Here is a 136,480-nt window from a genome sequence, read left to right as displayed (position 1 = left end):
GTAGGCCTATAACTCCATTAGGTTGAATGTGATAGACTATAACCAGCCTGAGTAGGCCTATAACTCCATTAGGTTGAATGTGATAGTCTGTCTATAACCAGCCTGAGTAGGCCTATAACTCCATTAGGTTGAATGTGATGGTCTGTCTATAACCAGCCTGAGTAGACCTATAACTCCATTAGGTTGAATGTGATAGTCTGTCTATAACCAGCCTGAGTAGGCCTGTAACTCCATTAGGTTGAATGTGATAGTCTGACTATAACCAGCCTGAGTAGGCCTATAACTCCATTAGGTTGAATGTGATAGACTATAACCAGCCTGAGTAGGCCTGTAACTCCATTAGGTAGAATGTGATAGTCTGTCTATAACCATTCCTATTCTATTCAGTTTAGAGAAATGCGTCAAATTGGAAATGAGCTATAAATGCAATGCATTTCTGTTGAATTTGGTAAAAATCCACCCGCACTCGGCCCCGCCCCACCTACTCAGCCAGTCAGGAGCCGCTGCTGCGTTGCGGCCGTGGCATATTGCAGACTTTTACTAAACAGTACATGCTCAATAGTACGTGACGATGAATACAAAGTATGCCGTTTAAGTATGTAGTATGCCAATATAGGTATTTGGACACCACGACTGTGTCCTGCCGATTAATCCTTCTGCCGCTGCTGACCTTGACACCAGCTTTAGTAGCACAGAGCCTGTAGAGCCATTGGATGAAAGCTTTCCGCCTGGAACAAGCTCAAGCTCAACATCATCTGACTCGGAAACAAGCCAGGACAGCCAAAGGTATTTATGAAATCACAAAACCCTCTTGAGAAAACAAAATCACCCAATATTCTGAACTGTCTACAAACCAAGCGCTCCTCAAACTGTTCACACTCAGTGTAGTCAGTTCTTTAGGCATGGACAAAAGAGGTTTTTAGTATACTCCTCTAGCCTCTTCACTCAATTGTTGGCAGTGCTTGTCTACTCAAGACAACAATACACTAGACTGTCTACAAGTCAAGCCCCCCTCAAACTTTTCACATCTTTGCTAACAGCCCATCTCAATGCCCCATTTTTTTATTTTTTTATTTTACCTTTAAGTCAGTTAAGAACAAATTCTTATTTTCAATGACAGCCTAGGAACAGTGAGTTAACTGCCTGTTCAGGGGCAGAAGGACAGACTTGCCAGCTCAGGAGTTTTGAACTTGCAACCTTCCGGTTGCTAGTCCCCCACTTTGTTTACAGATTAACATGGTTTCTTGTATAATTACACGTCCTCATGAACAGTCTTCATTTTTTACACATCCTCATTATGAGTATTTTTGTCTTTCCATGAGACCAGCAGTAGAAACAAATCTTCTGCCAGAAGTGGAAGCAGTGGGTGGTGAAGAATGTGTACAAGTCCACAACTCACCATTTCAGGTAGAGGCCTGTCCACCTGGCTGAGGAGCACAGAAAGGACCAGACGGTGGTCTACAAGCGTCCGGAGTTACAGCTCCCCAAACCCCACATCGCTACAGCGCCAAAGCCTGCTAAACCAGCTGCCATTACCCGACACAAGAAGAGGTTCACCAGCTGAAGAACATTCTGGAACCTGCCTGGAACATTCAACCAACACAACATCCATATTCAGTTAGACTGATGTTGTAGTATAATATACTAGTATGCTCACAACTGCATTGTGGTCTAGATATTGCTAGCTGTTGTACATAAAGTATGTACAGTATATAATGGTGTTTAATAAAATGTTTTATATAATTATTTACAAGTGTACTGACAAGTGACTAAATGATTCCAGCTGCATCAGAAACCAGTAAACTGGTTATTTCAACTTATGGATCAATTCATTGTTATATTCATGAAATGTATTTGTAAACTAGCAACAATCTTACTGCTAATACAAATTATGTAGGGAGTTGATGTATCATTTCAACTTTCATTTATTGGCAAGTAAACATGATTCAATTAAACAGTATATTAGTCTGTCAATATAGCAACTAAGTAGACATGACTTGTATTCAAGGCAAAGTTTATTGGGTCTGGCTCTGACTTTACACAGCAGTATGCAGGAGGAGTTATGGTAATGGTATGACATGTATGTTTTATTGAATAAGGACAACCATATCTCGGTGCAAGCATGATCATGCAATCAGCGAAACAGAAAGGCCACAATAATTGCTACAAAACATGACTCCATTCATTTTTAGATCAGGCAGCAGGCTCAATCAACCGATGATGTCATTGGTTGAACTCTCCCAGTGCCAGAATGAAAAAATATAGCGAAATTGCATAATTATCTCTGAAACACCCTCTCATTCTTCAGAATGATCTCTGAAACACCCTCTCATCCCTAAGAATTGTCTCTGAAACACCCTCTCATCCCTCAGAATGATATCTGAAACACCCTCTCATCCCTCAGAATGATATCTGAAACACCCTCTCATCCCTCAGAATTATCTCTGAAACACCCTCTCATCCCTCAGAATGATCTCTGAAACACCCTCTCATCTCTCATCTCTGAAACACCCTCTCATCCCTCAGAATGATCTCTGAAACATCCTCCATCCCTCATCTCTGAAGCACCCTCTCATCCCTCAGAATGATATCTGAAGCACCCTCTCATCCCTCATCTCTGAAACACCCTCTCATCCCTCAGAATGATCTCTGAAACACCCTCTCATCCCTCAGAATGATCTCTGAAACACCCTCTCATCCCTCAGAATGATATCTGAAACACCCTCTCATCCCTCAGAATTATCTCTGAAACACCCTCTCATCCCTCAGAATGATATCTGAAACACCCTCTCATCTCTCATCTCTGAAGCACCCTCTCATCCCTCAGAATGATCTCTGAAACACCCTCTCATCCCTCAGAATTATCTCTGAAACACCCTTTCATAATTATGTAGGGAGACTGAAAAAACACCCCCAAGTAAGTATCTAGCGGTGAAGTTTGCCTTTAACCAAAAGCTAATATCTTGATTGGTGTTGTTGTTGTAGCCCGTACATATAACCCACTGGGCACAAACTGGTTGAATCAACGTTAGGTCTACGTCGTAATAAAAAAATCAATGTGATGATATTGAATCAATGTGAAAAACTGATTGGTTGTGAAACTGATATTTTTTCTACATGGTGCATGCTGATTTCAGATTGAATTCACATTGATTAACCAAATGTTCATCAAAACTAGACGTTGAAATGACGTCTGTGCCCAGTGGGTTACCACTACTGTTTGTGGCAGATGCTAAGATCCTCACTGAACGAACGGGTTTTGTTTTTGCGTCAAAGATCCTGAGTGAAGGTGTTAACTAGATGTAGCGTTATCGTCCTCGCTCTGGCGCTTCACAGGAAGCCGTTTGATGACAGAGCACGGCTGCAGCCATCAGAGAGCTGGCAGAGCTTTCCACATATCAACTACCCAGGTTTCTTTTGGAGGGAGGGGGATGTTGTGTTGTGTCTTTGCTTGTGTTCCTGCATGTCAGTGTATGTGACTGTATTTCTGGGTGACTGTATATGTGTATTTCTGGGTGACTGTATATGTGTATTTCTGGGTGACTCTATGTGTATTTCTGGGTGACTCTATGTGTATTTCTGGGTGACTGTATATGTGTATTTCTGGGTGACTGTATATGTGTATTTCTGGGTGACTCTATGTGTATTTCTGGGTGACTCTATGTGTATTTCTGGGTGACTGTATATGTGTATTTCTGGGTGACTGTATATGTGTATTTCTGGGTGACTCTATGTGTATTTCTGGGTGACTGTATATGTGTATTTCTGGGTGACTGTATATGTGTATTTCTGGGTGACTGTATATGTGTATTTCTGGGTGACTGTATATGTGTATTTCTGGGTGACTGTATATATGTATTTCTGGGTGACTGCATATGTGTATTTCTGGGTGACTCTATGTGTATTTCTGGGTGACTGTATATATGTATTTCTGGGTGACTCTGTGTATTTCTGGGTGACTGTATATGTGTATTTCTGGGTGACTGTATATGTGTATTTCTGGGTGACTCTATGTGTATTTCTGGGTGACTCTATGTGTATTTCTGGGTGACTGTATATATGTATTTCTGGGTGACTGTATGTGTATTTCTGGGTGACTCTATGTGTATTTCTGGGTGACTCTATGTGTATTTCTGGGTGACTGTATATGTGTATTTCTGGGTGACTGTATATGTGTATTTCTGGGTGACTGTATATGTGTATTTCTGGGTGACTGTATATGTGTATTTCTGGGTGACTGTATGTGTATTTCTGGGTGACTCTATGTGTATTTCTGGGTGACTGTATATGTGTATTTCTGGGTGACTCTATGTGTATTTCTGGGTGACTGTATATGTGTATTTCTGGGTGACTGTATATGTGTATTTCTGGGTGACTGTATGTGTATTTCTGGGTGACTCTATGTGTATTTCTGGGTGACTCTATGTGTATTTCTGGGTGACTGTATATATGTATTTCTGGGTGACTGTATGTGTATTTCTGGGTGACTCTATGTGTATTTCTGGGTGACTCTATGTGTATTTCTGGGTGACTGTATATATGTATTTCTGGGTGACTGTATGTGTATTTCTGGGTGACTCTATGTGTATTTCTGGGTGACTCTATGTGTATTTCTGGGTGACTGTATATGTGTATTTCTGGGTGACTGTATATGTGTATTTCTGGGTGACTCTGTGTATTTCTGGGTGACTCTGTGTATTTCTGGGTGACTCTATGTGTATTTCTGGGTGACTCTATGTGTATTTCTGGGTGACTGTATATGATTATTTGCATGTTTCTCAATTCAGATTAGATGTGTGTTTCTCAGTAGAGATTAAGTGCTGGGTTATTATGGGGGCGGTGGGGGAGGGGTTGTGTGAGGTGAGTGGCCCCCATCGGTGACTGTGCACTTTTCGCTGCAGGCCTCTGAATTATTCATTGGAGGTGGAAGCGCGCATGTGTGTGTGAAGGGGGGTGGTACATACACACACCCTCCTTCCTATTCCTGTGTCCTTGACAATACACACTCTATTTCCAAATTCTACAGGCTACTATAGTATTGTCTGCTAATCAGTGATGTGTTCACCTCCCAAGCCTAACTGTCCCAAGCAGCACACAGGCCTCCTCTATTCAGTCCCTAACACCACAGTCCTGTTTTACACACTGCAGTGTTGCGCTGCCTGTGTCTGCAATAACAGTGGGATGGATATGGGCTCAGGACCAACGTGGCTCCACGTCTCGCAATGCTGCTAGACCAGGAAACTGCAGACAGAGGACATCAGATCACCCTGCTGCAGTGTGCCAGCAGAGGATGGCACAGAACTGGCCTCTAGTTCAAAGTATGCATCGATCACCACAATCGAACCCCGAGTCAAACCCTGGATGCTTTGGTACATACATAGAAAGCTAGGTTTGGTGGGGGGGGGGTGTGTATGTGTCCGGTTAATGAGAAAATGGCATAGTTGGTTTGTTTTAACATTTCCATTTGGTTGTGAGATGACATTACAAAACAGTGTTTCCTGAATGTTATTAGTGTACAGTCAAGCACGGTGTTGTGAAAACATTCAGACAGGTTCAAAAGGCAAACGTTTTCCTCGTGGCATTATGTCAGTGTTTCAGTGATGTTGTGAAGACCTCACTTTTTCTTGTCTCAAGAAGGAACATTCTCAGAATTTCCCCAAAACTGGACAAAACAAACATTTTAAAAATGCTAAACTTAACCAACCAAGGAATATTCTGGAAACCTAAGCTTGGTTATTGTTGGAGCATTTTCGTAGTACTACCCTGTCACTGCACATAAATCCCCGTCATTTACTTGTCCAGCTTTCTCATCAGACATACGAGGAGAAAGACCCCCGAGTAGCGTGGCATTCTAAGGCACTGCATCATCACTACAGTTCCTGGTTCAAATCCAGGCTGTATCACATCTGGCTGTCCCATAGGGTGGCGCACAATTGGCCCAGCGTTGTCCAGGTTTGGCTGGGGTAGGCCGTCATTGTAAATAAGGATTTGTTCTTAACTGACTTGCCAGGTTAAATAAAAAAGAATTACTCACTCAGCACCATTTTGTTGCAGTTCTGTCAGAGGTGACACGGGAAAACGACAGCAGCGCAGGCCTTTTGTGTTATTTCGCAGGCCCAAAGTCGCCCTTGGCTCCCTGTCTCTTACAGACAGACGTTCTGAATATTCATGAGAAGGACGGACATTGGACAATGGCACAGCGGGAGAGAGCAGAGAGGCGAGAAGAAAGGTGGTGGTAGCTCAGCCGACACGCTGTAATGTAAAGAGATACCAAACTCCCTTAAGTATCACTCCAGTTTGGTCTAGAACGGAGGAGGAGTGCTCTCTTCAAACAGCTGAAGAAGGAAACGTTGTTTATTAGGAGATTAAAAGATGGCCGTCGGTATTTGATTTTGCACAATCCCAGAAGACTTTGTGACTGCAGTAGTTCCGTTGGTAGTTGAAATGGGAATTACAGGGTCAAAAGGGGGATGCGATGTTCCCAAATTCAGGTGTGTCATTGTGCTTACCTCAGTGTGAGGTATTGTTTTCCGTACTGATCTGGGTGACCCTGTACCACCCTGCAGTACCTCAATCCCATCTGATCATCTGTGAAACACGGTCTGTGCATATTTCCAGAAACAAATATGTGTCTGACTAAGGTGCAATTTCTTTTTTACAGATGCACTCTTATAACCCCATATTCACCTCTACCAAAAGATATCACTGCCCACATTCCCTGCCCCAAGTCATGTTTGTCGGCTAAACAATGTGCCAGAGCAACCTTAGTGGAATGGCTGCCACTCTAACGCTAAGAGAGGAATACTCTTTATCTCAGCCTGCAATACAGTGAAAGGTTACATTAAGAGTGTCCCAGTAAAGAGGTATTACAAAACTGAAACGGGTTGCTTTTCAGATATAAACCCTCTTGTTGGCCCGTTTCAAGGGCTTCTTTTCAGTAATGACTACTATCCTTTCAAGGTAAGTTATCTCATCTCCTCCACTTAGTCTACATGGATACAGATAGGAATGGATTGGCCTGTACAGTACATAGCCTATCCCAGGATTCTCTGTGTAATCTAACACCAAGTGGTGTAGGACACAGAGCAGGAAGCTGTCATTGCCTGTCACCAATGTCACAGTGCCTCAGGCTCACGCCACAAACAACTCGTAGCCGGTGACCATGTCGCACCACGCTACTTCCTCGTCACACCAACCCATGGGACCTTACATCTGGCGCAATGTCACACTTGCCATTGACCATACACACCTGGGGCCTCATTTCTAACTGTTGTGTAAATTTAACACTAAATATCTGCGTATGCCAGTTCTGCAAAGACTGAGCCCACTCAACAATAGAGATTTATTAACTTTGGCGCACGCCATAAATACATGTTTTCCATTATAAGTCAGACTTGTCATGAATCGCACGCACGATTTTTAATTTTTTAATTTTATTTCACCTTTATTTAACCAGGTAGGCAAGTTGGGAACAAGTTCTCATTTACAATTGCGACCTGGCCAAGATAAAGCAAAGCAGTTCGACACATACAACGACACAGAGTTACACATGGAGTAAAACAAACATACAGTCAATAATACAGTATAAACAAGTCTATATACGATGTGAGCAAATGAGGTGAGATAAGGGAGGTAAAGGCAAAAAAGGCCATGGTGGCAAAGTAAATACAATATAGCAAGGAAACACTGGAATGGTAGATTTGCAGTGGAAGAATGTGCAAAGTAGAAATAAAAATAATGGGGTGCAAAGGAGCAAAATAAATAAAATAAATACAGTAGGGAAAGAGGTAGTTGTTTGGGCTAAATTATAGGTGGGCTATGTACAGGTGCAGTAATCTGTGAGCTGCTCTGACAGTTGGTGCTTAAAGCTAGTGAGGGAGATAAGTGTTTCCAGTTTCAGAGATTTTTGTAGTTTGTTCCAGTCATTGGCAGCAGAGAACTGGAAGGAGAGGCGGCCAAAGAAATAATTGGTTTTGGGGGTGACTAGTGAGATATACCTGCTGGAGCGCATGCTACAGGTGGGAGATGTTATGGTGACCAGCGAGCTGAGATAAGGGGGGACTTTACCTAGCAGGGTCTTGTAGATGACCAGGTTTGGCGACGAGTATGAAGCGAGGGCCAGCCAACGAGAGCGTACAGGTCGCAGTATATGGGGCTTTGGTGACAAAATGGATGGCACTGTGATAGACTGCATCCAATTTATTGAGACGGGTATTGGAGGCTATTTTGTAAATGACATCGCCGAAGTCGAGGATTGGTAGGATGGTCAGTTTTACAAGGGTATGTTTGGCAGCATGAGTGAAGGATGCTTTGTTGCGAAAATAGGAAGCCAATTCTAGATTTAACTTTGGATTGGAGATGTTTCATGTGGGTCTGGAAGGAGAGTTTACAGTCTAACCAGACACCCAAGTATTTGTAGTTGTCCACGTATTCTAAGTCAGAGCCGTCCAGAGTTGTGATGTTGGACAGGCGGGCAGGTGCAGGCAGCGATCGGTTGAAGAGCATGTATTTAGTTTTACTTGTATTTAAGAGCAATTGGAGGCCACAGAAGGAGAGTTGTATGGCATTGAAGCTTGCCTGGAGGGTTGTTAACACAGTGTCCAAAGAAGGGCCAGAAGTATACAGAATGGTGTCGTCTGCGTAGAGGTGGATCAGAGACTCACCAGCAGCAAGAGCGACATCATTGATGTATACAGAGAAGTGAGTCGGTCCAAGAATTGAACCCTGTGGCACCCCCATAGAGACTGCCAGAGGTCCGGACAGCAGACCCTCCGATTTGACACACTGAACTCTATCAGAGAAGTAGTTGTTGAACCAGGCGAGGCAATCATTAGAGAAACCAAGGCTGTCGAGTCTGCCGATGAGGATGTGGTGATTGACAGAGTCGAAAACCTTGGCCAGATCAATGAATACGGCTGCACAGTAATGTTTCTTATCGATGGCGGTTAAGATATCGTTTAGGACCTTGAGCGTGGCTGAGGTGCATCCATGACCAGCTCTGAAACCAGATTGCATAGCAGAGAAGGTATGGTGAGATTCGAAATGGTCGGTAATCTGTTTGTTAACTTGGCTTTCGAAGACCTTAGAAAGGCAGGGTAGGATACATATAGGTCTGTAGCAGTTTGGGTCAAGAGTGTCCCCCCCTTTGAAGAGGGGGATGACCGCAGCTGCTTTCCAATCTTTGGGAATCTCAGACGACACGAAAGAGAGGTTGAACAGGCTAGTAATAGGAGTGGCAACAATTTCGGCAGATAACGAGCATTATAACATTTCCCATCATTCACCTTTAATGGTCACAATTATGCCCTTATTTGCTGTATACTTTGGAAGTATTACAATTAGGCCAAGACAGTATCTAAGGAAATAGCAATGCAGGGTGAACTTGAGAGTTTGGCAGAAGGTTTTCTTTTGCAATGGCATTTGTTGTATCTGACCATGTCTTAAAGACAAAAACAATTGTACATTGTTGTGTACCAGATCGTTTGAATTCAATAATGTTTTGCATAAACTTTTTCCCAAACCTAAATATGCTGCACTGCCCGCAAATTCTGAAACATGATCTACTCTGATATTTTTTTTTACTACAGTAGCCTATACTTACAGTGGTAGCCTACACACTTCAATACATAATACCAACTGTCTGTTCACCTGTTAAATTCTACTGTATGTAACTCTCTCCCTTTCGAATGCACAAACTACAAATTATAATATCTAATAGGCACAATAAAGAGATGTGCATGTGTAACCGATGTGAAATGGCTAGCTAGTTAGCGGTGATGCGCGCTAATAGCGTTTCAATCGGTGAAGTCACTTGCTTTGAGACCTTGAAGTAGTGGTTCCCCTTGCTCTGCAAGGGCCGCGGCTTTTGTGGAGCGATGGGTAACGATGCTTCGTGAGTGTCAGTTGTTGATGTGTGCAAAGGGTCCCTGGTTCGCGGCGAGGAGAGGGACGGAAGCTATACTGTTACACATGGTAATTTGTTTTATGACTACTTCGGGAATATGAGCTCATGGCCAGAAAAGGTGAGGAATTTATTTTACAATGGTTAGGATACTGTGCCTTCAGTAACTATTTACACCTCTTGACTTTTTTTGTTGTTTTTACTGCCTGAATATAAAATTGATAACATTTAGATATTTTTTTCTTCACTGGTCTACCCACAATACCCCATAATGTCAAAGTGGAATTGTGTTTTTAAATTCTTTACAAATGAATAAAAAATGAAAAGTTGAAATGTCTTGAGTCAATAAGTATTCAACCCCTTTGTTATGGCAAGATTAAATAAGTTCAGAAATAAAAATGTGTTTCACAAGGCACATAATAAGTTGCAATAATAGTGTTTAACGTGGTTTTTGAATGACTGCCTCATCTCTGTACCCCACACATACTATTATCTGTAATGTCCCTCAGACAATCAGTGAATTTCAAACACAGATTCAACTACAAAGGCCAGGAAGTTTTCCAGGAAGTTTTCAAAAGTAAACATATAAATTATTTCAAATTCCATATAATAAGAAGACCAGAGGGCACCGTTTTCTGTTTTTTTTTTCTTTTCCGGAATGTCAGGGACACTCCAACACTCAGACATAATTTACATACAAAGTATGTTGTATTTAGTGAGTCCTCCAGATCAGAGGCAGTAGGGATGACCAGGGATGTTATCTGTTTAGTGAGTCCTCCAGATCAGAGGCAGTAGGAATGACCAGGGATGTTATCTGTTTAGTGAGTCCTCCAGATCAGAGGCAGTAGGGATGACCAGAGATGTTCTCTGTTTAGTGAGTCCTCCAGATCAGAGGCAGTAGGGATGACCAGGGATGTTCTCTGTTTAGTGAGTCCTCCAGATCAGAGGCAGTAGGGATGACCAGGGATGTTCTCTGTTTAGTGAGTCCTCCATATCAGAGTTAGTAGGGATGACCAGGGATGTTCCCTGTTTAGTGAGTCCTCCATATCAGAGGCAGTAGGGATGACCAGGGATGTTATCTGTTTAGTGAGTCCTCCAGATCAGAGGCAGTAGGAATGACCAGGGATGTTATCTGTTTAGTGAGTCCTCCAGATCAGAGGCAGTAGGAATGACCAGGGATGTTATCTGTTTAGTGAGTCCTCCAGATCAGAGGCAGTAGGGATGACCAGAGATGTTCTCTGTTTAGTGAGTCCTCCAGATCAGAGGCAGTAGGGATGACCAGGGATGTTATCTGTTTAGTGAGTCCTCCAGATCAGAGGCAGTAGGAATGACCAGGGATGTTATCTGTTTAGTGAGTCCTCCAGATCAGAGGCAGTAGGGATGACCAGAGATGTTCTCTGTTTAGTGAGTCCTCCAGATCAGAGGCAGTAGGGATGACCAGGGATGTTCTCTGTTTAGTGAGTCCTCCAGATCAGAGGCAGTAGGGATGACCAGGGATGTTCTCTGTTTAGTGAGTCCTCCATATCAGAGTTAGTAGGGATGACCAGGGATGTTCCCTGTTTAGTGAGTCCTCCATATCAGAGTTAGTAGGGATGACCAGGGATGTTCTCTGTTTAGTGAGTCCTCCATATCAGAGTTAGTAGGGATGACCAGGGATGTTCTCTGTTTAGTGAGTCCTCCATATCAGAGTTAGTAGGGATGACCAGGGATGTTCTCTGTTTAGTGAGTCCTCCATATCAGAGTTAGTAGGGATGACCAGGGATGTTCTCTGTTTAGTGAGTCCTCCATATCAGAGTTAGTAGGGATGACCAGGGATGTTCTCTGTTTAGTGAGTCCTCCAGATCAGAGTTAGTAGGGATGACCAGGGATGTTCTCTGTTTAGTGAGTCCTCCATATCAGAGTTAGTAGGGATGACCAGGGATGTTCTCTGTTTAGTGAGTCCTCCAGATCAGAGGCAGTAGGGATGACCAGGGATGTTCTCTGTTTAGTGAGTCCTCTAGATCAGAGGCAGGTGGGATGACCAGGGATGTTCTCTGTTTAGTGAGTCCTCCAGATCAGAGGCAGTAGGGATGACCAGGCATGTTCTCTGTTTAGTGAGTCCTCTAGATCAGAGACAGTAGGGATGACCAGGGATGTTCTCTGTTTAGTGAGTCCTCCAGATCAGAGGCAGGTGGGATGACCAGGGATGTTCTCTGTTTAGTGAGTCCTCCAGAAGTGAGTCCACCAGACCAGAGGCATAGTGTTTAAATAGATATGAATCATTAAGAAGACATGATTGGAATCATACGGTATTCTGAGGAGGACAGGTCAATGCAGACAGGCAGTACTTGTCTGCTTCATCAGCTTGTCATGGTATACCTCTCGCTGACGACTTGTGCTGAAGGTCGTAAACCTTGTTGAACAAAAGGACGGATTGTCTTTTTCCCTACGTTTTTTTTTAACTGAGCAGGCCACCAGTTGATTAACAAGGTCTTATTGTCTCTAACCTCTCCTTTCAACGCGGTCAAGATTTTGAGAGGAAAAGCACAACAACCATTCAACAGCTGAATCACATTGGACCGGTCAAGAGGCCAAAACGCGTTTTGAGCCAATGGTAATCATTCGTGCTAGAGTGGGCAGCCCCATGCGTTGGTTAACAGCTTGAAGGAGGCGGGCTCTGGGCCAGTCAGCAGACCAAAATTGCTTTATTATTGATGCCGATCTGCTCCTGGCAGGGCTGCCTGACTGGGTTTTTAATTAGACAGAGATTTGGCAAGGAGGACATGGGCAGGAGCAGAAGGCTGAAGAAAGACACCGGACATTGACTTGACATTTCTGGCAAGGGATACCCAGAGCTGGTAATCTACTGTAAATTCAGAGAAGTTTTGAACAAAATAACAGTAGGTCAGAGAAGCCTATTCTGATTGGGCCCCGGTTTAAAACTAGTCTGGGTAGGTACATTGTGTGACAGTTGGGTCACAAGAGAATTCATATATCCTGTCGCATAACCGTTTGACAAACTCTAGGGCTGGTTTCCCAGACACAGATAAAGTCCTGGACTGAAGGCGCTCTTAATGGAGATTCTCTTTTTAGTCCAGCAGTTTAATCTGGCTACAGGAAATCATCCCCTAGTTCTGAGCAACGATGTCCTTCCACGATGCTTACTGCCATAAAATGTTGGGACAAAATACCAAACAAAACAACATCAGCTACTGTATGGGTATTGTAGCATTGACGCATAAAGCCGCAACTCCAATACCAGCCTCGATTTGTCCCCTTCCATCATAGTAGCCCGCATGGCAGTCAATATTGGCATCTCTTGCATTTTTTTGAATTTAGAATTTAGGTCACTGGCACTGTTTTATAAGACTGCAATTATCTTGAATAATGAATCTCCCCCCCCCCCCTCCCTCTGCATGTGAGAGGGGCCAGTAGTGTTCCCTGTAGTGCATAGAAAGTGTTCCTATTCTTCTATTGGCAGGATAAAGCTGGGACGGTTCTGTTTCATGGTGGGGGGGAAGTTTGAGTGTAGTATGGTACACCATGCTCACTGTCAGTGTGTTTACTTATGTGTAGCCTGCCTGTGTCTACGTAGCCTGTCTGAGTCTATGTAGCCTGTCTGTGTCTATGTAGCCTGTCTGTGTCTATGTAGCCTGTCTGTGTCTATGTAGCCTGTCTGTGTCTGTGTAGCCTGGCTGTGTCTATGTAGCCTGTCTGAGTCTATGTAGCCTGTCTGTGTATATGTAGTCTGTCTGTGTCTATGTAGCCTGTCTGTGTCTATGTAGCCTGTCTGTGTCTATGTAGCCTGTCTGTGTCTGTGTAGCCTGTCTGTGTCTATGTAGCCTGTCTGTGTCTGTGTAGCCTGTCTGTGTCTGTGTAGCCTGTCTGTGTCTGTGTAGCCTGTCTGTGTCTATGTAGCCTGTCTGTGTCTGTGTAGTCTGTCTGTGTCTGTGTAGCCTGTCTGTGTCTGTGTAGCCTGTCTGTGTCTGTGTAGCCTGTCTGTGTCTGTGTAGCCTGTCTGTGTCTGTGTAGTCTGTCTGTGTCTGTGTAGCCTGTCTGTGTCTGTGTAGCCTGTCTGTGTCTGTGTAGTCTGTCTGTGTCTATGTAGCCTGTCTGTGTCTATGTAGCCTGTCTGAGCCTATGTAGCCTGTCTGAGCCTATGCTGTCTGTATGTGTCTATATTGCTTGTCTGTATCTATGTAGCCTGTCTGTATCTATGTAGCCTGTCTGTATCTATGTAGCCTGTCTGTGTCTATGTAGCCTGTCTGAGTCTATGTAGCCTATCTGAGTCTGTCCCGTCTAGGAACAGGTGTTGAACATTAGCATGAGCTATGCAGAGCATTCAGAAAGTATTCAGACCGCTTGACTTTTTCCGTACTTTGTTACGTTACAGACTTACTCTAAAATGGATTCAACAAAAAAAATCCTCAGCAATCTACACACAATACCCCATAATGACAAAGTGAAAACAGTTTTTTAGAAAATGTATTAAAAATAATAAACAGAAATACCTTATTTACATAAGTATTCAGACCCTTTGCTATGAGACTCAACATTGAGGTCAGGTGCGTCCTATTTCCATTGATCATCCTTGACCTGTGGTCAATTCAATTGATTGGACATGATTTGGAAAGGCACACACCTGTCTATATAAGGTCCCACAGTTGACAGTGCATGTCAGAGCAAAAACCAATCCATGAGGTTGAAGGAATGGTCCGTAGAGCTCTGAGACAGGATTGTGTCAAGGCACAGATCTGGGGAAGGGTACCAAAAAATGTCTGCAGCATTGAAGATCCCCAAGAACACAGTGGCCTCCATCAATCTTAAATCGAAGAAGTTTGGAACCACCAAGGCTCTTCCTAGAGCTGGCCGCCCGGCCAAACTGAGCAATCGGGAGAGAAGGGCCTTGGTCAGGGAGACAACCAAGAACCCGATGCTCACTCTGACAGAGCTGTAGAGTTCCTTTGTGGAGATGGGAGAAACTTCCAGAAGGACAATCATCTCTGCAGCACTCCACCAATCAGGCCTTTATGGTAGAGTAGCCAGACGGAAACCACTCCTCAGTAAAAGGCACATGACATCCCGCTTGGAGTTTGCCAAAAGGCACATAAAGACTCTCAGAACATGAGAAACAAGATTCTCTGGTCTGATGAAACCAAGATTGAATTCTTTGGCCTGAATGCCAAGCATCACGTCTGGAGGAAATCTGGCACCATCCCTACGGTGAAGCATGGCGGTGGCAGTATCATGCTGTGGTGATGTTTTTCAGTGGCAGGGAATGGGAGACTAGTCAGGATCGAGGCAAAGATGAACGGAGCAAAGTACAGAGAGATCCTTGATGAAAACCTGCTTCATAGTGCCCAGGATCTTAGACTGGGGCGAAGGTTCACCTTCCATCAGGACAAAGACCCTAAGCACACAGCCAAGACAACGCAGGAGTGGCTTCGGGACAAGTCTCTGAATGTCCTTGAACCAGACCCCGGATTTGAACCCAATCGAACATCTCTGGCGAGACCTGAAAATTGCTGTGCAGTAACGCTCCCCATCCAACCTGAAAGAGCTTGAGAAAGATATGCAGAGAAGAATGGGAGAAACTCCCCAAATACAGGTGTGCCAGCTTGTAACGTCATACCCAAGAAGACTCGATGCTACAATCGCTGCCAAAGGTGCTTCAACAAAGTACTGAGTAAAGGGTCTGAATTCTTACGTAAATGTGATATCACTGTTTTTTAAAATTTGCATTAAATGTGCAACAGTTTCTAAAAACTGCTTTTTGCTTTGTCATTATGGGGTATTGTGTGTAGATTGATGAGAAATAAAATAATTGTATACATTTTAAAATAAGGCTGTTATGTAACAATGTGGAAAAAGTCAAGTGGTCTGAATACTTTCAGAAGGCACTGTATATATTTGCTACAAGGGCTGGTTGTTTATAGAAATCAAATCAAATTGTATTGGTGACATACACGTGATTAGCAGATGTTATTGCTGGTGTAGCAAAATGCGTGTGCTTCTAGCTCCGACAGTGCATTATTATAACAAGCAATATCAAACAAATTACACAACGTATTCCAAATACACACAAATCTAAGTAGGAATGAATGAATGCTATATACAGATGAAGTCGGAAGTTTACATACACATAGATTGGAGTCATTAAAACTCGTTTTTCAACCACTCCACAAATTTCCTGTTAACAAATTATAGTTTTGGCATGTCGGATGCATGACACAAGTAATTTGTCCAACAATTGTTTACAGACAGATTATATCACTGTCACGCCCTGGCCATAGTTTACTTTGTATGTTTCTATGTTTTGGTTGGTCAGGGTGTGATCTGAGTGGGCATTCTATGTTGGATGTCTTGTTTGTCTATTTCTGTGTTTGGCCTGATATGATTCTCAATCAGGGGCAGGTGTTAGTCATTGTCTCTGATTGGGAACCATATTTAGGTAGCCTGGGTTTCACTGTGTGTTTGTGGGTGATTGTTCCTGTCTCTGTGTTTTGCACCAGATAGGGCTGTTTTCGGTTTTTGTAGGTTTGTTATTTTGTTAGTTTATCGTGTTTAGTTTCCGTATTTAATAAAATGAATCAAAACTACGCTGCATTTTGGTCCGCTCCTCCTTCCCACAATGAACGGCGTGACAGAATCACCCACCACAACAGGACAAAGCGGCGTGGTAACAGGCAAAAGTAACAGCAGGAGCAACAAAAGAAGAAATGGACATGGGAGGACAAATTAGACGGAGAAGGACCCTGGGCTCAGCCTGGAGAATATCGCCGTCCCAAGGAAGAACTAGAATAGGAGAAAGTGGAGAGGCGCCGGTATGAGGAGGCAGCACGGCGAAGCGGATGGAAGCCCGAGAGTCAGCCCCAAAAATTTCTTGGGGGGGGCTCAGGGAGAGTGTGGCAGAGTCATGAGTCAGACCTGAGCTCACTCTCCCTGTTTATCGTGAGGAGCCAAGGAGGAGACCAGAACCAGAGCCGGTGTTGGAGGTGAGCGAAACAGAGACTGTGAAGGAGTTAATGGGTAAATTGGAGGATAGAGTAATGAGGGAGTTGCTTTGTTGATGCTTTAAATATGGAATTCGCCCGACGGAGCGTGTCGGGGATTTGATGACACCTGGGTCAGCGCTCCATACTCGTCCTGAGGTGCGTGCTAGTTGGCTGGTGAAGTTGGTGCCAGCCTCACGCACCAGGCCTCCTGTGCACCTCCCTAGCCTTGCATGTCCTGTGCCAGCATTGCTCTCAAGATCTCCAGTACGCCTTCACAGTCTAGCCCATCCTGTGCCACCTCCACACACCAGCCCTCCGATGGCAGCTCCCCGCACCAGGCTTCCTGTGCGTGTCCTCAGCCCAGTACCACCAGTGCCAGCACCACGCATCAGGTCTACAGTGCTGCCCGAGCCTTTCTCCTCTCCTGCGCTGCTGGAGTCTCCCGCCTGTTTAGCGCTGCCAGAGCCTTCCGGCTCTACAGCGTTGCCGGAGTCTCCTGCCTGTTTAGCGCAGCCAGAGCTGCCAGCCTGCATGGAGCAGCCAGAGCTGTCAGTCTGCATGGAGCAGCCAGAGCTGTCAGTCTTCATGGAACAGCCAGAGCTGCCAATCTGCATGGAGCAGCCGGAGCTGCCAGTCTGCATGGAGCTGCCAGTCTGCATGGAGCTGCCAGTCTGCAAGGAGCTGTCAGTCTGCAAGGAGCTGTCAGTCTGCAAGGAGCTGTCAGTCTGCAAGGAGCTGCCAGTCTGCATGGAGCTGTCAGTCTGCAAGGAGCTGTCAGTCTGCAAGGAGCTGTCAGTCTGCAAGGAGCTGCCAGTCTGCAAGGAGCTGCCAGAGCTGCCAGTCTGCATGGAGCAGCCAGAGCTGCCAGTCTGCAAGAAGCAGCCAAAGCTGCCAATCTGCATGGAGCAGCCAGAGCCGCCAGTCAGCATGAAGCAGCCAGAGCTGCCAGTCAGCATGGAGCAGCCAGAGCCGTCAGTCTGCCAGGATCCGCCAGTCAGCCAGACTCTTCCAGATCCGCCAGTCAGCCAGACTCTTCCAGATCCGCCAGTCAGCCAGACTCTTCCAGATCCGCCAGACAGCCAGACTCTTCCAGATCTGCCAGTCAACCAGACTCTTCTAGATCTACCAGTCAGCCAGACTCTTCCATATCTGCCAGTCAGCCAGACTCTTCCATATCTGCCAGTCAGCCAGACTCTTCCATATCTGCCAGTCAGCCAGACTCTTCCAGATCCGCCAGTCAGCCAGACTCTTCCAGATCCGCCAGTCAGCCAGACTCTTCCAGATCCGCCAGTCAGCCAGACTCTTCCAGATCCGCCAGACAGCCAGACTCTTCCAGATCTGCCAGTCAACCAGACTCTTCTAGATCTACCAGTCAGCCAGACTCTTCCATATCTGCCAGTCAGCCAGACTCTTCCATATCTGCCAGTCAGCCAGACTCTTCCAGATCTGCCAGTCAGCCAGACTCTTCCAGATCTGCCAGTCAGCCAGACTCTTCCAGAACCGCCAGTCAGCCAGACTCTTCCAGAACCGCCAGTCAGCCAGGATCTGCCGGAACCTTCAGTCTTCCAGACTCTTCCAGATCTGCCAGTCAGTCAGATTCTTCCAGATCCGCCAGTCAGCCAGGATCTGCCAGAGCCTTTCTCCTCTCCTGCGCTGCCGGAGTCTCCCGCCTGTCTGGCGCTGCTGCTGGGGTCTCCCGCCTGTCTGGCGCTGCTGCTGGGGTCTCCCGCCTGTCTGGCGCTGCTGCTGGGGTCTCCCGCCTGTCTGGCGCTGCTGCTGGGGTCTCCCGCCTGTCTGACGCTGCTGCCGGGGTCTCCCGCCTGTCCGGCGCTGCTGCCGGAGTCTCCCGCCTGTCCGGCGCTTCTGCCGGAGTCTGAAGAGCCCCTCTGTCTCGAGCTGCCCCTCTGTCCCGAGCTGCCCCTCTGTCCCGTGTTGTTAAGTAGGGTTGCCGTGGCTGGGAGGTCACGGAAGCGGACAAGGTGGGGGAAGACTGCGGTGAGGTGGGGGCCACGTCCAGCACCAGAGCCGCCACCGCGGACAGATGCCCACCCAGACCCTCTCCGATAGGTTTCAGGTTTTGCTGTCGGAGTCCGCACCTTGGGGGGGGGGGGGGGGTACTGTCACGCCCTGGGTTTCACTGTGTGTTTGTGGGTGATTGTTCCTGTCTCTGTGTTTTGCACCAGATAGGGCTGTTTTCGTTTTTCGTAGGTTTGCTATTTTGTTAGATTATCGTGTTTAGTTTCCGTATTTAATGAAATGAATCAAAACTACGCTCCATTTTGGTCCGCTCCTCCTTCCCACAACGAAAGCCGTGACAATCACTTACAATTCACTGTATCACAATTCCAGTGGGTTAGAAGTTTACATACACTAAGTTGACTGTGCCTTTAAACAGCTTGGTAAATTCCCCAAAATAATGTCATGGCTTTAGAAGCTTCTTATTGACATAATTTGAGTCAATTGGAGGTGAACCTGTGGATGTAGTTCAAGGCCTATCTTCAAGGCCTATGTTAACTTTGATCTAATCAAATCAAATGTATTTATATCGCCCTTCGTACATCAGCTGATATCTCAAAGTGCTGTAAAGAAACCCAGCCTAAAGCCCCAAACAGCAAGCAATGCAGGTGTTGAAGCACGTTGGCTAGGAAAAACTCCCTAGAAAGGTCAAAACCTAGGAAGAAACCTAGAGAGGAACCAGGCTATGAGGGGTGGCCAGTCCTCTTCTGGCTGTGCCGGGTGGAGATTATAACAGAACATGGCCAAGATGTTCAAATGTTCATAAATGACCAGCATGGTCAAATAATAGGTCTGGGACATGTAGCACGTCCGGTGAACAGGTCAGGATTCCATAGTCGCAGGCAGAACAGTTGAAACTGGAGCAGCAGCACGGCCCGGTGGACTGGGGACAGCAAGGAGTCGTCATGCCAGGTAGTTCTGAGGCATGGTCCGAGGGCTCAGGTCCTCCGAGAGAGAGAAAGAAAGAGCGAAAGAGAGAATTAAAGAGAGCATACTGAAATTCACACAGGACACTGGATAAGACAGGAGATGTACTCCAGATATAACAAACTGACCCTAGCCTCCCGACACAGAAACTACTGCAGCATAAATACTGGAGGCTGAGACAGGAGGGGTCAGGAGACACTTTTGATGAAAATAAACGCAGTTGACAGTGAGAGTTTACAGGTGAGATGAGTAATGCAAGATATGTAAAGATTATTAAGTAACTAAGATACCGTAGAATACTATAGAAAATAGTGTATATATATATGAGATGAGTTTATTAAATGTGTCAATGTGTTTGTAACCTATCACCATCCAAAAAACTATGTCTGGCGATGGATTTGTGAGGGCTAGCAGAGAGCTTTCAATACGTGTGCTTGTGCATTTGTGAGTGGCCTCGACTGTATGACCTTGAGTGATGGAAAGCAACGAGGAGAGAAGGAGGAGAAAGACGTTATGAGTCAGCGATGCAAAACAGTTTTTCCTGTTAATCAACACAGCGATTAGAAGAGGCCGAAGCTTCTCAACCTCCATTTCCCTTTTTCATTCACTTCCCATCCCCCACACAATCTGCTGCCGCGCGGCTTTATTAGCAGTTTTTTTTAAAGTGGCTCCAATTACAGTGATTGGTGTTAGTTGGACATGTGACTCAAGATAAAAATGAGATGAAGGAAGGCTGAACTGAAACCTTAATTGAAGTTGCCTCCGTGTAGGCTACAGTATGTCTGATAGAAGCACTATGCATGGGATTACGTAACGCCTCCGTCTCGTTGTAATTAAAACAGTATTTTTGCCCCCAGGTCAGAGGGCCTCAAATAAGCTAAATGGTCCTTTATTAAGGCTCCTTTATCTGTTGGGCGTATTATGTACTACTCGAGCTTTGCATTAAAACATCCCATTTTTACACAACGCTAAAATGGTGTGTTCAGCTCATCTAGTCGATAACAGGATCCTCAGAGGCAGAAATGAAAGTGCAGTCGGCGGATGAACAGATTTCCTATTGCATAATACTCCATCTCTCTCTCTCTCTCTCTCTCTCACACACACACACAATAAACACACACGCTATGGCCCACTGCAGGGCTCGGTGGGGGTGGGGCGTGTTGGTAGGGGACATTTGATTGGTGCGCTATAATAGGGATATGACCTGAGATTATTCCAGTCAGTAGTTCCATCCCGATCCCGCACTGTTAGGTAAAGGATTCACTGTAAGGTAAGGGATTAACTGTGAGGTAAAGGATTCACTGTTAGGTAAAGGATTCACTGTTAGGTAAAGGATTCACTGTAAGGTAAAGGATTCACTGTTAGGTAAAGGATTCACTGTAAGGTAAGGTATTAACTGTTAGGTAAAGGATTCACTGTGAGGTAAGGGATTCACTGTGAGGTAAGGGATTCACTGTGAGGTAAAGGATTAACTGTGAGGTAAGGGATTCACTGTGAGGTAAGGTATTCACTGTGAGGTAAGGGATTCACTGTGAGGTAAGGGATTCACTGTGAGGTAAGGTATTCACTGTGAGGTAAGGGATTCACTGTGAGGTAAGGGATTCACTGTGAGGTAAGGGATTCACTGTGAGGTAAGGAATTAACTGGGAGGTAAGGGATTAACTGTGAGGTAAGGGATTCACTGTGAGGTAAAGGATTCATTGTGAGGTACTGTGAGGTAAAGGATTAACTGTGAGGTAAGGGATTCACTGTGAGGTAAGGGATTCACTGTGAGGTAAGGAATTAACTGGGAGGTAAGTAATTAACTGGGAGGTAAGGGATTCACTGTGAGGTAAGGATTCACTGTGAGGTAAGGGATTAACTGTGAGGTAAGGGATTCACTGTGAGGTAAAGGATTCATTGTGAGGTAAGGAATTAACTGTGAGGTAAAGGATTCACTGTTAGGTAAAGGATTCACTGTTAGGTAAAGGATTCACTGTAAGGTAAAGGATTCACTGTTAGGTAAAGGATTCACTGTAAGGTAAGGTATTAACTGTTAGGTAAAGGATTCACTGTGAGGTAAGGGATTCACTGTGAGGTAAGGGATTCACTGTGAGGTAAAGGATTAACTGTGAGGTAAGGGATTCACTGTGAGGTAAGGTATTCACTGTGAGGTAAGGGATTCACTGTGAGGTAAGGGATTCACTGTGAGGTAAGGTATTCACTGTGAGGTAAGGGATTAACTGTGAGGTAAGGGATTCACTGTGAGGTAAGGGATTCACTGTGAGGTAAGGGATTAACTGTGAGGTAAGGGATTAACTGTGAGGTAAGGGATTCACTGTGAGGTAAAGGATTCATTGTGAGGTAAGGAATTAACTGTGAGGTAAAGGATTAACTGTGAGGTAAGGGATTCACTGTGAGGTAAGGGATTCACTGTGAGGTAAGGAATTAACTGGGAGGTAAGTAATTAACTGGGAGGTAAGGGATTCACTGTGAGGTAAGGATTCACTGTGAGGTAAGGGATTAACTGTGAGGTAAGGGATTCACTGTGAGGTAAAGGATTCATTGTGAGGTAAGGAATTAACTGTGAGGTAAAGGATTAACTGTGAGGTAAGGGATTCACTGTGAGGTAAGGGATTCACTGTGAGGTAAGGATTCACTGTGAGGTAAGGGATTAACTGTGAGGTAAGGGATTCACTGTGAGGTAAAGGATTCATTGTGAGGTAAGGAATTAACTGTGAGGTAAAGGATTAACTGTGAGGTAAGGGATTCACTGTGAGGTAAGGGATTAACTGTGAGGTAAGGAATTCACTGTGAGGTAAGGGATTAACTGTGAGGTAAGGGATTCACTGTGAGGTAAGTGATTCACTGTGAGGTAAGAGATTCACTGTGAGGTAAGAAATTCACTGTGAGGTAATGGATTCACTGTGAGGTAAGAGATTCACTGTGAGGTAATGGATTAACTGTGAGGTAAGGAATTAACTGGGAGGTAAGGGATTAACTGTGAGGTAAGTGATTCACTGTGAGGTAAGAGATTCACTGTGAGGTAAGAAATTCACTGTGAGGTAATGGATTCACTGTGAGGTAAGAGATTCACTGTGAGGTAATGGATTCACTCTGAGGTATGGGATTCCCTGTGAGAAAAGGGATTCACTGTGCTGTAAGGGATTCACTGTGAGGTAAGGGATTCACTATGAGGTAATGGATTCACTCTGAGGTAAGGGATTCACTGTGAGGTAAGGGATTCACTGTGCGGAAAGGGATTCACTGTGAGGTAAGGGAATCTCTGTGAGGTTAGGGAATCTCTGTGAGGTAAGGGATTCACTGTGAGAAAAGGGATTCACTGTTTCCCTCTTCGTAAAAGATGTGAAACGAGGCGGTCTTCTGGTCAGACTCCAGAGACGGGCACATCGTGCACCACTCCCTAGTATACTTCTCGCCAATGTCCAGTCTCTTGACAACAAGGTTGATGAAAGGGTAGCATTCCAGAGGGACATCAGAGACTGTAACGTTCTTTGCTTCACGGAAACATGGCTCACTGGAGAGACGCTATCGGAGTCAGTGCAGCCAGCTGGTTTTCCACGCATCACGCCGACAGAAACAAACATCTTTCTGGTAAGAAGAGGGGCGGGGGCGTATGCCTTATGGCTAACGAGACGTGGTGTGATCACAAAAACATACAGGAACTCAAATCCTTCTGTTCACCTGATTTAGAATTCCTCACAATCAAATGTCGACCACATTATCTACCAAGAGAATTCTCTTCGATTATAATCACAGCCGTATATATTCCCCCCCAAGCAGACACATCGATGGCTCTGAAAAAACTTTATTTGACTCTTTGCAAACTGGAATCCATACATCCTGAGGCTGCATTCATTGTAGCTGGGGATTTTAACAAGGCTAATCTGAAAACAAGACTCCCTAAATTGTATCAGCATATTGATTGCGCAACCAGGGCTGGCAAAACCTTGGATCATTGCTATTCTAACTTCCGCGACGCATATAAGGCCCTGCCCCGCCCTCCTTTCGGAAAAGCTGACCACGACTCCATTTTCTTGATCCCTGCCTACAGACAGAAACTAAAACAAGAAGCTCCCACGCTGAGGTCTGTCCAACGCTGGTCCGACCAATCTGATTCCACACTCCAAGACTGCTTCCATCATGTGGACTGGGATATGTTTCGTATTACGTCAGACAACAACATTGACGAATACGCTGATTCGGTGTGCGAGTTCATTAGAACGTGCGTTGAAGATGTTGTTACCATAGCAATGATTAAAACATTCCCAAACCAGAAACCATGGATTGATGGCAGCATTCGCGTGAAACTGAAAGCGCAAACCACTGCTTTTAATCAGGGCAAGGTGACCGGAAACATGACCGACTACAAACAGTGCAGCTATTCCCTCCGCAAGGCAAACAAACAAGCAAAGCGTCAGTATAGAGACAAAGTAGAATCATTGCATTGTCGGAACTAGAAGCACAAGCATTTTGCTACACTCGCATTAACATCTGCTAACCATGTGTATGTGACAAATAAAATTTGATTTGATTTGAGGTAAGGGAATCTCTGTGAGGTAAGGGATTCACTCTAATCCTTACACCATCCAGCATCCTGGCCCACGCTATGCCACCCACCCATCAGCCTTAGTTTGTGTGTGTGTGTGTGTGTGTGTGTGTGTGTGTGTGTGTGTGTGCGTGTGTGTGTGTGCGCGTGCGTGTGTGTGTGCGTGTGTGTGTGTGTGTGGTATGTACGAGTGATACCATTGAATACATTCCATCCTATTGAGAGATTCTGCTTGGTTTCTACTCGGATTCAGCTTCCTCCTTCTCTGCCTCCACCCTTGGCTGGTGTCTCCCACCCATCACATGACCTCACACACAGATGGTGCTCTTATCACGGGCCAGCAGATGTGCTAGAGCACATCTAAGTCAACCTTTTTAGCTGCTTCACAGAACCCACTGGCCTCCCGGCCATCCACGAAAAGCTGGACGTTTCATTTAGCCAATTTCTGGACTCATTTCAGAGAGATAGTATAATTATGTCCTTTTCCTGCTTCAGTTACAATGGAAAGCAATGGCCTTAACCTTGAGTTTGACACGAAAGCCTCTATCTCCACTGTGACTTGTCCCTCTACCGTTTAACAGCGAGTGGACTAAGTCATCAGACAACTCAATGGTGGAACTGTTTAAAAGTATGAAAATGTATGCAATCACTACTGTAAGTCGCGCTGGAAAAGTGTGTCTGCTAAATGACTAACATGGAAAACATGTACATGTAGACTAGATTCTCTGTGATGGAGAATGATGTGGCTCTCTGATAGGTGTCCTGCAGTGAGGGTGTCCTCTCTGATATGTGTCCTCTCTGATAGGTGTCCTCTCTGATAGGTGTCCTCTCTGATAGGTGTCCTCTCTGATAGGTGTCCTGCAGTGAGGGTGTCCACTCTGATAGGTGTGTCCTGCAGTGAGGGTGTCCTCTCTGATAGGTGTCCTCTCTGATAGGTGTCCTGCAGTGAGGGTGTCCTCTCTGATAGGTGTCCTCTCTGATAGGTGTCCTCTCTGATAGGTGTCCTGCAGTGAGGGTATCCTCTCTGATAGGTGTCCTGCAGTGAGGGTGTCCTCTCTGATAGGTGTCCTCTCTGATAGGTGTCCTGCAGTGAGGGTGTCCTCTCTGATAGGTGTCCTCTCTGATAGGTGTCCTCTCTGATAGGTGTCCTCTCTGATAGGTGTCCTGCAGTGAGGGTGTCCTCTCTGATAGGTGTCCTGCAGTGAGGGTATCCTCTCTGATAGGTCTCCTGTAGTGAAGGTGTGATGGCTAATTGCACATTCCTCTCCAAAGCACATTCAGAAGCTATCTTCCAAAACTACTCCATGCCAAGTACAGTACCAGTTATTAATATACAAGGCATTATCAGAAGATATCCTCCGACTTTAAGCCCCCATAACACCTTATAACTGCTAGCAATTGCACTTTATACAGTATGCAATTGGTTAGGGACACATTTGTGTTCCCATGATGGTGATCATTTGGCCAAAGTGTTCCTTCAGCTGCACACTGGGACACTTTTCGGGATGCTCATTATTCTAAAAAACCAGCAGGGTTCCATTATGTATTTAACAGCTGAATACAATGCTAGAGACACTGGTGGTGTAGAAAGTGGATAGTAGTTTAATCCATTGACAGGTCATGAGCATATGAACCTTCAACTGCATTTTTTTGACCATTGGTGTACAATTGGCCTCAGTCTCATTCTCATTTGCTTCATGGGCAGTCTCATTCTCATTTGCTTCATGGGCAGTCTCATTCTCATTTGCTTCATGGGCAGTCTCATTCTCATTTGCTTCATGGGCAGTCTCATTCTCATTTGCTTCATGGGCAGTCTCATTCTCATTTACTTCATGGGCAGTCTCATTCTCATTTGCTTCATGGGCAGTCTCATTCTCATTTGCTTCATGGGCAGTCTCATTCTCATTTGCTTCATGGGCAGTCTCATTCTCATTTGCTTTATGGGCAGTCTCATTCTCATTTGCTTCATGGGCAGTCTCATTCTCATTTGCTTTATGGGCAGTCTCATTCTCATTTGCTTTATGGGCAGTCTCATTCTCATTTGCTTCATGGGCAGTCTCAGTCTCATTTGCTTTATGGGCAGTCTCATTCTCATTTGCTTTATGGGCAGTCTCATTCTCATTTGCTTCATGGGCAGTCTCATTCTCATTTGCTTCATGGGCAGTCTCATTCTCATTTGCTTCATGGGCAGTCTCATTCTCATTTGCTTCATGGGCAGTCTCATTCTCATTTGCTTCATGGGCAGTCTCATTCTCATTTGCTTCATGGGCAGTCTCATTCTCATTTGCTTCATGGGCAGTCTCATTCTCATTTGCTTCATGGGCAGTCTCATTCTCATTTGCTTCATGGGCTGGCTCGACCTGCAACGTTTGTTTTGTTGATGTGCTATTGTGACGTGTTTCAGCAACCCCAGACTTTACATGGGATAATAAAGCATCATGTGACTTGATATGGGCAGAAAAGCGAGCTTAAAACGCTGAAGTATTTTAACACAGGAAGTAGGGATGCTGAGGTTGCTGCAGCACCCCCTGATAAATCACAAAGAAACAATTATAAATATAACAAAGATAGCAGCAGACCCCAAAAACATCTTCCTGCGGACATGCAGGAGCTTATTCTTTCTTCTTCATCTCTGCTCTGCCTCCATTCTCCTCCTCCTCCTCTCCTCCTCTCCACAGAGCAGCATTCACTTCCTCCTTCGGTCACCTTCAACGTCTGCTACTCAATTCCTACAAGCCTTGCGGTACTCCGAGGGTGGAAAAAGCTCAGTGAAGGTAAATGGAGCTCTTGGCCATCACACATGTCAGTATGGCACTAGTCTGTCTGACTTTATGTACAGGTCTGTCTGTCTGTCTGACTTTATGTACAGGTCAGTCTGTCTGTCTGACTTTATGTACAGGTCTGTCTGTCTGTCTGACTTTATGTACAGGTCAGTCTGTCTGTCTGTCTGTCTGTCTCTCTGTCTTTGTCTGTCTGACTTTATGTACAGGTCAGTCTGTCTGTCTGTCTGTCTGTCTGTCTGTCTGTCTGTCTGTCTGTCTGTCTGACTTTATGTACAGGTCTGTCTGTCTGTCTGTCTGTCTGTCTGTCTGTCTGTCTGACTTTATGTACAGGTCTGTCTGTCTGTCTGTCTGTCTGTCTGTCTGTTTGACTTTATGTACAGGTCTGTCTGTCTGTCTGACTTTATGTACAGGTCAGTCTGTCTGTCTGTCTGTCTGTCTGTCTGTCTGTCTGTCTGTCTGTCTGTCTGTCTGTCTCTCTGTCTCTCTGTCTCTGTCTGTCTGATTTTATGTACAGGTCTGTCTGTCTGTCTGTCTGTCTCTCTGTCTCTCTGTCTCTGTCTGTCTGACTTTATGTACAGGTCTGTCTGTCTGTCTGTCTGTCTGTCTGTCTGTCTGTCTGTCTGTCTGTCTGTCTGTCTGTCTGTCTGTCTGTCTGTCTGACTTTATGTACAGGTCAGTCTGTCTGTCTCTCTGTCTCTCTGTCTCTCTGTCTCTCTGTCTCTCTGTCTCTGTCTGTCTGACTTTATGTACAGGTCAGTCTGTCTGTCTGTCTGTCTGTCTGTCTCTCTGTCTCTGTCTGTCTGACTTTATGTACAGGTCTGTCTGTCTGTCTGTCTGTCTGTCTGTCTGTCTGTCTGTCTGTCTGTCTGTCTGTCTGACTTTATGTACAGGTCTGTCTGTCTGTCTGACTTTATGTACAGGTCTGTCTGTCTGTCTGTCTGTCTGTCTGTCTGTCTGTCTGTCTGACTTTATGTACAGGTCAGTCTGTCTGTCTGTCTGTCTGTCTGTCTGTCTGTCTGTCTGTCTGTCTCTCTGTCTCTCTGTCTCTCTGTCTCTGTCTGTCTGATTTTATGTACAGGTCTGTCTGTCTGTCTGTCTCTCTGTCTCTCTGTCTCTGTCTGTCTGACTTTATGTACAGGTCTGTCTGTCTGTCTGTCTGTCTGTCTGTCTGTCTGTCTGTCTGAATTCATGGATGTCTAATATGGCTGTCTGTCAGTCTATTTTCAGAGCTTATGTACAGTGAGGGTATGATAAAATGTTAACTTTCTCACTCATCATTATTTACTATTCATTCAGGATTATCCGTAAATATGGTAGCGTCCACATGAATGCAGAAATGTTTAGAAACATGTTCCATTCTTAATTACCATAAAAGTGACTGCAAAATGACATAATGCATTAAATAATATTTCATTCCATGAGCAATTGTATTGGTATAAAATAATATAATTTCCCAATTTCCAGTACAATATAGCTTAGTATTTAATTGTTGTTGTTGTTGATATAGTCATTATTACTCATCCTTATCAAGGGTGTCAATCATTATGGACAACGATGTATGTCTGAGTATACCCCAGACAGACGCGCCACACACTAGATGGACAGCTCAAGCTCCATCTGTCCTTTCCTGCTATATCATCACCTCCCCTCCCCTCCCCTCCCCTCCCTCCCCTCCCCCTCCCCTCCCCCTCTCACTCTCTCTCTGTCTCTGTCTCTGTCTCTCTGTCTCTGTCTCTGTCTCTGTCTCTGTCTCTCTGTCTCTCTCTCTCTCTCTCTCTGTCTCTCTCTGTCTCTGTCTCTGTCTTTCTGTCTCTGTCTCTCTGTCTCTGTCTCTCTCTCTCTCTCTCTCTCTCTCTCTCTCTCTCTCTCTCTCTCTCTCTCTCTCTCTCTCTCTCTCTCTCTCTCTCTCTGTCTCTCTGTCTCTCTCTCTCTCTCGCTCCACTCCCATTCATCACTCCATCATTTGCATAATATAAACTCCTAGCCACTGTATTAAATGAAACATTGGCTCCATTGTTGCTATGAGAACAATAAAAAGCAGTGGTGACGTAATGCCTTCTCTCTTGGCGTCCCCTCTTTGCCCCGAACCCCCTCCCCTGCCTGCCTGCATGCTTTGGGAAAATGCTGCCAAAAGGGTTTGCTAGTCACGTCCAGACACTCTTGGGTATTAAAATGTTATCTTCTCGGGGGTCTTGTCTGAAGGCGCACACACACATCACTCAGTTTCTTGGCATGACAAGTAGGCAGCAAGAGCTGTGAGGAAAAAAAGAACCCTATTTGACGTCATTTGAAGGGTTTGTGTTCTCCCAGAGTTACAAACAGGATTTGGTGCCACAATCAGACTTTCCCTAGCCTCCAAATTCCTGAACCAGCATTGATATCTGTGCCATGGTCCATAGTGATATCTGTTGCCATGACGCCGAGTGATATCTGTTGCCATGACGCCGAGTGATATCTGTTGCCATGGTCCTTAGTGATATCTGTTGCCATGGTCCCTAGCGATATCTATTGCCATGACCCCTAGTGATATCTGTTGCCATGGTCCCTAGTGATATCTATTGCCATGACCCCTAGTGATATCTGTTGCCATGGTCCCTAGTGATATCTATTGCCATGACCCCTAGTGATATATGTTGCCATGGTCCTTAGTGATATATGTTGCTATGGTCCCTAGCGATATCTATTGCCATGACCCCTAGTGATATCTGTTGCCATGGTCCCTAGTGATATTTGTTGCCATGCCCCTAGTGATATATGTTGCCATGACCCCTTGTGATATATGTTGTCATGGTCCCTAATGATATCTGTTGCAATAGTCCCTAGTGATATCTGTTGCTATGGTCCCGAGTGATATCTGTTGCTATGGTCCCGAGTGATATCTGTTGCCATGGTCCCTAGTGATATATGTTGCTATGCCCGTAGTGATACAGTGCCTTGCGAAAGTATTCGGCCCCCTTGAACTTTGCGACCTTTTGCCACATTTCAGGCTTCAAACATAAAGATATAAAACTGTATTTTTTTGTGAAGAATCAACAACAAGTAGGACACAATCATGAAGTGGAACGACATTTATTGGATATTTCAAACTTTTTTAACAAATCAAAAACTGTAATATTGGGCGCGCAAAATTATTCAGCCCCCTTAAGTTAATACTTTGTAGCGCCACCTTTTGCTGCGATTACAGCTGTAAGTCGCTTGGGGTATGTCTCTATCAGTTTTGCACATCGAGAGACTGACATTTTTTCCCATTCCTCCTTGCAAAACAGCTCGAGCTCAGTGAGGTTGGATGGAGAGCATTTGTGAACAGCAGTTTTCAGTTCTTTCCACAGATTCTCGATTGGATTCAGGTCTGGACTTTGACTTGGCCATTCTAACACCTGGATATGTTTATTTTTGAACCATTCCATTATAGATGTTGCTTTATGTTTTAGATCATTGTCTTGTTGGAAGACAAATCTCCATCCCAGTCTCAGGTCTTTTGCAGACTCCATCAGGTTTTCTTCCAGAATGGTCCTGTATTTGGCTCCATCCATCTTCCCATCAATTTTATCCATCTTCCCTGTCCCTGCTGAAGAAGAGCAGGCCCAAACCATGATGCTGCCACCACCATGTTTGACAGTGGGTATGGTGTGTTCAGGGTGATGAGCTGTGTTGCTTTTACTCCAAACATAACGTTTTGCATTGTTGCCCAAAAGTTAAATTTTGGTTTCATCTGACCAGAGCACCTTCTTCCACATGTTTGGTGTGTCTCCCAGGTGGCTTGTGGCAAACTTTAAACAACACTTTTTATGGATATCTTTAAGAAATGGCTTTCTTCTTGCCACTCTGCCATAAAGGCCAGATTTGTGCAATATACGACTGATTGTTGTCCTATGGAAAGAGTCTCCCACCTCAGCTTTAGATATCTGCAGTTCATCCAGAGTGATAATGGGCCTCTTGGCTGCATCTCTGATCAGTCTTCTCCTTGTATGAGCTGAAAGTTTAGAGGGACGGCCAGGTCTTGGTAGATTTGCAGTGGTCTGATACTCCTTCCATTTCAATATTATCGCTTGCACAGTGCTCCTTGGGATGTTTAAAGCTTGGGAAATCTTTTTGTATCCAAATCCGGCTTTAAACTTCTTCACAACAGTATCTCGGACCTGCCTGGTGTGTTCCTTGTTCTTCATGATGCTCTCTGCGCTTTTAACGGACCTCTGAGACTATCACAGTGCAGGTGCATTTATACGGAGACTTGATTACACACAGATGGATTGTATTTATCATCATTAGTCATTTAGGTAAACATTGGATCATTCAGAGATCCTCACTGAACTTCTGGAGAGAGTTTGCTGCACTGAAAGTAAAGGGGCTGAATAATTTTGCACGCCCAATTTTTCAGTTTTTGATTTGTTAAAGAAGTTTGAAATATCCAATAAATGTTGTTCCACTTCATGATTGTGTCCCACTTGTTGTTGATTCTTCACAAAAAAATACAATTTTATATCTTTATGTTTGAAGCCTGAAATGTGGCAAAAGGTCGCAAAGTTCAAGGGGGCTGAATACTTCAGCAAGGCACTGTATATGTTGCCATGGTGCCTAGTGATATCTGTTGTCATGGTCCCGAGTGATATCTGTTACCATGGTCCCTAATGATATATGTTGCCTTGGTCCCTAGTGATATCTGTTGCCATGGTCCCGAGTGATATCTGTTGCCATGGTGCCTAGTGATATATGTTGCCATGGTTGATAGTGATATCTGTTGCCATGACCCCTAGCGATATCTGTTGCCATGGTCCCTAGTAATATCTGTTGCTATGGTCCCTAGTTCTATTATTCTTCCTTTCCTAAAAACTTTTTTAAAAACCTTTCAGATTTTATTAACCGTAACTATAAAAAATTCAAATCCCACAGAGATCGAATGGCTGTGTTGGGGGCATTTGGAATGCAAAACCAGGTGTGATGTGAGAGAGGTTGGAGCTGAAAGGTTGTCTACCAGGCGAGTACTCTGAAGAGCATGTGCCCACACAGTGTGTTAGGTGGGCTAGCCATGAGTGCTTTTGGGAAAGGGCAACATTGCTGAGTGTAGTCATTCATCGTTTCACTCTTTCAACTTCCATTCCCTCCGAATGTATGGTGCCATGATTAAAATGTAATCGCTTTCAGAGGAGAAGTAGGGGCCTTACTTGTGTCTGTCTCATAGCAAATGGGAGGATCTCCTAATTCAAATGGTGTAGAAGCATGAGATGCCCATTCATAGTGAAGCCCTTGATACGGTCACGTGACTCAGTTGGTAGCGCATGGCACTTGCAAAGCTAGGGTTGTGGGTTCGATTCCTGCGGGGGACCAGTACGAATGAAAATGTGTGTACTCGCTACTGTAAGTCGCCCTGGATAAGAGCATCTGCTAAATGGCTAAAATGTAAGTATAAACAAATGGACGGCATGTACAGTGTGTCAATACCCTTCATGAACTACAGTTTCTATGAGAAAAAACAACGACAAATGCATGTGCGCAGTAGAACAGTATCACTCATGTCTCTAGGCCTTGATTTCTCTTTACCAAAAGTAGTAATCCATTTTGGTTATGCAGTTTAACATTCATCTTGGATCGTAACCGATGCTATAGTTAGATGACATGAAAATAGAGCTCTATGGCCACGCACACCAGTGGTGAGTTTTGCGTCTAAATTAATCCACAGTAAAATACAGTGGTGGATCTTTGATGTTATGGGGCTATTTTTTATCCACTGGTCCTGAGGCCCTTGTTAAGGTCAATGGCTTCATGAAATTCACCCAATACCAGGACATTTTAGCCCAAAACCTGGTTGCCTCTGCTAAGAGGCCTGAAACTTGGCCTCAAGTGGATCTTCCAGTAAGACCATTTGTTTTCTTTGACTAGGCAAGACATTTAAGAACAAATTCTTATTTACAATGACAGCCTACCCCAGCAAAACGTGCGCCACCATATAGGACTCACAGTCATAGCCAGATGTCATGCAGCCTGGATTCGAACCAGGTCCTGCAGTGACGCCTCTTGCACTGAGATGCCGTGTCTTAGACCACTGCGCCACTTGCACACCCCAAGTACAAATCAAAATCCACAAAGAAACGGTCAATTAAGCGCAAAATTAACATTTTGCAATGGCCATCTCTAAAGGCAGTATCATCTGTCTAGTATGAGCAGGAGCAGAGGCTGCATCCTAGCTGATGTGAAATGTGCAGTTGATTGCTGATGTGGAGGTGTTTGAAAGATCCACCGTGGTGATTGGGGATCGTTGTGGCCTCAGGTCAACCCGACTCTCCTCCCACTTACCACAACATCCGTCACCGCTGACGGGCAGCACCGTCTCGTGGTCCCTCAGCATCTCGTGTACAGCCTGGGGACTTGCTGTTGCATTTATGTACTGGCTTGTAAATACTAAAGAATATAATTTCTATGAGATTATGGAATTCTATTGCAGTGTGAAGAAATCATGCCAGTGGATTTCATCCGTGCATGTCAAACAAATCTTTAAGATCTATCATTTGGAAAGTGCTATTATTCACTTTTCTTTTCTTCTTCAAAATGTCACCAACACCTCTACCTCCAACACCTCTACTGTACATCTCCCAGCAACCCCTAGTTTCTCCTGCTGCATGCCAATCATCCACACTGAGCACCGGCTCCCTCCTTTGCCGAAGTGGGCATATTGTATTATGCTGAGTCACTGTGCTGTAAGCCCAAGCATTCAGAGGGTTGACGGAAAACTGGGCGTATTGCTTGAAAGAGATGCAAGCGTCTTGCAACCTTGCTGGGGCTTCAACATACAATGGGACTCTGGATCCCTAGTCGTGTGGTTATGGAGTCCCAGAACAACTGCTATTGAATCAAGGACAACGCTTTGCACCTCATTGATTGGAGCGTTGCTACATTTTGCACTGTTAAATTTCTTGCATCGGCTCTACTGTAGCACTCACTTCCCATAGCCTCTCTGTCCTCCATGGCCTCAAAGTTCTCATTTCCAACCTCAGAACATCAACAACATCAGACGTGCCAGATGAGCCCCCAAACAAATTCTGGCATCCCCGTAGGCCCCTCACTATGGGAACCGGGCGCGTCAGCACTTCTCTCAATGCCATTTTGTTCACTCTTCAAAGAGAAGACAGAACACAGTAAAAAACCTTCCTCCCCCCTCTGCCACAGTCTCCCACCCACCCACCCTCCCTGCTCCTCCTCCCCCTCCCTGCCCCTCCTCCCCCTCCCTGCCCCTCCCCCCTCCCGGCCCCTCCCCCCCATCCTCTCCACTCTGTCTATGTAACAAAGCAGCAGCGGCAAAGAAACTCACAGAAGGATTTCAAAGCTCCATTGATGCCAATGAACAAATGCTGCAGCTCGGGAAAGGGAAAGGGAAACGGGGATACCTAGTCAGTTGTCCAACTGAATGTATTCAACTGAAACTGAAATGTGCCTTGTGAATCAGAGAGGTGTGGGGGGGCTGCCTTGATCGGCATCCACGTCTTCGGCGCCCGGGGAACAGTGGGTTAACTGCCTTGCTCAGGGCAGCTAGCAGCTAGTTAACTGTTTTACGGGTAACCGCAGCGCATGCACTCTAAAATGTTGTAGTGCCTGAGTAATGGGCGATGGATAATTTATGACCCTCCTTGACTCGGCTCTCTTCATTACTATTGAATGACAGGAGTCCCGTGCCAGTGCAGGAGGCTGCATACACACACCAACACACACACACACTGCGAGGCTGGAGAACACTAGCAAAGGAAGGGGGGGAGGAGAGATCGAATGGGAGACGACGGAAGGGGGGACTGGTCAAGGGCTGTCACAAGTTATTGATCACTTTTTCTTATGTAAGGCTGTTAGGATGGAGAAGGGTTGAGTGGGTTACTGTGAACAGATTCTCTCTCCATCTCTCTCTCACTTTCTCTCCCTTGCTTTTACATCTCTCTTCCTCTCACTATTTCGGTCTCTTTCTTATTTCAAGCCACCGCTCGATGAAGGCTACTTCTCCCTCTCTCCCCTTCAATCTGTACATCTCTTAGTATTCACAGATCATCTGTCTCTATTTCAAAATACCCTGTCTCGTTACCCCGTCTCATTACCCCCTCGTTACCCCCTCTCGTTACCCATCTCATTACCCCGTCTCATTACCCTATCTCATTAACCCCTCTCGTTACCCCCTCTTGTTACCACGTCTCATTGACCTGTTTCACTACCACCTCTCGTTTCCCCGTCTTGTTACCCCGTCTTGTTACCCCGTCTCGTTACCCCCTGTAGTTCCATCTCTCCCTCTGTAGTTCCATCTCTCTCCCTCCGTAGTTCCATCTCTCTCCCTCTGTAGTTCCATCTCTCTCCCTCTGTAGTTCCATCTCTCCCTCTGTAGTTCCATCTCTCTCCCTCTGTAGTTCCATCTCTCTCCCTCTGTAGTTCCATCTCTCTCCCTCTGTAGTTCCATCTCTCTCCATCTGTAGTTCCATCTCTCTCCCTCTGTAGTTCCATCTCTCTCCCTCCGTAGTTCCATCTCTCTCCCTCTGTAGTTCCATCTCTCTCCCTCTGTAGTTCCATCTCTCCCTCTGTAGTTCCATCTCTCTCCCTCTGTAGTTCCATCTCTCTCCCTCTGTAGTTCCATCTCTCCCTCTGTAGTTCCATCTCTCTCCCTCTGTAGTTCCATCTCTCTCCCTCTGTAGTTCCATCTCTCCCTCTGTAGTTCCATCTCTCTCCCTCTGTAGTTCCATCTCTCTCCTCTGTAGTTCCATCTCTCTCCCTCTGTAGTTCCATCTCTCTCCCTCTGTAGTTCCATCTCTCTCCCTCTGTAGTTCCATCTCTCTCCCTCTGTAGTTCCATCTCTCTCCCTCTGTAGTTCCATCTCTCTCCCTCTGTAGTTCCATCTCTCTCCCTCTGTAGTTCCATCTCTCTCCCTCTGTAGTTCCATCTCTCTCCCTCTGTAGTTACATCTCTCTCCTGCTGTAGTTCCATCTCTCTCCCTCTGTAGTTCCATCTCTCTCCCTCTGTAGTTCCATCTCTCTCCCTCTGTAGTTCCATCTCTCTCTGTAGTCCATCTTTCTCTCTCCGTAGTTCCATCTCTCTCCCTCTGTAGTTCCATCTCTCTCCCTCCGTAGTTCCATCTCTCTCCCTCTGTAGTTCCATCTCTCTCCCTCTGTAGTTCCATCTCTCTCCCTCTGTAGTTCCATCTCTCTCCCTCTGTAGTCCATCTTTCTCTCTCCGTAGTTCCATCTCTCTCCCTCTGTAGTTCCATCTCTCTCCCTCCGTAGTTCCATCTCTCTCCCTCTGTAGTTCCATCTCTCTCCCTCTGTAGTTCCATCTCTCTCCCTCTGTAGTCCATCTTTCTCTCTCCGTAGTTCCATCTCTCTCCCTCTGTAGTTCCATCTCTCTCCCTCCGTAGTTCCATCTCTCTCCCTCTGTAGTTCCATCTCTCTCCCTCCGTAGTTCCATCTCTCTCCCTCTGTAGTTCCATCTCTCTCCCTCTGTAGTCCATCTTTCTCCCTCCATAGTTCCATCTCTCTCCCTCTGTAGTTCCATCTCTCTCCCTCTGTAGTTCCATCTCTCTCCCTCTGTAGTTCCATCTCTCTCCCTCTGTAGTTCCATCTCTCTCCCTCTGTAGTTCCATCTCTCTCCCTCTGTAGTTCCATCTCTCTCCATCTTTTCCCACTTTTTCTTTCTATCCCTTTACATTTCCCTCTCTCTTTCTCCCTCTCTCTTTCTCACTCTCTCTTTCTCCCTCTCTCTTTCTCCCTCTCTCTTTCTCTCTCATTCTGTGGCCTTGCCTGTTACATAATTCTCGTTGTAGTGCTAGAGGACACAGATGTCTTCTACAGTATTGGATCAGATTAGGCAGTTTTGCCACAGACCCCGTGTGCCCCCAGGCCTAGCCGTACAGTATGAATGATTATTAGTGCACAGATAAGGCTGTGCTCTGGGAAAAATATGTCCACCTTCCCCACCCCACCTCCCAGCTCGGCTCCTTTTCCGCCCAGCCTTGCACTCTCTGACCCGTGCAACATCTTCACAAATCTAGTCGGGCCATACTCGAGTCGGATGGATAGAGGAGGCAGGAAGCGAATGGAGAATGGAGGCGAGAGGATAGGGGGAGGAGCTATTGGATGGATGAGGAGAAGGAGGAGGGGTCAACCACTGCAGTTACTGCTGCAGTGCTGCAATCTCCCAGAGTGCACCTGGTCAGGCCTGTATGTGTGTGTGTGTGTTTGGGACTGTGCCCAGCTTTTTTCTCCTCTCTCCCTGACGCTCTCATCCTTCCTCTGTCCTCTCCTCTCTCCCTGACGCTCTCATCCTTCCTCTGTCCTCTCCTCTCTCCCTGACGCTCTCATCCTTCCTCTGTCCTCTCCTCTCTCCCTGACGCTCTCATCCTTCCTCTGTCCTCTCCTCTTTCCCTGATGCTCTCATCCTTCCTCTGTCCTCTCCTCTCTCCCTGACGCTCTCATCCTTCCTCTGTCCTCTCCTCTCTCCCTGACGCTCTCATCCTTCCTCTGTCCTCTCCTCTCTCCATGACGCTCTCATCCTTCCTCTGTCCTTTCCTCTCTCCCTGATGCCCTCATCCTTCCTCTGTCCTTTCCTCTATGTACGGAACGTACACACACACACACGCACGCACGCACGCACACACACACAGACACAGTCTGGGTTGCACCGATTAAATGTCAGCACCATACACATTGAATGGACATTTCCCACCAAGGGCAGTCTAGCGGGCGAGTCTAGCGGGCAGTGTCAGCATGTGGGAGTGGATCAGCAGGCTGGGTACTAGCCAGTGGTAGTATTGGCGGAGAGGTGTGTGTCTGGTGGACATTGCCAACAATGTCTTTTCATATTTGAATTACTGAACAGGTCAGCTATAACGGCTCTAACCTCTACTTACTGTAGTTTTGAGTTATTGATTACCAGATGCTCCTATCAAGCACAGTTTTACAGGGAATGATCTCCTAGAGACAGCACAATGACCAATATAAGCACATACTAAACAAATACATAACATTTTAAACTAACCCAGCATCCAGAGTGGCAACTTCCACGTGGAATCTGATAACCTCGATATGAAATCGATATGAAAACGTAAGCTCTTCACAGAACCCTTGAATCGGACAGTACCCCAAGATGGATGTCAGGCTTACCTTGAGCATCTGCATTGAACGGAACACAGAACACATGTTATGAGTAGATAATGTACCCGTCACTCAGACACGTTGCCTGGCCCATTTGTGCTTGTGCTCTCTGACAGACAGTGTTGCAGTTACTGTCCTCTTACAATTCAGCCTGGACTCATAGACTAGAAGTAACATAGTAAATCTGGGACAATCACATCAGTATGGTATGTTACTTCTGGTATGGTTACATAAGACAGATGGTTACGTAAGGCAAAAATGAAAGTAGGGTAGTTTGTCGTGGTGGATGGATGGACGTATAACGTGAATGTCCAGCAATCTAAAGGTTGCGAGTTTGAATCTCATCACGGACAACTTTAGCATTTAAGCTAATTATCAATCTTTCATCTACTTTTGAGCTACTTTGCAAATACTTAGCATGTTAGCTAACCCTTCCTCTAACCCTAACCATTATAGCTAACCCTTCCCTTAACCCCAACCTTAATTAACTCTTTAACCTAACTCCTAAACTTAACCCTAACCTCTAAGCTAGAGATGTCTTAACCACATCCGCCTATGTCACCCTTCCATATATATATATATATATATATACAGTACCGTACAGTATACAGTACAGTATACACAGTACCAGTCAAAAGTTTGGACCCACCTACTCATTCAAGGGTTATTCTTTATTTTTTACAATTTTCTACATTGTAGAATAATAGTGAAGACATCAAAACTATGAAATAACACATATAGTGTTACATAGTGTTAATCATGTTGTAACCAAAAAAGTGTTAAACAAATCAAAATATATTTTAGATCTTAAATCCCTCAAAGTAGCCACGCTTTGCCTTGATGACAGCTTTGCACACGCTTGGCATTCTCTCAACCAGTTTCACCTGGAATGCTTTTCCAGCAATTTTAAAGGAGTTCCCACATATGCTGAGCACTTGTTGGTGGCTTTTCCTTCACTCTGCGGTCCAACTCATCCCAAACCATCTCAATTGGGTTGAGGGTGGTTGATTGTGGAGGCCAGATCATCTGATGCAGCACTCCATTACTCTCCTTCTTGGTCAAATAGCCCTTACACAGCCAAAGAGGGGTGTTGGGTCATTGTCCTGTGATAGTCCCACTAAGAGCAAACCAGATGGTATGGCATATCGCTGCAGAATACTGTGGTAGCTATGCTGGTTAAGTGAATAAATCACTGACAGTGTCACCAGCAAAGTACCCCACACCATCACACCTCCTCCTCCATGCTTCATGGTGGGAACCACACATGCGGAAATCATCCATTCACCTACTATGCCTCTCACAAAGACACAGCGGTTGGAACCAGAAATCTCTACAGACAGCTCGGTGCATTCAGCAAGTAGTGATGAAGTCAATCTCTCCTCCGGCTTTGAGCTAGGAGAGATTGACAGGCATTGTTAGCTCTCTGAATACATCCAAGGGCAAGCCGTGCTGCACAGTTCTGCGCCAATTACAATTTTCATAAGTCTCTCTTTGTGGCACCTGAACACACGACTGAACAGTAGTCCAAGTGCAACGCATTTTGACCATGACAGTTTACAATCCGGGATTACTCCAGTTTAGTCTCCTCAACTTGCTCAATTACCACATTATTCTTTACAAGATTTAGATGAGATTTAGGGTTTAGTGAATGATTTGTCCCAAATACAAGGCTTTTAGTTTTTAAAAAAAATATATTTAGGACAAACATATTCCTTGCCACATATTCTGAAACAAACTGCAGCTCTTTGTTGAGTGTTGCAGTCATTTCAGTCACTGTAGTAGCTGACGTGTTTAGTGTTGAGTCATCTGCAGACATAGACACACTGGCTTCACTCAGTCAGTGGAATGTCGTTAGTAAAGATTTGACAAAGTAAGAGACCTTGACATATGTTACTAAAATTAAAAAATCAAATAGATAAATGATCCATGGTACGAACTTCTTAAAACAATTCCATATATCAGCATAGAGCCCCCCCCTCAAACGGCTTAGACTTTTAAGAATTTAAAGGGGAGTAGGGTGAAAGCTACGTCACAGGGTTATACAGTCTCACTGCAGCGCTAGATAGAATATATGTGAAGTCCAATCAGAAAGGGAAGGGAAAGGGGATACCTAGTCAGTTGCACAACTGAATGCATTCAACAGAAATGTGTCTTTGGGCCTGTGAAGTAGCTCTGGCTCGCTCTTCATGAGTGAGAGAGGTGCTCACTGACAGACAGCCCAACAAGTCAGAAGGGTTTAGAAACATAGACACATTTTCTAAATTTGCAGTTATTCCCCTTTAATCCCCCCCCTCTCTCTCTCTGTCTCTGTCTCTGTCTCTCTTTTGCTCTCTATCTCTCGCTCTCTCCTGCACTCTCTCTTCTTCCCTCTGCATTTTTCTTCCTCAGCCCATCCCGCTCGCTCTCTTTGCCCCCGTTACGCTCCACTGTGTTCCTGCCTCCTCTCATCCTCCTCTCATCCACTGTGTTCCTGCCTCCTCTCATCCTCCTCTCATCCACTGTGTTCCTGCCTCCTCTCATCCTCCTCTCATCCACTGGGTTCCTGCCTCCTCTCATCCACTGTGTTCCTGCCTCCTCTCATCCTCCTCTCATCCACTGTGTTCCTGCCTCCTCTCATCCACTGTGTTCCTGCCTCCTCTCATCCTCCTCTCATCCACTGTATTCCTGCCTCCTCTCATCCTCCTCTCATCCAATGTGTTCCCACCTCCTCTCATCCTCCTCTCAGCCACTGTGTTCCTTGCCTCCTCTCATCCTCCTCTCATCCACTGTGTTCCCACCTCCTCTCATCCTCCTCTCATCCACTATGTTCCTGCCTCCTCTCATCCTCCTCTCCTGCATTTCCTCTTCCAACCTCCCTGTTTGCTCTCTTTGTTTTCTCTTGCTTTCCTCCTGCTCTATTGTCACCATGACACATGCATCCCCCTTCATTCCATCTCTTCTTTTACAATACTTGGCCCAAGTGAACCATTTTACCACAGTATAGCACAGTATTGTCTGTTCAATGCTACATTGAGCCCCCTGATGCCTCCACATTCCCTATGACCAAAACTATAATAAACATAGCAGATTCAAGGCTACAAACACAATCCAATTCAACACAATGGCTAATGCTACATTCCTGTAGCGCAACACATTCATTTAGCACAGTGGCTAAAGCTATATTGCTATCTGAAGCCACATCCTTTCAGCACAGGGGACTAAACTAACTCTACGTTGTTGCAGTGCAGATAGACCTCAAACCAGGTCTGCTTCACACAGCACAGCAACTCTAATTTATTCATGAAGAGCAGGGGCGAAATGGAGGGAGGGGAGTGAGATGCACACTCACATGCTATCTCAGCCTACAGTACCAACTCTCCAATCAGCTTCCTCTCAGCCTCTACCTCTCCCCTCTTCCCTCTTCCGATAGGTTGTTTATCCATGTTCACAGCCTGGGGTCCTCGTCATCATCACCTCATATACGGATACTGCATGTATCCTCATATTTGTATTCACTCACAACACCACGTACTGACAACTAGACACTGTATGGGTGATCATATGTTGTATTCGCTCACAACACCACGTACTGACAACTAGACACTGTATGGGTGATCATATGTTGTATTCCTCTCACAACACCACGTACTGACAACTAGACACTGTATGGGTGATCATATGTTGTATTCGCTCACAACACCACGTACTGACAACTAGACACTGTATGGGTGATCATATGTTGTATTCGCTCACAACACCACGTACTGACAACTAGACACTGTATGGGTGATCATATGTTGTATTCGCTCACAACACCACGTACTGACAACTAGACACTGTATGGGTGATCGTATGTTGTATTCACTCACAACACCACGTACTGACAACTAGACACTGTATGGGTGATCTTGTGTTGTATTCACTCACAACACCACGTACTGACAACTAGACACTGTATAGGTGATCTTGTGTTGTATTCACTCACAACACCACGTACTGACAACTAGACACTGTATAGGTGATCATGTGTTGTATTTGCTCACAACACCACGTACTGACAACTAGACACTGTATGGGTGATCGTATGTTGTATTCACTCACAACACCACGTACTGACAACTATACTTAGAGTAAAGAAAGATGCTGCATTTTAAAACGTGGACTTGTGGTCGGAGCAACGTGGACTTGTGGTCGGAGCAACGTGGACTTGTGGTCGGAGCAACGTGGACTTGTGGTCGGAGCAACGTGGACTTGTGGTCGGAGCAACGTGGACTTGTGGTCGGAGCAACGTGGACTTGTGGTCGGAGCAACGTGGACTTGTGGTCGGAGCAACGTGGACTTCATCCTCCTCTCATGGTCGTAGCAACGTGGACTTGTGGTCGGAGCGTGGACTTGTGGTCGGAGCAACGTGGACTTGTGGTCGGAGCAACGTGGACTTGTGGTCGGAGCAACGTGGACTTGTGGTCGTAGCAACGTGGACTTGTGGTCGTAGCAACGTGGACTTGTGGTCGTAGCAACGTGGACTTGTGGTCGTAGCAACGTGGACTTGTGGACGGAGCAACGTGGACTTGTGGTCGGAGCAACGTGGACTTGTGGTCGGAGCAACGTGGACTTGTGGTCGGAGCAACGTGGACTTGTGGTCGGAGCAACGTGGACTTGTGGTCGGAGCAACGTGGACTTGTGGTCGTAGCAACGTGGACTTGTGGTCGGAGCAACGTGGACTTGTGGTCGGAGCAACGTGGACTTGTGGTCGGAGCAACGTGGACTTGTGGTCGGAGCAACGTGGACTTGTGGTCGTAGCAACGTGGACTTGTGGTCGGAGCAACGTGGACTTGTGGTCGGAGCACTTTGCAGAGGAGAAAGGCAAGGAATTAGGAAAGACCACTACCTTGGAGTGAAGGACACTGTCTCTGATTGATTTTGCCTGCGTTTATAAATGTTTCTATGTGTGCACAGCACAGGCGTACTTGTAGGAGAGGGTTTTGTTGTGAACCGTTCCATTTTCGCTATTCTCTATTCGTAGGTGGTAGTTAAGCAACCTTTTTTGGTGTGTTTTTTCCTAGCGTGTATCCCGTTCTTAGAGTTTTGAGAGGCAGAGTTTGGCAGCCCAGAGAGTCCTGGCATTGCCAGTCTTCTCCCAGGCTTTGTTGCCAGGAGACCGGCTGCCGGTGGTCATGCCTGCATTCACGACGCTAGCCAGCCATCTTATTTGTCAATGGACGGGCCTGTTGATAAGGCAACGACGAACCACTACCATTACTGCTCAGTTGTCACTACCATTCAAGGTTTCATAATTATTGACCGGAACCCCTGGAGGAACACATTGAGGTAAAGTTACCACCAATGCCTTGCTAAGACCAATGCATTGCTAAGACCAATGCCTTGCTAAGGCCAATGCTTTGATAAGACCAATGCTTTGCTAAGACCAATGCCTTGCTAAGACCAATGCCTTGCTAAGACCAATGCCTTGCTAAGACCAATGCCTTGCTAAGGCCAATGCCTTGCTAAGGCCAATGATTTGCTAAGACCAATGCCTTGCTAAGACCAATGCATTGCTAAGACCAATGCCTTGCTAAAGCCAATGCTTTGCTAAGACCAATGCCTTGCTAAGGCCAATGCCTTGCTAAGACCAATGCCTTGCTAAGGCCAATGCCTTGCTAAGGCCAATGCCTTGCTAAGACCAATGCCTTGCTAAGACCAATACCTTGCTAAGACCAATGCCTTGCTAAGGCCAATGCCTTGCTAAGACCAATGCCTTGCTAAGGCCAATGCCTTGCTAAGGCCAATGCCTTGCTAAGGCCAATTCCTTGCTAAGGCCAATTCCTTGCTAAGGCCAATGCCTTGCTAAGACCAATGCCTTACTAAGACCAATGCCTTGCTAAGACCAATGCCCTGCTAAGGCCAATGCCCTGCTAAGACCAATGCCTTGCTAAGGCCAATGCCTTGCTAAGGCCAATGCTTTGCTAAGACCAATGCCTTGCTAAGGCCAATGCTTTGCTAAGACCAATGCCTTGCTAAGGCCAATGCCTTGCTAAGACCAATGCCTTGCTAAGACCAATGCCTTGCTAAGACCAATGCCTTGCTAAGGCCAATGCCTTGCTAAGGCCAATGCCTTGCTAAGACCAATGCCTTGCTAAGACCAATGCCTTGCTAAGACCAATGCCTTGCTAAGACCAATGCCCTGCTAAGGCCAATGCCTTGCTAAGACCAATGCCTTGCTAAGACCAATGCCTTGCTAAGACCAATGCTTTGCTAAGACCAATGCCTTGCTAAGGCCAATGCTTTGCTAAGACTAATGCCTTGCTAAGACCAATGCCTTGCTAAGACCAATGCCTTGCTAAGGCCAATGCTTTGCTAAGACTAATGCCTTGCTAAGACCAATGCCTTGCTAAGACCAATGCCTGCTAAGGCCAATGCCTTGCTAAGACCAATGCCTTGCTAATGCCAATGCCTTGCTAAGACCAATGCCTTGCTAAGGCCAATGCCTTGCTAAGGCCAATGCTTTGCTAAGACCAATGCCTTGCTAAGGCCAATGCCTTGCTAAGACCAATGCCTTGCTAAGACCAATGCCTTGCTAAGACCAATGCCTTGCTAAGACCAATGCCTTGCTAAGGCCAATGCTTTGCTAAGACCAATGCCTTGCTAAGGCCAATGCTTTGCTAAGACTAATGCCTTGCTAAGACCAATGCCTTGCTAAGACCAATGCCTTGCTAAGACCAATGCCTTGCTAAGGCCAATGCTTTGCTAAGACCAATGCCTTGCTAAGGCCAATGCCTTGCTAAGACCAATGCCTTGCTAAGACCAATGCCTTGCTAAGACCAATGCCTTGCTAAGACCAATGCCTTGCTAAGGCCAATGCATTGCTAAGACCAATGCCTTGCTAAGACCAATGCCTTGCTAAGACCAATGCCTTGCTAAGACCAATGCCTTGCTAAGGCCAATGCCTTGCTAAGACCAATGCCTTGCTAAGGCCAATGCCTTGCTAATGCCAATGCCTTGCTAATGCCAATGCCTTGCTAAGACCAATGCTTTGCTAAGACCAATGCCTTGCTAAGACCAATGCCTTGCTAAGACCAATGCCTTGCTAAGACCAATGCCTTGCTAAGGCCAATGCCTTGCTAAGACCAATGCCTTGCTAATGCCAATGCCTTGCTAATGTCAATGCTTTGCTAAGACCAATGCATTGCTAAGACCAATGCCTTGCTAAGACCAATGCCTTGCTAAGGCCAATGCCTTGCTAAGACCAATGCCTTGCTAAGACCAATGCCTTGCTAAGACCAATGCCTTGCTAATTTTGCCACGAAGTACACTACCTCATGTACCATCGAGACACATACCTTAGAAGAGGCTATACCACTCCCACAGAGATGGAGTGGGTTAAAGGTTGCATTGAATACTGATCTAAAGTCACTTTTTTATTTCTCTCCTGAATGGTTTTGGTTTCTATTTGGGATGGGGAGGCTGATCCTAGGTGTGTGCATATAAGGGGCAACTATACCCAAAGTTTCAACATCAAGGCTAATGACATTACTATTCCCATCAGAGCAAGCTAGCTAGCTAACATACTTAGGGCAGCTCTACCGCCTTTGAGACATCTCTCCCTCATCAGTGAGTCCAAATGAGATTAGACGTTAAGACGAACAAGCCAGCGACAGGATGCCAGGAGACGGATTAAATATAAACGTTCTACTTCCTCCCGGCTGTCGTGGCGACACGCTCGAAGGAGCGTGTCGATCACCATCGTCTTTGCCCCGTGCTCCCGCTGTGTAAGTCACCATGACAGGTTTCACCTGCGACGATCTTACGCCGCCGTCCTGGAAGGGAAAGATTAAGGAGGGGGTGACGGGATAACGGACAGTGTCCTTATTATTTCAGTTGTGAAGCTGAAGGGGAGTGTGTGTGTGTGTGTGTGTGTGTGTGTGTGTGTGTGTGTGTGTGTGTGTGTGTGTGTGTGTGTGTGTGTGTGTGTGTGTGTGTGTGTGTGTGTGTGTGTGTGTGTGTGTGTGTGTGTGTGTGTGTGTGTGTGTGTGTGTGTGTGTGTCTAGCTAAAGATGTGTAGTTGAGGTAGTCTCCTGAAGATGTCAGGAAATAAACAATTACACACCGATCATGAAGATAGATCTAATTTTAAAAAAGACCGATTCAATTGTTTTACCAGTTAACATGGGACCTACCAGTTAAAATGGGACCTACAGTATTTTTCTACAGAATACTGTATAGACTTTGCTGCACACAATGATACTACTACCACAATGCAATGAAGGCCCTCCCCTTGTCCAATCTCTTGTCTACCCATGTCATTGTGCCTCTAGGTTTGCTTTTAGTGGGATTGAAATAGAGCCTTTATGGAATAATGGAGGTGAACTGGGTAAATTGATATGATTGATTATTGAGCCACTAGTATAGCAGGAGACACATATCCCATCATGCCACTAGTCAGGATGGTACAAAATGGAAAACATTTCATTGTCAATATTTTATTTCCTACATTTCAGATAAGTTTTTGTTTGTTTATAATTCAGCATTGTTTATTGTTTACCATGTTTGTTTATTGTTTACCATGTTTGTTTATTGTTTACCATGTTTGTTTATTGTTGACCATGTTTGTTTATTGTTTACCATGTTTGTTTATTGTTGACCATGTTTGTTTATTGTTGACCATGTTTGTTTATTGTTGACCATGTTTGTTTATTGTTGACCATGTTTGTTTATTGTTGACCATGTTTGTTTATTGTTGTCCATGTTTGTTTATTGTTGACCATGTTTACCATTTTCCCCCTTTGCACTGCATTCCTCTGCATCGGAGCTCTGGACATCTCTGTGGGCCTGACGTTGCCCTTCGTATTATCCCTGGTCTCCTGTTACACATCGCTAGCATATCACTGCATATTCATTCAAAGTGAAAGTCACCCAGTAAAGTACAACTTGAGTAAAAGTCTGAAAGTATACGGTTTTAAATCTACACTGAACAAAAATATAAATGCAACATGTAAAGTGTTGGTCCCATGTTTCATGAGCTGAAATAAAAGATCCCAGAAATGTTACTTACGCACAAAAATATTATTTCTCTAAAATGTTGTACACAAATTTGTTTACATCCCTATTAGGGAGCATTTGTCCTTTGCCAAGATAATCCATCCACCTGACAGGTGTGATATATTGAGAAGCTGATTAAACAGCATGATCATTACACAGGTTCACCTTGTGCAGGGGACATTAAAAGGCCACTGTGAAATGTGCAGCTATGTCACACAAAACAATGCCACGGAGGGAGCGGGCAATTGGCAGAGCTGTTGCCAGAGAATCTAACGTTCATTTCTCTATCATAAGCCGTCTCCAACGTAGTTTTAGAGACTCTGGCAGTACGACCAACCGGCCTCACAACTGCAGACCATGTGTAACCACGCCAGGCCAGGACCTCCTCATCTGGTTTCTTCATCTGCCGGATTGTCTGAGGAGAGTTGGGATGCTGAGGAGTATTTCTGTCTGTAATAAAGCCCCTTTGTGGGGAAAAACTCATTCTGATTAGCTGGGCCTGGCTCCCAAGTGGGTGGGCCTATGCCCTCCCATGCCCAACTATGGGTGAGCTCATGCCTATCATGTGAAATCCATAGATTAGGGCCTACATCAATTATTTCAGTTGACTGTTTTCCTTCTATGAACTGTAACTCAGTCAAATCTTTGAAATTGTTGCACATTGTGTTTATATTTTTGTTCAGTATACTGAAGTATCCAAAGTAAATGTAATTGCTTAAATATACTTAAGTATCAAAAGTAAAAGTGTAAATTGTTTAAAATTCCTTATATTAACCAAACCAGATGGTACCAATTTCTTGTTTTTTAAAATGTATTTATGGATAGCCAGGGGCACACTCCAACACTTAGTGTGTGTTTAGTGAATCCACCTGATCAGAGGCAGTAGGGATGATCAGGGATGTTCTCTTGATAAGTGCTTGAATTGGACCATTTTCCTGGCCCACTAACTATTCAAAATGCACTTTTGGGTTTCAGGGAGTAAAATGTACATGATTGTTTGTAAGAATGTAGGGTAGTAAAAGGTAAAAGTAGTCAAAAATGTTAATAGTAAAGTACAGATACCACAACAATTAAGCGGTACTTTAAAGTACTGTGGTAAAAGTGGTAAGAAGGCTGTGGTAACCATGCTGGTTAAGTATGCCTTGAATTCTAAATAAGTCACTGACATTGTCACCAGCAAAGCACCCTCACACCATCACACCTCCTCCTCCATGCTTCACAGTGGGAACAACACATGCGGAGATCATCCATTCACCTACTCTGCGTCTCACAAAGACATAGCAGTAGGACCCAAAAATCTGAAATTTGGACTCATCAGACCAAAGGAGCGTGGTGTCAGACCAAAGGAGTGTGGTCCCACATCGACGGGACAGTAGTGGAGAGGGTAGTAAGTTTTAAGTTCCTCGGCGTACACATCACGGACAAACTGAATTGGTCCACCCACACAGACAGCGTTGTGAAGAAGGCGCAGCAGCACCTCTTCAACCTCAGGAGGCTGAAGAAATTGGGCTTGTCACCAAAAGCACTCACAAACTTTTACAGATGCACAATCGAGAGGATCCTGTCGAGCTGTATCACCGCCTGGTACGGCAACTGCTCCTCCCACAACTGTAAGGCTCTCCAGAGGGTAGTGAGGTCTGCACAACGCACCACCGGGGGGCAAACTACCTGCCCTCCAGGACACCTACACCACCCGATGTCACAGGAAGGCCATAAAGATCATCAAGGACAACAACCACCCGAGCCACTGCCTGTTCACCCCGCTATCATCCAGAAGGCAAGGTCAGTACTGGTGCATCAAAGCAGGGGCCGAGAGACTGAAAACAGCTTCTATCTCAAGGCCATCAGACTGTTAAATAGCCACCACTAACATTGAGTGGCTGCTGCCAACATACTGCCTCAACTCCAGCCACTTTCAATAATGGAAAAATTGATGTAAAAAATGTCTCACTAGCCACTTTAAACAATGCCACTTAATATAATGATTACATACCCTACATTACTCATCTCATATGTATATACTGTACTCGATACCGTATACTGCATCTTGCCTATGCCGTTCTGTACCATCACTCATTCATATATCTTTATGTACACTGCTCAAAAAAATAAAGGGAACACTAAAATAACACATCCTAGATCTGAATGAATGAAATATTCTTATTAAATACTTTTTTCTTTACATAGTTGAATGTGCTGACAACAAAATCACACAAAAATGATCAATGGAAATAAAATGTATCAACCCATGGAGGTCTGGATTTGGAGTCACACTCAAAATTAAAGTGGAAAACCACACTATAGGCTGATCCAACTTTGATGTAATGTCCTTAAAACAAGTCAAAATGAGGCTCAGTAGTGTGTGTGGCCTCCACGTGCCTGTATGACCTCCCTACAATGCCTGGGCATGCTCATGATGAGGTGGCGGATGGTCTCCTGAGGGATCTCCTCCCAGACCTGGACTAAAGCATCCGCCAACTCCTGGACAGTCTGTGGTGCAACGTGGCGTTGGTGGATGGAGCGAGACATGATGTCCCAGATGTGCTCAATTGGATTCAGGTCTGGGAAACGGGCGGGCCAGTCCATTGCATCAATGCCTTCCTCTTGCAGGAACTGCTGACACACTCCAACCACATGAGGTCTAGCATTGTCTTGCATTAGGAGGAACCCAGGGCCAACCGCACCAGCATATGGTCTCACAAGGGGTCTGAGGATCTCATCTCGGTACCTAATGGCAGTCAGGCTACCTCTGGCGAGCACATGGAGGGCTGTGCGGCCCCCAAAGAAATGCCACCCCACACCATGACTGACCCACCATTCATGCTGGAGGATGTTGCAGGCAGCAGAACGTTCTCCACGGCGTCTCCAGACTCTGTCACGTCTGTCTTGTGCTCAGTGTGAACCTGCTTTCATCTGTGAAGAGCACAGGGCGCAAGTGGCGAATTTGCCAATCTTGGTGTTCTCTGGCAAATGCCAAACGTCCTGCACGGTGTTGGGCTGTAAGCACAACCCCCACCTGTGGATGTCGGGCCCTCATACCACACTCATGGAGTCTGTTTCTGACCGTTTGAGCAGACACGTGCACATTTGTGGCCTGCTGGAAGTCATTTTGCAGGGCTCTGGCAGTGCTCATCCTGCTCCTCCTTGCACAAAGGCGGAGGTAGCGGTCCTGCTGCTGGGTTGTTGCCCTCCTACGGCCTCCTCCACATCTCCTGATGTACTGGCCTGTCTCCTGGTAGCGCCTCCATGCTCTGGACACGACGCTGACAGACACAGCAAACCTTTTTGCCACAGCTCGCATTGATGTGCCATCCTGGATGAGCTGCACTACCTGAGCCACTTGTGTGGGTTGTAGACTCCATCTCATGCAACCACTAGAGTGAAAGCACCTCCAGCATTCAAAAGTGACCAAACCATCAGCCAGGAAGCATAGGAATTGAGAAGTGGTCTGTGGTCACCACCTGCAGAACCATTCCTTTATTGGGGGTGTCTTGCTAAATGCCTATAATTTCCATCTGTTGTCTATTCCATTTGCACAACAGCATGTGACATTTATTGTCAATCAGTGTTGCTTCCTAAGTGGACAGTTTGATTTCACAGAAGTGTGATTGACTTGGAGTTACATTGTGTTGTTTAAGTGTTCCCTTTATTTTTTGAGCAGTGTACATATTCTTCCTCCCTTCACACTTGTGTGTATAAGGTAGTTGTTGTGAAATTGTTAAGTTAGATTACTCGTTGGTTATTACGGCATTGTCGGAACTAGAAGCACAAGCATTTCGCTACACTCGCATTAACATCTGCTAACCATGTGTATGTGACTATTTTTTTGTGTGATTTCCACCGGTCTAATATCCATTGCTTGTGTTTCTTGGCTCAAGCAATCCTCTTATCTCTTATTGGTGTCCTTTTAGTAGTGGTTTCTTTACAGCAATTCAACCATGAAGGCCTGATTCACTCAGTCTCCTCTGAACAGTTGATGTTGAGATGTGTCTTTTATTTGGGCTGCAATCTGAGGTGCAGTTAACTCTAAAGAATGTCTCCTCTGCAGCAAAGGTAACTCTGGGTCTTCCATTCCTGTGGCGATCCTCATGAGAGCCAGTTTCATCATAGCACTTGATGGTTTTTGCGACTGCACTTGAAGAAACTTTGAAGTTATTGAAATTTTCCGCATTGACAGCCCTTCATGTGTTAAAGTAATGATGGACTGTCATTTCTCTATACTTATTTGAGCTGTTCTTGCCATAATATGGACATGGTCTTTTACCAAATAGGGCTATCTTCTGTATACCACCCCTACCTTATCACAACACAACTGATTGGCTCAAACGCATTAAGAAGGAAAGAAATTCCACAAATTAACTTTTAACAATGCATACCTGTTAATTGAGATGCATTCCAGGTGACTACATCATGAAGATGGTTGAGAGAATGCCTGCAAAGCTGTCATCAAGGCAGAGGGTGGCTACTTTGAAGAATCTCAAATATAGAATATATTTTGATTTGTTTAACACTTTTGTAGTTACAAGATTATTCCATGTGTTATTTCGTAGTTTTGATGTCCTCACTATTATTCTACAATGTAGAAAAGAAAAACCCTTGAATTAGTAGGTGTGTCCAAAATTTTGACTGGTACGGTATGTCAAACCCCTACATAGACAACAGCCCCTAGCCTCTACACAGACAACAACCACCAGTCTCTATACAGACAACAACCCCTAGCCTCTATACTGACAACTCCTAGACTCTACACAGACAACAGCCTCTAGCCTCTATACAGACAATGACCCCTAGTCTCTATACAGACAACAACCACTAGTCTCTACACAGACAACAACCCCAAGACACTACACAGACAACAACCCCTAGTCTCTACACAGACAACAACCCCTAGCCTCTATACAGACAACAACCCCTAGCATCTCTAAAGACAACAACCCCTAGTATCTATATAGACAACCACCCCTAGTCTCTATTCAGACAACAACCCCTAGTCTCTACACAGACAACAACTCCTAGCCTCTACACAGACAACAACTCCTAGCCTCTACACAGAAAACAACCCCTAGTCTCTACACAGACAACAATCCCTAGCCTCTATACAGACAACAACCCCTAGCCACAATACAGACAGCAATCCCTAGCCTCTACTCAGACAACAACTGCTGGTCTCTATACAGACAACAATCCCTAGTCTCTATACGGACAACAACCCCTAGGCTTTACATAGGCAACAACCCCTAGCCTCTATACAGACAGCAACTCCTAGCCACTATACAGACAACAACCCCTAGTCTCTATACAGACAACAACCCCTAGTCTCTACATAGGCAAAAACCCCTAGTCTACACAGACAGCAATCCCTAGTCTCTACTCAGACAACAACCGCTGGTCTCTATATAGACAACCCCTATACCTCTACATAGGCAACAACCCTTACCCTCTATACTATACAGACAACAACCCCTAGCCCCAATACAGACAACAACCCCTAGTCTCTACATAGGCAACAACCCCTAGTCTACACAGACAGCAATCCCTAGTCTCTACTCAGACAACAACCACTGGTCTCTATATAGACAACCCCTAGCCTCTACACAGACAACAACCCCTAGCCTCTACACAGACAACAACCACTAGCCTCTACACAGACAACAACCCCAAGTCTACACAGACAACAACCCCTAGTCTCTACACAGACAACAACCACTAGCCTCTACACAGACAACAACCCCTAGTCTACACAGACAACAACCCCTAGTCTACACAGACAACAACCCCTAGTCTCTACACAGACAACAACCACTAGCCTCTACACAGACAAGAACCCCTAGTCTACACAGACAACAACCCCTAGCCTCTACACAGACAACAACCCCTCGTCTCTAACAGAGACAACAACCCCAATCAGGGCTCAAGCTGGCATTCTGGGGTATATTACCTCGCAAGATAATCCTCTATCAATTCAATGTGCTGTTGTTGTTGGTGCTGCAACCACTAAACATTAGCATTCCATGCACTACAACCCAATTTTGTTTGTTGTGATTGGATTTCTGCTCATTAGCATGGAGAGCGCAGCACGATTAAAAAGCCAGCTCTCACAATGGGGAGTGGAAGTTAAATGATGGCCTACTTAGCTCTGGGAGAAGAGGGGCAGCTTCAGTGTTGATTCTCTCAATTTTTCCATTACTGAGCTACCCTTTACTGCCCAAGACAGTTCGGGGTAGCATTTGGTGTTAGCCGTACCTGACCTAATGGAGATTTGATCCCTAGTTTAAATTCAATAAATCTGTATTGTGCCTGAAGGGCAATTTGTTTGCAGCATGAAACACTTGATATTTTAGTAAGGCTTGTATTGTCATCTTGTTTTGGTTGTATCCTTTCAATCTGCTGAAATAGCTAGCAATAGCTGTAACATGTTCCATCTACCAACCGCTGGTCAAACGAGGAAGATGTGGGAGTATTTGACAGCACTAGTATTTTTCTCCACTCATGTTGACTGCGACAAACAGATTCCTGGAGAAAGTAATGTTCATCATTTAAACCAGCAAGTCATCAGATTCTGCAAAAAGAAAAAGAAAAAATAAGAAGAGCTCTGCAAAAACAAATCCATGCTGGCTAAGTTTCTCCCTAGTCGGACCATCTATAATGTATCCACTGTTGTCTTGTGTGGTTATTGCTTTAGTTTTTCTGTGCCTTGTGTTTGTTTGGTGCAGTGATTTAGAATGGTGATTTCTGTTGGACTTCAGATGGAACTACAACCGTTTTCCCAACTGTCCGGTTATGTGAAATAAATGCACTCTTAGAACACAGTCCGCGAATCAGAAAGGTGCATTCAGTTACTCCGTGGTATAAATTCATAACTCAGTCTTTGTCTTTTTGTAGCTTAAGGTGGTGACCCCTAGCATAGATAAACAGGCCAAGGCTGATAAACAACAGAGTCGAACGGCAGCTATTTTGCCTTGCTTTTTCCATAGTCCTTCATGACTCATTTATGATGTTGTATTGGGAATAGTGACAGGTTTCTCCCTGTAATGGTCCAGTTGTCTGCCTCAAGGCTACACAAAGACACAGAAGCTGAAACCTCCCTTGGTTCTTCCCAGACAACATTTGGTTTCCTTGAGGGTGGTTTTGTCAAGGTCTGGGTGACACTCGTCCTTGGAATGCTAGACGTGACATGGCCGACGTTGTATAGACGTGATTTACTGCCTCAAGATGAGCTAGTTAATCCCTACAGGCTGAGGTGTGTGTGTGCGTGCGTGCGTGCGTGCGTGTGTGTGTGTGGGTGTCATGATCAACCCTCATTCCTGAATACCATCTATTCCTTACTCTAGCTATATATGAGAGCTACAGTGTATTAGGTTTCACTGTTATGGTGGTTTGGTGTGTATTCTACCACCCAGGAGATAGATAGTGATGGGTGATGGTGTGTATTCTACCACCCAGGAGTTAGATAGTGATGGGTGATGTGTATTCTACCACCCAGGAGTTAGATAGTGATGGGTGATGGTGTGTATTCTACCACCCAGGAGTTAGATAGTGATGGTGTGTATTCTACCACCCAGGGGTTAGATAGTGATGGGTGATGTGTATTCTACCACCCAGGGGTTAGATAGTGATGGGTGATGTGTATTCTACCACCCAGGGGTTAGATAGTGATGGGTGATGTGTATTCTACCACCCAGGGGTTAGATAGTGATGGGTGATGTGTATTCTACCACCCAGGAGTTAGATAGTGGTGGGTGATGTGTATTCTACCACCCAGGGGTTAGATAGTGATGGGTGGTGTGTATTCTACCACCCAGGGGTTAGATAGTGATGGGTGATGGTGTGTATTCTACCACCCAGGGGTTAGATAGTGATGGTGTGTAATCTACCACCCAGGGGTTAGATAGTGATGGTGTGTATTCTACCACCCAGGGGTTAGATAGTGATGGGTGGTGTGTATTCTACCACCCAGGGGTTAGATAGTGATGGGTGATGGTGTGTATTCTACCACCCAGGGGTTAGATAGTGATGGTGTGTAATCTACCACCCAGGGGTTAGATAGTGATGGGTGATGGTGTGTATTCTACCACTCAGGGGTTAGATAGTGATGGGTGATGTGTATTCTACCACCCAGGGGTTAGATAGTGATGGGTGATGGTGTATAATCTACCACCCAGGGGTTAGATAGTGATGGGTGATGGTGTGTATTCTACCACCCAGGGGTTAGATAGTGATGGTGTGTATTCTACCACCCAGGGGTTAGATAGTGATGGGTGATGGTGTGTATTCTACCACCCAGGGGTTAGATAGTGATGGTGTGTAATCTACCACCCAGGGGTTAGATAGTGATGGGTGATGGTGTGTATTCTACCACCCAGGGGTTAGATAGTGATGGTGTGTAATCTACCACCCAGGGGTTAGATAGTGATGGGTGATGTGTATTCTACCACCCAGGGGTTAGATAGTGATGGGTGATGGTGTGTAATCTACCACCCAGGGGTTAGATAGTGATGGTGATGTGAACTGTGAGGCAGTACTGCCACTGCTCTGTTTGCTAGGCTGTTATGTAACCCTGGAACATAGAGGCAGAAGGACAGAAGGAGGGTGAAGGAGGGGGAGTGGACTGAAGATGGAGGGGGTCAGCTCTTTGTTCATTAAGGTGACCCCCTCAGAGTGGTCACCATGGAGGCATGACAGCCCTTTACTGTGTTGTGCCGTTGCCGTGGCAACCTAGAGTCCTAGGATTTTGTCCGTTTCATCCTCCATGCACAAGCGCACACACACACACACACACACACACACACACACACACACACACACACACACACACACACACACACACACACACACACACACACACACACACACACACACACACACACACACTGTGACTCAATTAACAAACCACCCCCACATTCATTTGTGAGTGTAGCAGGATGGAGGATCAAATCAAATCAAATGTCATTTGTCACATGCACCTTACCGTGAAATTCTTACTTACAAGCCCTTAACCCACAATGCAGTTCAAGAAATAGAGTTAAGAAAATATTTACTACATAAACTAATGTAAAAAATGTAATAAAAAGTAACACAATACAATAACAATAACAAGGCTATAAACAGGGGGAACCGGTACTGAGTCAATGTGAGGGGGTACAGGTTAGTCGAGGTACATGTAGGTAGGGCTAAAGTGACTATGCATAGATAATAAACAGCGAGTAGCAGCAGTGTAAAAACAAAGGGGTGGTGGGGTTGTCAATGTAACAAGTCCGCGTGGCCATTTGATTAATTGTTCAGCAGTTGTGGCTTGGGGGTAGAAGCTGTTAAGGAGCCTTTTGGACCTAGACTTGGTGCTCCAGTACCGCTTGCCGTGCAGTAGCAGAGACAGTCTATGACTCAGGTGACTGGAGTCCTTGACAATAATTTGGGCCTCCCTCTGACACTGCTTAGGGTAGAGGTCCTGAATGGAAGCAAGCTTGGCCCCAGTGATGTACTGATCGTCGCACTACCCTCTGTAGCACCTTACGGTTGGAAGCCGAGCAGTTGCCATACCAGGCGGTGATGCAACCGGTCAGGATGCTCTCAATGGTGCAGCTGTAATACTTTTTGAGGATCTGAGGACCCACATGCCAAATCTTTTCAGTCTCCTGAGGGGGAATAGGATTTGGTGTGCCCTCTTCACGACTGCCTTGGTGTGTTTGGACCATGTTTCGTGATGTGGAAACTTTCGCCCCTTTCCCCTACAGCCCCGTCGATGTTAATGGGGGCGTGTTCGGCCCTCCTTTTCCTGTAGTCTACGATCAGCTCCTTTGTCTTGCTCACGTTGAGGGAGAGGTTGTTCTTGGACAACAGTGTGTTTTCCCCATTGTTTTCTCTACACGTGTCACGGTCAGCCTGTTCTTTTAAAAGGATCCACTTCCTCACTCATCTCTGATCCATGGAAATGAGTGTAAAGTTGTGCTGTCTGAAGACCTGGCCACAGTGTACACACACACACACACACACACACACATTACTCGCTCACAACCTCACTCACCTTGCCTTATCTGCTTACTCAAATCCAGGCCCTAATGGGCTGCCCCCTACAGTGCAGAAATAAGCCTGTCCACGCACACATGCTCACACACACACACACACACACACACACACACACACACACACACAAACACACACACACACAAACACACACACACACACACACACACACACACACACACACACACACACACACACACACACACACACACACACACACACACACACACACACACACACACTTCTGAGCGCTACTCGTAACACATATGCTCACACACACTTAAGCATGTATTGTATGTGCACTTTTACAGATAAACCCGCAATTGCCAACACATACACACACACATGCAGCATAAAACTACTACTGTACAGACTCACAGGCACTATACCTTATGTGCGTGTTTTTACAATACCATGTATACACACACACCTGTTGGCACAACTAAACTCTGGTATACACTGTTCACCCTGTAGTCCATGTTGTGTGTGTGTGTGTGTGTGTTTGTTTTGAATGTGCGTGTCACATGACTCTCTGTACTGTACAGGCCAATCTATAATCCCTAAGCCTCTTTAAGACTGTGTGTGTGTGTGTGTGTGTGTGTGTGTGTGTGTGTGTGTGTGTGTGTGTGTGTGTGTGTGTGTGTGTGTGTGTGTGTGTGTGTGTGTGTGTGTTGTTGAGGACTGTTGGCACTAATCCTGAGTGTTCAATGGGCACATTCTCTTAGTCTAAGGTCATATCGCAAGAAGCTTCTGAGGCCTGCTGGGACAAATATTGGAGAAGTCCCAAGCTTCTGAGGCCCGCTGGGACAAATATTGGAGAAGTCCCAAGCTTCTGAGGCCTGCTGGGACAAATATTGGAGAAGTCCTAAGCTTCTGAGGCCCGCTGGGACAAATATTGGAGAAGTCCTAAATCATTCCTCAATAGAGCGTAGAGTAACATAAGAATGAAAGTATATTGTTTCTTCATGAGCGCTAAACATCCTATCTATGAATATATTTTACAATGTCCAAAATGTCCAAAATGTTCAAAAAATGTAATACGTACTTCTTTGCCAGCACCATATTAGGCACTTGAAGATGAGAGATGTTTTACTGTTTGGCACTGTGCTCTTCAGCCCTCTGCTCCTGGCTTGTTTTTCGCATTTCATATGGTGGTCTCTCTGTTTCTCTCTCTCCTCCCCAACATGTGAAGGTTTGAGCAGGTCAGCACTTCACTCGCTCGGCTTAAAAGGCTAATGCTAGCACGCTAATGACCGTTGAGCTTGGACTAAAATGTTTGCAACTGTTTTCAGTGAAATGAGCATTCAGCATGATGCTGATCAAAGAAACGGTCACGACTTCCGCCGAAGTCGGCCCCTCTCCGTGTTCGAGCGGTGTTCGGCGGTCGACGTCACCGATCTTCTAGCCATCACTGATCCATATTTCATTTTCCGTCACTTCTGGTTCCATTCACATCAATTACAACATGTTGTGTGTTTAACCCTCTGTTTCCCCTCATGTCCTAGTCGGTGATTGATCGTTGTATGTTCTGGTGTGCTGTATGTTCTGGTGTGTTGTATGTTCTGGTGTGTTGTATGTTATGGTGTGTTGTATGTTATGGTGTGTTGTATGTTATGGTGTGTTGTATGTTCTGGTGTGTTGTATGTTCTGGTGTGTTGTATGTTCTGGTGTGTTGTATGTTCTGGTGTGTTGTATGTTCTGGTGTGTTGTATGTTATGGTGTGTTGTATGTTCTGGTGTGTTGTATGTTATGGTGTGTTGTATGTTCTGGTGTGTTGTATGTTCTGGTGTGTTGTATGTTCTGGTGTGTTGTATGTTCTGGTGTGTTGTATGTTCTGGTGTGTTGTATGACATGATGACTCCTTGCTGTCCCCAGTCCACCTGGCCGTGCTGCTGCTCCAGTTTCAACTGAACCGCGGCCCTAGGACCATGCAGGACTATCATGATTCCTTGCTGTCCCCAGTCACCTGGCCGTGCTGCTGCTCCAGTTTCAACTGTTCTGCCTTATTATTATTCGACCATGCTGGTCATTTATGAACATTTGAACATCTTGGCCATGTTCTGTTATAATCTCTACCCGGCACAGCCAGAAGAGGACTGGCCACCCCACATGCCTGGTTCCTCTCTAGGTTTCTTCCTAGGTTTTGGCTTTTCTAGGAGTTTTTCCTAGCCACCGTGCTTCTACACCTGCATTGCTTGCTGTTTGGGGTTTTAGGCTGGGTTTCTGTACAGCACTTTGAGATATCAGCTGATGTACGAAGGGCTATATAAATAAATTTGATTTGATTTGATTTGATTTGTATGTTCTGGTGTGTTGTATGTTCTGGTGTGTTGTATGTTCTGGTGTGTTGTATGTTCTGGTGTGTTGTATGTTATGGTGTGTTGTATGTTCTGGTGTGTTGTATGTTCTGGTGTGTTGTATGTTATGGTGTGTTGTATGTTATGGTGTGTTGTATGTTATGTGTGTTGTATGTTCTGGTGTGTTGTATGTTCTGGTGTGTTGTATGTTCTGGTGTGTTGTATGTTCTGGTGTGTTGTATGTTCTGGTGTGTTGTATGTTATGGTGTGTTGTATGTTCTGGTGTGTTGTATGTTATGGTGTGTTGTATGTTCTGGTGTGTTGTATGTTCTGGTGTGTTGTATGTTCTGGTGTGTTGTATGTTCTGGTGTGTTGTATGTTCTGGTGTGTTGTATGTTCTGGTGTGTTGTATGTTCTGGTGTGTTGTATGTTATGGTGTGTTGTATGTTCTGGTGTGTTGTATGTTATGGTGTGTTGTATGTTCTGGTGTGTTGTATGTTATGGTGTGTTGTATGTTATGGTGTGTTGTATGTTATGGTGTGTTGTATGTTCTGGTGTGTTGTATGTTCTGGTTTGCGACGGGTTTTGTACCCACTTTCTTTATTTTGTACATGTTGGTTTTTGGAGTTTGTGAGCATTTATTAAATTACTCCATTTATACCAAGTTCATTCTCCTGCGCCTACAGAAACACCCAATCTAGTTTCATGTTACCCTGGCTATTGGTTATGCTATGTGTGTTCTGTATTAGCTAGTATGTAGGATTTTATCCAGTGAGTCTATCCCTGTTGCTCTCTCTTTCTCTTCCTCTTTCTCTTTCTCTCTCTCTCTCTCTCTCTTTCTTTCTGTTTAGGTCCTCAACAGCTTAAATATACTTCTGTAAACCATCTGCCGAACCAACAAGAAACCTGTAAACTCAGAACTTAATCACATTTCAAGGTCACTGTTTTGAAAGCTTCAGACCGACTCAGTTGCTCCTCTTAGCATGCCTGACCACAGTTTAAATAGGTGCGTGGTCAAACACAAAAAGGGATATCAATGTTACTTTAGTTTGGAGGTGGTCCACATATGATGCCCTTCAAACACTCATTTTGGCAGCTCGCTTGCTGCCGTATGTGGACTGTACTCAAGAGATACTTATACAAAGTGTATATACAGGCCCATACATGTAGGTACAGGATAACTACTAGCTTTATAAAGGTTTGTTTGTGAGTGTAGAAGGCCTCTCCTCAGTTCAGCCAGGGGTCAACCACGCTCCTTCCTCTTCCTCTGGGTACTCACCAGGGTGAATCCTATCCACTTCCTGGAAACGTCTTAGCAACACCACTCATTAGGTGCTATTTAACTACAATGCTCTTACGAGGAATTCCTGAAATAGCAGGTGTCCTCTATGACAGAATGATTGGTGGTTTGGGGTGGGGAGTTAGTGGGGGGTGAAGTTACAGTAGGTATCAACTGCTGTAGTAATTGTCGCAGTGGTTATGTGCGGAAGGAGAGATTAAGTGCGCGCTCTCTGCGACTGTTCATATGCCAGACTGGTCGTTACCACATTGGCCCAAATCCTTATGTAATCAGCTTTCCCTCTTCTCCTTTCCTTTCGTCTGTCTGTATGAGTTCATTTCACTCTTTCTTTCTTTCTCTCTCTCTCTCCCCCCTCTCTCTCTCTCTCTCTCCCTCCCCCCCTCTCTCTCTCTCTCTCTTTCTCTCTCCCTCTCTCTCTCTCTCTCTCTCCCTCTCCCCCTCTCCCCCTCTCTCTCTCTCCCCCTCTCTCTCTCTCTCCTCTCTCTCCCTCTCTCTCTCTCTCTCTCCCCTCTCTCTCTCTCTCTCTCTCTCTCTCTCTCTCTCTCTCTCTCTCTCTCTCTCTCTCTCTCTCTCTCTCTCTCTCTCTCTCTCTCTCTCTCAGCTCTTTGGTCTTGGCCATAGTGGAGTTTGGAGTGTGACTGTTTGAGGTTGTGGACAGGTGTCTTTTATACTGATAACAAGTTCAAACAGGTGCCATTAATACAGGTAACGAGTGGAGGACAGAGGAGCCTCTTAAAGAAGAAGTTACAGGTCTGTGAGACCATAATTTGCAAATAAAATCATTAAAAATCCTACAATGTGATTTTCTGGATTTTTTTTTCTAATTTTGTCTGTCATAGTTGAAGTGTACCTATGATGAAAATTACAGGCCTCTCTCATCTTTTTAAGTGGGAGAACTTGCACAATTGGTGGCCGACTAAATACTTTTTTGCCCCACTGTATGTATGTGTAGCAGTAAGGCTTTACTTGAGTGTTTCGTCACAGTGTTAAATCCTGAGAATCCTTTACAAGGTTACCATAGAAATGGCTGAAAGCTTGACGTTGCACCGAGTGTGGGCTCAGAACGTAGGCTTTCGAGTTGTGTGATTAGATGTCTGGAACTTGACTTTTGTTACTCATAGGTGTCGTCTGTGGTGGGAGGGGAAGTGAAACCACAAGCTGATTGAAGCACATCAGACGAGAATGTGTGTGTGTGTGTGTGTGTGTGTGTGTGTGTGTGTGTGTGTGTGTGTGTGTGTGTGTGTGTGTGTGTGTGTGTGTGTGTGTGTGTGTGTGTGTGTGTGTGTGTGTGTGTGTGTGTGTGTGTGTGTGTGTGTGTTTGTGTGTCTCTGTGTTTTTTTTTGCTGTCTGTGTGTGCCGCCCAACGATCCGTTCAACTCTGTATTTTGCTCATTTCAAAATAGCCACTTCCTGAACGTCTTCACAACCAACAGCAACAGTCACTTTCTTGGACTTTCTTTCAGTTTCAGCAGCAATGTAATGCAGTTAATGGCGTGGCGCTGCGACACAGGAGGAGGCCATGCCGTGCATTGCTTGTCTACGCCCTTTGAAACCCATCTTGTATCTTCACAACATGAATACAAAGATAGAGAAGACCAGACAAAATCACATTTTCCGTCATTGCTCATCTGGATCCAGCTGCACCGTGTTTTTCGGACCACTGGCAGTGAGGTCAAGCACACGTGTGTGTGTGTGTGTGTGTAAAATAATTCCCCAAATAAGGCTTTTGTATTACATTTAAATTTAATGGCATTATGTATCTTAGTGCATCTTGCTCACTCACTCACTCACTCACTCACTCACTCACTCACTCACTCACTCACTCACTCACTCACTCACTCTCCTTCTCTCTCTCTCTCTCTCTCTCTCTGTCCTCCCTCTCTCTCTCTCTCTCTCTCTCTCTCTCTCTGTCCCTCCCTCTCTCTCTCTCTCTCTCTCTCTCTCTCTCTCTGTGTCTCTCCCTCTCTCTCTCTCTCTCTCTCTCTCTCTCTCTGTGTGTGTCTGTCCCTCCCTCTCTCTCTCTCTCTCTCTCTCTCTCTCTCTCTCTCTCTCTCTGTGTGTCTGTCCCCCCCCCCCTCTCTCTCTCTCTCTCTCTCTGTCCCTCACTCTCTCTCTTGCTCTCTCTCTCTCTCTTTCTCTCTCTCTCTGTCCCTCCCTCTCTCTGTCTGAGTGTCTGTGTAGGAGGTCCAGATGTTTCTGTGCTCTGCAGCTGACAGCTCTTCTGCCTGGGTAACTAACCGGCTTTGTCTTAGTCTGCAACAGCCGATCTCTGACCAGTCTGTAACAGCATGCCTCCCAGTCAGTCTGTAACAGCATGCCTCTGGTCAGTCTGTAACAGCATGCCTCCCAGTCAGTCTGTAACAGCATGCCTCTGGTCAGTCTGTAACAGCATGCCTCCCAGTCAGTCTGTAACAGCATGCCTCCCAGTCAGTCTGTAACAGCATGCCTCCCGGTCAGTCTGTAACAGCATGCCTCCCAGTCAGTCTGTAACAGCATGCCTCCCAGTCAGTCTGTAACAGCATGCCTCCTGGTCAGTCTGTAACAGCATGCCTCTGGTCAGTCTGTAACAGCATGCCTCCCGGTCAGTCTGTAACAGCATGCCTCCCAGTCGGTCTGTAACAGCATGCCTCCCAGTCGGTCTGTAACAGCATGCCTCTGGTCAGTCTGTAACAGCATGCCTCTGGTCAGTCTGTAACAGCATGCCTCTGGTCAGTCTGTAACAGCATGCCTCCCAGTCGGTCTGTAACAGCATGCCTCTGGTCAGTCTGTAACATCATGCCTCCCAGTCAGTCTGTAACAGCATGCCTCTGGTCAGTCTGTAACATCATGCCTCCCAGTCAGTCTGTAACAGCATGCCTCTGGTCAGTCTGTAACATCATGCCTCCCAGTCAGTCTGTAACAGCATGCCTCCCAGTCAGTCTGTAACAGCATGCCTCTGGTCAGTCTGTAACATCATGCCTCCCAGTCAGTCTGCAACAGCATGCCTCCCAGTCAGTCTGTAACAGCATGCCTCCTGGTCAGTCAGTAACAGCATGCCTCTGGTCAGTCTGTAACAGCATGCCTCCCAGTCAGTCTGTAACAGCATGCCTCCCAGTCAGTCTGTAACAGCATGCCTCCCAGTCAGTCTGTAACAGCATGCCTCTGGTCAGTCTGTAACATCATGCCTCCCAGTCAGTCTGCAACAGCATGCCTCCCAGTCAGTCTGTAACAGCATGCCTCCCAGTCAGTCTGTAACAGCATGCCTCTCAGTCAGTCTGTAACAGCATGCCTCCCAGTCGGTCTGTAACAGCATGCCTCTGGTCAGTCTGTAACAGCATGCCTCTGGTCAGTCTGTAACAGCATGCCTCCCAGTCAGTCTGTAACAGCATGCCTCTGGTCAGTCTGTAACATCATGCCTCCCAGTCGGTCTGTAACAGCATGCCTCTGGTCAGTCTGTAACAGCATGCCTCCCAGTCAGTCTGTAACAGCATGCCTCTGGTCAGTCTGTAACAGCATGCCTCCCAGTCAGTCTGTAACAGCATGCCTCTGGTCAGTCTGTAACAGCATGCCTCCCAGTCAGTCTGTAACAGCATGCCTCTGGTCAGTCTGTAACATCATGCCTCCCAGTCAGTCTGTAACAGCATGCCTCCCAGTCAGTCTGTAACAGCATGCCTCCCAGTCAGTCTGTAACAGCATGCCTCTGGTCAGTCTGTAACAGCATGCCTCTGGTCAGTCTGTAACAGCATGCCTCCCAGTCAGTCTGTAACAGCATGCCTCCCAGTCAGTCTGTAACAGCATGCCTCTGGTCAGTCTGTAACAGCATGCCTCTGGTCAGTCTGTAACAGCATGCCTCCCAGTCAGTCTGTAACAGCATGCCTCTGGTCAGTCTGTAACAGCATGCCTCCCAGTCAGTCTGTAACAGCATGCCTCCCAGTCAGTCTGTAACAGCATGCCTCCCAGTCAGTCTGTAACAGCATGCCTCTGGTCAGTCTGTAACAGCATGCCTCCCGGTCAGTCTGTAACAGCATGCCTCTGGTCAGTCTGTAACAGCATGCCTCCCAGTCAGTCTGTAACAGCATGCCTCCCAGTCAGTCTGTAACAGCATGCCTCCCAGTCGGTCTGTAACAGCATGCCTCTGGTCAGTCTGTAACAGCATGCCTCTGGTCAGTCTGTAACAGCATGCCTCTGGTCAGTCTGTAACAGCATGCCTCCCAGTCAGTCTGTAACAGCATGCCTCCCAGTCAGTCTGTAACAGCATGCCTCTGGTCAGTCTGTAACAGCATGCCTCTGGTCAGTCTGTAACAGCATGCCTCTGGTCAGTCTGTAACAGCATGCCTCTGGTCAGTCTGTAACAGCATGCCTCTGGTCAGTCTGTAACAGCATGCCTCCCAGTCAGTCTGTAACAGCATGCCTCCCAGTCAGTCTGTAACAGCATGCCTCTGGTCAGTCTGTAACAGCATGCCTCTGGTCAGTCTGTAACAGCATGCCTCTGGTCAGTCTGTAACAGCATGCCTCTGGTCAGTCTGTAACAGCATGCCTCTGGTCAGTCTGTAACAGCATGCCTCTGGTCAGTCTGTAACAGCATGCCTCTGGTCAGTCTGTAACAGCATGCCTCTGGTCAGTCTGTAACAGCATGCCTCTGGTCAGTCTGTAACAGCATGCCTCCCAGTCAGTCTGTAACAGCATGCCTCCCAGTCAGTCTGTAACAGCATGCCTCCCAGTCAGTCTGTAACAGCATGCCTCCCAGTCAGTCTGTAACAGCATGCATCTGATTAGTCTCAGTCCTCACCACAACACATTTTAATAAGGGTCAAGGTAAGGCTAACTGATTCCTAATCAGTGGTTTAAAAGTGGTTTGTATCTGATTCAAGTATACAGGAAACAGAGACACAGACACACAGACACACAGTGGTGAATTGAATGAAACAGCAGAAGTCTATGACTCGGATGAGAGGATTGACTAATTGTGGGAGTTGCCATTTAGAGTGAACACCATGTTTGTTCTGTCCTGATATAAAGCTGCTTTAAACCAGTTCTAGTATTTTATTAGTCCATTTATTTAACTGTGTTAACATTATTAGCACCTCTTCCATACTTTATATCCACATAAGATCCAGAGTATAGACCCACATTTCGCCTCCGATTATACCCGTTGTTACGTTCCCCAGTTCCTGTGTTGTTGTGTTGTGTTGTGTCTATTCCAGGAAATGGCTTCCTGGATTCCTTAAGCTGCTGATTAGTCTGCCCCATCGCTGATTGGAGCTCTGACCCCTCCCTCTCATCAGGGGATACAGCTGTTTCTTCAATTACCAACTCCTTCTGCAGCTTGATAAAAGCCATTGTTCCTTCCTCAGAGAGGAGAGCTTTTTTTTAATGTCCTGTGTTGGTTGTTGTTGTTTGTTGTTGTTGTTGTTGTTGTTGTTGTCAGTGAATAATTTTTTTTTTTTTTTTTTATATTTTTTTTTTTTAGCCACTCCTTCAGAGGGGGAACACACCTTGGGAGTGTTTAGGCAAGAGGCCTGCCGGCATACATAAACCGTAGTATTTAATCTGTCTATGCACACTAGCTAAGACCTGGGCGGACCACCCCCTGTATTTTAGTTAGCGCGCCAGGTGCTTCTAAAGGTCAGGTTAGACGTGGGAAGGCAGGTAAGGTAGGAGAAGGGATTCCTTAACTTTGACTTTCTTTGCTTTGGTTCCATCCAGCCCCTTTTCCCCACATTACCGTGTGTTAGGAATAATAAACTCCTGTAAACTGCATTTTTCTCTGCCTCTGTCGTCCTTCACCGCACCTATGATCACATTCTATTTTCCTCCATGGGGAGTTGAGATGTAGTGGGATGTTGCGTTCCCTCCTCCAGGAGGCGTTTGTAACATAATGGGGGCTCATCCGGGATTATTAAATCCACAGGACACGGCTGCTCTGAGCTCTCTGTGATTGGTGATTGAGGCGTGGTGGTAAGACTGTGAGTTTGGGTGACTTGTTTAGTTTATGTGTGTTCGGTACTCTGCTGTGTACAAAATGGCTGCCTCATTCCGTCTCCAGTTTCATTGAAGCGCCCTCTGTTGGTGGGGTTGCGTTAGGTAATTCATCCACGTCGTTCACTTTAATCAAATTAATAGATTTTACTCCTTGGACTCTTTGGCCTGTTCCAGACCCAATGCTGTAGGGCCCTGAATTCCTTTCTGAACCAAAGGGCAGCGTCGTGTTCATTAGGGCACAGAAAATGTTTAAGTGTTTTACAATGATAAACAACTTTTCTGATTGGACACATCCACGTACTCTGTCCATGTTTCAGTATAAGCTTACTGTCTCCCTCCTGTTTTTAAATGTTTATTTTAAAAGAACAGTAGGGAAAGTGCAGCGGGAGATGGGAGATATAGACAGGAATACTAGCTCTCTCTCCAGTATTTGTGAGTTAGTGACACTTAATCCCGGCGACACGTGTCCCGGTAGAAAATAAATCGGTGATCAGATTAAAGTCCAAAAGCAATTGAGGGAAGGCTGTGTTGCCTTGTTTGTACTGTTGTGTATTAAAGTCCTATTACAATCCTATCTGAGCTCTTGGGATGGATCTATACTTCCTCCAGCCGGTGACACACACACACACACTGAGCTCCTAACCCTATGCATACACAAATTGAAAGAAATGCAAACATGCGTGCACACACACAGCCAGAAATACTTTGATGTAATACATTTGGGGAGGTGTGTAGTGTAAATTATTAAACACTGTCCTGTCCAAGTGGAACCATGGATTAGATAAGTAGTATTTACACATTCACTTTTCACACACACACACACACACACACACACACACACACACACACACACACACACACACACACACACACACACACACACACACACACACACACACACACACACACACACACACACACACACACACACACATTACATGTAAACATTGACTGACAACCACACAGACACCGAATTTGGAAATACACACGGACATTCTCTATCACACACACACACACTGACACGGAATAGTTATTCTCTTCATAGCAATGTGTAATCACCAGTGACATAGCTACCTGCCTATCTGCAGTGCGCTCTAGGTCTAGGATGACCTTCCTGGCACAGCATAATGTGACAACATCGCCCAACCCGAGAGGTCACCAATGACGTCTACGTATGATGTATGGTGCTCTTGTTACTTTGTTTCAACGATCTAACAAAAATAGTTACCGTAGGAAGGCATTTGATTGTTATGTCATCATAGGGAAGTGTGTTGTTGCCTCTCTCTCTCTATCGAACACATTCCACACACAAAGACCGTCTGTCTCTTTCAGTGCCCAAGGAACCCCGCCGACTGTCTGTATCAGTGCAGGACATGTCTCAGGGGGAATGTGAGTGTGTGTGGCCAGAGCCTTGTGATAAGGACATTCTCACAGTCACAAGATCTCCATGGAGCTCTCACACATATCGGCTCCAAAGCACTTATTTGGAAAGTAGATTGCAGTGCTAATGTTAGGTCTGCTGCTTTTCAAAAGGTACCTTTTTGTTTTGTGTTTTTCTGTAAAGTATATTTTTGAATCAGCTCTTTAAGCAAGACAAACCAGTGTCTTTGAATGTTTTTTAATGCTCAGGGATAGTATGGGCAGCTAAACTCCCCCTGAAGCCCACATGTGACCCTATAGTGTAAGGACACCATGTGGGCTTGTCTCAATGGGGTGGATCAATGTGTGCTGGTGCCCTGCCAGTCGTCACCTGATTGATATGGATCAGTCTCGTAATGGCCGACAAGTCCCTGATTATCCTGCTGAGCTGAGAGAGAGAACTATTGTTATCACAGTCAGAAGGAAACTGTCTCTTTAAAGATTCTCAACAGGCATTTCTGTGAGGCACCTATCATATCCTATACACATATAGTGGTAGTAGTGTGCAACATGGCGTTATTCCTACTGTACATAGCAGTGTATTGGAGGTAGACACACTTAAACAAAAAAAAAAGGTTACGAATTTTGACTTTCTTTATTGCAAGATAATTTGGACTTTATTGCAAGATAATTTGGACTTTATTGCAAGATAATTTGGACTTTATTGCAGGATAATTTGGACTTTATTGCAAGATCATTTGGACTTTATTGCAAGATAATTTGGACTTTATTGCAAGATAATTTGGACTTTATTGCAAGATAATTTGGACTTTATTGCAAGATAATTTGGACTTTATTGCAAGATAATTTGGACTTTATTGCAAGATAATTTGGACTTTATTGCAAGATAATTTGGACTTTATTGCAAGATAATTTGGACTTTATTGCAAGATAATTTGGACTTTATTGCAAGATCATTTTGATTTAATTGAAAGATCATTTTGACGTTCTTTATTACAAGATCATTTTGACTTTATTGCAAGAATATTTTGACTTTCTTTATTGTCCTGTAGAATCATTTTGACTTTATTGTCCTGTAGAATCATTTTGACTTTATTGTCCTGTAGAATCATTTTGACTTTATTGTCCTGTAGAATCATTTTGACTTTATTGTCCTGTAGAATCATTTTGACTTTATTGTCCTGTAGAATCATTTTGACTTTATTGCAGGATATTGTTGACTTTATTGTAGGATAATTTTGACTTCATTGCAGGATCATTTTGACATATTGTATTGTGATCAAACAGGGTCATTGTTGCAGGGTCATTGTGTCTTTAAACCTTTGCATCTTCATTGTGTCTTTATTGCAGGGTCATTGTGTCTTTATTGCAGGGTCATTACTGTCTTTATTGCGATCAATTTTACTTTCTTCATTGCAAGATAATTTTGACAATTTATTTCAAGATAATTTTGACTTTATTGCAGGATCAATTTTACTTCATTGCAGGGTCATTGTGTCTTTATTTCAGGGTCATTGTGTCTTTATTTCAGGGTCATTGTGTCTTTATTGCAGGGTCATTGTGTCTTTATTGCAGGGTCATTGTGTCTTTATTTCAGGGTCATTGTGTCTTTATTGCAGGGTCATTGTGTCTTTATTGCAGGGTCATTGTGTCTTTATTGCAGGGTCATTGTGTCTTTATTTCAGGGTCATTGTGTCTTTATTGCAGGGTCATTGTGTCTTTATTGCAGGGTCATTGTGTCTTTATTGCAGGGTCATTGTGTCTTTATTGCAGGGTCATTGTGTCTTTATTGCAGGGTCATTGTGTCTTTATTGCAGGGTCATTGTGTCTTTATTGCAGGGTCATTGTGTCTTTATTGCAGGGTCATTGTGTCTTTATTGCAGGGTCATTGTGTCTTTATTGCAGGGTCATTGTGTCTTTATTGCAGGGTCATTGTGTCTTTATTGCAGGGTCATTGTGTCTTTATTGCAGGGTCATTGTGTCTTTATTGCAGGGTCATTGTGTCTGTATTGCAGGGTCATTGTGTCTTTATTGCAGGGTCATTGTGTCTTTATTGCAGGGTCATTGTGTCTTTATTGCAGGGTCATTTTGACCTTATTGCAAGATAATATTTTTTATTTCTTTATTGAAGGATAATTTCTACTTTATTTTTTGCAGGATCATTTTTATCTTTATTCAGGGATAATTTTGACTTTCTTTATTGCATCTTAGTTTTGGTAGAACGAACCATGGGGTTAACGTTGGTAGCGCAATAAAAAATGTAGTGTTATAGACCAGCCCACCTATGAGTAGCTCACCAATCAACTCTGAAAGTTTTTGAATTTTTCATTTTCCATCGCAAATTGTCATAAACATAAAGCTCCCGGCTACTATCCAATCAAAGCCACATTAACATGATCCCATTATCCCCTGGTTAGCCGCTATTGGAACACAATATCTGCAAATTCATTTCTAACAATATTGCCCTTGTCTGTCTGTTTGGGGCACGTATTTGTCTATCACTCTGTATGTAGCCAGTTAGCGATGCTAATGGTAACCATCTTGTTGGGACACAGAAAGACTTGTCCCACAAAACCCTCTCAATTACATGTTAACTGCAAAGTAGGCTTAATAAAACAATGTGAAAACAGGAAAAATAAAACAGAGAAAACAGAAGAATTCTGGAAAATACAAAATATTTTTTTATGGGGACCCTGTCTGAGTTGTTTATTCACCATTATATCACCAGGCATATTGAAAACACATCTCTTGTACACCAATGACCCAGGGAAGAGTTGTTTATTCACCATTATATCACCAGGTATATTGAAAACACATCTCTTGTACACCAATGACCCAGGGAAGATTTGCAGGGTACAGAAGCAGAGAAGAATTTGCCAATATGAAAGCCCCCCCCCCAATTTGAAAGCCAAACAAGCCCCCAAACAATTGTAGCTCTTGACATGTTTAGTTTTCTTTAAGTATATTTCATGCTCTAAAAGGTTGTAAAACCCTGTCATATATTACATTAGATAACTGGCACTGTATATCAATACTTGACATGGATTACAGTCTTTTCTGCTTCAACGGTACAGTCTCGGATGGCGTGAGCAAGCAGAAGGACAGGAGACAGACACATAAAGAGGCTTGGACATGTGTCCAATCCACAGCCAGACATGTTCATCTCACTCACCTAACCCATGGCATGGCAGTTAGCATTCTCAACACAAACACACTGTTCAAGCATGCACACATGTTGCCTGGCTACGCAGCCTCGTCACTCAGGCCAAATGCCACGCCCACTGACGTTTCTTCTGCACGATGAGCCTGGGTTTAATCTCCTACCAACAATTTCCTGAATACAAACACATTCAAACCATTTTGATTGGTCTCAGAAACTGGAGGGTCGGGCCAGAGTCTAAACACACGTGGGTAAAGCGGTGTTTCAGAAACAGTCATTGGCTTTGATATTCTGATTGGTTAGAGATGATCCAATCGCTACACGCACACACACACACACACACACACACACACACACACACACACACACACACACACACACACACACACACACACACACACACACACACACACACACACACACACACACACACACACACACACACACACACACACACACACACACACACACACACACACACAAACATCAGAGAGGTTTGTATCTAATCTTCAGATGCTGCTGGGAAACTCTCAGACTGAGTCAGTCGCATTATCAAATATCAGCATGTCCAGTTATTTCTAATGCCAATCATATTCTGACAGGACAAAAATACTGTTCATTAAAACCGAGTTGATAGATTAGAACCCAGACTAGTAAACCTCTTCTTCCATTGAGGAACAAAGCAACTAACCTATAGGTTAGTATTGTACGTCTGTTAGTTATATGTTAAGAAGGACAGCTGTATGTTTGGCACCTATCCTGATTGATGTGATGACTAAGCTCTTACGCTCAGAGGATAATCTCTAACGGAATGAATTCTGAAGCGGCAGCGCCAGGGTAAGGAAAGATCAGGGTAAGGAAAGATCAGGGTAAGGAAAGATCAGGGTAAGGAAAGACCAGGGTAAGGAAAGACCAGGGTAAGGAAAGATCAGGGTAAGGAAAGATCAGGGTAAGGAAAGACCAGGGTAAGGAAAGACCAGGGTAAGGAAAGATCAGGGTAAGGAAAGATCAGGGTAAGGAAAGATCAGGGTAAGGAAAGACCAGGGTAAGGAAAGACAAGAGTAAGGAAAGATCAGGGTAAGGAAAGATCAGGGTAAGGAAAGACCAGGGTAAGGAAAGACCAGGTTAAGGAAAGATCAGGGTAAGGAAAGATCAGGGTAAGGAAAGACCAGAGTAAGGAAAGACCAGGGTAAGGAAAGATCAGGGTAAGGAAAGATCAGGGTAAGGAAAGACCAGGGTAAGGAAAGACCAGGGTAAGGAAAGACCAGAGTAAGGAAAGACCAGGGTAAGGAAAGATCAGGGTAAGGAAAGATCAGGGTAAGGAAAGACCAGGGTAAGGAAAGACCAGAGTAAGGAAAGACCAGTGTAATGAAAGATCAGGGTAAGGAAAGATCAGGGTAAGGAAAGATCAGGGTAAGGAAAGACCAGGGTAAGGAAAGACCAGGGTAAGGAAAGATCAGGGTAAGGAAAGATCAGGGTAAGGAAAGATCAGGGTAAGGAAAGACCAGGGTAAGGAAAGACCAGGGTAAGGAAAGACCAGAGTAAGGAAAGATCAGGGTAAGGAAAGACCAGGGTAAGGAAAGACCAGGGTAAGGAAAGACCAGGGTAAGGAAAGACCAGGTTAAGGAAAGACCAGGTTAAGGAAAGATCAGGGTAAGGAAAGATCAGGGTAAGGAAAGACCAGGGTAAGGAAAGATCAGGGTAAGGAAAGACCAGGGTAAGGAAAGACCAGGGTAAGGAAAGACCAGGGTAAGGAAAGATCAGGGTAAGGAAAGATCAGGGTAAGGAAAGACCAGGGTAAGGAAAGACCAGGGTAAGGAAAGACCAGGATAAGGAAAGATCAGGGTAAGGAAAGATCAGGGTAAGGAAAGATCAGGGTAAGGAAAGACCAGGGTAAGGAAAGACCAGGGTAAGGAAAGACCAGGGTAAGGAAAGACCAGGGTAAGGAAAGACCAGGGTAAGGAAAGACCAGGGTAAGGAAAGACCAGAGTAAGGAAAGATCAGGGTAAGGAAAGATCAGGGCAAGGAAAGATCAGGGCAAGGAAAGACCAGGGTAAGGAAAGATCAGGGTAAGGAAAGATCAGGGTAAGGAAAGACCAGGGTAAGGAAAGACCAGGGTAAGGAAAGGCCAGAGTAAGGAAAGGCCAGAGTAAGGAAAGGCCAGAGTAAGGAAAGGCCAGAGTAAGGAAAGGCCAGACTAAGGAAAGACCAGGGTAAGGAAAGACCAGAGTAAGGAAAGGCCAGAGTAAGGAAAGGCCAGAGTAAGGAAAGGCCAGAGTAAGGAAAGGCCAGAGTAAGGAAAGACCAGAGTAAGGAAAGTCCAGAGTAAGGAAAGGCCAGGCCATGGAAAGACCAGGGTAAGGAAAGACCAGGGTAAGGAAATACTAGGTAAGGAAAGGCCATCCGGCAATACCACATCCAGACATATCTAATTTAGAGTGAATGTTGTTATGAGATTTTTAGCTCACTGGGTGCATCTTAGTCTAAAATAGCTTCCTCTGCTCATCTTCTCTCATTCCCCTCGTTACAGGGGTGGCAGTGCCAAGGTATGAGAGATTTGTGGTGACTTGGACATGACCGTACCACAGTACCCCTTGTCAATAGGAGGGCATCCCAAACAGGGATAAAGAGGAGATAGAAGTTGGACACAATCAGCTCAGTGTTGCATGAAGTTGACCCTAGATGCTGATCTTAGGTCAGTTTTTCATGTCCCAAACTAATGGTTACAGTTAGGATTGAAGGAAGGGAAGCTGATCATAGATCTGTACCTGTGGAAAATGTCACCCCACAGCCAATCAGCTCACATAGAACCAGAGCCTGTACTCTCTACCGCTAAGACTAGCTCGTGTTCTATGTCAATCTGAACGACCAGTTGAATGCAGACATTTCCTGAGTCAATTTGCTTGCAGTTCACGTTTCAGGTACACATAACATTATCTCAACACATCCCCGGTAGTACACAACACGATGTGTACTCAATCAGTGCATGAGGGATATGGGTCTGGTAAAATACTGGGGCAATCGATGCCGGTGCTGGAATTGCATGGCCACCGGTACCATCTATTTTCATCTAGGATCAATGAGTGGATGGGGGGGGTGTTGCTATGGCGCTGGAAGAGAATGAAATGGGGGGGGGGTCAACTGAGTTTACGGGACCTGGTTGTATATGACCCTAATGAATACGACCCTAGCACTGCAGAGTGTAATTGCTACGGTAGTTCTCTAGGCCAGTGTTTCCCAATGCATTCCCAGTTACCCTGGTTTGACTCCAGGTTGGATAATTAGGTAAGGGCTGTTAGGACTAGCATTGATATGCCACCTTTTGTGATGTTCAGAGCAAGAACCTTGTTTTTAGTTCAGTGGCTTAACATTGTCTTCTTTTGGTGCACCAAGACCCGGGTTGGATTCCTTGGTTCGTCACATCCAGACATTGGTACGTACATCCATCTACCATCTGTAGTAACAGGGTGGAACGGATTTAGGTGTGGCTCTAGATATCACAGGAGCTATCCAGAGGATGACACCGGGTGTCCAGTACTATTAGTGTTATGTAATATCCTGCTGAGTGGTGGTATTTCAGCCAGTGTGCTGCTGAGCCTATAGCAGAATAGGCAGGGGGGAATGGAAAGGCAGACCTTTCCTCTGCTGCTGAACCATCATTGTAATATGACAGGAGGACGAGGATGGATGGTTTCTTTGGTACATTGTGCCAAAGCTGCTACACACAAAGCATAGAAATTGATTTTAATTTAACCTTGATTTAACTAAGCAAGTCAGTTAAGAATAAATTCTTAATTATAATGACGGCCTACCCCAGGCCAAACACGGACAACGCTGGGCCAATTGTGCGCCGCCCTATGGGACTCCCAATCACGGCCGGGTGTGATACAGCCTGGAATCGAACCAGGGACTGTAGTGATCGCTGCGCCCTTCAGGAGTCCTATATAAAGCATAGGCCGAGAAGATGAAATGCAGTACCAAAATAATACAGTACCAAAATAATACAGTACCAAAATTCAACTAATATTTCTTCTGTATACCTGTAGTTTTTATGAATATCAATTCTCGTTGCACAGGATTCTAGTGGTAGTATTGGGAACCTGTTATAGATAATGTGCTGTGCTGCCTATTTCAGATGTTACGGTTATTTTGCTCACAGCTTGTTCATTTTCTAAATGAGGAAAATGGACCCCTATTTGTTTCTATTCAATTAAATTAAAAATGTATCTATTATTTATTAAACATTTTATATCCTTCATGATTTATGAATGACCACCGTATATTTCAATGGAAATTCATTTTCATAGGGCCAGACACACATGCAGAGAGGGATGAGCTTCGTCCGAGCTAGGCTGTCATCCTGTTGACAAATAGCACCCTGACTCTGACCCCGCGACATCAGAGTCACGATAAAACCTCTGATTGACCAATGAGAAAACACCCTGCTACACACACACACACACACACACACACACACACACACACACACACACACACACACACACACACACACACACACACACACACACACACACACACACACACACACACACACACACACACACACACACACACACACACACACACACACACACACACCTCTGTGATGACAACAAGCTGATGAATAGGTGGCCCTTGAAGCAATTAATACTACAATAAATGGTCATTTCCCTTTTCCATTCTTTAATGTATTGACGGCAGGGCAGTAGCTGTATCTAAGTCTGACATGTTGCTATATATGTGGATGACGTTCGACGTCTCTGAATTTAGTCAAGGCCTACTTCCTTATCCAGGGGGAGTGGCAGAAATAGCACTGTGTATCCAGAGAAAAAGCACGACATAAATGCAAGGCGTTATCATTCATTTGGGTATTGTGTGGACACACATAGTGCAGTGATATAAGTCTTATGTTGACAATGAGATATCATGTCATTGGATCTTAGGCTATGTGTTTCTCAACCTCCTGTCTGTGAGATGTTGCTGACCTGTCTGTCCCTGGACTTAAATTTATGAATATTTAATAACGTAGCTATAAGCGCTAGTCCTTTGACAATCCCTGATGTGAATTTTTTGGGGAAAAACGCTGGGATCTGAGATATCATTTTCCTGTATTTGCTTCATGCTATCTCCATTCATTCACTTTAAGTCTCATTGTTGGTTCTTGACATTCTGACCTTTCAAAAGTCTTAGCTGTGACCATCCATATTCATCTCAGCAACTTGGTATGCTACGTGATGAACAAACTGTTAGAACTCTTAGGCCATGTTCGTACTCCGCATTTTGCAATTTGGATCATTTGTACCACCCAACAATGGCAGATAAAAACATTTGTCACAGACCTTTATTTTCCTACAATTAACATTTAGCCAATTACATTTGAAATGTTTCTATTCCCTGCCCCCAGTTCTCATTTGTACTCAATATTGATCATTTTCTGATTTATTCACAGACAGAAAAATATGTTGTGCGAGCATTAGATTAAGAACAAAACGTCCTACATCTTCTGTTCTCTTCTCATCCAGAAAGACACGGCACGCTTATCTCTCGAGAAAGATATCTCTCTTCATATAGGGACTGTTTGTGTGTGTGTGTCATGTGTGTAGTGTATTTGTGTGAGTGTGTGTGTGTGTGTGTGTGTGTGTGTGTGTGTGTGTGTGTGTGTGTGTGTGTGTGTGTGCAGTATATTTGTGTGTGTGTGTCATGTGTATGCAGAGTATTTGTGTGTGTGTCATGCGTGTGTGTGTTTTGTGTGTGAGCCAAGCTCTGACGGTGCAGTGTGCTGTCATGCTAGCTTACATACGTAGCCCACAGGCCTAGTAATAGCAATGCTTGCTGTTGAGAGGAGGGACTGTGGCTGATGCGTATCACATTGACATTGATTGGATAGTGGCTAAACAATGCAGACATAGCGCCACGCATCAAAGCAACAGGATTCTCTACAGTAGCCCAGTAGTGGTAAACGTACCCTGTTTGTCATACTTGAGTAAAAGTAAAGATACTGTAATAGAAAAGTGAAATTCACCATTACTTGAGTAACAGTCTAAAAGTATTTGGTTTTAAATATACTTAGGTATCAAAAGCAAATGTAATTATTAAAATATACTTAAGTATCAAAAGGTAAAGTACCAATCATTTCAAATTCCTTATATTAAGCAAACCAGACGGCACAATTGTCTTGTTTTTTAAATTTATGGATTGCCAGGGGCACACTCCAACACTCAGACATCATTTACAAACAAATCATGTGTTTAGTGAGTCCTTTTTTATTTTATTTTATTTCACCTTTATTTAACCTGGTAGAGAACAAGTTCTCATCTGCAACTGTGACCTGGCCAAGATAAAGCAAAGCAGTTCGACACATAAAACAACACAGAGTTACACATGGAATAAACAAACATACAATCGAAAATACAGTAGAAAAATCTATATACAGCATGTGCAAATGAGGTAGGATAAGAGAGGTAAGGCAATAACACTGGAAAGGTAGGATGTACAGAAGGTAAATAAATACAGTATGGGGATGAGGTAGATTGATGGGCTAATTACAGATGGGATATGTACAGGTGCAGTGATCTGTGAGCCTCCCTGAAAGCTGGTGTTTAAAGCTAGTGAGGGAGGTAAGAGTCTCCAGCTTCAGAGATTTTTGCAGTTCGTTCCAGTCATTGGCAGCAGAGAACTGGAAGGAAAGGCGGCCAAAGGAGGAATTGACTTTGGGGGTGACCAGTGAGATATACCTGCTGGAGCAAGTGCTATAGGTGGGTGTTGCTATGGTGACCAGTGAGCTGCGATAAGGCGGGGCTTTACCTAGCAGAGACTTGTAGATGACCTGGAGCCAGTGGGTTTAGCGAGTATAAAGCGATGGCCAGCCAACGAGAGAGTAACAGAGGCAGTAGGGATGACCTGGGATGTTCGTATCAGAGATCAGAGGCAGTAGGGATGACCTGGGATGTTCGTATCAGAGATCAGAGGCAGTAGGGATTACCTGGGATGTTCGTATCAGAGATCAGAGGCAGTAGGGATGACCTGGGATGTTCGTATCAGAGATCAGAGGCAGTAGGGATGACCTGGGATGTTCACTTGATGTGATTTGGACCATTTTTCTGTCCTGCTAAGCATTCAAAATGTACTTTTGTGTGTCAGGGAAAATGTATACCGTGAAAGTACATTATTTTCTTTAATAATGTACTGAATTAAAAGTAGCAAAAAAGAAAGTAAAGTAGTACACGCGCACGCGCACACACCCACACACACGCACACACACACACATACACACCCACACACCCGCACACACACCCACACACACACCCACACACACGCACGCACACACACCCACACACACACCCACACACACACCCACACACACGCACACACACACACACACGCACACACACACACACACAAACACACACGCACACACCCACACACACGCACACACACCCACGCACGCACGCACACACGCACGCACGCACCCACGCACGCACACACGCACACACACCCACGCACGCACGCACACACGCACGCACGCACCCACGCACGCACGCACACGCACACACACACCTTTTGTCTCTGTTCAGTGAGTTCTTCTCTGGGCTCCCAGTAACCTATGAGCAATGACTGTGCAGATACAACTCCCTGTGTTTGCTTCAGTCGGTTTTGTTAGAAGTGTCATATACTTTATAATATTTGATTATTCCTTTCCTGGATGACGCTTTGAACAATACATGATGTCACAGTATGTCCTCTAGCGTGAGGGTAGGGTGTCCGTGCAGCTGCCTGCGCAGATGTGTCGAGGGTTTGGGGGTGTAAATGTGGAGGATGGAGCCAAACTGGGAGGGCGATGCTGAGCGGAAGAGGAGGATGAATCAATGCGTGTATGTGTGTGTGCGTGCACACTGTTTGTGTTTTGAGAAAGTGTGTGTTTGTGTATGCTGGTGAAGATATAGAGACACGTTTTCATATTCAGCGAAGGTCGGAAAATCTGCATTTAAGGATTTGTACAAAAAATGTATTGAAAGTGATATATTATTTAAGTTTAATAGATAGTTAAGACAGTAATTTTGTCACCATTTCTCAGTAGGGTGTGGTAAGATAAAAGCTATGTTGAGTAATCGATGGACATACCTAAGTAACAGGGGACTGGATCATAGTCCTGTCTATGAATAATGCAGGAATATACAGCAGGGGTCAGGTTTTTACAGTAGAATAGATACTTTTCTATTTTATCACTGGTGTGTCTTATGTCGTAAGACGAAGGATGAATAAGGTTTCATGGAGCAATGACAACATCTAAATCTGAATTTAAACACATGTAAATCAGGACGAAATCAATGAATGGTTGCCCTCCGTAGCGTGGTTGCAGGTCGGGTCGACGAGGAATCCAGATTCACTGGGGGAATCGGACACAATGACATCCGACTCGCGGCGAGATCGCTCCAAAACTAATCAACGGAACTTCATTTAAACGACGTCCAATACAAATAAGCCTGGTTCCGGACGTATTTCCACTGTTCCAGGATCTGCTCTCTTACTGTCACGTCCATATATATTCCAGACAGATTAGAGACACTGATTTTAGGTCAGTACGCTATGGGTAGTGGAGTATCTCTATAATACCAAATGGCGCTAGCTCCAGAAGTCCCTCCTTTAAGTCCATCCAGTTTACAGGGTGGCTGTGATAAAAAATACTAAACAGTGCAATTTCAGCAGCTTATGCAACCCTGTGAAAGCTGAACACACAGGGTCAGTTTAGATCAGCAAAGCACCCACCAATGCTGCAATGAATATGTCCAGTTAGGACCGGATTCAAAACCGCAGTATGTCGACATAGCGCTACACTTGACAGTATATCGCTTTCAGCTATCTGCTTCTGACTGTTTATAACACCTTATGTCACCATGCTAATGTCAGCACGGTCATTACCAAAGTAAATGGTCAGTGAGGCAATCTCTACATCCAGTGTTGCGTGGCTCATTGCTGACCTCCAGGGGTTAATAGAAGGGCTGGTATTAGCGTGGAGAGGCTCTAACCATACTGATTAATGTGCACCAACCCAGCATGGCGTCCTCCCCCTCACTCCATAACCCCCTACACAGACTCACACATACACAGGTTACAAACAGATGCATACTCTCATACACACACATTCACACACTCTCTTTCTCACACACACACACGCACACACGCACGCAAGCACGCACACGCACACGCACACACACACACACACACACACACACACACACACACACACACACACACACACACACACACACACACACACACACACACACACACACACACACACACACACACACACAGCTTGGCCACTGTGCCAACCTGTCCAGTTCCGCTGCTCGTCTCCATGGGGACGGTGCCTTCCACAATAGCTCTGGCTCATTAAGGATTCTTCCAAAAACCTTTTGAGAGCATTGGAGTGACGGTAACATGGCCAAGATGGTGTGAGAGAGAGAGAGAGAGAGAGAGAGAGAGAGAGCGACTGACAGACAGGGAGGTTATTATTTTGATCTGGACAAGTTAATCACTGGGCTTTTCTTATTGACCGAGAATCTCCAAAGTTTCAGTTAGATTACATCACCATTATTGTGAATTTGCATGGAGAGTAGTTTTGTTCATCTAATCTATGCTGATCTCACAAAGCTGTTTGACCCCTGGGAAAGCCATTTCTCCCCAAAACATAGGACAGGCCTGTCTGTTAAAAACAGGGGGTATACATTTATGTGAATATTTCTTGTGAAGTGTGTGAACTGGGGAGAGGGGAGGGGGATGGGTTCGGCCGGGGCTGGGGTCCTGGTGGCCTACTTCTCCCCAAGGGGGAATCATGGGTGCTCATTTACACACACTCACCGCCCCCAAGCCCCATCATCTCCCCCTTGTCAACACAACACAAAGGACCAAACCAGCCATGAAGCCCTTCTGTCGAGGGAACCCCCCCGCCCTCCTTTTGTATGGGACCTGAATAACACCACCTTCTGTCGAGGGACCTCCGCCCCCTCTCTCTTTTGTATGGGACCTGAATAACACCACTGTCTGTCTATGAATAACTGCACAATAACTACAGTCAGCCTTCACTCCTTCCCTCCATCCACGACACCTCCCATACCCGAAATGGGTGTGTTATGAGGTGTCTGGAGTGTTCACAAAAAAAGGGGGGGCCTAAGGGCGTTGTCTGTGGAAGCTGCTTATGATGATGATGAGAGGCAGGGAAGGGGAGGGAGGAATGACACCCTGCAAACTGAAACAAAAAGCACATTTTTTATGTTTGAGACCGTATTTGATGACATGCGATGGTAAGAGGGGAACTCTAGCCTATCTGGACTGTATGCCAGCCTCCACTTCTGTACCCTTGGTGGATTTGGTGTCAGAAGTGGGATCTGTTGACATGGTCAGACAGGGTGGGGTTATTTTCCCCCTCAGCAGCAAAGCTAGTCTAGCATGACAGCTAAGCTGTCTGGTTCTGAAGGAGGAGGAGGAGGTGGGGGCGGCTAGACAGTACTGTGGGCTCACTGCTCCCCCTGTGGCAACACCTTGCTAGTACAGCTTCATTTCAGCACATCACCTCAGATGATGTCATAATTCACATGCACCCCCCCCTCCTCCCCCCTTTCTTGTCCTTTCTCTCTCTCCCATGTGTTAACTTTCTGTTGTTGTTGTGTTTGGGTTACTATCCCATTAGGAGACTATTCTATTTTGACCGAGGGCTGTTTGTGTGTGGAAGCTCAAGAAGCATCCATTTTGAACACATATTTTATATTCGATCTCTGATGTGACAAAGCCAGCACAATGGACCCAGAGATGATGCTCCATTGGAGGCAAATCAAAATGGAACCAGATATAAAATATGAAGGCTGATATTTAGCTTTTATAAGTGCCGCTAGTATAACACCATCATGAGAATAGCAGTGTCATCATGGCAATAGTCTATGACCATGTTAACATGCACACCAATATTCCAATATGTTTCAGGATGCTGTGTTCTAATTGACACATATAAACATCATATTCCGTTTACAATAACCCAAATAAGCTTGTAGAAAACCCAGAAAAGATGCCGAGAATATCCTGATCTTTGATGGCATACTGTACCGTGAAAACATCTTATCCTGCTTACTGTTGTTTTTCGAGGTCCGTTTCTCATAAGTATCATGGGTAAATTTAGGAATATTCTGTTTATTCATGGATACAGGGATACTCGTAAGCGTGATATCAAAGGTGCATGTAAAACAGTTTATCCCGAATAAGACCTTAACCCGGGATATGAGCTATTATCCGGAATACTGCATGCATGTGAACGTGGTCAACGACGGGATGCAAAGTTTTACTTACATAGAGGGACTGAGGTATAATAGCACGTCAAATGTACAGAAAGTATACAGCTAAAGTGTCATGGATACGTACTGTAAACTCCTACAGGGGGTCGTCTTCTCACGTACGATATGAACTTAAATTGAGCTTGATCGATAGCCGAGGTTATATAAGACATTGTCACTGTCCTTGAGCCTCTTGTGGTGGCCCGTTCCGGTGCATTGTGGGATTACTAATTTCCCAGATCGCCGCAGGTCTAAGGCTGGAAGGGGTGAGAGTGTGGCCCCGGTCTACCTGCCCGAGAAGAGTGGGAGTGAGGGAGTTATAATCACCACGGAGACGGAACCCACGGCGCAACCAAAGGACAATTGGGGCAGAACTAATCCCTGTTGTCACGGTAACCAACCAGCTGCCGCCAGTCTCTTGCATCCAAAGCCGGCCTCCATTGATAGCTTTTTGAAAACGACGTTACTTTTCTTTTTTTCTACTGTAAAAATACACATCTACTGAGTACAGATCTAGAACCAGACAGTGACAGAGTAAGATGCTCTTCTGGCGCTGATCCGAGACCTGTCTTTGTCTCACTGCAAGTGAAACACACCTCAAGGTGACCTATGATTGGGTAAAGGTTTTTGTGTAAGCCTGCATTAACCTACATTGGGGTGCTAGACCATTCTGGAACTCCCATGCTCAACAGAGAGGTGACAAAAGGGAGGAGTGCGTGTGTGTGTGTGTGTGTGTCTGTGTGTGTGTGTGTGTGTGTGTGTGTGTGTGTGTGTGTGTGTGTGTGTGTGTGTGTGTGTGTGTGTGTGTGTGTGTGTGTGTGTGTGTGTGTGTGTGTGTGAAGAGAATGTGGTTAGTCCTTCTCCCTGTGGTGTGTCTGGTGTCCTCTTGCTATCCAAACACACTTCTCCTTCCCCTACAGCAAGACGCATCCTCTCCTGCTGTGTCCATCTGTATCCCCTTAAAGTATACACTTGAATTAAACTCTCGACACACACACACACACACACACACACACACACACACACACACACACACACACACACACACACACACACACACACACACACACACACACACACACACACACACACACACACACACAAACTCAGTGTGTTTCAGGGGATCAGTTTGAGAAAGTGCAGAATCAGTAACCTTGGTGACATGATGAGTAGTCATTTGTGGGGAAAGTGCTATGATTCGTAAGTCTGACCGTAATGTTTTCAATCTCAAAGATGCATTTAAAGCTAGAATCCTTAGTTTATAGCCTCAACAAAGGGTTGAAACTATAATTTTGATATCATGGATGATCAGTCCTTGCATCCACAGCTCTGTCTATTTTTATTTTATTTTTATTTATTTAACCTTTATTTAACTAAGCAAGGCAGTCAAGACAAATTCTTATTTACAATGACAGCCTACCAAAAGGCAAAGGCCTCCTGCGGGGACGGGGGCTGGGATTAAAAAATAAAAAATAACATAAATATAGGACAAAACACACATCATGACAAGAGAGACACCACAACACTACATAAAGAGAGACCTAAGACAACAACATAGCAAGGCAGCAACACATGACAACACAGCATGGTAGCAACACAACATGACAACAACATGGTAGCAACACAACATGGTAGCAGCACAAAACATGGTACAAAATTATTGGACACAGACAACAGCACAAAAGGCAAGAAGGTAGAAACAACAATACATCAAGCAGAACAGCCACAACTGTCAGTAAGAGTGTCCATGATTGAGTCTTTGAATGAAGAGATTGAGATAAAACTGTCCAGTTTGAGTGGTTGTTGCAGCTCGTTCCAGTCGCTAGCTGCAGCAAACTGAAAAGAGGAGCGACCCAGGGATGTGTGTGCTTTGTGGACCTTTAACAGAATGTGACTGGCAGAACGGATGTTGTATGTGGAGGATGAGGGCTGCAGTAGGTATCTCAGATAGGAGGAGTGAGGCCTAAGAGGGTTTTATAAATAAGCATCAACCAGTGGGTCTTGTGACAGGTATACAGAGATGACCAGTTTACAGAGGAGTATAGAGTGCAGTGATGTGTCCTATAAGGAACATTGGTGGCAAATCTGATGGCCGAATGGTAAAGAACATCTAGCCACTGGAGAGCACCCTTACCTGCTGATCTATGTCTCTGTAATCTAGCATGGGTAGGATGGTCATCTGAATCAGGGTTAGTTTGACAGCTGGAGTGAAAGAGGAGCGATTACGATAGAGGAAACCAAGATTAGTTAAATCTAGATTTAACTTAACCTGCAGCTTTGATATGTGCTGAGAGAAGGACAGTGTACTGTCTAGCCATCCTCCCAAGTACTTGTATGAGGTGACTACCTCAAGCTCATAGGGCGGATCCTCATAGGGCGGATCCTCATAGGGCGGATCCTCATAGGGCGGATCCTCATAGGGCGGATCCTCATAGGGCGGATCCTCATAGGGCGGCTCCTCATAGGGAGGATCCTCATAGGGAGGATCCTCATAGGGCGGATCCTCATAGGGTGGATCCTCATAGGGCGGATATGCTTATGTAAGACCATCTTTGTATGGCGCTGAGTAGGGGATACTGAGCATGATGTGTCTTTGGCCTGTAGACGTGTATATGATAGTGTTAAGCAAAAGGATGCATATTTTCAGTTTGTGTATATCTGTAATTCCCAACATATTTATAAACACGTCATATTTTTTTAAACCAAAATTGCTCCTGTGATGGTTCCCAGAACATTCCTTAGGTCGTGGCAAATGTTCTCATGACACAAAAACTTTCCAGTTGTGTTGATGATTATAGAACGTTTGTATAAAACGTTCGCCTGATGTTGCTAGAATGTTCCTAGAACACATTTAATCTGTTGTTTAAAGGTTCCCAGAATGGTTCATTAGGTTGTGGGAATAGTCTGGTGAGAACAATGTGGGGACAACACAAAATACATGTTCACAATACAATGTTGCGCAGTTGTCCAGTTGTACAGATGATTCTACAATGCTGCTTTTAGGGTGCAACAAACACTCACATGATGTTTACAAAAATGTTAACTGGTTACTATAGAAGCTCATCAGCAATTTCAAGCAACCAACACAGGCCTACTGGTCTTTTGGTATGTCAACATTGCTTGAAATTGATCTTCTACTTATGAAACATTTGGACTTTGTTGTTTTATTGTATTATTGATCTACTTATACTGCTACTGGTCATTTTTACTCCTGTATATACTACCATTAGTATATTACATACGTATTTATATACAGTATTCCTGCTACCAGTCACTTGTATATGTATAAACCCACCTCAACCACTCCAGTACCCCTGAACATTGAATAAGGTACTGGCACTCTGACCTGTATATACTCACATTGTTGTGTTTAAAACAGATAGTAGTTCTTGTGTGTTTTATTATTTTATAGTTTTTTTCTATATCATTATAACTGCATTGCTGAGAAAGAGCTCCCAAGGTACTGTTCTGCAACCTATTGTTTCCTGGTGCACGTGGCAAATAAACTTTTAAACAAACATAACGAAATGATGTTTCTGCGCAACATTCTCACTGTCACACATACACCCCCCCCCTCACCCTTTCAACCATCAGTGATGCTGGCCACAGAGGTTTTCCCTCAACAAGATGGAAGCGAGAGTGCTCCACTGTTGCTCCGCCTGAGATCTAAGTGGATGAGGAGAGCATACAAACAGCCTACTGAACAGCTAGCTCATCACTGGTTAGTTTGGTTGCTGCCGGTTTTGGGACTGTGTAGAATGTTGATTGCCTGGATACTGAGACAAACGGGGGAACGGGAGCAGGGATGGAAGGATGACCGTGAGGCCAAATGCCAAATGTGATATTTATTTTGCCAGCCCTGACAACACCTGTCTGGTGGACATTTTGAAGTAGGTTGTTTTATCTAAATGCGATGCCATAAACCTCTGAGCTGAATAGAGATGGAGGTGGGATGAGCAGTGTAGAGATATGGATGGAGAGGCTTTCTCTCTCCCTGCATCTCTCCTTGAGTGAGCCGCTGACGGGAGAGAGGGAGGGAGGGAGGGAGGGAGGGGGGTAAGGGAGGGAGGCAGGGAGGGAGGGAGGGAGGGAGGGGGGGTAGGGAGGGAGGGAGGGAGGCAGGGAGGGAGGGAGGGAGGGGGGGTAAGGGAGGGAGGGAGGGAGGGAGGGAGGGAGGGGGGGGGTAAGGGAGGGAGGCAGGGAGGGAGGGAGGGGGGGTAGGGAGGGAGGGAGGGAGGGAGGGAGGGAGGGTGAAAAGGGAGTTGAATAATCTGGGACAGCCGTGCCCACGTGACTGTTGCCATGGCGACAGCAGCAGGGCGGGCAGACCCAGCGGGCACAGACGTCGATTCAATGTCTATTCCACATTGATTCGACATAATTTAATTGAAATGACGTGGACACAACATTGATTCAACCAGTGTGTGTCCAGTGGGGAGTGTATGTGCGTGTTCTCTCTCCTTACCGCTTCTTCCTTTCTCTGTCCACTCTCTTTTAAGTGGACTCTCACTGTAGAGGACTGTGGAGGAGGCGGAATGAGTTTACAGCAGTGTTCCAGTGAAGTCTAGTAGAGCTGATATTGAGGGTTTTAAAGGCAGCTACGTTTCACCACTGTTTGATATAGTATGCCAGCACTGCTACAGGATTCCTGTAGGGGGCAGAATTTACCAACGGTGGTCATTAGAAGACCCATGCCGGCTGTTACTGAATTATCATCATTGAGTTTCTTTCCTCATCAGCACTACAATCACAAACACATGAATAGGTGAAAGCCAGTGATGGGCTCCGCCATATTGCTTACAATAAGTCACCTTCAGAAGAGGTGAATAACTGGACAGTCATAGTGTGACCCTCCCATACTGGAAAAACATCTGACATGGCAATAATCATGGGCTCATTGACTTAAAGATGCAGTCCGGATTCTTAAGCACAGAAGATTTGTAACATATTGTACGAATTGAATATGTAACATATCATACCAATTGCACAAAAAAAGTATAATAATGGTTTACGGGATGCAACGTACTATATAATACGAAATCGGTGACATAGCACACAATTGGATGATTTATCACAACTTTCAAAACCACTGGCTGAAACATACATCACTTTAAGTAACTCAATGAGAGATGTTTCAAGTGCAATTTCCAAAATGATCAATAAACAGTCAATTGGTGGGAGTTTTGTGTGCTGTGTATTATGTACTGTGTACTGTGTACTGTGTGCTGTGTGCTGTGTACTGTGTATTGTGTACTGTGTATTATGTACTGTGTATTATGTACTGTGTATTGTGTGCTGTGTACTGTGTGCTGTGTGCTGTGTATTGTGTACTGTGTACTGTGAGCTGTGTATTATGTACTGTGTACTGTGTATTGTGTACTGTGTACTGTGTGCTGTGTGCTGTGTATTGTGTGCTGTGTATTGTGTATTGTGTGCTGTGTATTATGTACTGTGTACTGTGTATTGTGTACTGTGTACTGTGTGCTGTGTGCTGTGTATTGTGTGCTGTGTATTGTGTATTGTGTACTGTGTATTATGTACTGTGTATTATGTACTGTGTATTGTGTGCTGTGTACTGTGTGTGTGCTGTGTGCTGTGTATTGTGTGCTGTGTATTGTGTATTGTGTGCTGTGTATTGTGTACTGTGTATTGTGTATTGTGTATTGTGTGCTGTGTACTGTGTGCCGTGGATTGTGTACTGTGTATTGTGTATTGTGTGCCGTGGATTGTGGACTGTGTACTGTGAGCTGTGTATTGTGTGCTGTGTGCTGTGTACTGTGTGCTGTGTACTGTGTGCTGTGTATTGTGTATTGTGTGCTGTGTATTGTGTGCTGTGTACTGTGTGCTGTGTATTGTGTATTGTGTACTGTGTATTGTGTATTGTGTGCTGTGTATTGTGTACTGTGTATTGTGTGCTGTGTACTGTGTGCTGTGTATTGTGTATTGTGTACTGTGTATTGTGTATTGTGTGCTGTGTATTGTGTACTGTGTATTGTGTGCTGTGTACTGTGTATTGTGTATTGTGTGCTGTGTACTGTGTGCTGTGTATTGTGTATTGTGTACTGTGTATTGTGTATTGTGTGCTGTGTATTGTGTACTGTGTATTGTGTGCTGTGTACTGTGTATTGTGTGCCGTGGATTGTGTACTGTGTACTGTGAGCTGTGTATTGTGTATTGTGTGCTGTGTGCTGTGTATTGTGTACTGTGTATTGTATATTGTGTGCCGTGGATTGTGTACTGTGTATTGTGTATTGTGTGCTGTGTGCTGTGTATTGTGTACTGTGTATTGTGTGTTGTGTATTGTGTGCTGTGTATTGTGTGCTGTGAGCTGTGTATTGTCTGCTGTGTATTGTGTGCTGTGTATTGTGTGCTGTGAGCTGTGTATTGTCTGCTGTGTATTGTCTGCTGTGTATTGTCTGCTGTGTATTGTCTGCTGTGTATTGTCTGCTGTGTATTGTGTGCTGTGAGCTGTGTATTGTGTATTGTGTATTGTGTGCTGTGTATTGTGTGCTGTGAGCTGTGTATTGTCTGCTGTGTATTGTCGGCTGTGTATTGTCTGCTGTGTATTGCTTCCTATGTATTGCTATAGGGAGGACTATTTCTCTCACCTCTCACACATATAAAGTAACCATACTTTCAGGCGCACACATTGTTTTCTATTATCATTTAGGATGCAAACACACACACACTGGCCTGTCTCCCTCCCCTCTTTTTCTCTCCCTCATTAAATGACTCAGGACTTTGCACCTTGGCTTAATCCATTTTGTGCCGCACAGTGCTGGGTCAATACTCCAATAAGCCCTTGGGGTGACTTACAGATCGATGTCTCTCCTATTGTTGCCGCCAAGCCAACTGCCTCAGTGCATCGCCATGTTAACGACAGTGACCTCGTACCACCACCTGCCCCCGAGCACTGCCATGTTAACCAGAGTGACCAGTACACAGCCAGTCCCAAATCACTTCCCCTCAGCCTGTAATTGAACCCAGAAATGCTGATGCTCCAGATACTCAACTCGCCTATGGGCCTCTATACGCCTATGTAGCCGTTTCCAGCTACGATAGTCATTTACAACATTAACTATGTCTACATTGTATTTCTGTTCAATTTGATGTTATTTTAATGGAGATTTTTTTTACATTTTCTTTAAGAAACAAGGACATTTCTAAGTGATCCCAAACTTTTGAACAGTAGTGTATATGAAACATTTTATGAATATTTTGACAAATAACATAAATAACACATGACAATTCTACTCAAGGACTCGCAGTATGCAAAACACAAACGTCTTAAAAGGACATTGGGGATTTTTGGTTTGTATTAGAGGTATTTAAGATACAGTTTTCAGAAACTTGATTTGACTTGATTGTAGTGATGAATTAACAAATAACATACGTAAATCCTTTTCATCAAGAATCCTAATTTGTCGTAGACAGTTTTTAAGTAACAATGTAACATAGCTTTGAGAAAATACTTCCTTAGAATTCCTGCTGACCCCTTTCCAGTCAAGGACCGGCGCTCCTAGTGGCCGGAGACTTTAATGCAGGGAAACTTAAATTAGTTCTAACAAATCTCCATCAACATATTCAATTTGCAACCAGAGGGAAAAAAAATTCTAGATCACCTGTACTCCACACACAGAGACACATACAAAGCTCTCACTCGCCCTCCATTTGGTAAACCCGACAACAAATATATCCTCCTGATTCCTGCTTACAAACAAAAATTAAATCAGGAAGCACCAGTGACTCAGTCTATAAAAAGTGGTCAGATGAAGCAGATGCTAAACTACAGGAGTGTTTAGCTATCACAGACTGGAACATGTTCCGGGATTCTTCCGATGACATTGAGGAATACACCACATCAGTCACTGGCTTTATCAATAAGTGCATTTAGGACGTCGTCCCCACAGTGACTGTATGTACATACTCCAACCAGAAGCCATGGATTACAGGCAACATTCACACTGAGCTAAAGGGTAGAGCTGCCGCTTTCAAGGTGCGGGACTCTAACCCAGAAGCTTACAAGAAATCCTGCTATGCCCTGCGACGAACCGTCAAACAGGCAAAGCATCAATACAGGGCTAAGATTGAATCATACTACACCGGCTCTGACGCTCGTCTTATGTAGCAGGACTTGCAAACTATTACATACTACAAAGGGAAGCACAGCCTCGAGCTGCCAAGTGACACGAGCCTACTAGACGAGCTAAATCACTTCTATGCTCGCTTCAAGGGAAACAACACTGAGGCATGCATGAGAGCATCAGCTGTTCCGGACGACTGTGTGATCACTCTCTCTGTAGCCGACGTGAGTAAGACCTTTAAACAGGTCAACATACACAAGGCTGCGGACGGATTACCAGGACGTGTGCTCCGGGCATGTGCTTGCGTGCTGTCCCACTGGAGCTGGCGTGGTCAATCCAGTGAGGGTTGGTGCGTTCCATCCAGTGGGGGCTGGTGTGTGCTTTCCCACTGGAGCTGGCGCGTTCAATCCAGTGAGGGTTGGTGCGTTCCATCCAGTGGGGGCTGGTGCGTGCTGTCCCACTGGAGCTGGCGCGGTCAATCCAGTGAGGGTTGGTGCGTTCCATCCAGTGCGGGCTGGTGCGTGCTGTCCCACTGGAGCTGGCGCGTTCAATCCAGTGAGGGTTGGTGCGTTCCATCCAGTGGGGGCTGGTGCGTGCTGTCCCACTGGAGCTGGCGCGTTCAATCCAGTGAGGGTTGGTGCGTTCCATCCAGTGGGGGCTGGTGCGTGCTGTCTGGGAGATCAAAATTGAAAATCGATAGTGTGCTTTTCTGAACAGCCAGCTGCTAACCAGGTTGTAGCTACATTTTCCAACAACATTAAAGTAGCTACATGCAACAACTGCAGTTAGCAGTTGGCTGTTCAGAAATACAACAGCACGCTATAATTTTCCATATTGATATGGCCCTGAAAATGATACATTACATATATTATTATTTCACCTTGGGGTACGAGAATTTAATCATTCACAGTGTATTCAGTTGATTATGATTGTTACCTTCTTTACTTAGCAAATTCAAACTATGTGCGGCGAGGGTCAGCAGCTCACGCATCGTCAGCATCAGCAAAGCGATGACCTCAGTCGTAACTCCAAACGTCTTTCCCGCGGGTCTTTGACTGGCATCTAATCACATTTCAAGTAAGGTTGTCAAATGATTTCCATGTTATTTGAAATAAACGCGAAACAGTATATGCCCGTGTGGATTAGCGAGCTGCCAAGGAGCAAATGCACGTTATATGGTTTTACCAGGGAGCTCTTCTTAAAATCTCAAGGGGAAAAGCTGCATCAGTGTTTGGAAGAGCTAACTAAGTAAAATAGCTTTATCTGTTTGTATAAGTTATGCAAGTTTATCACATGATATACTTCATTTGAGACCCCCATGCATATTGAATTACAACATAACGTTAGCCTAGCTGGTAGCTTAGTATTTCAGCATATGTGTGTACTGTTTTTAAGGGACAAAAAGTCTACATTTTTTATTTGGTAATGCATATTAGTATTGCATCTTGAATCTTTATAAGATGTGTTAGGTATCTTGATGATAATTGAGTGAGCAAACACATTGCAGCACTGGGCTAGCCGTAATTAGTTGTATCTCCAGTGAATCATATTGGAGACTTAAAATGACAAGACCAGAGCCTGGAAGCAGATGGAGAAGAAATATTAATAAAGACAAGACTGGGCCACTTAAAGACCGAGAAGGACTGCACATTAGGTAAGTGGCGTGGCATTGCTCTGACATATTTTAGCAGACACCATTTTTTTTACATTTTATTTTACTCCCTGCAGCCTGCCCGCATGAATGGAACACCACCACCCCTTCAGGGCAGAACGTATCAGCTCCTTCAGGACAGAACGCACTAGCCCCATCAGGGCAGAACGTATCAGCTCCATCAGGACAGAACGCACCAGCCCCATCAGGACAGAACGCACCAGCCCATCAGGGCAGAACGTATCAGCTCCATCAGGACAGAACGCACCAGCCCATCAGGGCAGAACGTATCAGCTCCATCAGGACAGAACGCACCAGCCCATCAGGGCAGAACGTATCAGCTCCATCAGGACAGAACGCACCAGCCCATCAGGGCAGAACGTATCAGCTCCATCAGGACAGAACGCACCAGCCCATCAGGGCAGAACGTATCAGCTCCATCAGGACAGAACGCACCAGCCCCATCAGGACAGAACGCACCAGCCCATCAGGGCAGAACGATCAGCTCCATCAGGACAGAACGCACCAGCCCATCAGGGCAGAACGTATCAGCTCCATCAGGACAGAACGCACCAGCCCCCTCAGGGCAGAACGCACCAGCCCCCTCAGGGCAGAACGTATCAGCTCCATCAGGACAGAACGCACCAGCCCCCTCAGGGCAGAACGTATCAGCTCCATCAGGACAGAACGCACCAGCCCCATCAGGACAGAACGCACCAGCCCCTTCAGGGCAGAACGTATCAGCTCCATCAGGACAGAACGCACCAGCCCATCAGGGCAGAACGTATCAGCTCCATCAGGACAGAACGCACCAGCCCATCAGGGCAGAACGTATCAGCTCCATCAGGACAGAACGCACCAGCCCCTTCAGGGCAGAACGTATCAGCTCCATCAGGACAGAACGCACCAGCCCATCAGGGCAGAACGTATCAGCTCCATCAGGACAGAACGCACCAGCCCATCAGGGCAGAACGTATCAGCTCCATCAGGGCAGAACGTATCAGCTCCATCAGGACAGAACGCACCAGCCCATCAGGGCAGAACGTATCAGCTCCATCAGGACAGAACGCACCAGCCCATCAGGGCAGAACGTATCAGCTCCATCAGGACAGAACGCACCAGCCCCATCAGGACAGAACGCACCAGCCCATCAGGGCAGAACGTATCAGCTCCATCAGGACAGAACGCACCAGCCCATCAGGGCAGAACGTATCAGCTCCATCAGGACAGAACGCACCAGCCCATCAGGGCAGAACGTATCAGCTCCATCAGGACAGAACGCACCAGCCCCCTCAGGGCAGAACGCACCAGCCCCCTCAGGGCAGAACGTATCAGCTCCATCAGGACAGAACGCACCAGCCCCCTCAGGGCAGAACGTATCAGCTCCATCAGGACAGAACGCACCAGCCCCATCAGGGCAGAACGCACCAGCTCCATCAGGACAGAACGCACCAGCCCCTTCAGGGCAGAATGTATCAGCTCCATCAGGACAGAACGCACCAGCCCCTTCAGGGCAGAACATATCAGCTCCATCAGGACAGAACGCACCAGCTCCATCAGGACAGAACGCACCAGCCCCTTCAGGGCAGAACGTAATAGCTCCATCAGGACAGAACGCACCAGCCCATCAGGACAGAACGCACCAGCCCCTTCAGGGCAGAACGTAATAGCTCCATCAGGACAGAACGCACCAGCTCCATCAGGACAGAACGCACCAGCCCCATCAGGGCAGAACGTATCAGCTCCATCAGGACAGAACGCACCAGCCCCATCAGGACAGAACGCACCAGAACATCAGGACAGAACGCACCAGCCCCTTCAGGGCAGAACACACCAGCCCCTTCAGGACAGAACGCACCAGCCCCATGAGGACAGAACACACCAGCCCCATGAGGACAGAACACACCAGCCCCTTCAGGGCAGAACACACCAGCCCCTTCAGGGCAGAATGCACCAGCCCCATCAGGACAGAACGCACCAGCCCCTTCAGGGCAGAATGCACCAGCTCCATCAGGACAGAACGCACCAGCCCCTTCAGGGCAGAATGCACCAGCCCCATGAGGACAGAACACACCAGCCCCTTCAGGGCAGAATGCACCAGCTCCATCAGGACAGAATGCACCAGCTCCATCAGGACAGAATGCACCAGCTCCATCAGGACAGAACGCACCAGCCCCATGAGGACAGAACACACCAGCCCCATGAGGACAGAACACACCAGCCCCTTCAGGGCAGAACGCACCAGCCCCATGAGGACAGAACACACCAGCCCCATGAGGACAGAACACACCAGCCCCTTCAGGGCAGAATGCACCAGCTCCATCAGGACAGAATGCACCAGCTCCATCAGGACAGAATGCACCAGCTCCATCAGGACAGAACGCACCAGCCCCATGAGGACAGAACACACCAGCCCCTTCAGGGCAGAACACACCAGCCCCTTCAGGGCAGAATGCACCAGCCCCATCAGGACAGAATGCACCAGCTCCATCAGGACAGAACACACCAGCCCCTTCAGGGCAGAATGCACCAGCTCCATCAGGACAGAACAGACCAGCCCCTTCAGGGCAGAATGCACCAGCTCCATCAGGACAGAACAGACCAGCCCCTTCAGGGCAGAATGCACCAACTGCATCAGGACAGAACAGACCCGCTCCATCAGGACAGCATGAACAAACAATCAATCATGTATTTATAAAGCCCTTCTTACATCAGCTGATGTCACAAAGTGCTGTACAGAAACCCAGCTTAAAACCCCAAACAGCAAGCAATGCAGATGTAGAAGCACGGGGTTTAGGAAAAACTCCCTAGAAAGGCCGGAACCTAGGAAGAAACCAAGAGAGGAACCAGGCTATGAGGGGTGATATATTTTACAGAGGATTAACAATATTTAAGTAAGTTATACATTCTTATTTCACTTCCTTTGTTTTATAGTAGCACCCTCTTGTACTAGAACATATTTGCATAAACATCTAATTTGCGTTTATCACGTTTGTGTGTGCTATTTTGCCAAATTCTTTTGAGACCCATGAGTACACTCACAATGATGGTGCAACACTATGTTTTACTGTTAATAAATGTTCTCTAAACATACTATTAAACTGTTGTTTTAGTATTTTCTGTTACCAGTACAAGAGAATGTTTCAACCATTGACTTTACCATTGAGAACGAAGAGCCAACTTCCAACTTCCGATCAGCCAGCAGAGATACTTCTGATGTGACAATGCTGATTAGTATGATCCATCTGAATCGTTTGAGGAAGTGTGTTGCCTAACTTTGTGGATTGGCCTTATGATGATAACTTTATCTTCAGTGAGGGATTTGAAAAGTTGTCTAGTGAGGAGGGTGCACAGTCAACATCCAACGACACAACAAAAACAGGCAAACCATTATATGACAATTCATCTATAACTTTTTGGTAAACATGGCTTAAGGTATAAAGTAACTGGCCCTTTGTCCAGATAGTCTCATCACGGACTGCTTCAGCAGTGTACAGAAGTTCAGAGACTATTTTTCCCACTCTGCATCTTCCCCTATTGTCATAATAGGGGCGTAAGCATTGCAGCAAATGTTTTGCGTCAGTACAGAGTGAACAATTCAAATGTCTGACCTGTGGGACCAGCATGTCAGAAAACTGATCAACATCATCCTTCATTGAGGTTCAAATTTATGCTCAAATAAGATCATTGTTTCTCAAGCCTGGTTTTCAGGAAAAGCTTAACTTTAGATGTTGTAGGAAGAAGAAAGATCCTAATAACATCGAAGATCTATATGATGCAGAAGTTTACAGACAGCATGCAGATGGGGATGGTCCTCTTAGTGATCCTAGAAACATCTCACTTACATGGGACACAGATGAGGTATCTATTTTCAAATCATCGACATTTTCAGTGTGGCCTTTTTGTTGTATCATGAATGAATTTAACTTAATTGAACACACAAAAAGATAACATTTGATTTTTGCCAGGCGTTGGTATGGGGACTCAAAACCATCTATGGTAACATTTCTTAGACCACTAACTAATACACTGAGTGAACTTCAAGAGGATGGAACTCATGGGGCACCAGCAGAGGGCTCTGAAACGTTTTTGTGCAAAGTGCTCACCATTGCTGGCCCATGTGACTTGCCTGACAAAGCAACAGTCCTAAACACAGTGCAGTTCAATGGGAACGTTGGATGTCAGACATGTGAGCAGCCTGGAAAGACTGTGGAGGCAAAGAGGACATGTTCATGTGTTTCCATTCCAGGAAACGGATCCAGAAGAGCCACTTCACACGCATCAAACACTTGCTGATGATGCTAAAATGGCCTATGAGACAATTACCACTGCGAAAGGTGTCAAGGGTCCCTGGTGGCTTAGTCAACTTAAAAGTTATGACCTAATACAGCACCGGCATAGACTACATGCACTCAGCTCTGTTAGGAATGATGAGCCTTCTGATGCTATGGTTTTCCACTGAGTTTTCTCATCAGCCCTTCAGCATGTCAAAAGAAACAAAATAAATAGACAAGCAATTGCAATACATCCAACCACCATCCTTGATGCAATATCCTCAATCAGTAGCATCTCACAGGATGTTCATATTTTTTTTTTACCCCTTTTTCTCCCCAATTTCCTGGTATTCAATTGGTCCATGCAGTCAAACTAGTGCAGTCTATCCCTGCTATTTCGCAAATCATAAAGCCAGCTAATACCATAGCTGACGTTTGCGCATGGATGACCAATGACAGTAGTTTTTGTGACGAAAACAGTGATAAGTCGAGAACAAACATAATTGGAGCATCAAGCGAACTTCAACTGGAGGCAAGGCACCTCTCTGCAATAGAAAAACATGCTGCTCGCCATATTAATTCATTGCATTCAGTGAAGGCATTTTACAGGGCACAAGTTAACAGAACTCGTCTGACATCAAGGCATTATGGGAAAGAGAAGGAACAATTTCATAGTTATTTTTTTATAATGTAGCACAAATAAAGTATGGACAGATTGAATTCTTCTTTACGTCTGAGGAATCAGGTGACAAATGAGCACCTGATTCCTCAGATGGGCACAAATGGGCACCTGATTCCTCAGATGGGCACAAATGGGTACCTGATTCCTCAGATGGGCACAAATGGGCACCTGCTTCCTCAGATGGGCACAAATGGGCACCTGATTCCTCAGATGGGCACAAATGAGCACCTGATTCCTCAGATGGGCACAAATGGGCACCTGATTCCTCAGATGGGCACAAATGGGTACCTGATTCCTCAGATGGGCACAAATGGGCACCTGATTCCTCAGATGGGCACAAATGGGCACCTGATTCCTCAGATGGGCACAAATGGGCACCTGATTCCTCAGATGGGCACAAATGGGCACCTGATTCCTCAGATGGGCACAAATGGGCACCTGCTTCCTCAGATGGGCACAAATGGGCACCTGATTCCTCAGATGGGCACAAATGGGCACCTGATTCCTCAGATGGGCACAAATGGGCACCTGATTCCTCAGATGGGCACAAATGGGCACCTGATTCCTCAGATGGGCACAAATGGGCACCTGATTCCTCAGATGGGCACAAATGGGCACCTGATTCCTCAGATGGGCACAAATGGGCACCTGCTTCCTCAGATGGGCACAAATGGGCACACGAATTTGAAAGTACAGGTTGTTCTTTGCTGCAAAATACTTAACACCCCGTCAACACAGTTGTAATTGCTCTTGAGCATGTTTTGGGCAAAGTTGTTTTCCGTGACTTGACATCTATGCCCGGTATTGTGTTTGCAGCTCATTTCCCAAACACATTTGAGAAGGACTCGGTATACTTAATAAATGAAATGTGGTGGAACAGTATGAATGTATATTGAATGATGAATTAATGGAAATAAATCATATCTGCTCCACTGTTGTGATTATTTTACACTTCAGCACTGCTTTGAGATCGTGTAGAGATATCTGAGATGACGTTTGCATGAATTGATCAGGCCTGTAATAATTAGTCTCATACGTAGTTCATCGTGAGGTAGGTCCAAGATTACAATGTGTCAGTACCACTGAGTTCTATATGGGATACATGTAAGACACATTTGAGAAAGAACATCTAATTGTTCGTATCACATTGAGACTCATTTAATATCTTGTACTACTCTCATTTATCTTGTAGCTGAGACTGAGAAAAGAGACATGCGTGAGAGAATTCAGAGAAACTCATACAGTGATTGCTGGGAGACAGATCCATGTCTACTTCTCAGGAGTGACAATTGAGATGTACGAGAAAAATTACATTTCACTTTAGCATTGACTAGTGCTCTTTTTTGTCTAGGAGATGGACGCAACTTATAAAGGAGATCTCATCTTGAATTTTGCTTTCCTATTGGTAGGTCCAAAAGGCTCCTTAACAGCTTCTAACTCCAAGCCACACGACTGCTGAACAATTAATCAAATGGCCACCGGGACTATTTACACAGACCCCTCCTCCCCATGTTTTTACACTGCTGCTACTCGCTGTTTATTATCTATGCATAGTCACTTTACCACTACCTCAATTACCTCGACTAACCTGTACCCCCATCAGGAACCAAGGGAAGACCCAAATGCAGACTGTGTGACAGGGGCAGGCAAACGACAGGTCAAGGCAGGCAGGGGTAGATAATCCAGAGCAGAAGCCAAGGTACAGGACGGCAGGCAGGCTCAGGGTCAGGTCAGGCAGAGGTAGATAATCCAGAGGTGGCGCAAAGGTACAGGATGGCAGGTTCAGGATCAGATACAGGCAGTGGTCAGGGTCAGGGTCAGGACAGGCAGTGGTCAGGGTCAGGACAGGCAGTGGTCAGGCACAGGGTCAGGTCAGGAAGTGGTCAGGCACAGGGTCAGGTCAGGAAGTGGTCAGGACAGGCAGTGGTCAGGCACAGGGTCAGGTCAGGCACAGGGTCAGGTCAGGCACAGGGTCAGGACAGGCACAGGGTCAGGACAGGCACAGGGTCAGGACAGGCAAAGATCAAAACCCAGGAGGACGAGAAAAAGATAGACTAAGGAAAACCTGGAGCTGAGACAAAACGCTGGTATGCTTGAACAAACAAGACCAACTGACAGCAGACAGACAGAAAACACAGGTATAAATATGGATTATGGGGAGGATGGGCGACACCTGGAGGGGGGTGGAGACAAGCACAAGGACAGGTGAAACAGATCAGGGCGTGACACACCCCCGTACATTGACTCGGTACCGGTATCCCCTGTATATAGCCTCGTTATTGTTATTTTTATTGTGTCACTTTATATTTGACTATTTTTACTTTAGTTTATTTGGTAAATATTTTCTTAACTCTTCCTTGAACTGCATTGTTGGTTCAAGGCGTGTCAGGAAACATTTCACAGTGCACCTATTGTATTTGGAGTGGGTGACAAATAACATTGGATTTGATCTCTCGTTGTCACCGTGTCAAGTGATTGTGATACCAGACAGCTGCATCTCGGTTCACTACTCCTACCCCCAATGAAATATCGACCTATCAGCAGCATCAGAAAAACCATAAATTCTGATGAATATAAAATTAGTTAAGAATATAAAAATATAGAAGTACTAGGCCTGTTTTCAGTTCAAATGTTTCATCTTAAAGTAACTTTCCAGTGTTTCCATATTTCTATTAAATATGAACTATAATTACTTACAATAATATGTGTGAAATAGTTTTCCTTCCAAAAAATTGTAATTAAGTATGTTAAAAAAACAGCTTTTCTGTGTTGGAATAGTATGGGCGTATATCGGTCATAAAAGTATTCATGATTGGCTAGCTCCTCCTCCTCTAGACTGCTGATTGGCCGGCTCATCCTCCTCAGATGAGGAAATGGCGAGCATTTTTTAAACGGTCTGTTTGAGATTATGTTTGACATTTTTTATGCCTTGGCTACAAATATTAGTATAGGATGAGTCAACAACATTATTTGGGTATGAGTTAACAGATGATGAACTTTTAAAAGTGAGATTTTCACTTGGCAGTTACTTAAAATTAAATAATATGGAAAGAAGTAGTGAGTAGAGATGCAACCAACATGAGTAGAGATGCAACCTAAAAACATAGACAGCAAAAAGGCAAAACTCTCGCTCAGCATTAAACATGTGTGGTTTTCTTAGACAAGTTTAAAAGATTGATGTTTCGGCCTTCAGAATAATCACAAAGGAAATGGACAAGTTCATATAGGGCATGGGGAAGACAAATAGGGAGACAATGGTATTCAGCTGGTGGTGCTAATGAGAGACAGTGAGGTTCTTGCCCTTTGTGCTTCCCTTTCTGTAACCAATAATGTTTGTACCATGTTTTGTGCTGCTACCATGATGTGTTGCTGCCATGTTGTGTTGCTACCATGTTGTTGTCATATTGTGTTTTCATGTATTTCTGCCATGCCATGTTGTGTTGCTACCATGTTGTGTTGCTACCATGTTGTTGTCATATTGTGTTTTCATGTATTTCTGCCATGTTGTGTTGCTGCCATGTTGTGTTGCTACCATGTTGTTGTCATATTGTGTTTTCATGTTTTTCTGCCATGCCATGTTGTGTTGCTACCATGTTGTGTTGCTGCCATGTTGTGTTGCTACCATGTTGTGTTGCTGCCATGTTGTGTTGCTACCATGTTGTGTTGCTACCATGTTGTGTTGCTACCATGTTGTTGTCATATTGTGTTGCTACCATGCTATGTTTTCATGTATTTCTGCCATGCTATGTTGTGTTGCTGCCATGTTGTGTTGCTACCATGTTGTGTTGCTACCATGTTGTTGTCATATTGTGTTGCTACCATGCTATGTTTTCATGTATTTCTGCCATGCTATGTTGTGTTGCTGCCATGTTGTGTTGCTACCATGTTGTGTTGCTACCATGTTGTTGTCATATTGTGTTGCTACCATGTTGTTGTCATATTGTGTTGCTACCATGCTGTGTTTTCATGTATTTCTGCCATGCTATGTTGTGTTGCTGCCATGTTGTGTTGCTACCATGCTGTGTTGTCATGTATTTCTGCCATGCTATGTTGTTGTCTTAGGTCTCTCTTTATGTAATGTTGTGGTCTTTCTCTTTTTAAAAGTCCCCGCAGGAGGCCTTTTGGCTTTTGGTCGGCCGTCATTGAAAATAAGAATTTGTTCTTAACCGACTTGCCTAGTTAAATAAATAAAAGGTAGACCATAAAGGTTAGTACTCAGGGGGTGATGTGCAGTGGTCAATGTCTCCACCTAGTGATGAAATACAGAAGTGAAACCAGTACACAACCATTGGAAGACTGGACAAGCTTTTTTCAACTACAGTAGGTGTAATTGATTCACAACCACTACTATATAATACATGTTAAATATGTTGTGTATTGAAAAATAAACAACAAGGCTAAGCAAAACTAGGGATAACAACAACATCAACAGTTTAGGCAAAGAGGTCTAACAACTGGTTTGGACAACAGTTAGTGAGCTAATAAGCTCTCTCCATGTGTAAAAACACTAGTGTTATTTAATGTAATGTCTTGAGACACCATTTGGACAGCACTTGACAATGTTCTATCTACATACTTTTACTCAATAATTTGTTTATTAAGCAAAGAGTGAGAGAGAGAGACATTGAATCCTGAAGAGGCTGAATAGAGAGACTATCTCTCTGGGTGGTCAGAATCACATGCAGCCTTTTCAGGCTCCAGGGTCATAAGGGTCAGGGTCATGAGGACATTATGCCAAGCGAACAGAAATGTTTGTGTGTTCTGAAAGCATCTGTCACCCAGCGCCATTTCTGCACCGGTGACATGTTTGAAAGCTTGTTTTGTGGCCTTTGTTGTAGAGATTGCAATAATTTTCACAGCCTGCTGTCTCAGAGACTGTATCTGAAATTAACAAACAAACACCAATCACCAGGATAGAAATGGATACATTCTGGGGGATTATTAATGAAAAAGGCAATGTCAATGGAATTATAACATTATACTTGTAGTTGCTGAATCACTTGTTCACCATTCTAATGGTGACACCTTCAACAATCAGAACGGATTCGTCCTCGTCAGAGGGGAAGAGTGTTTTTGTGAACAAGGCCTTGCTTTTGTTCAAACTGCTCTTCCACTCCATTGAAACCTGGGAATCTAGTTGGCACAGTAAGGGATGTATGTAGCCTATATACAATGTGTAGGTTGTGTGTGTGTTCTTAAGGTATAGAAAGGACAGCATTCACACAATAATTCTAATGCTTTTATTTATTTGTTTATTTGGGGAGGTTTATGCAGGCCTGGTTTGTGGTGGCTGGGTGGAATGGGTTTGGTCTATTGTTAATGGGACTGGGGAAAATAAGAAATCAAAGTGTGGCGCAGTAGCTGATATGAGTGTGTGGGATCTGGACGTAGAGGCCGATGGTGTTCCCAGAGGAAGGCTGGAAGTTTTTAAACTTGCTGGCGTCTGATTCTGTAGGACGACTGACCCAGAGAGCATGCACGGTACACTACATGGCCAAAAGTATATGGACACCTGCTCGTCGAACATCTCATTCCCAAATCATGGGCATTAATATGGAGTTCGTCCCCCCTTTGCTGATATTACAGCCTCCACTCTTCTGGGAAGACTTTCCACTTGATGTTGGAACATTGCTGCTTCCATTCTGCCACAGGAGCATTAGTGAGGTCGAACACCGATGTTGGGCGATTCGGCCTGGTGCACAGTCAGCGTTCCAATTCATCCCAAAGGTTTCTGATGGGGTTGAGGTCTGGGCCCTGTGCAGGTCAGTCAAGTTCTTCTACACTGATCTAAACAAACTGTTATTATATATTTTTTTGTATTTTATCCCATTTTCCTCCCCAATTTTTTATCTTGTATCACTGCTGCAACCAAGGACTAAGGGCGTCACTACAACCTGGTTCGATCCCAGGCTGTGTCACAGCCGGCCATGACCCGGTAGCTCCAAAGGGTGGTACACAATTGGCTCAGCGCTTTTAGAGGAGAGTAAGGCTGGCAAGACATTTCCTGGTTCCTCATGCAACTCATTGTGGCGGGCCGGGCGCCCACAAGCTGACTGAGGTAGACAGTCTAACAGTGTTTCATCTGACACATTGGTTTGGCTGACTTCCAGGTTAAGAGAGTGGTGTGTTAAAGGGATACTTTGGGATTTTGGTTATGAGGCCCTTTATCTACTGACCCAGAGTCAGATGAAACCCTTTATCTACTGACCCAGAGTCAGATGAAACCCTTTATCTACTGACCCAGAGTCAGATTAAACCCTTTATCTACTGACCCAGAGTCAGATGAAACCCTTTATCTACTGACCCAGAGTCAGATGAAACCATTTATCTACTGACCCAGAGTCAGATGAAACCCTTTATCTACTGACCCGGAGTCAGAGTAAACCCTTTATCTACTGACCCAGAGTCAGATGAAACCATTTATCTACTGACCCGGAGTCAGATGAAACCCTTTATCTACTGACCCAGAGTCAGATGAAACCCTTTATCTACTGACCCAGAGTCAGATGAAACCATTTATCTACTGACCCAGAGTCAGATGAAACCCTTTATCTACTGACCCGGAGTCAGAGTAAACCCTTTATCTACTGACCCAGAGTCAGATGAAACCATTTATCTACTGACCCAGAGTCAGATTAAACCCTTTATCTACTGACCCGGAGTCAGATGAAACCCTTTATCTACTGACCCAGAGTCAGATGAAACCATTTATCTACTGACCCAGAGTCAGATTAAACCCTTTATCTACTGACCCGGAGTCAGAGTAAATCCTTTATCTACTGACCCGGAGTCAGATTAAACCCTTTATCTACTGACCCAGAGTCAGATGAACTCATGGTTGTCCCTATCTTCACCCCTCCCGTGCCCGCTGGGGAGTTGCCTCAATGAGACAAGGTCGTAACTACCAATTATATACCACAAAATTGGGGATAAAATGGGATGAAATTTAATAATGAAATAATAAAGAAATAAAAAATTGACCTTTGCCTTGCCTAGGCTGATATAGGAAGGACGTTTGCTATATATTGGACTTTTTAACGTTAAAACATTAATGAAAGTGGGGAACTTTCATTTTGGCCTTACCAGGCCTCCTGTACAACACTATACCCTTCAGTCTGGAGGAGGAATTGGTGTAATTTGAAGCTTGAAAAAAACGTAATCAAAATTATGTATGAAGTAGAATAGACCTATGTATTTTAAAATAACCACTACTTTTCCCGTAAATCGATGAAGAAACAATCGGTCCAAAACATTTTTCATCCATTAACGGAAAACTTTGGAAAAATGTTTTGCGACCCACTGTTAAATCTCAAAGTCCCGATATGGCCCTCGTCTAACTCTGGTCTATTGTGTGACATATACTTAGTAAGTTCCCACTAAGGCCAGATTTGAGTCATTGGTGTGGCGTTGGTGTACAGTATATGTGGTGTGTGGCTGAACACAAAGCCAGTACCTCAGCCTTCTTACCACTCTGTGTGAACAACCACCATTTACAATACTATGCATATGATCTCCTTTGAAAAATAGCTTCCAAAAAAACATGTAACTTTTGTAACTGCAGTATCTTGTGCAGTAATTGTGCAGTTTAACTGCAGTTCAACTGTGCTTATATAGCAGTTATACTTAAATACTGCATCCAAAATAACAGTTACAGCACTGGTCGGATTACTGCATCAAAATTGCATATCTGAACTGAACTGAAAGTCTCCCTTGGATGGTATGTCTGGATTTCTGCTTCGGTTGGACTGTACATCAGTGTCATTTGTCAGGTTCTTAATTGGATGTGAAGTCCTGTGATGGATTGTAGGTGAAGTGTGGTGTAATCCTGTTAATGGAGGGATTATGGCCTGTTGTTACTAAACAGGAGTCAGACATGATCTGTACAGCAGTTCCTAAACAACCAGAGACTCCCGTTTCTAGCAAAGCTGTGAGAGTGGAGAACACGGTTTCTATTAAAGTGGTCAGGCCAGGTGATTTTGAAAACAAACTTCGAAGAATTTGTCCATAGGTATGATATCGGGAAATCTTCAGTATTTTTTTTTTTTTTTTTTTTTTTTTTTACAATTTATATAATCAAATGTGCAGCATGAAACTTTTAAGAGCTTATCTTCATTTATATTATATTTTGGTCATTTCCAGATTGTCACGCCCTGAACTTAGTATTCTTTGTTTTCTTTATTGTTTAGGTTAGGTCAGGGTGGAACATGGGTGATGTATGTGTTTTGTACTGTCTAGGGGTTTTGTAGGTTTATGGGGTGGTTTATTATCTAGGTGTTTATGTATGTCTATGGTTGCCTAGATTGTTACTCAATTAGAGGCAGCTGTTTATCATTGTCTTTGATTGGGAACCATATTTAGGCAGCCATCTTTTTGGGGGTATTTTGTGGGTTATTGTCTATGTCTATGTCTAGTTGCCTGTACTAGTATTATATAGCTTCACGTTCGGTTTGTTGTTTTATATTGTTTAAGTGTTCTTCGTCATTCATTAAAAAGTATGTATTCTAATCACGCTGCGCGTTGGTCTCCTCTTTACCACGATCGTGACACAGATCAATAAATTAACACAAAGTAACCAATGTCTTTATTTTTCAGTGTTGCACCCAACCTCTTAAGAAATGTCAGTATATTTAAATAGACATTGTAAAAAAATAAAAAATAACAATAGGCTCTATTATTTCCTGGTGGAAATATAAAATAGTTTTGTTTTCGCTGGTATCAATAAAGGTATACCAATGGATAAAAATGATTTAAGCCAGATCTGAACGGTTTTAAAACTGTTTAAACCATTTATCTTGTTTAGGCCTTTTGATCAGTGATTCACCTCCAAGAGTAACGTTTCCCCAAACTTGTTCGGTTTCTGCCCTAGCACGACACAGTGGATTCAAATAATCAAAGCTTGACGAAGAGTTGGTTATTTTTAATCAGCTGTGTAGAGCAGAAACTAAAACGTGCACCCAGAGGGGCCCCAGCACCGAGTTTGTGAAACTCTGCTCTAGAGCAGTACTCAGGGGGAGAGGCATAGATTCTCACCCTGATGACCAGATTATATCAAACCTGCACTGTGGAAACACCACATTATTCCTGCACAGCTAAACATTTTGCATTCTTTATACGTTCATTAGTCCCGGGTACAATGTTGCTGGAACACAGTGCTGTTTTTCTGATTTATATTTTTTTTATAGCTTATTTGCCGTTAGTGTAACGGTCTCCTTCCTCCTCTGACAAGGAGTAGTAGGAAGGATCGGAGGACCAATGCTCAGCGTGGTAAGTGTTCATGATACCTTTAATAGAACAGACAGACGGGCGACTCCGGCAGCTCAGGACAGACGGGAGACTCCGGCAGCTCAGGACAGACGGGAGGCTCCGGCAGCTCAGGACAGACGGGAGACTCTGACAGCGCTGAGCAGGCGGGATCACCTGTAGGGAGGAGACGGAGAGACAGCCTGGTGCGGGGGGCTGCTACCGGAGGCCTGGTGCGTGGAGGAGGCACCAGATAGACCGGACCGTGGAGGCGCACTAGAGGTCTCGAGCACCGAGCCTGCCCAACCCTACCTGGCTGGATACTCCCCGTAGCCAGGCCAGTGCGGCGAGGTGGAATAGACCCCACTGGGCTGTGCTGGCGAACCGGGAACACCATGCGTAGGGCTGGTGCCATGACCCTGGCCCCAGGAGACGCACTGGAGACCAGATGCGCTGACCCGGCTTCATGGCACCTGGCTTGATGCCCACTCTAGCCCGGCAGATACGAGGCGCTGCGCTGTAACGCACCGGGCTATGCCTGCACACCGGGGACACCGTGCGCCTCACAGCATAACACGGTGCCTGCCCGGTCCACCTCTCTCCACCTTAAGCACGGGGAGTTGTGGTGCAGGTCTCCTACCTGACTTAGCCACACTCCCTGTGTGCCCCCCCCAAATACATTTTTGGGGCTGCCTCTCGTCCCAGCCGCGCTGCCGTGCTGCCTCCTCATATCGCCGCCTCTCAGCTTTCGCTGCCTCCAGCTCTGCCTTGGGGCGGCGATATTCCCCAGCCTGTGCCTAGGGTCCCTTGCCGTCCAGAATCTCCTCCCATGTCCATGAGTCCAGAGATTTCTGCTGCTGCCCATTACCATGCTGCTTGGTCCTTGGTTGGTGGGTGATTCTGTAACGGTCTTCTTCCTCATCTGACGTGGAGTAGTAGGAAGGATCGGAGGACCAATGTGCAGCGTTCTAAGTGTTCATGATACTTTTAGTAGAACACAGAAAAATACAAAATATCAATGTGAAATAACAAAAACCCAAACAGTTCCGTGTGGAACACACAGACACAGAAAATAATCACCCACAAAACAAGGGTGAATACAGGCTGCCTAAGTATTGTTTTCAATCAGGGACAACGATTGACAGCTGCCTCTGATTGAGAACCATACCAGACCAAACACAGAAATACCAACTCATAGAAAAACATAGACAACCCACCCAACTCACGCCCTGACCATACTAAAACAAAGACATAACAAAAGAACTTAAGGTCAGAACGTGACAGTTAGTCATCACCTCTACATAAAATAATTTTCACTGGGTGTGTGCCAGCTCATGTTTTCTATTCAGCTTAACTGTCCACTACCATGACATAATTACTGAATTTTCACATTTCTAGACAATGAACCTGTCCAAATGTTATTAATGGTGTGAGACTGATAACCTGACAACACATTCCTAAGCAAATGAGTTGTGCTTCCTTGGTTATTTCTCAGTTTCCCGCAAAAGAAAACATGGGATCAAATATTCTCAAGTTGTGTTAAAACTCTTGTGTTTTATTAAGGCTGCCCTTAATATCTTGTGTGGGCAGAGGCACAAGAGAAAGATAAATGCGTTGCCTATGGTCACAGCCAGTCAAAAAGACAGCAGAAACCGTTCAGGCGATGTCCGACCAAGTCATTTAAAACGGTTTAGGGAGTGTGGCTCAATAAAACACGTTAAATGAAATCATCTGTGGAATATCATCTTCCTGAAAGAGTCCAGTTTGTCCATGTCACCTTTTCATCAGAAATATATGCAAGGGACTGGCCCTCCTCTTCCAGCTCTATTTGAACCATCTGCCTTACAGTTCTATATCCCATACATCTATTCTATATTATAAACTGGGTGGGTCGAGCCCTGAATGCTGATTGGCTGACAGCCATGCTATATCAGACTGTATACCATGGGTATGACATAACTTTTATTTTTACTGCTCTAATTACGCTGGTAACTAGTTTATAATAGCAATAAGGCACCTCGGGGGTTTGTGATATATGTCCAATATTCCCATGGCTATGGGCTGTTTCCTAGCACGTTGCGTCATGCCCAAGAACAGCACTTAGCCATGGTATATTGGCTATATATCACACCCCCTTGGGCCTTATTGCTTAAGTAACCCATAATACAAAAAAAGTTACATACAGGAGACTGAGTTGAAGAAACTGTAGAAGGCAATTCAAGTTTGCTGTTTCCATTTCCCCTTATACAATTTGTTAAACAGTTTATGTCCATCACTTTCTTGCACAGGAGGTTGGTGGCACCTTAATTGGGCGTGGACGGGCTCGTGGTAATGGCTGGTGCAGAATAGGTGGAATGGTATCAAATACAGGTTTGATGCCATTCCATTAGCTCCTCTCCGGCCATTATTATGAACTGTCCTCCCGTCAGCAGCCTCCACTGCCTTGTTGGCGAAATTGTTGCCCATGACATATATGGCTCATTATGACATCATCTTTCCCTCAGACTGTTCCATGTCCCGTTATGTCTATGGGGTTGTAGTACTGGGTTGTACACGAGTTCAACCCCGTTTCAACTTTGCCCCTGCTCCCCTTTCAGTTTAATGACTTAAGTATGGCACAATGACAAAGTTGCAGCCAGTTCATATTCTTAATCTGTTAAGATGATGCAGGTGTTACAGAATCATGTGACAAAGCAGGTCATTCTTTAGAGCACGCTCTGCACAGGTTGTCCTTGATCCTGTTTGTGTGTCTTTGTGGTGCCCTGCTACACTTGCCACTTTCACCTTTTGATCCCTCAGTTCACAGCTGTCGCACGTTTAATCTGGAGACAGGTCTGCCATCCAAAAGGCTTACACCTAATGACAATGGGACTTGATGCCCGTTTGCGTGCCTCAGTCCTGGCCCAGGGACGCTGTGCTATGCTATCTAGCCACAGGGATCTGGCAAGTGGACACCTCTTGCTGAGCGGTGCTGGGCACATCGATGTTAGGATCATCATCCACCTGGTAGCACTTGCCTAGGTTCTTGATGATTTTGAAGTTAGAGCGGGCCGTCTGGGCAATGCTGTTCTCCAGGAGCCAGCCGTCAGATTCCAGGTCGGGGTCACCCTGCCGTAAAGGTTCTCCATAGCTGTCTGGAGATACCGCACGCCCGTCAGCACCCATAGCTGTTGGGAGAGAAAAGGGATTAGATGTCACTCTACCTTGATACTACCTTGTAGCGCTACACTACCAGAGAGACAGAAAGAAACGATCAGCCACTTGGAGGTAAATGGAAGTTGAATTACACCGTAGATATCTCTTTGACCACAGACTTCTCCCATGGCCCCAGTGAGGGTACTGTTCCTGTGCTTCTCGGAGGCCATATTGTCTTTCGTGGATGTCCCCTTCTAAAGGTGTTCAGCCACTGGACAAATTGGTCTTTTGGGAGAGTGGCACCTCCCTGGAGACTGGGTAAAACCAATTGTCAGGGCCAACCTCCTCTGTCGTAGTTTGTTCACTGGACTGGAATGTCTGTCTGTCCCCCTGAAGCTTTGTCTGTTCCTGTCATGATTATGTGCAGGAACTAGGTGCATCCCATCTCCACACCCACAGTTGTCATAAAACCAATATGGCATATGATGACAGCAATCACCTCATTCTTGACATTCTCCTCAAACTACCTGTGATGAGGCAGCCTTGGACCGGTCTCATCGACATTTTAAAAAGGTCTTTAAAAACGTATATTTCATGAAGTTAATATTATCTAAAATGCTAAAGAATATACATGTGTGGTTTACATAAAGTGCACTAGTCCATTCCATAGCATAGCTATCCACCAGTTTAGGTGTGCCTGACCTTCATGTTTGCTACCGAGTTGATTGCTCAGGTTTAAGCCATGTGTGGGGAGTTAGATAATTAGCCCGTAGTTCACCCATGTGCCAAGTCTCCCTGAGTAGTAGTTCTAATCATATTTTATTTGATTTAGCTCTGTCTTTTAAACTAAAGTGTACTTAACTAAATATGGTAATTTAAACTAATGAATGCAGTTAATTAACGTACATCATGTTTTCTATTAACAAAGTAAAGTTCAACTAATTAAATGTACATTCTCATTAGTTAATTGTTATGGCTGAGGTTTTGGCCTAAGTTATACATTCTGTCATTTTCTCTCAAATTGAGGTTGAATACCATTTTACAATGTGCTCCATATCAGTTTGTTTGTTGTGACCTGTGTGTACAGACAGTTGATTTTAGCTGTCCTGGTAGACTCCCTTTATTCCCAGTAAGGGGGAGAGTTAAACTCTGTTTAGAGTTGGAAAAGGGGTAATCCCTAATTATACTGTGCAGCATTTAGGCCCTAGTCCTAGCTGCAGTAGGAACCCTATTGCGGGGCTGAGCTTAAGACTCACCTTCATCATCATCTTTTCAGATTTTGTTAGTATCCTGAATTTCACTGCGATGGACCGTACTGTTTTCAACCCAAGCCATGTTTCCCGAAAATCCTTCATTTGCGATAAATCAGGTACTCTTTTTCTACAACTATGGGTCCTCCTCATCCCTACCTACTACTTCCCTTGGCTACTCTGGGTTCTATTCAACACTACCCCATAGTTATTAATATTACCACCATCACGTACCATGTCATGTCCAACTTAATAGTGACTGTAGTGACAGTAGTGACTTATTCAAAGTACAGGTTAAGAATGGAGCTTTGTTAATGTAAAGCCAACCTCAAACAACCAGATGATGAGCACAATAAAGCCGATGGACTGCATGATGTTGGTGTAATGATCCAGCAGGACCTGGCGGCAGCCCCTCGTCCACAGGTTGCGCTCCTCCGTCTTCCAGTCATAGTTGTAGTGGGCGGAGTTGTTGGTGACCTGTGTCTGGATGCAGGGTCGTGGAGAGAATGTGTTACAGCAGCTAAAAGGCACTCCGTCCATCAGGTACTTTCCCTCCACATTACTCCTCAGACGGCTGCAGGAGAGAGAGTGAGATCTTTTAAGCCATTGTGCTTAGTTGTATTTTGGCATAAATCTGTCTTGCTACAGAATCAAAGCACAGACATAGACCTATGACTTTACCGATGACAAATGTTTGACTTTTTCTCATCCATTTTACCCCAACTTCTACATCATGAAGGAATAGATTAAGAAAACTGTCCATCTTACAGTGCCCCTTCCCAAACCAGACAGCTAATGCATGCTAGCTGTTAGCAATGGCTCCAGAAACTACCTTCAACTCATTTAAAACTGCACACAGAGCCATACAAATGGTATCCATGAGTTCATCTGAATCTGGGTAAGTAGAAAAAAGGGCTTCATTGCCAAAATGACAATTATCCATTTAAGGTTAGGTTAACTTAAGCATTTACTCAGGAGGTACACATTAGATAGATTAGCCATATGGAAAAGGTAGATCAATTTAATACTGGACTTCCATCACTATTGACATTTTTTACCTGGGCTTTGAATCTGTTTGTATAAGTCACTTTGATACAGTAAAAAAACAAACACAAAAAACAAGACCAAATATTGAAAGATAAATTATTCAACTTGCCGCGTATCGTAATTTCCTGTCACAGTGAACTCTTGACTCCTACTGGATAAGCCTCTCTCGTAACCTTTGACCTCACCTTTTTCAGTCGATACAGTGTTGCTGCTTAACAGTTTGACTGGGCAGCTTTAATGAGGACTGGTGTTGGCAGCTCGTAGCATCTGCTTCCAGTATTGTTATGTGCTGGTATGTATTTAGTATGTATGTATTTTGTCACAGTCTTGAAAGGCACATTTTGTTGGGGTTATTCACAGGTTCAATTGGATTGATCAAGTACCTTCAACTCTGGCCCTCTTAGCTGGGTAGACTATGGCCCTGTCAGTTGGCTAGACTGTGGCCCTAATGGCTGGGTAGACTCTAGCACTGATGGCTGGGTAGAGGGGCCAGACAGGACCAGAGCTGGGTAGAGGGGCCAGAGAGGACCAGAGCTGAGTAGAGCGCCCAGACAGGACCAGAGCTGGGTAGAGGGGCCAGACAGGACCAAAGCTGGTTAGAGGGTGGTGTGGGTGGGTACTGTACTGTACTCCTTTGTACTTACTCTGTTACTTCACTGCGGGTCATGTCCAACCAGCGGTTGTTGATCCATTGGACATGGAACCAGTCGCGGAAGCCGGCGTTTCCGCAACACTGGAATTGGATTTGCAGCAAATCCACTGTGCGCTTGAGATAACATCGTCCCGGCGTGCCTGTGTCCTTGTAGTAGAGCATGGCGTTACGCAATCCCAGAAATAGTGACTCCTCCAGTTCGTTCCTCATGCTGTAGCACATGAGCGCACCCACCAGGATGCAGAAGGTAAAGAGGAAGGTGCACACGATGTACGGTAGCATCAGCAACTTCCATCGCAGGAACTTGGTGGTGTCAACGCAATCGTAGCAGATCTTGCCGCCCAGGAAGTTGATGACACAGGCCACCAGGCCCGTGGCGATGAGCATGTTGGGCACTGAGTGGACATCAGCGGACATCAGCTCCTTCCGTTTCTGGATCTCCACCTTCAGGAAGAGGCCCAGGCTGAAGAGGATGATGCCCGTTAACACAGAGATCCAGTTGAGGACCCACAACACCAGGGCTAGCTTGCCCCGAGTGGTCTTGGTGAACGTCACCTTTAAGACCGCCATTTTGTCTACGTATCCTGTCAAAGTCTGTCCTTCTCATCCAGAAGAGACAAATAGGTCCAGTGGTACAGTGGTGTGGAGGACAGAAGGAAGAGGTGAATCTTAGAAAGGGTAAGGGCTGTGGACCAATGGGGAAGAGGGATGGATGGGGGATGTTGAAAGGTGCCAAGCTATTTTCTGGAGGACCTCATAAGCAGCTTAGCTGAGGTATTTCTGTACTTTTGGCCGGTGGCCTTAGCCACGAAAGACAGCACGTCCTGAGAGCAAAAAAACCCACAAAAAACAACAGCAATTATGTTTCACATCACCATCATTTCACTAACAGACCTAATAACATTAATATGGAATCCAATACTAAATATGATTGAAAGGAACACTTCTGTTCAAGTTTGGTAATAGCTTTTCACCTTTTGACCCCATACTACTTTGACCCCATTGTTATTGGAGAAGCAATAAATTATATTTGAATACTTTGGAAATGTAGTAGAACTAAACAAAGGGATTGTGACGCGATGGTTATGCATTATAATCACTGTGCTGTTGTAGTAACTAGTGCTAGTGCTGTGGGAGGCTTTAGTTTTACTTATTCAATAAGACCAATGACAAATCCCTGGGGAAAATAGAAGCAAGTTATAACAACTTCATAACCCATACAACCCCAGCAACAATATCTACGCACAACATCTACAGTTACCAAGTCAACAAACACATTTACTTAGGCCTTTACCTGTAGCTCTATATCTGCAGCATTCACATTGTCAACCGGAGGCTTTGGGACCATCTTTCTGTATTTCGGTGCCTTCGATATTCCCTTTTGCCAAATGTCATCCTCAGAGAAGGTAAGGAGGTCAATCTCGACATGGATGAGTAAGATGGAGTTCGAGGCTGAAGAGAAGAAGAGTGGCATACATTTCCCTACCCTGACATCTCCTAGCCACAACTGTTAATCCCCTTAACATTAGTTTACCCCGTAATCTTAACAGTCCCCACTTCCAACCACCTGGACCAATCAACATGCGTGCAGCACTTGGTGGCGTTTTTCTTCTCCTGTTCCTGCCCTCTTAAGTGTTTGTGTTTATGGGGGATACTTATCCCATGCAAAGCAAAAACCCTTCTTACTTATCCACCATTGACCATGGTCAAACCTTTTCAATGACTCACCCCTAATCATTTTAGCCAGTGTAGCATTTTGAAATGGCTTTTTGATGTCCCACCAATGTCTTATGTTTTATTTTGTTTAAATTTTTTCACCTTTATTTAACCAGGTAGGCTAGTTGAGAACAAGTTCTAATTTACAACTGCGACCTGGCCAAGCAGTTCGACACATACAACAACACAGAGTTTACACATGGAATGAACAAACATACAGTCAATAATACAGTAGAAAAAAAGAAACAAGTATATATACAGTGTGTGCAAATGAGGTAAGATAAGGGAGGTAAGGCAATAAAATAGGCCATAGTGGCGAGGTAATTATGATATAGCAATTAAACAAATCAAATCAAATTTTATTTGTCACATACACATGGTTAGCAGATGTTAATGCGAGTGTAGCGAAATGCTTGTGCTTCTAGCTCCGACAATGCAGTAATAACCAACAAGTAATCTAACTAACAATTCCTAATCTACTGTCTTATACACAGTGTAAGGGGATAAAGAATATGTACATAAGGATATATGAATGAGTGATGATACAGAGCAGCATAGGCAAGATACAGTAGATGGTATTGAGTACAGTATATACATGTGAGATGAGTATGTAAACAAAGTGGCATAGTTAAAGTGGCTAGTGATACATGTATTACATAAGGATGCAATCGATGATATAGAGTACAGTATATACGTATGCATATGAGATGAATAATGTAGGGTAAGTAACATTATATAAGGTAGCATTGTTTAAAGTGGCTAGTGATATATTTACAACATTTCCCATCAATTCCCATTATTAAAGTGGCTGGAGTTGAGTCAGTGTCAGTGTGTAAGCAGCAGCCACTCAATGTTAGTGGTGGCTGTTTGGCCTTGAGATAGAAGCTGTTTTTCAGTCTCTCGGTCCCAGCTTTGATGCACCTGTACTGACCTCGCCTTCTGGATGATAGCGGGGTGAACAGGCAGTGGCTCGGGTGGTAGATGTCCTTGATGATCTTTATGGCCTTCCTGTAACATCGGGTGGTGTAGGTGTCCTGGAGGGCAGGTAGTTTGCCCCCGATGATGCGTTGTGCAGACCTCACTACCCTCTGGAGAGCCTTACGGTTGAGGGCGGAGCAGTTGCCGTACCAGGCGGTGATACAGCCCGCCAGGATGCTCTCGATTGTGCCTCTGTAGAAGTTTGTGAGTGCTTTTGGTGACAAGCCGAATTTCTTCAGCCTCCTGAGGTTGAAGAGGCGCTGCTGCGCCTTCTTCACGATGCTGTCTGTGTGAGTGGACCAATTCAGTTTGTCTGTGATGTGTATGTCGAGGAACTTAAAACTTGCTACTCTCTCCACTACTGTTCCATCGATGTGGATAGGGGGTGTTCCCTCTGCTGTTTCCTGAAGTCCACAATCATCTCCTTAGTTTTGTTGACGTTGAGTGTGAGGTTATTTTCCTGACACCACACTCCGAGGGCCCTCACCTCCTCCCTGTAGGCCGTCTCGTCATTGTTGGTAATCAAGCCTACCACTGTTGTGTCGTCCGCAAACTTGATGATTGAGTTGGAGGCGTGCGTGGCCACGCAGTCGTGGGTAAACAGGGAGTACAGGAGAGGGCTCAGAACGCACCCTTGTGGGGCCCCAGTGTTGAGGATCAGCGGGGAGGAGATGTTGTTACCTACCCTCACCACCTGGGGGCGGCCCGTCAGGAAGTCCAGTACCCAGTTGCACAGGGCGGGGTCGAGACCCAGGGTCTCGAGCTTGATGACGAGCTTGGAGGGTATTATGGTGTTGAATGCCGAGCTGTAGTCGATGAACAGCATTCTCACATAGGTATTCCTCTTGTCCAGATGGGTTAGGGCAGTGTGCAGTGTGGTTGAGATTGCATCGTCTGTGGACCTATTTGAGCGGTAAGCAAATTGGAGTGGGTCTAGGGAGTCAGGTAGGGTGGAGGTGATATGGTCCTTGACTAGTCTCTCAAAGCACTTCATGATGACAGAAGTGAGTGCTACGGGGCGGTAGTCGTTTAGCTCAGTTACCTTAGCTTTCTTGGGAACAGGAACGATGGTGGCCCTCTTGAAGCATGTGGGAACAGCAGACTGGTATAGGGATTGATTGAATATGTCCGTAAACACACCAGCCAGCTGGTCTGCGCATGCTCTGAGGGCGCGGCTGGGGATGCCGTCTGGGCCTGCAGCCTTGCGAGGGTTAACACGTTTAAATGTTTTACTCATCTCGGCTGCAGTGAAGGAGAGACCGCATTTTTCTGTTGCAGGCAGTATCCGTGGCACTGTATTGTCCTCAAAGCGGGCAAAAAAGTTATTTAGTATGCCTGGGAGCAAGACATCCTGGTCCGTGACTGGGCTGGATTTCTTCCTGTAGTCCGTAATTGACTGTAGACCCTGCCACATGCCTCTTGTGTCTGAGCCGTTGAATTGGGATTCTACTTTGTCTCTGTACTGACGCTTAGCTTGTTTGATAGCCTTACGGAGGGAATAGCTGCATTGTTTGTATTCAGTCATGTTACCAGACACCTTGCCCTGATTGAAAGCAGTGGTTCGCGCTTTCAGTTTCACACGAATGCTGCCATCAATCCAAGGTTTCTGGTTAGGGAATGTTTTAATCGTTGCTATGGGAACGACATCTTCAACGCACGTTCTAATGAACTCGCACACCGAATCAGCGTATTCGTCAATGTTGTTATTGACGCAATACGAAACATATCCCAGTCCACGTGATGGAAGCAGATGGAGTGTGGAGTCAGCTTGGTCGGACCAGCGTTGGACAGACCTCAGCGTGGGAGCTTCTTTTTTTAGCTTTTGTCTGTAGGCAGGTATCAGCAAAATGGAGTTGTGGTCAGCTTTTCCGAAAGGGGGGCGGGGCAGGGCCTTATATGCGTCGCGGAAGTTAGAGTAACAGTGATCAAAGGTTTTTCCGCCCCTGGTTGCGCAATCGATATGCTGATAAAATTTAGGGAGTCTTGTTTTCAGATTAGCCTTGTTAAAATCCCCAACAACGATGAATGCAGCCTCCGGATAAATGGTTTCCAGTTTGCAAAGAGTTAAATAAAGTTCGTTCAGAGCCATCGATGTGTCTGCTTGGGGGGGGATATATACGGCTGTGATTATAATTGAAGAGAATTCTCTTGGTAGGTAATGCGGTCTACATTTGATTGTGAGGAATTCTAAATCAGGTGAACAGAAGGATTTGAGTTCCTGTATGTTTCTTTCATCGCACCATGCCTCGTTAGCCATAAGGCATACACCCCCACCCCTCTTCTTACCAGAAAGGTGTTTCAATGGAGTGATAGATGTGCAGAAGATGAATGTGCAAGTAGAGATACTGGGGTGCAAAGGAGCAAAATAAATAAATAAATACAGTATGGGGATGAGGTAGTTAGATGGGCTATTTACAGATGGGCTATGTACAGGTGCAATTATCTGTGAGCTGCTCTGCCAGCTTGTGCTTGAAGTTAGTGAGGGAGATAAGAGTCTTCAGCTTCAGCAATTTTAGCAGTTCGTTCCAGTCATTGGCAGCAGAGAACTGGAAGGAAAGATGGCCAAAGGAGGAATTGGCTTTGGGGATGACCAGTGAAACATATCTGCTGGAGCGCGTGCTGCGGGTAGGTGCTGCTATGGTAATCAGTGAACTGAGATAAGGCGGGGCTTTACCTAGCAAAGACTTGTAGATGACCTGGCCAGTGGGTATGGCGACGAGTATGAAGCGAGGGCCAGCAAACGAGAGCGTACAAGTCGCATTGGTGGGTAGTATATGGGGCTTTGGTGACAAAACGGATGGCACTGTGATAGACTGCATCCAATTTGTTGAGTAGAGTGTTGGAGGCTATTTTGTAAATGACATTGCTGAAGTCGAGGATCGGTAGGATAGTCAGTTTTCCGAGGGTATGTTTGGCAGCATGAGTGAAGGAGGCTTTGTTGCGAAATAGGAAGCGAAATCTAGATTTAATTTTGAATTGGAGATGCTTTTAACATTGGACTTTAGGAATCTGGGGCTTAACTGTTTTGACTTCTGGTATCTGTCATGTTAAGCTTAAATGATGTAGTGTACAAACAGGGTGGCAAACAGTTGAAGTCGGAAGTTTACATACACTTAGGTTGGAGTCGTTTCTCAACCACTCCACAAATTTCTTCTTAACAAACTATAGTTTTGGCAAGGCGGTTAGAACATCTACCTTGTGCACCTTCCAACAATTGTTTACAGACAGATTATTTCACTTATAATTCATTGTATCACAATTCCAGTGGGTCAGAAGATGACATACACTAAGCTTGGAAAATTCCAGAAAATTATGTCATGGCTTTAGAAGCTTCTGATAGGCTAATTGACATAATTTGAGTCAATTGAAGGTGTACCTGTGGATGTATTTCAAGGCCTACCTTCAAACTCACTGCCTCTAAGATTGACATCATGGGGAAATCAAAAGAAATCAGCCAAGACCTCAGAAAATGAATTGTAGACCTCCACAAGTCTGATTCATCCTTGGAAGCAAATTCCAAATGCCTAAAGGTACCAGATCCATTTGTACAAACAATAGCATGCAAGTATAAACACCATGGGACCACGCAGCCATCATACTGCTATGGAAGGAGATGCATTCTGTCTCCTAGAGATGAACGTATTTTGGTGCGAAAAGTGCAAATCAATTGCAGAACAACTGCAAAGGACCTTGAGAAGATGCTGGAGGAAACAGGTACAAAAGTATCTATATCCACAGTAAAACGAGTCCTATATCGACATAACCTGAAAGGCCGCTCAGCAAGGAAGAAGCAACTGCTCCAAAACCGCCATAGGAAAGCCAGACTATGGTTTGCAACTGCACATGGGGACAAAGATTGTAATTTTTGGAGAAATGTCCTCTGGTATGATGAAACAAAAATAGGACTGTTTGGCCATAATGACCATCGTTATGTTTGCGGGGAAAAAGGGGGAGGCTTGCAAGCCGAAGAACACCATCCCAACCGTGAAGCACGGGGGTGGCAGCATCATGTTGTGGGGGTGCTTTGCTGCAGGAGGGACTGTTGCACTTCACAAAACAGATGGCATCATGACGTAGGAAAATTATGTGGATATATTGAAGCAACATCTCAAGACATCATCCAGGAAGTTAAAGCTTGGTCGCAAATGGACAATGACCCCAAGCATACTTCCAAATTTGTGTCAAAATAGCTTAAGGACAACAAAGTCAAAGTATTGGAGTGGCCATCACAAAGCCCTGACCTCCATCATATAGAACATTTGTGGGCAGAACTGAAAAAGCATGTGCGAGCATGGTGGCCTACAAACCTGACTCAGTTACACCAGCTTTGTCAGGAGGAATGGGCCAAAATTCACCCAACTTATTGAGGAAAGCATGTGGAAGGCTACCCGAAAGGTTTGACCCAAGTTAAACAATTTAAAGGCAATGCCTCCAAACACTAATTGAGTGTATGTAAACTTCTGACCCACTGGGAATGTTATGAAAAAAATCAAACCTGAAATAAATCATTCTCTCTACTATTATTCTGACATTTCACATTCATAAAATAAAGTGGTGATCCTAACTGACCTAAACCAGGGGATATTTACTAGGATTAAATGTCAGGAATTGTGAAAAACTGAGTTTAAATGTATTTGGCTAAGGTGTTTGTAAACTTCGGACTTCGACTGCATGTACCCTGGTATGTAATCCACTCTGTGTCCTCTCACTCTGTTAATCTGTGGGTACAATAACAACATCCTTAAATCATGCCAATTACCCAGGATCCTATCCTTCATCTTTACAGGGTGAACAATGTGGTCGTCTAGTCTACACAAGACAACAATGAGAGACTAATGAGCTTGTTTTGTTACGACCCAAGGTAAATGAAGCTGTCAATAAAAAGTCAATCACAGTATTATAAGTGATTGTTTGACATGGAGTACAGTTTGTGTCATGTAGATTTTAATGGACGAGAACAGACAGCCACTAAAAGCTTACATCCTCCCTGTACACTGATTAACTGTCTAACCACTAGTACGGTTATAAATTGATTCTTGACTGAGGTCATGACTTCTTGAACTGGCATCATGATTAGATTTAATTAGATGTGTCTGCCCTTACAGACTGTTGCTCTTGGAAACCTCAGAGAGATTTCCTGAATGCAGAGATGAAATCACTTCTGATTAATTGGTTCAAACTAGTTGTAGGTGAAAAGCAGCAAGATAATTTTTACAATTACAAATTATATTGACTATAATAAACATTACTACCGGTAGCCATTTTGAATTGCTTTCTGTATTTAAATATATGTAGGTATTTTCACAATAGAAAACTATATTTTTCTCTGCAGCTCTTTCAATGCCTTCCTGAACCTACAGGTGAGCCTGCATCTCTGAAGTGTTCGGTAACCCGTAGTATGAAAGGTATCTGTTAGCGTAAGCATAATTAATGCTCTGCTTATTAGCGTGTTTTTGACGTTTTTATTTTGTACCCAGAAAATAAAGTAATACCAAGTGTTCTAACACAATCTGGAAGGTACCTGTTGGCATGAGCATCATTGAAATACTCTGCTTATGAATGTGTTATGAAGTCTTTATCTTGTTACCCTTCAAATACCCTTCAAATACCCTTCAAATAACCTTCAAAGGAAAAGTCATAGCAGCCGTCAAATGAAATGTCGATTACAAATGTATGATGCTGACGTGTTTCGACGCTCCCTGGCACCACCTGGCACCACCTTGCTCTCTGATAGACTTGATGAATGCCTCTTCTATTCTCATATCCTTTCAGGTCTGCACGATGTCCAGTGGAGCAGGGGCGAGGCGGTTATTTGGAATTCCCAATAACCTTGCAGAATCACTACAATCCCGGGTTTTGTGTTGAACGTTTCTCTACGGTCAATTAAAGAGAATATGCTGATCAAACATACAGATTATCAAGCTGTTGATATTGTAACAGATTTTGAGAGGTTTCCCTGATCGTGACTCAATCCCGGTGTCCGGAAACTGTCAAGACAACATCTTTACCGTTACACCAAGAGGTTGGAACCCTTTGACGAGGTTGCTAGGCGTTGTGTTAAGGTCGCTACAACAGGGATCGCCTAGTGCATAGAAACAATATTAGTCAACAGTGCTTTTTGAGGTTGTTTTGGTTTCAGTTAAATTATTTAAAAAAAATAATCATGGTTTTCAATTTCAATCTTTTTTTTGTGCATTATGTGGGTTGAATGCTGTAACACAGAATAAAACAATGACTAAATGTCCCATGATGGTGGTGACTGACCAAGACTGCTTTTCACTTATTAACCATCAGTTATTCACATGACTTTACTATAATAAAAATATTTCAGTTGTTGTGTATTATTACATTTGTTTTATTTGATGCCTTTACTATTTCATTCCAAGTCATCATCTCATCTCTACGGAGCTACTCCCTATGCTGTCTGACAACATCAACATTTTTACTCTTGACTCAGCACGATTAATTAAACATTGAGGAAGGAAATATGCCAGTTGATTAGAACCACAGATCTTAGGTCTGTTTTCTACATGTTTGTGTTCGTGTTCAACACATCTCAAACTCTACAAATTGATATTTTAACATTTAACTATTCAACCCCATATTGCTGCTCAAGTTAGTACAATATTTACCCGGTGCCCACAGCCCATCATTCTCTGTGTGCCAGCGATGACAGAAAAAGTCCTGCTACAGCCCTCTTCTGGCTATTCACAGTCATCGCAATACAGTCATTGGCTTTTCACAGTCATTGCTTGGAGAAACACACCAAAGAGGATATATATACACAGATTGTACAAAACATGAACAAAATCTTCCTAATATTGAGTTGCACCCCCTTTTGCCCTCAGATCAGCCTTAATTGTGTTGAGGCATGGACTCTACAAGGTGTCAAAAGCCTACCACCACAGGGATGCCGGCCCATGTGGACTCCAATGTTTCCCACAGTTGTGTCAAGTTGGTTGGATGTCCTTTGGATGGTAGACCATTCTTGATTACACACAGGAAACTGTTGAGCTTGAAAAACCCAGTAGCGTTGCAGTTCTTGACAGAAACCGGTGAGCCTGGCACTTACTATCATACCCTGTTCAAAGGCACTTCAATATTTCGTCTTGCCCATTCATCCTCTGAATGGCACACACACCATACATGTCTCAATTGTCTCAAACCTTAAAAATCCTTCTTTAACCCGTCTCCTCCCATTCATCTACACTAATTTAATGTGGATTTAACAAGTGACATCAATAAGGGACTATAGCTTTTACCTGGAGTCACCTGGTCAGTCTGTCATGGAAAGAGCAGGTGTTCTTTATGTTTTATACACTCAGTGTATGAAGAGTTCCAGAAACGGATTCTCCAATACAAATCTCAGATTACGATGTCATGGAGACGATGTCATGGAGACGTTAGCTAGCTAAATCCATGTTTACAGAAACATGTTATCAGATCTAATGGTTGTGTCTCGCCAACCTGCGCATGTGCAGACAGTTAAATCAAGGGAAACCATTTGATATAAAGTCGCTTTTTTAAATGTTGACGAAAATAAATAAAAATCAGTTTGATGGTTTCATGCTCTGTTTTAGTCATGACAGTCTGCTTCCACCAGACAATGGGAGATTAATTCACCTTTCAGCAGGACAATAACCTAAAACACAAGGCCAAATCTACACTGGAGTTGCTTAGCAAGAAGACAGTGAATGTTCCTGAGTGGCTGAGTTACAGTTTTGATTTAAATCTGCTTGCATGGCAAGACCTGAAAATGGTTGTCTAGCAATGATCAACAGGCAACTTGACAGAGTTTGAAGAATTTTGAAAAGAATAACGGGCAAATGTTTCACAATCCAGTTGTGGAAAGTGCTTAGAGACTTGCCCAGAAAGACTCACAGCTGTCATCTCTGGCAACGGTGATTCTAACATGTATTGACTCGGGGGGTTGAACACATTACAGAGTATTTTGTGTAGATCCTTGACTGAAAATTGACAATCAAACCACATTTTGTCACAAAATAAAATGTGGTAAAAGTCAAGGGGTGTGAATACTTTCTGAAGGCACTGTACAGCCTTACCTATGGAGTGTGTGTGGGGTATCATCCTACTAACCGACACCCACATATTACAATTTCAAATCGTTTACACAAATATGAACACTATAGATCTTATTGCAAGACTCTGAATCCACTGTGAAATGAGCCACATTAGCTCACAAGTCAACCTATTTTATAAAATGCCTGTTGTGAAATCATAATTTTTTTTTATGAATGAGTCATTTCATGAATAAAGTAATCTTATGAAATGTATATGGCGCTTGAATCTCAGAGGTTTAATTTAGTCTTTCAGGAGCTGAAAGTGTGGAACCTTTGAGACGTGATCATGAGAATGATCTGAAATCAAAATTCTATATTTTAGGATTTCCCATTTCTGCAAATAATATGTTAGGCTGTACTGTCCAATATGAATGTTCAATACACATAGTAGGTTGATATTTAACATTAAGGCACAGCTAAAGATTTGTGGCAAACAAGAGGTTTGACTGTAGAGGTTAAGCTATAGAATGTGTGTCACTGCATGGGCAGAACACTTGGAATGTTTAGAAAGAATAAATAACAGACGCTTGCCCCGTTTAATCATCACAACCCGTCTCAGTCAATCAAGACTGTATAACTAATACATGGCGGCAGGGTAGCCTAGTGGTTAGAGCGTTGCACTAATAACCGAAAGGTTGCAAGTTCAATTCCCCGAGCTGGCAAGGTACAAAACTGGCGTTCTGCCCCTGAACAAGGCAGTTAACCCACCGTTCCTAGGCCGTCTTTGAAAATAACAATTTGTTCTTAACTGACTTGCTGAGTTAAATAAAGGTTATAAAAATAAATAATAGAAAGACAAGGGTGGAAGTCTTGCCAGCCAGCTACATATGATATCCATCAATGTATCCTGAACAAAAAATATAAACGCAACATGTAATGTGTGGGTCCCATGAACTGAAAGAAAAGATCACAAACATTTTCCATACAAACAAAAAATAATATTTTTCTAAAAATGACTGAATGGATCACATTTCATCACATTTTGATTACATGGTGTCCTTCGTATGTTTTACAGCTGTCCAATGATGTATGTGGATAGCTGATCTTGCTATTGGTGTTGCCATTACAGATGTTGATATTATATGTTAACATTGTTTTTGTAAACATCAACATTCATTTGGTCTTATTTTGTGTGCATGTAACTGTCTTAATTAACAGAAATCCAGCTACAGATATTCAAATGTATTGGAAAAACTTCAACTCAATAGTTGACGGTATTGACGGCATTGAGAAACCATCCCTTGGCTTTTTCCAAATATCACGTTATAAGGTATACCGCCCAAGCCTACCATGTATAAAACATTTAGTGCTCAAGTATCTCAAAAATTGTGAATGTTTTTTTATGCAAACAGAAAGTACTCATGTAATCTTACCAGTTGAATTTCCTCTTGAAAAGCTGAGTCCGCACCTCAATCGTGGCCGTTTCAGGCAATACTCCAAACACCTCATGTTGAGTTGCAAGACTCAACCAAGATAAGTACTGTATGGTCCATCCTTGGAGAAATTAGTGGCCAATCATGTGGCCGGCCCACGACAAAGAGATCACTCTCCAGCAGGGATGAAGATGAGGAGGGGACAAGATGATCCTCCTCACCCTCAAAAGAGCAGTGTGTCTCAGCCTCCTGCAACTTGATGTACAGATGGATCAATGAAAAGCGTGTTGGAGTTCATCTTAATAATGAGGACACCTGTTCCTGGTGTGCAACTGCTTGTCTGTGTAACAGTATTGTCATTATTCAACTTAGGCAGATAAGTTAGCAGAAGCGCAATTTGGAAAAATACAATACAAATTGTATCACTCACCTAGAGTCCGTGCTGGAGTTTGGATATTATTGTTGTGAAGAAATGTCTCGTCAGTCCTTTGACTATAGCAGGGTCTCCAATAAATGTAGATATCTTTGGGCAGAAGAATACAAGGCCTGATATACATGCCTTGTTGCTAACTGACAGCTGGTATGAAATAAAATATATTGCTCTAACATTAGTCCTGGTGGATGATTGTGCTATATCATATATTTTGACTACTTTTAGTCTGGTACAAGAATGGTTGACTGAAGAGCCAAGGACAAAAACACCTCTGCAGTACAATAGAATGACGTAAGACACAATGGCAGCAAATAAGACAGAAAAGACAACCAATGATTTTGAATATTTTTTTTATTTTACCTTTATTTAACTAGGCAAGTCAGTTAAGAACAAATTCTTATTTCCAATGACGGCCTAGGAACAGTGGGTTAACTGCCTGTTCAGGGGCAGAACAACAGATTTGTACCTTGTCATCTTGGGGGTTTGAACTTGCAACCTTCCAGTTACTAGACCAATGCTCTAATCACTAGGCTACACTGAAAAATAATTGTAAATGGTTTTAGAGTGTGAGACTGGGACCTCACAGCTGAATTGCATACAATGTAATTTAGCATGTACTTGATATGAAAATGTTTCACTTATATCTCTATCGCCCACTCTTTTCAACATTTTCTTACGTTACAGCCTTATTCTAAAATTGATTCAATCGTTTTTTCCCTCATCAATTTACACACAATACCCCATAATGACGTAAAAATAGTTTTTTTGACATAATTAGCAAATGTATTCAAATTAAAAAACTTAAATAACACATTAACATAATTATTCAGACCCTTTACTCAGTACTTTGTTAAAGCACCTTTGGCAGCAATTAAAGTCTTGAGTCTTTTTGGGCAGGACGCAACAAGCTTGGCACACCTGTATTTGGGGAGTTTCTCCCATTCTTCTCTGCAGATTCTCTCAAGCTCTGTCAGGTTGGATGGGGAGCATCGCTGCACATCTCCAGAGATGTTCGATCAGGGTCAAGTCTGAGCTCTGGCTGGGCCACTCAAGGACATTCAGAGACTTGTCCCGAAGTCACTCCTGCGTTGTCTTGGCTGTGTGCTTAGGGTCGTTGTCCTGTTGGAAGGTGAACCTTCACCCCAGTCTGAGGTTCTGAGCGCTCTGGACCAGGTTTTCATCAAGGATCTCTCTGTACTTTGCTACGTTCATCTTTCCCTCGATCCTGACTAGTCTCCCAGTCAATGTCACTGAAAAGCATCACCAGAGCATGATGCTGCCACCACCATGCTTCACCGTAAGGATGGTGCCAGGTTTCCTCCAGAAGTGACGCTTGGCATTCAGGCCAAAGAGTTACATTTTGGTGTGTTGACTCTGCCTGTCAGAGGTGGAGTTCCAGAGCTCACAGGTGTGCCTGGCATGAATTATGATTCCATCTCGTTCCTTGCCCTCTTCAACGCGTAATTTTCCGCCTGACTCTCCACCAATACCGCCTGAGTCTCTGCCAACGATGTGTGACTCTCTGCCAATAGCGCCTGGCTCCAATGCATCAGCTGTCACCCGGTTGTTGGCATGGTTGTATTCTCTGCAATAACACATTCACGTTTTTAGTACACAATTTAATTTATTTTAATTGTATTTTTTTTTAACCTTTATTTAATTTGTGATTTATGCCTACACCGAAATACCTTTAGTTTTGGTGATGCTCTCAGCTCCGGCTCATTTACGGTCCTAACCCTGGAATGGATAGCACCATAGAAAGAAGCTGGCTTGATGAAAACTATGTCCATTTTGTCTGTTCTCTTTGGTCACAATGTCATTTTTTTTGTTGATAAACAGATCATTTTTGAATGGTAACTGTATTCAGGGTGGAGTTTGGGGCGGGGAGAGGAGTACTGGAAAGGTGTGACTTTCAGTTTACAATAGGCCATAAGTATACAGCACATTATCGATTGTCCTCACTTTGATTATTCTGTAACAACATACTGTAGCACCATGTCAGGATCTGAGTGAGCAGATTAGGGCTTTCAGCCAGAACAGAAAATCGACTGGAGACATTTCAAAAATACTGGTAGGCTTGGGGATTTTAGTCACAAACACTATCATGTAATCATTTCTGCCCTCCCCATTCATATCTAAGGGGCATTTTTCTGCACCATAATTAGTTATATTGCTTTAGTTTGAATGTGCAGACAGGCACTAATAACAGGGGGAACGTTCCCTAGTCAACGCCATTATTAGTTACATTGTTTTAGTTTGAATGTGCAGTTAGGCACTAAGAACAGCGGGAACAGTTTCCTAGTCAGCACCATCATTAGGGGCATTTTTCATTAGGGCAAATCTGATCTGTGAGAATATCTCAGTGGGGTTTCTATATCATTCCAAATGAATTAATAATAATAATAATAATAATGGCTTTGTTTAGAACATATTTATGTAAATAAAGCTAGTTTGTTATTTAGAATGATTTATTTCTGTTTTTAGAGGGAGAGAAACCCAAAGCCAACCATCGCCTCATGGGTTTCCTGGTCGTGGCCTGGCACGGGTTTGGAAACAGCATCTGTAGCATCGTAGTTTGCACTGCAATGCAGTGTCTTAGACCGCTGCGCCACTCGGGAGGCCACAACCACAACGTTTTTAATGCTGATCAATTGCCTTGCACAAAGTATCCAAATACAGAGAGGTGTTGGCAAGAGTCTATTGTCCTTCAAATAGCCCATAATGGTCTATTATCATACATGGTGTCCAGTTTAGGATAACCAAAACATTTCTTTATTAAAGACTATTAGAAAGAAGGTTGGTACTTATTTATTTTGATCCAAAGTCATGAATGAGTGAGTCACTCAGCTTTATGTAGGTGCTGAGGCTATATGACTGAGTCACTCAGCTTTATGTAGGTGAGGCTATATGACTGAGTCACTCAGCTTTATGTAGGTGAGGCTATATGACTGAGTCACTCAGCTTTATGTAGGTGCTGAGGCTATATGACTGAGTCACTCAGCTTTATGTAGGTGAGGCTATATGACTGAGTCACTCAGCTCTATGTAGGTGAGGCTATATGACTGAGTCACTCAGCTTTATGTAGGTGAGGCTATATGACTGAGTCACTCAGCTCTATGTAGGTGAGGCTATATGACTGAGTCACTCAGCTTTATGTAGGTGCTGAGGCTATATGACTGAGTCACTCAGCTTTATGTAGGTGCTGAGGCTATATGACTGAGTCACTCAGCTTTATGTAGGTGCTGAGGCTATATGACTGAGTCACTCAGCTTTATGTAGGTGCTGAGGCTATATGACTGAGTCACTCAGCTTTATGTAGGTGCTGAGGCTATATGACTGAGTCACTCAGCTTTATGTAGGTGCTGAGGCTATATGACTGAGTTACTCAGCTTTATGTAGGTGAGGCTATATTACTGAGTCACTCAGCTTTATGTAGGTGAGGCTATATGACTGAGTCACTCAGCTTTATGTAGGTGAGGCTATATGACTGAGTCACTCAGCTTTATGTAGGTGCCGAGGCTATATGACTGAGTCACTCAGCTTTATGTAGGTGAGGCTATATGACTGAGTCACTCAGCTTTATGTAGGTGCCGAGGCTATATGACTGAGTCACTCAGCTTTATGTAGGTGAGGCCATATGACTGAGTCACTCAGCTTTATGTAGGTGAGGCTATATGACTGAGTCACTCAGCTTTATGTAGGTGCTGAGGCTATATGACTGAGTCACTCAGCTTTATGTAGGTGAGGCTATATGACTGAGTCACTCAGCTTTATGTAGGTGAGGCTATATGACTGAGTCACTCAGCTTTATGTCGGTGAGGCTATATGACTGAGTCACTCAGCTGTATGTAGGTGAGGCTATATGACTGAGTCACTCAGCTTTATGTAGGTGAGGCCATATGACTGAGTCACTCAGCTTTATGTAGGTGAGGCTATATGACTGAGTCACTCAGCTTTATGTAGGTGCTGAGGCTATATGACTGAGTCACTCAGCTTTATGTAGGTGAGGCTATATGACTGAGTCACTCAGCTTTATGTAGGTGAGGCTATTTGACTGAGTCACTCAGCTTTATGTAGGTGCCAAGGCTATATGACTGAGTCACTCAGCTTTATGTAGGTGAGGCTATATGACTGAGTCACTCAGCTTTATGTAGGTGAGGCTATATGACTGAGTCACTCAGCTTTATGTAGGCGAGGCTATATGACTGAGTCACTCAGCTTTATGTAGGTGAGGCTATATGGCTGAGTCACTCAGCTTTATGTAGGTGGTGAGGCTATATGACTGAGTCACTCAGCTTTATGTAGGTGAGGCTATATGACTGAGTCACTCAGCTTTATGTAGGTGAGGCTATATGACTGAGTCACTCAGCTTTATGTAGGTGAGGCTATATGACTGAGTCACTCAGCTTTATGTAGGTGAGGCTATATGACTGAGTCACTCAGCTTTATGTCGGTGAGGCTATATGACTGAGTCACTCAGCTTTATGTAGGTGCCGAGGCTATATGACTGAGTCACTCAGCTTTATGTAGGTGAGGCTATATGGCTGAGTCACTCAGCTTTATGTAGGTGAGGCTATATGGCTGAGTCACTCAGCTTTATGTAGGTGCTGAGGCTATATGACTGAGTCACTCAGCTTTATGTAGGTGAGGCTATATGACTGAGTCCCTCAGCTTTATGTAGATATTATGTAGCTTTATTTGGTTTATGTCGCCCATTCATTGTCAGTGCTCTAACTCCCCCTTGTGGTGGTCTGGATAAATTAAGTGATGATACAGGGTACCGTACTAAACCACAAATTACTTCTATGTCCCGCAGCATAATCGCAAAAACTTTTAGGTGAGCAACCACTGTAGACAGAAGATGGCCCTATCTGGGAAAAGACCAAGTCCCTATTACGTGAAGAACATCTGAAATAAGCAAAGAGAAACGACAGTCCATCATTACTTTAAGACATGAAGGTCAGTCAATCCGGAAAATGTCAAGAACTTTGAAAGCGCAAGAACCATCTCATGAGGACCGCCGCAGGAAAGGAAGACCCAGAGTCACCTCTGCTGCAGAGGACAAGTTCATTAGAGTTAACTCCACCTCAGAGTGCAGCCCAAATAAATTGACTTGCCTGCACCTCAACCCCATGGAACACCTTTGGGATGAATTGGAACGCCGACTGCGAGCCAGGCCTTATCGCCCAACATCAGTGCCCAACCTCAATAATGCTTGTGGCTGGATGGAAGCAAGTCCCTGCAGCATTTTTCTAACATATAGTGGAAAGCCTTCCCAGAAGAGTGGAGGCTGTTATAAGCAGCAAAGGGAGGACCAACTCCATATTAATGCCAAAGTTTTTGGAATGAGATGTTCGACGAGCATGTGTCCACATACTTTGACCATGTAGTTTATATATAAACACTGCAATCGATGTGATTGTAAATCGGCCACTTATATGACCTTATTCTTAGGTAAACCTGTCCACAATTTCCAAAGCTTTATGAGTTGTATAGCTGGTGTTTCCCTGGCAAAGCTGCATTCTAAAACAATAATGGCCTCCCACCACCAATCTGTAATTACCTTGTCATGCTGAATTATGTCTCTTTTCTTGTTGCTAGGGAAACAAGGGACTATGCAAAGGACATTGATTACACTTCATTGCCAGGTGGGGCAATCTCCAGAAATTCAAATGGGAAACCTAGTTGTCTTTGCTGGGTGATTAGAGCCCCCAACAGTGGGGTAGCACAGTTTGTTTGTTGTTGTTGGGGAAAACAGATATTTTTTTTTCAATTCTATACATTTTGCCATGGGGCAGACAGAAACATTTAGACATTTCTATGAAAAACATACATAATATGCTTTGTATAGGTGAGGCTACATGTCTTATAATACTGACTATTTGCATCCATAAGAACTCATAAGCAGTTATAAAAATGTTTGATTATTTATAGATCCTGAATTATAATGACTTATAGTGCATGTTGTATTATAACTACACTGGTTTACAAACACAGGTGAGATAGTAACACTACATATTAGCATTTGGGCATAGTGCATTTGAAAATGTATTCAAAATGGCGATATATTATTATACGTAAGGGATAACCAACGAGAACGAGTGTCTATGCGTTCTATGGGAAATAACAAACAACCTGTTAGCTAAGTGGCACTAACCTTCCATGGAGATGTATTATTTTACAGAGAACGCATAGAGTCCCGAGTTGATTGTTCAGCTTATACCAAGGCTATAATTATCACAGTTGCTGCTAGAAATGTGTTCATTTGCCGGTAGAAATGTTTTCAACATCCACTGAAGTGGGGTAATCATTAGTGCTGAGTGATTAGAGCTTTTTGAGGTCGGTTTGGTTTCGGTTCGATTATTTAAAAATAATCACGTTGTTTTTGTAGATTTTTAAAACATGAAATGCACTATGCATTATGTGGGCTGAATGCAGTAACAATACAGAATATAACAATTAATAAAAGTCCCATGATGGTAGTGACTGCCCATTACCACCGATCACTTATTAAACATCATTTATATATATTACGTTGTTTTATTTAAAATAAAATGTTATTGGTCTCATACACGTATTTAGCAGCTGTTATTGCAAGTGTAGAGAAATGCTTGTGATCCTAGCTGCAACAGTGCAGTAGTATCTAACAATTCACAACAACACACACACACATCTAAGAATAATTGAATGGACTGTAGAAATATATAAATATAAGGAGGAGTTGGAGTGTCTTTGACTAAAATACAGTAGAATACAGTATATACAGGGCCTTCGGAAAGTATTCAGACCCCTTGGCTTTTTTTGTTTGTTACATTACAATCAATGGATTGTATTCTAAAATTGATTAAATTAAAACAAATCCTCAGCAATCTACACACAATATAAAAATAAAAATTAGAAATACCGTATTTACATAAGTATTCAGACCCTTTGCTATGAAACTCGAAATTGAGCTCAGGTGCATCCTGTTTCCATTGATCGTCCTTTAAAGGTTTCTACAACTTGAATGGAGTCCACCTGTGGTAAATTCAATTAATTGGACATGATTTGGAAAGGTACACACCTATATAAGGTCCCACAGTTGTTTGTGCATGTCAGAGCAAAAACCAAGCCATGAGGTCGAAGGAATTGTCCACAGCTCCGAGACAGGATTGTGTTGAGGCACAGATCTGAGGAAGGGTACCAAAACTTTTCTGCAGCATTGAACGTCCCCAAGAACACAGTGGCCTCCATCATTCGTAAATGGAAGAAGTTTGGAACCACCAAGACTCTTCCTAGCGCTGGCCGCCCCGGCAAACTGAGCAATCGGGGGAGAAGGGGCTTGGTCAGGAACCCGATGGTCACTCTGACAGAGCTTTAGAGTTCCTCTGTGGAAATAGGAGAAACTTCCAGAAGGACAACCATCTCTGCAGCACTCCACCAATCAGACCTTTATGGAGGCCAGACGGAAGCCACTCCTCAGTAAAAGGCAGATGACAGGCCGCTTGGAGTTGGGTCTGATGAAACCGAGATTGAACTCTTTGGTCTGAATGCCAAGCGTCACTTCTGAAGGAAACCTGGCACCATCCCTACGGTGAAGCATGGTGGTGGCAGCATCATGTTGTGGAGATGTTTTTCAGTGGCAGGGACTGGGAAACTAGCCAGGATCGATGGAAAGATGAACGGAGCAAAGTACAGAGAGATCCTTGATGAAAACCTGCTCCAGGGTGCTCAGGATCTCAGACTGGGGCGAAGGTTCCCCTTCCAACAGGATAACGACCCTAAGCACACAGCCAAGACAACGCAGGAGTGGATTTGGGACAAGTCTCTGAATGTCCTTGAGTGGCCCAGTCAGAGCCCAGACTTGAACCTGATCGAATATCTCTGGAGAGACCTGAAAATAGCTTTGCAGCAACGCACCCCATGCAACCTGACAGAGCTTGAGAGGATCTGCAGAGAAGAATGGGAGAAACTCACCAAATACAGGTGTGCCAAGCTTGTAGCGTCATACCCATGAAGACTTGATGCTGTAATCGCTGCCAAAGTTGCTTCAACAAAGTACTGATTATAGGATCTGAACACTTATGTAAATGTGATATTTCCGTTTTTTAAATTTGCAATAAGGTGAAAACCTTTCTAAAAACCTGTTTTTGCTTTGTTGTTATTGGGTATTGTGTGTAGATTGATGAGGAAAATGAATACTTTCCACAGGCACTGAGTAAATGAGTAAAGCAGTATGTAAACATGACTAAAATAACTGTTGTTCCATTATTAAAGAGACCACTGATTCCATGATTATGTACTGTGTATATAGGGCAGCAGCTTCTAATGTGCAGGGTTGAGTAACCTGGTGGTAGCCAGCTAGTGATAGCAGTTGCTGGCTAGTGTTGACTTAATTATTTCATCATCTCATCTCTATAGAGCTGTAAATAAGGTATACTTGTCACGCCCTGGCCATAGAGAGGCTTTCATTCTCTATTTTGGTTAGGCCAGGGTGTGACTAGGTTGGGCATTCTATGTTCTTTTTTCTATGTTTTTGTATTTCTTTGTTTTTGGCAGGGTATGGTTCTCAATCAGGGACAGCTGTCTATTGTTGTCTCTGATTGGGAACCATACTTAGGTAGCTCTTGCCCACATGGGTTTTGTGGGTAGTTGTTTTCTGTATTGTTATTTTCCTTACAGAACTGTTCGTTTTCCTCTGTTATTTTTTTTGTTCTAGCGTTCTGAGTTTAATAAAATATCATGAACACTTCTCACGCTGCGCTTTGGTCCAGTCATTCACAGGAAGTTGATCGTTACAATACTTTAATGACTGCTGAATACCAACTATCAATCACTTAGATCAGGGTTGTCCATCCCTGTTCCTGGAGAGCTACCCTCTTGTAGGTTTTCCTTTCAACCGCCTGTTGTAACGAACCTGATTCAGCTTATCAATTAGCTAATTATTAGAATCAGGTGCGCTAGATTAGGGTTGGAGCAAAAACCTACAGGATGGTAGCTCTCCAGGAACAGGGTTGGAGAGCCCTGACTTAGATAATGTATTTTCATGTTTACTACATCACACACACAAACAAACATATTTCCTAGCTTGGCAAACAAACCATCCTCCTCGTTTAGTCCTGTCATGGTAATATTTTGTTGAGCTATGTTATTGAATTAACTATCTTTATCATTTGGTGAAAGTAGAGTTCATGACCTGTCACAAGAATTGACCCCAACCCTGATTTAGTGCTAACGAACTCAACTGACCCAACAGCTTTGTACAGTATTCCAGCTCGTCTGCTCACTTTCACACCACTTGCCTGTCCTCACCTGTCTGAGACCTTCCTGATGCCTGCCACCAGCACGGCTAACCCTCCATTATCTAATGGGGTCGACCTGGACACAGGTCCCTATGGAATGAACGTATGTCACCATACAGTAATTGTCACTGGATTGTCACCTGGGCCAATTATTTTCCACTAACGTGATGACTTGAGCTCCTCTACACCAGAGCAGATGAACTTTGTACACTCATGCATGCTCACACTCTGTGACTGACACATGGTTAATGTTGCATAAGATAGCTTGATTCGTCCATGCTATTGTATGTAAGACTTTCCATTGGGACTGTATTCTGACATCTGTGTACTGAATGTATGCAGAATCGTAATAAGAGTCTTCCATTTGCTTTGCATGAATTTCAAGTTGAGTGTGATTTGAAAGTCATAACGTTGGTCAAAATAAGCAATAAGGCCCGAGTGTTGGGGTGTGAGGGGGTGTGGTATATGGACAATAAACCACGGCTAAGGGCTGTTCTTATGCGCAACGCATCGCGGAGTTCCTGGATACAGCCCATAGCCGTTGTATATTGGTTTTTACTGTATATAACAAACCCCGGAGGTGCCTCATTGCTATAATAAACTGCTTACCAACGTAATTAGAGCAGTAAAAACATATATATCTCGGCTGTCAGACAATCAGCATTCAGGGCTCGAACCACACAGTTTATAATTAAGCGATAAGGTCAGAGGCCAAGGGTTGTTCTTAGGCATAACCTCTGAGGTGCCTTATGGCTAATATAAACTGGTATATTGTCTTATGTTTCTGCCAATCAGCATCCAGGACTCAAACGACCTGGTTTATTTATAATATATATTTTCTAGAAACCATGGCTATACAACTTTGCCGGCAATTTTTTTTTTATGGGTCACACCAACTTAACGTTCATCATATGCAAATATTTTATGATTGAACAATGAACTCAGTTTGTGTTCTGAGAGATCGTGCCTACTGTTATGCAAACGATTCCTTAACCCCATACCAAGATGGGTGAGGTATCACACTACACCCCATGTGGAGCACTATAATCGGCATATCTCTGTGTGTGTCGGTCCTCTTGCTCCAAGAGAGAAAGAGATACTCTATGGGAATCGAATTAAGGACACGAGGCTCAGACATTTTTTGTCTATCTGCTAACAGCAGGTTATTTGCCACCCATGTTGACAGATTGAGACCATGTGTAACAGACCGGGTACAGCTATCAGTGGAGCCCATTTTTATGATAGGTCTTTTTGACCTTTCAGGGACATTTGTATTGCTTTCCTCAGTCCATTTGTCCATTTAAGTAGTGGGAAATACACTTGTATATGATATAGTTCCTTCGACCTCATTGTTTGGTTTTTGCTCTGACATGCACTGTCAATTGTGGGACCTTATATACTGTAGACAGGTGTGTGACTTTCCAAATCATGTCCAATCAATTGAATTTGCCACAAGTGGACTCCAATCTGGTTGTAGAAACCTCTCAAGGATAATCAATGGAAACAGGATGCATCTGAGCTCAATAACAAGTCTCAAAGCAAAAGGTCTGAATACTTATGTAAATAAGGTATTTCAGTTTTTATTAAATATACATTTGTAAAAAAACATCTGTCACGCCCTGGTCGGAATATATTATGTTTATCTTCATTTATTTGGTCAGGCCAGGGTGTGACATGGGTTATTGTGATGTGTTTTTGTCTTGGGGTTTTGTGGGGTGTCTAGCATAGTCTATGGCTGCCTGAGGCGGTTCTCAATCAGAGTCAGGTGATTATCATTGTCTCTGATTGGGAACCATATTTAGGCAGCCATATTCTTTGAGTGTTTCGTGGGTGATTGTTCCTGTCTCTGTGTTTTTGTTCACCAGATAGGCTGTATAGTTTTTCACGT

At 44.5% G+C, this 136,480-nt stretch overlaps 1 protein-coding gene and 1 long non-coding RNA gene across 2 annotated transcripts; one reads left to right on the top strand and one right to left on the bottom strand.

Moving 5' to 3' along the window:
• The first annotated feature begins 21,011 nt into the window (after positions 1-21,011).
• LOC135505600 (uncharacterized) lies at positions 21,012-59,225 on the top strand. The gene is made up of 3 exons (XR_010450299.1): positions 21,012-21,088; positions 27,046-27,141; positions 59,169-59,225. It is a non-coding gene; the product is annotated as an uncharacterized LOC135505600 (long non-coding RNA).
• A 50,343-nt stretch (positions 59,226-109,568) lies between these two features.
• On the bottom strand, positions 109,569-113,300 carry prph2lb (peripherin 2-like b). Its single transcript, XM_064924665.1, is given in 4 exon segments — positions 109,569-109,765; positions 109,768-109,813; positions 111,359-111,605; positions 112,723-113,300. Coding segments are annotated over 4 exon segments (1,068 nt in total).
• Between the last annotated feature and the right edge of the window lie 23,180 nt (positions 113,301-136,480).

Source organism: Oncorhynchus masou, chromosome 19, assembly GCF_036934945.1.
Source record: "Oncorhynchus masou masou isolate Uvic2021 chromosome 19, UVic_Omas_1.1, whole genome shotgun sequence".
Taxonomy (NCBI): domain Eukaryota; kingdom Metazoa; phylum Chordata; class Actinopteri; order Salmoniformes; family Salmonidae; genus Oncorhynchus; species Oncorhynchus masou.
This window is presented reverse-complemented; position numbering and strand designations above follow the sequence as displayed.